The 121,210-nt window shown below is 37.7% G+C and overlaps 9 protein-coding genes across 10 annotated transcripts; 3 read left to right on the top strand and 6 right to left on the bottom strand.

Moving 5' to 3' along the window:
• Nucleotides 1–953: 953 nt before the first annotated feature.
• On the top strand, nt 954–14,811 carry ankrd52b (ankyrin repeat domain 52b). The gene is made up of 28 exons (XM_079241583.1): nt 954–1,094; nt 1,617–1,700; nt 2,264–2,342; nt 2,489–2,559; nt 2,665–2,865; nt 3,338–3,425; nt 3,989–4,131; nt 4,450–4,662; nt 4,852–4,930; nt 5,039–5,153; nt 6,115–6,197; nt 6,277–6,394; nt 6,785–6,853; nt 7,228–7,368; nt 7,485–7,541; nt 8,436–8,547; nt 8,623–8,694; nt 9,160–9,361; nt 9,496–9,583; nt 10,110–10,227; nt 10,316–10,535; nt 10,895–10,982; nt 11,071–11,154; nt 11,475–11,620; nt 11,825–11,907; nt 12,111–12,193; nt 12,368–12,459; nt 12,582–14,811. Exons 1-28 carry the CDS (start codon nt 1,068–1,070, stop codon nt 12,770–12,772), a joined length of 3,147 nt encoding a protein of 1,048 aa, XP_079097709.1. The 5' UTR covers nt 954–1,067; the 3' UTR covers nt 12,773–14,811.
• A 1,018-nt stretch (nt 14,812–15,829) lies between these two features.
• On the top strand, nt 15,830–28,456 carry npepl1 (aminopeptidase like 1). Its single transcript, XM_079242576.1, has 12 exons — nt 15,830–16,008; nt 18,115–18,300; nt 18,540–18,710; nt 18,825–18,914; nt 19,166–19,247; nt 21,834–21,976; nt 24,006–24,083; nt 24,174–24,274; nt 24,439–24,562; nt 24,715–24,891; nt 25,792–25,902; nt 27,532–28,456. The coding sequence occupies exons 1-12, from the start codon at nt 15,859–15,861 to the stop codon at nt 27,688–27,690; spliced, it is 1,572 nt and encodes a 523-aa protein (XP_079098702.1). The 5' UTR covers nt 15,830–15,858; the 3' UTR covers nt 27,691–28,456.
• Nucleotides 28,457–29,263: 807 nt separating this feature from the next.
• Nucleotides 29,264–33,559, top strand: ctsz (cathepsin Z). Its single transcript, XM_079242633.1, has 6 exons — nt 29,264–29,529; nt 30,859–31,022; nt 31,178–31,357; nt 31,445–31,595; nt 32,284–32,446; nt 32,869–33,559. Exons 1-6 carry the CDS (start codon nt 29,405–29,407, stop codon nt 32,992–32,994), a joined length of 909 nt encoding a protein of 302 aa, XP_079098759.1. The 5' UTR covers nt 29,264–29,404; the 3' UTR covers nt 32,995–33,559.
• Nucleotides 33,560–33,790: 231 nt separating this feature from the next.
• Nucleotides 33,791–41,297, bottom strand: nelfcd (negative elongation factor complex member C/D). The gene is made up of 15 exons (XM_079242704.1): nt 41,160–41,297; nt 39,993–40,105; nt 39,721–39,830; nt 38,376–38,485; nt 38,146–38,253; nt 37,863–38,015; nt 37,234–37,364; nt 36,805–36,970; nt 36,580–36,714; nt 35,604–35,743; nt 35,370–35,484; nt 35,189–35,284; nt 34,974–35,114; nt 34,087–34,216; nt 33,791–33,927 (listed from the first exon to the last, which is right to left on the bottom strand). The coding sequence occupies exons 1-15, from the start codon at nt 41,214–41,216 to the stop codon at nt 33,893–33,895; spliced, it is 1,740 nt and encodes a 579-aa protein (XP_079098830.1). The 5' UTR covers nt 41,217–41,297; the 3' UTR covers nt 33,791–33,892.
• Nucleotides 41,298–44,949: 3,652 nt separating this feature from the next.
• Nucleotides 44,950–62,248, bottom strand: kdm5ba (lysine demethylase 5Ba). The gene is made up of 27 exons (XM_079242439.1): nt 61,987–62,248; nt 58,532–58,609; nt 58,107–58,229; nt 57,821–57,991; nt 57,117–57,242; nt 55,953–56,046; nt 55,725–55,831; nt 55,393–55,551; nt 55,162–55,281; nt 54,063–54,221; nt 53,714–53,895; nt 53,304–53,466; nt 52,372–52,491; nt 51,980–52,174; nt 51,521–51,702; nt 51,104–51,228; nt 50,842–50,992; nt 50,435–50,555; nt 49,906–50,261; nt 49,151–49,289; nt 48,905–49,084; nt 48,661–48,819; nt 47,822–48,241; nt 47,631–47,721; nt 47,357–47,532; nt 46,133–46,396; nt 44,950–46,045 (listed from the first exon to the last, which is right to left on the bottom strand). Exons 1-27 carry the CDS (start codon nt 62,137–62,139, stop codon nt 45,908–45,910), a joined length of 4,452 nt encoding a protein of 1,483 aa, XP_079098565.1. The 5' UTR covers nt 62,140–62,248; the 3' UTR covers nt 44,950–45,907.
• Nucleotides 62,249–67,186: 4,938 nt separating this feature from the next.
• On the bottom strand, nt 67,187–69,139 carry rabif (RAB interacting factor). Of its 2 annotated transcripts, none has more exons than XM_079241480.1 (3): nt 69,026–69,139; nt 68,430–68,581; nt 67,187–67,622 (listed from the first exon to the last, which is right to left on the bottom strand). In XM_079241480.1, the coding sequence occupies exons 2-3, from the start codon at nt 68,571–68,573 to the stop codon at nt 67,374–67,376; spliced, it is 393 nt and encodes a 130-aa protein (XP_079097606.1). In that variant the 5' UTR covers nt 68,574–68,581; nt 69,026–69,139; the 3' UTR covers nt 67,187–67,373. The 2 variants fall into 2 exon arrangements, with proteins under 2 accessions (XP_079097606.1, XP_079097607.1); XM_079241481.1 differs by having other exon boundaries at nt 68,430–68,589; nt 69,026–69,114.
• An 809-nt stretch (nt 69,140–69,948) lies between these two features.
• On the bottom strand, nt 69,949–79,242 carry adipor1a (adiponectin receptor 1a). Its single transcript, XM_079242466.1, has 8 exons — nt 79,209–79,242; nt 77,845–78,060; nt 77,654–77,767; nt 73,818–73,989; nt 73,545–73,731; nt 72,305–72,492; nt 71,935–72,128; nt 69,949–71,550 (listed from the first exon to the last, which is right to left on the bottom strand). The coding sequence occupies exons 2-8, from the start codon at nt 77,989–77,991 to the stop codon at nt 71,422–71,424; spliced, it is 1,131 nt and encodes a 376-aa protein (XP_079098592.1). The 5' UTR covers nt 77,992–78,060; nt 79,209–79,242; the 3' UTR covers nt 69,949–71,421.
• A 1,742-nt stretch (nt 79,243–80,984) lies between these two features.
• On the bottom strand, nt 80,985–97,296 carry inavab (innate immunity activator b). The gene is made up of 10 exons (XM_079242711.1): nt 97,228–97,296; nt 89,143–89,266; nt 87,007–87,140; nt 85,132–85,254; nt 84,798–85,026; nt 84,623–84,676; nt 84,035–84,341; nt 83,267–83,416; nt 82,398–83,097; nt 80,985–81,909 (listed from the first exon to the last, which is right to left on the bottom strand). Exons 2-10 carry the CDS (start codon nt 89,195–89,197, stop codon nt 81,817–81,819), a joined length of 1,845 nt encoding a protein of 614 aa, XP_079098837.1. The 5' UTR covers nt 89,198–89,266; nt 97,228–97,296; the 3' UTR covers nt 80,985–81,816.
• Nucleotides 97,297–105,560: 8,264 nt separating this feature from the next.
• Nucleotides 105,561–106,691, bottom strand: gpr25 (G protein-coupled receptor 25; the record flags this gene model as incomplete). The annotated part of the gene is made up of 1 exon (XM_079242134.1): nt 105,561–106,691. One exon carries the CDS (start codon nt 106,689–106,691, stop codon nt 105,561–105,563), a length of 1,131 nt encoding a protein of 376 aa, XP_079098260.1.
• Between the last annotated feature and the right edge of the window lie 14,519 nt (nt 106,692–121,210).

The raw sequence follows: 121,210 nt of genomic DNA, 5'->3' as shown, positions 1-121,210 counted from the left end.
TTTAATTAGTGTTTTAAGGTTTATTCATATTTAAAAACTCCTGAAACAAGGATGTAAAATAGATTTCAAATGTTACATAAAACATTTTGCAAGAAGAAACATTTTATTAAAATTCAATTCAAGCTTTATTAAGGACACAGAATCCAGGTCCATAGAAATAGAAAAAAAATTAAATGGTAGACACAATAAAAGAAGAAGTCCAATGCAACAAGAATTACAAATATAGGCAGTAGTGCTATTTTTTTTAAAGATTTTTGATGTGAACCTGACAGAGCTCATCCCAGGACAGACCAGAGCTTGTTAAAAATTATAGGTGCGTTTGATGGATGTTTTATCTGTTTAATATATTTACTTAATTGTTTGAATAAATCTTTTTTTTTTTTTTTTTTTTTTTTTTTTTTTTTTTTTTTTTTAGGACATATATACAAATGAACTCAGTGTCAGGGGTATATAAATGATTGTATAGGGATTGATAGGGAACAAAACAACAATAAAAACAGGATAAAAAGGGTGCATCCTTGTAGAACTTAACTTAAAATAAGAAGTAGGAGTAGTGCAACACATTTTGGGGTTTTGAGATTGTAGCAATCCAGTCAGTGTATATTCTATACATTCAGATATCTACACATACACACACACACACACACACACATCCACAAAAATAATAATAAATAAATAAATAAATAAAAACACTTAAACAGATAGGTAAATTATAATCTTACACTGAACTTCTCCAGTAAATATCTGGTTTTAGTTGCCTTCTGATTTTCCAGTTCTTGTATTGTGGTGTTGTCAGTTTATCTTTATATACAGTATATGGGTTTATCCCATAGACATTATTAAATGTCTCTTTATTAATGTCTATGTTTTTATCCTGCTGACGCGCGGAGTAAAAAAAAAAAAGTTTAAACCCCTGAAATCACGTTTTCTTCACTTCTCGCGATGTTTTGTGAACTACACAACAAATTGCTAAATAAGCTAAAGCTAGGCTAACGAGCTGCAATGTAGTGATAAATGATAAAGGTTACACCAAGTTTCAATAAAGGCCCTCTCGGAGTAACTGGGACATGGAGTTAAGAAGTATCAAGGACCAGGTAGTTAATAAAACTTTTGCTGCGGTCTAACTTTATCCTAGAAAGCTTGCCATACTGTTGTACATAACTGCTAGTATGTTGGCTAAATGATAACGAAAGTTTACTGCATGGTTATTTAATTCCTTATCATGATAAGTTAGGTTAAGTTTAGATTGATTATAGCTTGCCACAGCTAATTTATCTTTTGGTATTATTTGTTTTCATTGTAAAGTGAGAGTTAGACACTTGCATTAGGAAAGTATCGTTGTAGGTTCACAAATGAACCCCTAAAACGTATAAAATATTACAAAACACCTTTAAATTTATCTGCTCATTGTACAGTTCAAAAAGCCCTTTATTTTAAGAATTTGCTTAATTTGGTCAGATTCAAAGGTTTTTATTATCTTATGGCACATAGATTTAAAAACTTTTATTGCTGACCGTGATTTTTGTCCTTTTATTTTCGTGTTTTATGGTGGGTTTGTTGTTTGTCCCTTTTTAGGTTATTATTTACCTGTACTGCTTGACTGACTTCTTTTTCAGTCCCCTCTGGTCCAGGCCATATTCAGTCGAAATGCAGAGGATGTGACATTTTTGTTGAACCATAATGAAGAAGTAAATACACAGGTAGTATCATCCAGCATCGACTCAACATCCACAAGTTAATGTGTCAAACTAGTGTTTAACATATTCTGAGTATACTTAGATTGGATATTGGGTTCTGCCATAATCTTATTGTCATACTTTAGTCTTCACTGCAGTATTTCTAGAAGTGTCACTTTTTGTATATATATTATGGTACTGTCTGTTTTCATATTTGACACAGCCAACTACTTGCCACTTTGACATAGGGATTTTCAGAGGATGCTCCTGATTTTTACAGGAAATATGCCAATATTTGGTATGAGTACTCTAGCCATTTTGCAAGAACTTAAAAGTTATGGTGCTCATTGCTTTGACCTCAACAATCTTTATGCTGGAACTTTCTTTTGAAACTTGTTTTATTAATCAAACATTTAGTAAATTCAAAACAGCCTTTATGGTAGTTCTCACTGTGGTAGGCAATGTATAGTTTTCCCTTTTATTCCATGATAATCTGCTGCTGTGGACAGATTAATAAACTGAAAACTATTCTAGTTGAAGTCTCAACATACAGCATTATGTGAATGATTTCTCCCCTCTCATCTCAGGACCAAGAACAAAGCACACCACTTCATGCTGCTGCTTATTTGGGAGATGTTCCTATCATGGAGCTGCTAATTAATTCAGGTAATTTTATTAAGTATGCTGTTGTAAATAAGCACTGCATTCAGCCTAGTAATAAATCCAAAAAATCTGTGACGTAAAGAAGAACTAAAACACACCAAAAATACCCACAGAAAAAAACAGTGATTTGCTTTTTTTCCTTGTTATAGGTGCAAATGTTAATGCTAAGGACCAGGGGTTGCTTACTCCTTTACACCGTGCAGCTGCCTCAAGAAATGAAGTATATCCCTGTTTTCGAAGCACTAACACAGAATTAAAAGTCAGTTCTAACAGATCTTGCCAATTCACTTTATTTTCTGATTTTTTTTTTTCCTCCCTTTTACAGAGGGCTGTGGAGCTGCTGCTTAAGCACAGAGCAGAAGTCAACATAAAGGACAAATTCTGGCACACACCTTTACACATGGCAGCTGCAAACTGGGCCACAACCTGTGCCAAGGCCCTCATACCACATGTTTGCAGCTTGGATGTTACTGATAGATCAGGAAGGACGCCACTTCATCATGCAGCGCACAGTGGTCACAGAGAGGTAATTCCTAAATTTCATCAAATTAGCAAGAATTATCCTTCAGACCATTAAGAGTTTAATATCTTTATGTGGTTTTTTTTCCAGTTAATGACCGGGCTTAAAGTAGATTAAATACCTTTTTTATGTCTTACTCTGTTATTTTTTTAATTATTATTATTACCTTATCAAGCACCAAGGAGAGAGAGAAACAGTACTTCAGTTCATTTGTATGTTCAACAAGTACAGCGAATTGACAATAAAAATGTTTTGAATCTTTGAATCTTGAATTTTTTAAAGGTGTTCACTTGCAAAACAGTTGTTTTTTTTGCCTATATAAATAGCCTAGCATGTTATTTAACCTTTTTTTTTTGGGCTTGCGCTTCTGTGTAAGCAAAATGTGTCCTAAATTAGGCTCATGCATGTTTGCTTACCTGGTATCCAAAGATGAGACTGCACAGACATTCTGCTTTACCCACTTATTTAATCTCTGCAGATGGTGAACTTGTTCCTGTCTAAAGGTGCCAATGCAAATGCCAAAGATAAGAAAGAAAGGCAGCCAATTCACTGGGCTGCACACCTCGGTGAGTGTAAAATTGTTTTTAAAAGATAACGCTTTTTTCTTCTTAATTGGAATATAAATTTAATTTAAGAGTACAAGCTGAAAGAGACTGGCCTTCCTTTGGTTTTCAGTCATATAGTCATATTTTGTCTATATTGTTTTGTGTCAGCCACTTTTTTTAATCAAATAAGTATTATATTTATTGTAATGTGTAGAAATGTTGTTTTACTAGAGAATTTTTATAAACAAATCATGTATTATTGCCATTGTCTGAGACGCAGGCACTTAAAAGAGTTGAATGTTACTCTGTGCTTGTAGAGATTGTTCACAGCTCATTTGTAGTCATTGCTTTAAAATCTACTTTGTTATTCATCTCAACCCCTTTAAAAAAAAAAAAAAAAGATCAAAGTACTACTTAAATAGTTAAATTAGCAAGTCACAGGCTAGGAAACGAATATGGTATCTTATGTTGTGTGAACATTAAGAAAGTAGAGGTCCAGTTGCCTTTATACACGTGGATTACTGGAATGGATTACTGACTACTACATCAACATTTCTGAAGTTAACATTAAGCTCTTACTCCAGGATATGTGGACGTCGTGAAGCTGCTGGTGGCTCACAGTGGAGACGCGACGTGCAAAGACAAGTGTGGGTACACTCCACTCCACGTCGCAGCTGCCAGTGGACAGTTAGATGTGGTCATGTATCTGTTGGGACTTGGGGTGGAGGTAATGTGTCTGTAGCTTGGTCATATCACTGATAGAATTGTATTTATTCTTGTATATTTTTTATGAGACAGTACTTTTATATTGCTGAAAGATATCCAAGTATTTGCATATGTCATATTATTTTAGTTTAAAATTGCAATGAAGATCCCAGAAAATCTTTTCAATCTTTTCATGCTTCAAAACAAAGAAGCTCAAAGTTATCCATACTTGCATGTAAGATTAGGTCTGAAACATGTTTTGCAGAGCTTCAGGCTTGTGCTCATGTATTGTCTAGTTGTAAAGGGAAAAAATACATTTATTTATTTTTCTTTGTCCCAGACTGATGAACCCAACATTTTTGGGAACACAGCACTTCACATGGCCTGTCAAATGGGACAGGACACTGTGGCCACTGAACTGGTAAACTGTGGTGCCAACATCAACCAGCCCAACTACCATGGTAACACACCACTGCATCTGGCGGCTGCTTCATCCAGCGGGGCACTGTGTCTAGAGCTCCTTGTCAGCAATGGTGCTGATGTCAACATGCAGGTAAATTATGATTATTATTATTGAGAGGATTTGATATGAACGAGAGTAGATGCAGACAACAAGGTAAACAAAAACCAACCTCACAGGAATTTAGCATTCCTGGTCTGTAGAGAAAATGTCTAGTTTTGAATGGACATCCTGCAGATTGTGATGATTTATGTCAATGTTTTATTTGTATGTGTTTAACAGAATAAAGAAGGAAAGAGCCCTCTACATATGGCTGCAATGCATGGACGTTTCACAGGCTCTCAGATTCTCATCCAAAATGGTAACATAAATTATATGGGAAGAAATAACACTGAGATATATATTTATAACAGCCTGATGTAGCATGTAATTATTGGTGGAAATGTGTAATTTTCTCCTCTTTGTGTAGGTGGGGACATTGATTGTGCTGACATGAATGAAAACACACCCCTCCATGTTGCTGCCAGATATGGTCAGGAGTTGCTGATCAGCACTCTGCTGACAAACGGTGCTGATAAAACCAGGTAAGTTTGTCTGAAGCTGAGACTGATGATGGATAGAAAATGGAAGTTACTGGGATCATAGTTAATGCCTTTGCACGATGGGACCGATGCGAATAAACGTAGCAAAATATTTCGAAGGTGAATTTCACATCAAGCCACGACAACAGTGTGCTGATACATAAATATAAAGGACAAAAAGGGAGGGGTACAGGGTATTTTAGAAAAAGAGTGGAAAACTTGGGGAGTTTCATAGTTTGGTTCAGGAGGTAAAGCTGAACCACAGCCGCTTCAGCATGGACTTTAGGTTGTCGATGGGACAGTTAGAAGATGTGCTTTAGCAGCTTTCTGCTTGTTTTAAGAAGCAAAGCGGAAACAAAGGCGCTCTGCCATGGTGACACAAAAGTCTGAATGATATGGCAGCGACAAATTGACACCGGCATAGCTCACAACCGGTGATGTATTACTCAACATGCCTTGTTTGATTGGTCAAATATATATCTGTCAGATGCAAATATTAGAAAAACCTTACTCAGTTTGAAAAAGTAAAATTTGCAAAATGACTGGATGGAGTTTTGTCACTGATATGAGTGTTCACTTTGATTTGACATTAATTCCATAAAATCCTTTACCATGCATTTTTTTCAGACAAAATATTCAGAGTAGGCGTGTAAAGACCTTTATAGTTTTACAACAACAGAAAGCATTCAACTTTTTTGTAGAGGCACTTTGGATGGGAGGACATCATGTGCTTCCTTCCCATACTGAGGTTTCTGCATGTCAGTGTGTCACCGTAGTGAATGGCCTGTAACCACAATCAACACATTGACAGAATTTGAGATTTCATATCATATGACATGCTGACAGGCATAGACTGAAATTGCAATCTCAAATTTCTGTTTTAGCATTCACACCTGACCTAATATGCTATTAGACCAATAGCAAATACCGTACTCATACTAACTAAACATTATGATTTCTAAAGACAGGGGATTCATGGGATGCTTCCACTACATTTGGCAGCACTGTATGGCTTTCCAGACTGTTGTCGCAAGTTACTATGTCATGGTAAGAATTTAATCTCTGCTTCATCATATTTCAAATATCAATGCAGCTAAATGCTGTTTATTGTGTCTGTTTTAACCAGGTCACTTTTACAACATCATGCCCGCTCCGACAGGCGACCAAATACCAACAGTGGGGTTTGATATTAACCTCTCTGATGATCATGGAAGAACCTGCCTGCATGCAGCTGCCTCTGGAGGGTGAGCACTGAATGGACATATTGATGCTATCTGTTGCTGCTTCAAATTTACATCTGGACTTCAAATTTTGTTTAAATGAAGTGTAACCAGCATCAGTCCTTTTTGCTTGGCTCTAATTTAGAAACCTGATAATAAAAATGATATTGTGCTGCAAAGTTCAGCCTACAATGTTGTTCTTACAACATTAATGGAGGGGAAAAGTTTATTTAACCTCTAAAATAGTAATCTGCATAACCTTGCCATGAGATTTGCATCATAAATGAGCTACTCGTTGGATAATGAATGTAGAATATTTGTATCCATTTTAAAGATGTTTGTTGGCTGATATACACAGTTGTCAGACAGTTTATTTTTTAACTTAAACAATTGTATTTATTTTTTGTTTTGCAGAAATGTTGAGTGTCTAATTTTGCTGTTAAATAGTGGCGCCGAACTGGATATAAAAGACAACTTGGGAAGGTAAGCTGTGCTTAAAAGCTGCATTTTATTTTAAATTATCCAATCCAATCCACTTTATTTATATTTCACATTTCATAAACCTAAACAGTTTCCAAAATTCTGCGCAGAATAAAACAATGTTACAATACTAAAATATCAACAAATACAAAGTAATAAACTTAAAATCAATCCCAATAAACAGGTGAAAAGCAATAAATAATTTGATTAAAAATTAAATAAATAATAAATAAATAAAAAGACACAAAGGACCACACAACTCTCAGTGTTAAAAGTAAGAGAATAAAAGTGAGTCTTAAGATGAGACTTAAAACACTCCAGGGTGGGGGCTGTTTTGACATTTTGCTTCCTAACACCACACCTGCTTTTTCTCGCAGATCTCCTCTGCACTACGCTGCAGCAAATGGGAACAGCCAATGCACAATCTCCCTGGTCAGAGCCGGAGCAGAAGTCAACGAGGCGGATCTGACAGGCTGCAGCCCTCTGCACTACGCTGCTGCTGCACACACCTTCTGTGGGTGAGAGACATTTCATGTTTTACACATTTACTACAAGGTAAGAAGGACAGCACAGTGTGGGCAGTTCTGTTTAAACAATCATGTTAAATTTTAGGGTTTTGTCTTTTTATCTGCAGAGCAGGAACAAACTTCAAGTCAGTCATCAGTGTGGAAAAAGAACACGAAGCTTCTTTGTAAGTCACATTATCTCAAAGGTCAAATGTTTATTTTTTATGTAACATTTTTGTATTCTACTTTGCACAATCTCCATTAATTTTGTTTTAAAGGGGTGATAAGCAGAAATTATTTCTGAATTGAAGTAATGAAAAAAAATCACTATGTTGATAGTCAATATTTGGCATCAGTTGCTACCTCCTCCTTCCTCGAACAGACCTCCCTTCCTATAAAGGCTTTAGAAAGCAAACAATGGCACTGTGTATTTTCAAAGGGAAATGGTGAAGAACAGAATAAAATGTTCACCTGAAGAAAGCCAGGATCCGACTTTACCTCTAAAATAAACTACAATCTTTGGCAAAGAAGTTGCAGAATAAAGAAAAAGGATGGAACCAGATCAACACTGGCTTTGTATTTCCCAAGTAGAACACTGCTAATGCTAAAGAGACTAGCTCTTCTTCTAAGTACCTACATACACCAGTTGAAAGTTTGGACACACTTTCCTTTTGGATTTAATGGAAAAGTGTGTCCAAACTTTTAGCCGGTACTGTGCATGCTCTAAGTTGCTTTGGCATGTTTCATAAAGTGGTGATATTGTTTGGTCAGCGTTTTTGGACATTCATTTGCAGGTGAGGCAAGTGGTGGAGAGAGGTGGAGTGAGGTGTGGCTTTACTTTATATTTCTTTATGTCTCTTGAAGGAAAAAGAAAAACTGAAACTAAACTAAATACAAAAAATAATTTAATTCACACAATAAGAAGATACTTGTCAAATTATTTGTTTCAGTAATAAAAAGGAAGAAATACAATTTTATAAAACATGGATAATATCTTAATGTTACATCGTTGTTGCTGAAAAATGACAGAAATACCAGACAATAGATTTAAGATGTTTATTGGACTCTTGTGTATTCAGGTGTTTAGACTTCTTGCTTGATAACGGAGCGAACCCGACTCTAAAGAACAGCAGAGGTTACAGCGCCGTCCACTATGCAGCAGCTTATGGGAACAAACAGCATCTGGAACTGGTCAGTAGTTTGGTCTGAGTGTTTTTCTTCCTGTTTCTCAGGGCATCCCTAACCAAAGCTCTGTTACTCTTACAGCTTTTGGAGATTTCTTTTAACTGTCTCGAAGAGGTTGAAAGTAATATTCCAGTCAGTCCTTTGCATTTAGCTGTAAGTATGATAAAGACAATTATTTTAAAAAATAATACAGGCGGTCCTCGGTCCTCAGAACAAGTTTCGTTCTTACGCCGTGGCCTAACCTGAAATTCCACTAAGTGAAATTTTTACCCTTTAATACCCCTTTATTCACTAAATAACTATCTAAATATACGTAATATATATCACATTAATGGAAAAACAGTACAGGCAATTAAAATAGACATTTCAATTGAAATAAAATAAATATACACGCACTGAGGCGTCGTCTCAGCCTCCGCGTTAAGCTTTTATGGAACCTTGTAGCTTCAAAACTTGTTTTATTTTTTTATTTATTTAATGAGCATCGTAAAGTCGAAACAACGTAAGTCGAGAACCCCATAACCCGAGGACCGCCTGTGTCTGAAATTGATGGAATGTTTTTTTGATAAAGTTCTCATAGATTGCTATTTGTAATGTTATGCATTTTCATCACTGCAGGCATACTATGGTCACTGTGAGGCGCTTCATTTGCTGTGTGAGACTTTAGTCAGCCTGGATGTGCGAGACATTGAAGGCCAGACTGCGCTCCACCTGGCCACTCAGAGAGGCTTTTCCTCATGTGTGGAGGTTCTGTTGGAGCATCAAGCGTCCTACATGCTGAAGGATCACAAACACAAGTGGACAGCTCTGCACGCTGCAGGTATGTGAGGATCAGTGGGTATCTTTACTGTGGGACCAATCTTACATGACTGGTTTTTCTTTTCTTGCATGTTTCTGTTCTGAGCAAAAAATGTCTGTGTCACTAACGATTAAATTTTGTTTCCCCCATCACAGCTGCTGAGGGCCATGTAGACTGTCTGCTTTTATTGGTCAACAGGGAACACAGTGCAGACATCATTGACAGTCAGGACACACGGGGACAGTAAGTGACTTATTTTACAGTTTTCCACAATGCATAATAACTATGGTTTTCAAACTTGGACTGAATCAACAGTCCAAATAGTCAAAAATAAATTGTGTTTAATCTCAGATTAAATTCAACCTATTTTAGACCTGAAAAAGAAAGTTGTTTTGTTTTTTTTGCAGACTAAAAAACTTGTAAAATAATCATTGATTATTGATTCTACTCAATGGTTATTAAGCTATAACAAGTTAGTGACATGAATTTATATTTGATTGTCTTCTTTATTACAGAAGTAGATTATTTATTACACCAACAAAATTGACATTTAGCAGTCATTAGATAAACAGAATGTCGTACATTTAGACATTATAATAGTAATACAAATGTCTTCTGTATGAAGCTAGTTAGTATTTAAACCTAAGCATGTAGTACAAGTACAACCTGTGTTTACTGAAAGCTGCTATAACCAGCCAAGACCTTTATACTTTTCAGACATGGAACAGTTTTTCCTCCTAACCCTTACACAATGAATTTTGCTTTTCAGGACGGCTCTGATGCTCGCAGCTCTGGGACGTCACACTGACTGTGTCTACATCCTGCTGGAGAAAGAAGCGAAGGCTGATGCTGCAGATAAGCATGGCTTCACTGCTTTGCACAGAGCAGTGAGTTTAGTTTTTCACTCTACTAAACAATAATGCAATCCAGAGATTGTTTCCCTCTTACGCAGTGCCTTGTGTGCTCACTTTGCAGGCCATGTTAGGCAGTGAGGACTGTGCATCCGCTCTGTTGGAACATGGGGCTTCTGCTCTGTGCAGGGACTCTCGGGGGAGGACAACGCTACACCTCGCAGCTTCCTGCGGTCACACAAAGCTACTCCACACTTTGCTAAAGGCTGCTAAGAAAGCTGACCCTTTGGACTCCATGCTGGACTTCAGAGGCTACACGCCAACACATTGGGCTGCTTACCATGGTGATTACCGTCTCAGTGCTGAACAGACCAAATATACATAAAAACAAAGAAAACATGTATAAATGCACATGCTCTAGAATCAAATCAGATCAAACTTTATAGAGCACTTTGAGTTGCATTGTATGTATAATAAAGTGATTTACATTGGAAACATGAACGTGCCCCCCACCCCCATTCTTTTCCCATCATTTCCTATCAAATCCACATGACCATACATTTATCATGGTAACATGTGCATAAACATTGTTATATAGACACATATCAACATAAACGTACCCGCAGAAACGCAACAGACATCCAATGCACATGGGTGTGTGTATTTTTAGAAGTATATGTGATTTGTTTTCTGTCTTCCTCAGGGCATGAAGGATGTTTACACATTTTACTTGAAAACAAACTTTATAGCAACCAGGAAGGAAATCCGTTCACTCCTTTGCACTGTGCTTTGTGAGTGTCTCTGTACAAATTGTAGTAAAATTTTATATTTATATTTACAGTAAATAAACATTAATTTTAAAAACCTGTTTTTACACAGAGTCAGTGGACATGATGCTGCTGCTGGACTTTTGGTTGAGACTCTTGGCCCTCAAATTGTCCATGTTAAAGATGCCAAAGGAAGGTGGGCTCAGTTTTCATGTTGAATTTGTTTTGTTCAGTTTTGCCCATCTGGTCTGCAGATGGTAGAAAAGCAAACATATTCATTATTTGCACATTTTCAGCACAGTATTTTTTAATGATTATTTTTGTAGTCAGGATATGCCACAAAATGCATGATGTAAACATAGCAGAAAAAGTTTTTCTCTTGCAATTTTTTTCCTTTTTTTTTTTATTTTTATTTATTTTATTTTTTTTAGCAAATTTGTGAATACTTTCTGTATCTTACATGTTTTATATTGTAGAGAATTTTCATCATCCTGTATTTTGATGTGTGATGTGCAGGACTCCACTGCACGCTGCTGCTTATTCAGGAAGTGTTCCTGGGCTCCAGCTGGTTCTGACCCAGGGGACGGATGTCAACTCTGTGGACCAGTTTGGATGCTCGGCTGTAATGGTTGCTGCTGACTGTGGGCAGAGCATGGCTGTTGGTATGTGACTGAATTTGTTGAGGTCAATTTGTTCAAATGTTTTTGTTCTTTTCTGCACCTGAGACACCTTACAACAAACAGAACTTCTTCACTGTGGTTTTGACCCTCAGAATCCTACCTAACTACTACTCACATAGTATTACACACCAGTCTAGGCCTAAATTGTAATGGCCTGTGTGTTGTTGCCGAATTTTTGTATTTCAGAGTTCTTGCTGCACAAGGTGAAGCCAGATCTGACCCTGGTGGATGCTGATAATAACACCGCACTTCACTTAGCCTGCAGCAAGGTCATATGCACACACAAAATAACATCCTGTTTGCCTGCACTGCACCTTGTTTACCTTTTAGAGCTGCACTTATGTTTTGCTATAATTCACTTAATAAAATTCACAACAATGGAAGTTTTTATTGTCTTTTGGCTGCTAATCTTTTAGGCAGTTTAAACACCACTTTTTAAATCCATAAACACCCACTGTGCTTTTATCTGCAGGGTCATGAGATGTGTGCTTTGTTGATTCTGGGAGAGATCACCGACTCGTCCCTCATAAATGCAAGAAACAGCACTCTCCAGATGTGAGTTAAACTTAAAGCACCAACCTTCAAGATATGAACTGAAGATGTGACAGATTGAAGCATAATAGACATAATGTAATGGACTAAATCTACTTGTGAAACTATGGAGCTGCATCCATGTGAGGTTTCACTTGTCCTTGGTGCACTGTGCTCAGACTTCTCTTTGTCATGCAGGCCCCTTCATATTGCAGCAAGAAAAGGCTTGGCCACTGTAGTGCAGGTGTTACTGAGCAGAGGAGCAGCAGTCATGGCTGTAGATGAGGAAGGTAAGCTGCAAAAGGTGTATTCCTGTGAAAGAACATCAGTGTGCCCTATATGTCCTGGTCAGATGTGTGCATGGTTGATAACACTGTGGCTAAGCCAGTTCCTTTCCATATTTCTCCTGCAGGCCACACACCGGCTCTAGCCTGTGCCCCAAACAAAAATGTAGCAGACTGTCTGGCTCTGATCCTCTCCACCATGAAGCCTTTTCCTCCCCGAGAAGCTGACACGGGCACAGCCCCCCATTTTAGTCCCATCCTGAAGAATTGTGGTATTTCTGCCACCTGTGGATCCAGTGGAAACTTGTGTCATGCCTAAGTCAAGGACCACGCAGACACTATTGGTCTGGCAGAGGGAAATTTCATATAGCTGAAAGCCATGACCATATGTGTCATACCTCTGCACATCAAGCAAATGCTTATGCACACTTAGCAATGGTTGCTTCCCTTACACGTAGTCTTAAAAACACTAATAATAGCATTAGACTATCTTATCTGTTACAAGTTAGGAAGTACTAACAGTGACATATGACTGAAAGTTTATAATCTGCGAACTCTAAGCAAGCCTCCCCAGTTTAACCCTTTTCCAGTTTGAATCTTAACCCCCTTTTTGTCACGTTAGGTCTTTTTAAGGTGATTTAGTATTAGTTTTTTAGCCTGAGCCCTCCATCCTTTTTATTTGGGTGTAATTTATTGGCGGTAATTTATTGAAGTATCTAACTCCATGCCAGCTCAAATATTTATCTGACTTGCCTTTGAATTTGATGATAAGAAAATCAGTATACACTAAAAAAGTCCTTGTTGAATTTGGACTAGTAGCAAAAAAAACTATTGTAAGCAGCTTTAATGAACACTCAGCTCAGCCCTTAACTCTCCTCAGCATTGAGTTGGATGGTCATTGCTATATACAGCATTTGAGCCTGTGCAGACTAAAGGTTTCTTACAATTTACCAATAAGTGTGGATAAAGTTAAAAATGGAAATAGCTACAGGAGGGTGAACTTCAGCAGCTAAAATGAGCTACACACCGTCTGCAGGTGTATTTATACTTGATATAGTAAAACCAAAAAATTCATGGTCATTTGTTTCATTTGGTCAGAAGTAGAGAAAATAAATATGACAGATCCTTTTTTTATTTAAAATAGCTAAATGTTCTGTCTTTATAATATAGATCTAAACATATAATTAATGGCTTTTTTCCAGGTAGATGAAACATGGAGTTACTTGTTCTTAAGGAAATAATTACGAAATCATGAACCAAACAATGAGTGATTTGTTGCACCTGCTATTAGGAGAGCGTGAGCAGAGGGCCCTTTCAGGTAGTAGTTACCCTACTATGCAAGACTTTGCACGTCAACACTTCTTAAACTAATTTATGTAAAAAATAAAAATAAAAAACTTCATGTGTAGCACATGAATGTGTAGCACCGTCCTTGCCTCCCAGAAGTGTTGTGAGAAAATTGTGAATCATGACTTCATCATTTCAAGGTTGACAACACAAAATTCTTCCTCAGTCCAGAGTCTGATTTATATTCATTTCTGTGTACATCAGTATCTTACGCCTAGAAGAAAGGGAACATCAAGCCAGGTTAAAAAAAAAAACAAATCCTGGGATTTTGACTAATTTTCCTTTGGTCAAAATCTAAAATGTTCCTGCTCGTCCTCAGCTATGCAGAAATGCTAAGATGTTTGTTTGATTAATAATTGCCTCTTCAGATAGACTTTCTAAATATCTAATAGAGACTGTAAAACTTTTATGCAATTAATAACACTATTTTCTTATCCTGCTTCAGGTGCAGCAAACACTGCACCTATGTGATAACCTTATTATTCTAATATTACTTGCATTTTACATTTAATTTCAGTTTATCAAATGTCACAAATGTGGCTATAGCTCTAATCATATATTTCAGAGTTATATGTATTTATGAAATTTTTTTAAATGAAGTTAACCTTTTACCTGTATTATCTATAAAACGCAGGAATATTGATCATAATTAACCTCAGGTTAGTCTGTACTGTACTGTATTGTAAGTGCAATAACAAACACATCTTAAGCTGGATGTTGCATATCAAGTCTAAGTTGTCATACATCTGTCTAAAAACAGACTGAAAAGAGTTGAAGAAATGTTTAATTTCTCTTTTGGTAAGTACTGTTCCGCTATAGAGTGCTAATTTTAATTAATGGTGCATATCGCAAGTTCCCTTTTTAATGTTTTTGTATAAAGAAGTTAAAATCCAAAGACTTGTTTGAAATCAAGAAAAGTGGCCAACATTATAGAAGCTGTAACCATAAAGTGGCTGTTGCTAATCAAACTGTACAAAATATTAAAGGTTTGTCTAAAATGTTGTTACAGCAATAGTTTTGTGGTCTGTATTGTACAATGAATCTTACCATTGTAATGAAACACAAAAAACAAAATTAATTTGATTTTTAGATTGATTTTTTTGTATCTACTAGAAATAAAGTCCTCTAAGTCCTGTGTTTGTTTTTTATTTAATATTTTGATGCTCTTTTGTAAGATTTATTTTAAGAATGTTGATAGTTTACAAGATATTTTAAATTATAATGAGAACTTGTTAGATAAATCAGCATGTCATAGCTGCACAAGCACAAACTTCTTGTTGCTTGACATTTAACATTATGTTTCTATAAAGTTTTGTGCTTTTAAGCACCCATTTTGTCTGTGGCAAGGCCCACATACCAGACTTTTCCTGTAATACCTGTTCTTTTATCTAAAATTGACTTTTGACTATTTGCACTTGGACATAAGAGTTCTCATCTTGCAGTAGAAAATTGATCTTTGGATTCATCACTTTAAATTCAGTGATAATGAACAGGAAAGTCATTTTTAAGGCCATTTCAGCTATCAGTGAAATAGATGAAATATTGATCTTCTGCAGAAACAGCTGCAGTCTGTCCATCTTCCAATGCTGACATTTCAGTCTTTAATAACTTGAATATTCTCTGTGCTTTATTTTGTTGTTGACACTCATTTAGTAGATAATAAACTAATCAATACTATCTGAAGAGTTGTTAGCTTATATTTTTGTTATAATTTTTCATTCTTCATTTGTGTGTTTGTCCAATTCATATATGAGTGGATTTAAATAGAAGCACTGATTTGCCTGGACCAATTCCTATCTTGTTGGCTACGGTGTCTGTGGGATCAGTCTGCAGCCTTATGGTCTGACATTTCTTTCCAATTCTTATTTGCAATTTGACTAATAATTCTTAGGAAATTTAATTTTCTTTTACATGTAGTTCCAGCATCTCACCAGTAGGTGTCGACAGAAAACGCAGAAAACTGTTGAACTAAATCGATACGGGCCTTTTGGCCTCCCCCGGCCACCGTCACCGGTCTGGACGATGGTTTAGTGCTCGCTCCCTCCACCAGTCATAAAAATGGCGAACATAGTGCTGGAGTTCAAGGCGTCTGCCGGGGATTCGGACCCACAGAGTCGCCCTGTCCTGATTATCGGACATGAAGCAAACCTGCAGCAAGTCAGCTGGAGCCAAATCAAAGGAAAACTGCAACCAGTTGTCAGCAAAGAGGTGAACTGTGGAACAATTCCGGTAGTTTGGTGGCGGTGAATGTTAGTGCCACGCTAACCTCACAGCACAAGCTAACACAGTTTCTAGATTTTTATTAAATAAATATAATCAGGTAGTTAAATTTGGATACAATATATCAGAGGAATATATCTCAATGATATCTGTTGAAGTTAGCGTTTTGGCTAATCAGCAAACTCTAAAAGTAACTATTAAACAGACTGTTAATTTTCTTTTAACGGTCAAATATATTTTTTTAAGTTAACAATAATAATAATAATGACGCACATGTATTTACTACGAAGCTGCCAAACTGTTGAATAAACTTTAGAGCCGTGAGCATTAAAAGTATTTCCTCGATCAGTTGAGGTTAAAGTCCCATGTTTCTGTGGATTCTCATTTACACCCAAGAACCTGGTTAGACCAGTTTAGTTTTCAAGAGACTGGTTCCCAATCAAGATGTTCCTGATGAGTGGTTGGGGGACTTACAGGTACCCTGGTCACAGAAAGAAAAAACACTGCTGCAATGGTGCCTAATGGAGTTGTTACAACTTGTATTTATTGGGCTGCATGATCATGGAGAATTCTGAAATTTAGGGTGTAAAATTAAATGAATAGAAAATCAAATCAAGGCTATTTTAATAGATGTATTAGAAAAGAATAATCCCCTGCACCCTAAATCAGCTGCATACAAAAAAAAAAACAGGCAAGAGAAGTGAAAAGGTGGTCTATAAACACCATTATATCTGCAAGGTCTTGAATATCAACCTTAAATATTGTGTCAGCTGAGACTAAAGTACCAATGATGGTTTATCTGTATTACTTAAATCAGGCATGGGATGGGTGTTCTATTCTATTCTATTGTATTCTATTCTTTTCTGCAGTCATTTAGCAGACGCTTTTATCCGAAGCGACTTACATACACACTCTACATACACACTCTTTCATATACACTCGTAAATATTCTCTGCAGAGAATTTTGCAATTTAGGCTGTAAAATGAACAGAAAATCAAAGTACTTAATCAAGCCAATGTAATAGTTGTATTAGAAATTATTAATCACCTGCACCCTAAATCAGCTGCATGTTAAATACTAGGGCTGTGACGATATGCTTTTGTCCCGATTCAGTTCAGATTTTTTTTGGGTGGCAATTCAATTTAAATTGCGATTCTCACACTTCCTTCATATAGCTGCTTTTTGTAGATTAAAAACAAAATAAATGAATAAAACTTTTTCATTTTTCTTTATTTCAATTAGGAAAAAACAACACAGTAACCAGACTATCATTTTGCTGCTATAATGCCCAAGAAGACAAGTAAAACGATCAATAAAAACAATAAAAATGACAATTTTCAAATGGATTAATTTTATTTAAAATATATATTTAACAAAAAATCGTTTTTAAAATTGTGAAGCAAAGCATCCCGATTTTTCGATTCGATTTTCCCGTCCCTTTAAAATACACACGAGAAGTGAAAAGGTGGTCTAAACACCACTATATCTGCAAGGTCTTAAGTATCAGCCTTTAATATTGTGTCAGCTGAGACTAAAGTACCAATGATGGTTTATCTGTATTACTTAAATCAGGCATGGGATGGGTTGTAAAGAGTTCTATATGTCATGTTGACGTTCGTTTGCCTCACTCGGCACTGGATGTTTTTAAAAATGTTACAGCCGTGTCTGCTGACATGTCATAGTGTGCAAATCCTTCAGGTGAGTGGTTATGTGATAGTAGCAGGTAGTTTGTAGAGACATGGGATTGCGTTTTTGGAGGGTTTCAATTATTCAAAAACTTCAAGGTATCCGCTGAAGAAGATCAATGCAGCATTGCTGTTAATTGGCTTCTTTTACTATCGTAATCATTCACAGGTTGTAAGAGCTGTTTGATCTGTTTAAGTTGGGAAATGTAACATTGTATTTTCCATTTTGTGGATAATCCAGCTACAGGTACTGGATGTTCCTGATCAGTTTGTAGAGAATGAAAGATTGGAAATAAATTATTACAAGTGATTGTCTGGATTGTTAATCTTAGGCACCAAAAACCTGCACTAAAGGTTAGTGTATATGCAAAGAACCAGAAGTGTAATTTTTCTTTTGTCTTTTTTTAGGTCTGGCAAGCAGCTCTAAGTGCTTTGAAACCAAACCCCACAGACAGCTGCCCTCTGTACCTCAACCAAGCAGCGGTGGCTGCCCTTCCTTCACGGGTCAGCAGACACAACAGCCCGTCCTCTGCCCACTTTGTGTCCCGTCTGGTCCGTTCCTGCCTCCCAGGAGGGAAGAACCGTTGCATTGTGGTCAGTACCTTCATCAGAATTTTATTTCTCTGGATTTTGGTTGAACCCTTAGTGAATAAAGTTATTTTTTATCCCTCATGTACCTCCTGGGTGGGCAGGGAGTACCTTTTAGCTACAGAACAGATCTGATATTTAAACAGTTATGTTTTCTTACTGGTATTCTCACTGGGACTGTGGTGCTCAAATCAGGGCTCATGTTGCCAGGTAGATAAAATTAGTTTTTTTTTTTCATCTTTTAGATGGTCTGTGAGCGTTCTGATGTGTTTGCATCGTCCTGCGCCATCGCCAGGGCCTTCCCCATCTTCTCTCGCCGCTCTACATCCTCATGCAGGACTGAGAAGAAGCATGTGACAGTGGAGTTTTTGATTGTTGGGCATGACAGCAATCCTCTGGATGCTGCAGAACTCGAGGTACTTCACTGTGAATTTATGTGTTGTAGATTTGCTTTTTGTTTGGAATAGCAGGTATGGATAGTGCACGTTTACTACAGTCCGTCTTAGCCTGAAGTGTCTTCTCATGTTTAGTGTCTCTCCAATGCTGCTGATGGTGTACGGCTGGCTGCTCGCATCGTGGATACGCCATGCAACGAGATGAACACAGACCACTTCCTGGAGGTTTGTGAAATTATTGGTCTTTGGGCCATTTTGTTGAATATAACACCCAAATAATTCAACTTTGTAATACCCGATCTTATTCATTCCTGTGTGTAACAACTCTCCTGATCTGAGAAATGAACTAATGTCTTAAACTGCGGTACTGTTTATGTATAACATTTACATAATTTATTAAGGGAAGGGGCTCCAAACTGACAAGTTTGTAATTATTTATGGTAGCCTCCTTTTACAAGCATCCGTTTCTCTTTCAGGAAATAAAGGCTGTAGGAGCTGAACTTGGAATTACTCCAGTTATCATTCGTGGGGAGGAGCTGAAACAAAGAGGGTTTGGAGGTACTACATCTGCAAAACTGTAACCTGAAATAAAAGAAAAAAATCATTATTTTAATATTACAAATTGCTTAGTGAGTAAAAAATTTCCTAATTTTCAAAAGGCCTGAATTTAAGGTACAATTTCCTAAATGTTTTAAGAGGAAATTGCTTTTTTTTTTGTGTCCAACTTTGCGAGTTGATATAGTCTGAAGGTAAAGTCTGGTCACTCCTTGGTAATACACAGCTTGTACACACACATTTGCACCAAGCTGAAAGTCTTTAGGATTCATTTGGAAAAAATATCACTTGTTTTTATGCCAAATTGTTTAGGTTTGAATTTTTTTCTTCAAATTTGCTGCTTTTAAGGTTGATTCTGATTTACAGTGATGTTTAGGTCGAGACTGTCCATTTAGTAGCGTGATTTTTTTTTTTTTTTTTCTGAGTAGCTTGACAGAAGAACATTCTGAGAAATTTGGGGGTTGCACTGCAGCAAAGGTCCCCAGGCTGGAATTAGAGCCTGGACTGGCTGAGCTGCAGCTTGTGTACACAAGATGCCTGTTCAACCAGCTGCACGGTTGAAGAAACTTCCTCATGTAGACCAGGGAAGTTGGGAATAGAGCTCACAATCTTCCTGTAGACGCACTCTGCCTCACGAGCTCCAGCTGCCCTTTTTCTGCTAGATTTAGGAGTGAAATTATTGCTTGATGAGAAAGTTATCTGATATGCTGAGGAGGGCAGATATGTGTCTGAGCTCCTCTTGTTCGTAAAGTTGTTCTTGTTGACGCTTTTCACTGGTAGATGTTCATCTGGGTGCACACAGAGACGGTAAGGTTAAAGCTGAACAGTCAGGTAAATATTAGCTTTACTGTAAAAATGTCTAAAGGAAATTTCAACTGTTCTGGTGTTAATTATATTGCATGGGTTTATGTCTTGTTTTGAATTAGATTGATGTTAATCTAATCAGTCATCTGCCAACCTTCGATTCCAGGCTTTCCCTGACTACATGCCGAAGTGTCCTTGGGCAAGACTCTGAACCTCCCATTGTGTGTGTTGGGTTATGAATGTGTGTAATAGAGCAAAGCACTTTGTATATAAAGTGTGTGTGTGTGTGTGTGTGTGTGTGTGTGTGTGTGTGTGTGTGTGTGTGTGTGTGTGTGTGTGTGTGTGTGTGTGTGTGTGTGTGTGTGTGTGTAACGTTGGTGTAAAGTACTCTGAGTGGTCAAGGTGACTAGAAAAGCGCTAAATGGTATAAGTACAGTATATTTACTCTAAAGGCTGCAGTGGAACTGGTTTTCAGCCCTGGAGTTTTGCATTTAAAACTTGCCCACCTCAATATGATGTGGAATAAAGTGGAAAAATTAAACATCGCTACTTACAGTCCTGCAGTTGTTGTCGTGAAAATAAAAACATTAAAAGCCTAATTTTCTGTATTAATGCACCAGATTACAAAAATATTTACAAACAAACTAGTTTCTGTGCTTTAATGCCTCCCTTAATAAAAGAGCCATGAGTTGCAGCAGGTGCAAACGCTAAACACACAAAGCAATAGAGAATTATCACACACTTATCTCAGGAGAACAAATGAAGTCCAAAATTTATTTTAAAATGGAGGCAACATGTTTAACACAAACCACTCCCTCTCTCATGTTATCCTCCATCTTATCTATTTTTTTATTTTTTTTTTCTGTAAAAATTCACAGTAGTTGTTTTATTTCAACTCCTGAAGAGTTTAAAGCCACCTGGTCTAAGTAGTAATCTGCTCTGCAGGTAATCATACCTGTCTGAATCTAGAGCTGTTGGACGTATTACTCCAAATTTTACCTGTTTTTAGTCACATTTTCTTCATTCATTATTTATTTCATAAACGTATTATTTATTACTACATGTTTGAACTAAACAGGAAGCCTCGGTTTAAAGATTGCAGGAAACTTCTGTTAAAGCTTCAGCAGAAAAACTTAAAACTAGACAGACCGAAATCGCTTCCCCAAATTCCACTCTCATACTACACATATCCACCGGTTCCACATTGTCTCCCTCTGGACTGGGCTGTACCTGCCTGCAGCGCTAAAGTACTGGGAGTACCGCCTGTCTCCATCCTGCAGCATTTTTCCTCTTCCTCCCTCTTTTGTCTCATCACCTCGCTCATGTGTTATGTTTCGGTGTCTACACACACATCAAACTGCGCATCTTTGCTGTTTGTCAGACTCATCACCTAGCAGTGAGGAAACCATGCGTTGCTGCGCCTTGTTTCGTCTTGTTTCGCACATCTAGCAGGCCGAAGAAATAGTTCTTACCCTTAGGTATGTAACATTAGTATAGATGAGCTATTTTAGTATTGATTCGGACATCGCCTCAAATTATTCTTCTCAGATAACTTCTTGGATAAAATCACTCCACTTTTTTTTTTTTTTTTTTTTTTGAATGCCATACTGGCCCAAAATTAATGCAGCCTGCTGGGAATCCTCCCGATTAGCCGCTCCAGCTTTGCAGACTCTATACCAGCTGGCATTGTTTTGGTTCACTCTGAGCTGTTAGTTATTTCCAGGGTAGCTTTATGACAAATTGTGAATAATTCATAACCTGTTGTCTTTCTATTCACGCTCTCAGGTATTTATGGTGTTGGAAAGGCAGCAGAGAATCCTCCTGCATTAGCTGTGCTGAGCCACACTCCTGATGGGGCGACTCAAACCATTGCATGGGTGGGCAAAGGCATTGTGTACGACACTGGTGGACTCAGCATCAAGGGAAAGGTATGTCCCACTTACCTTGGAGAGGCAGTCAGAGCTGTTTTGAGGCATCATTAAGCCTGTGCAGACATATAAAGCTGATTGACAATGAATTAATAATTCCACTGTGACTGCTGATGATGTGGGATCGTCATAACAGGTGTCCACATTTAGAAATGTTTTATTTTAATTAAATGTCTCGTTTTATTTGGCTACTAAATCAGTTAAAAGCACGTTTAATTCTGTCCAAAATCTCCCGTGTCGCACCAACAGAATCATGAAATAGTTTTTGTTTGGTATTTCTACATGTCCTGTGATTTCCTGTCAGTCTGTCTACTAAAAAAGGTCATTAACTTGTTGACCTAGGAGGTAATCTTTGAACGAGCAGATCCATTAGCGTACGCTCTAAGCCTGATCTTAATAATCTGTTCACATGGTTGCTTTTGCATGAACGGATTGCACTAAGAAGGTTCACCCTGTAGACAGACGACTGTCCACACAAACAACCTAAGAGCTATATCAGAGATCCGGTAAATCCCACTGAAACCAGTTACAGCATATATATACATCTTCCCTTTAAGCCCACAGTAACACTTGCATGATGTGATCTCTTCATTTTTAAGATCAAAATTTGTTTTGATAAAACTTAAATGAAAAAAAAATCTATTTTATTTATTTATTATTATTATTATTATTTTATTTATTTGTCAGACGCAAGACGCACTTGTTGTTTTCTCCCTTCAAGGACATTAATTTTATTTGTATGAATTACAGAGACCTCCTATAAATAAAAAACTGAATGTATAATACAGTGACAGTAACAATAAAGATGTACAATTAAGAGTTTAAAATGGGGGGGGAAAAAAGTAATAAAAAAATAAATAATAAAAAGCTTGTAATCCCAAGACGACTTCTGCCTCTGATAGTTTTTGCCCTTAACTCACTGGCTGCTAACAGTGTGAAAAGCCGTCTTTTGCAGTGTCTGGAGAAGTCAATATTCTGTGGGTTCTGAAAGGTGAGCCAAAATGCTGGCAGTATGGCCGTATCTCTGCTATAACAATGCCGATGAGTTGAAGCCAATGTAAGGCACATCAATCTGTGATTTGGACACATCTGTGTCATTCCCACACATAATGAAAGTATCCACATGCAAATGCGTTTATAGCAGCACCTACAAGTAGTTATGTTTTTCATGGACCGCGACAATCTGCTTTTAAACAATCCTTCAAGTTACAACAAACAATTTTTCTTATAATTCTTAAGTTTAATAATGTCTCTTTTTCATGACACACTAAGGTTTATTACTAACTGTGGAGCCATGATGCATCACTGCAACTTGTACTCGGTGGGATGGCCCTCTTTGGCCACTAGCAGGCAGGCACATTCATTGACAAGGTTGCACTTGGACTACTGCCTCCCTGCATTTGTGATTTAATCACACAGAGAAGTGTTGAATCTTACGATCAAATGACCAGCTGTTGCTCTTTGTTCCTTTTGCCTGCACACAGCTCAGAAAGCAAACCTTCGTTCATGCAGCTTCTTTTGCTTGGAACATGTTACAAAAAGGCTGGAAATTAACGGAGCTATTGTCCTTAAATACCGTCTGAACTGAGCTAAAAGTATCAGAGGTTGCTTCAGTAACTTGCAGCTATTTGTTGTGACCTGTGTTATACTAATGTTGCATGTTAGCAAGTTGTAACTATTGAATTTTTATTGCCTCTTGGCCCGAACTCCCTTGGAAAACAGCTTTTTCTTTTTTTTTTTCAAAATTAATTAATGAATTTATTTTCATTTTTTATGATTATTATTCATATATATATATATATATATATATAATATAAATTTTTTTTTTTTTTTTTTTTTTAAATTAAGGTGAGGTTATTCATCTCAGTGGGATTTTCCTGGTTAAATAAAGGTTAAATAAAAAAATAAGACTGAGTGACAAATGTCATCTCATGTAAAGGAACTTTGACAAAATGCAGAAGTATAAAAGAAGGTCTGCAAACAAAAAATGATTCATCTAAGTACCGTTTCATTGTTTTCTGTCTGCCAGACAACTATGCCTGGAATGAAGCGAGACTGTGGTGGAGCTGCTGCCATTTTGGGAGCTTTCAAGGCCACTATAAAACAGGTTGAAGCAACGTTTAAATGTTCTTCCATCAGCTGTCTTAAGTCATTTGTATCTCAGATGTTTCTCAATGAGAATGTCTCTTCTCCTCAGGGATTTAAGGACAACCTCCATGCAGTGTTTTGTCTGGCAGAGAATTCAGTCGGGCCCACGGCCACACGGCCTGATGATATCCACACTCTCTATTCTGGAAAGTGAGACTCTTTGTGAATAATAATGTGCTATTCTCAGAATCAAATAGCTTGTTCTGATCTGTCCTGTCGTGTTGTGAGTGTACTTAGATTGTGTCTGATATCATTTTACAAGCTGCGCATGTGGATCTCTGCATAAAATGTCCAGTGTGTGTTTTATTCTCAAGGACGGTGGAAATCAACAACACTGATGCAGAGGGCAGGCTGGTGCTGGCTGATGGAGTGGTGTATGCCTGCAAAGACCTGTCTGCTGACATTATTCTGGATATGGCCACACTGACAGGAGCTCAGGTGAGCACTGTTTGAACAAAGTGACATCAATAAGCAGATGAAGACTCTAAGCTTTTTTTCTTTTAATCTGTTTTGATTAAGAGATCAAACTGACACTAAATATATCTTTAACAAGTATTATCTTTGAGTTTATGACCTTTTCTGTTGTTCAGGGAATCTCAACAGGGAAGTACCACGCTGCTGTGCTGACCAATAGCGAGCAGTGGGAGGTTGCGTGTGTGCGTGCGGGCCGCAGCAGCGGTGATCTCGCTCACCCTCTGGTTTACTGTCCTGAGCTTCACTTCAGCGAGTTTACCTCTGCTGTAGCTGACATGAAGAACTCTGTGGCTGTAAGTTGGAAACAACTCCAGATTCTGCAAATTGCAACACGAGCCATGAAGCCTGACTCAGAATGATGCAAATGTTCCTCTCTGCTTAAGGAAAAACAGCATGGCATTAGTGCAGCTCGTCCCCATCTTCATTGTTATGCCTCCGTGTTGGTAGCAGCTGTTGCTGTAGACCAGAGGGCCGCTGTCCTCTAGGTTTTAGCGTATTCCTGCTTCAACACACCTGACTCAAATGATGTACATCTAACAGCCTACGAACTTCAGCACAATGACTCGTTAATTCTAGTCAGGTGTGTTGGAGCAGGGATACATTAAAAACCTGCAGGATTGTTGTCTTTGAGGACCAGATCTAGATCCCCTTCCTATCGTCTGTTTTTGAGTTACAGATAAATTCTTCTAGATAACTGAGTATATACATATTTTTGTTCCATATCGAGACTTTTTAATACTGAAGGAAATGGTAAAGCACTTTGTTTTTCTCTCCTGTACTGAACACATTGAACTAAACCATTATTTCAAAACAACCTTGTTTGGGTAAACAGGTTTTTGTGTCCTACCAGTGCTTGAAGACAGATCAGCCAGACTCCTCATGCTTTCAGTTCAAGCACTTAAGATCACCGGGATATGTGAATCTATAGAGACATACTGTTAAATGTTTTATGATACGGTTAATGAAACCAGATCTCCAACTTTGATGCGTATGTGTGCATGGAAAAAGATGCATTTACTGGATATGATGGCGTAAAACGCATACGTACTAAGGCTTCTACGTTTCACAGCATAGAGATGGGGCTCTGCCTTTGAAATGCTTTGATATACAGTCAGATGTTTATGTAGCTGGTGTTCTTAGTTAGTTTGGATGGTTAATGATGTATAATTTGTTTTTTTCTTTTGGTTTTACAGGACCGTGAGAATGCCCAGAGCTCCTGTGCTGGCCTCTTCATTGCTTCCCACTTGGGTTTCGATTGGCCGGGTGTATGGGTCCATGTTGACATTGCTTCTCCAGTTCATGCAGTGAGTACCGCAGACTTTTGTGCATACACAGGCACATCTTGTAGCAAAACAGGTGATAATCTCCACTATAAAGTGGAACGTTTAGCGTTATTTGGTGATTGTACGCAGTAATAACAAAAGGCATGTACAGATAAATTAGCAGCATTTTTCTAGTAGTTTAATAAAACTACACAGTTGCTTTGTTTGAGACCAAATGATTTAGCGTAGTCCTATAGGGACAAAATATTTTGATATCAGATCATCGTTCCAACAATAATGTGGTTACTCTGTTTGGAGCGCCTGTTTGCACTTTTACATTGCTGAGACACAGCAAATAAAAATACTTAAACACTGTACAATCATTAATAATGACACGGTTGGATTTCTGCCTCTTTATTTCTCTTTATTTGGAACAGTCTCTCCATTGCTCCTGTGAAAAGTAAACTTTTCTGTGTAGGATATATTTGATGGTTGTTGTGTGTGTGGTCTTTCTTTAGGATGACAGTAATCTAGTATAATCTGTGGTTAATGCAGTGAAACTTTTACATCTTTAATAATGGCCTAAGTATAAAAATACTGCTCCAAACGAACTAATCAGTAATAATACCACAACTGTTTGCATGTCCACTTCATACTTTAAAAGTTGGGTGATATTAATCTCTAAAGAAGCACTTTAGCAGCGCTGGTGAGCAATAACAAAGTCAGCATCCATATATCATCCTTCCTGAACTCTGAGCTCTCTCCCACCAATAGAAGTCAGTCCCATGTAGACTTTTGTTCCATGTCTTGCTCTTTCTTTTGTCCTCTGATAATGTCCTCTTCGGTGTCTTTGAATCAACCCTTTAAAATAGCTGTCTTGATATCCAGTTTCTGCCATGTGATACAGTGCTATAAAGTTAAATGCTGCTAAGCACCAATGCCAACAGGAATGTATGTAATAGTTACTGTGGCATCAAAATGAGTTGGAAAGACACATTTTTAAGGTTAGAAAGTTACACAGTTCCACATTTTTTTAACAAAGTAATCTGAACATGTTTCAGGATAAAACAATTTGTAGCAGCAGCTTGGGAAACTTTTCTTGTGCTGTGTCAGTAACCTGAAATATTACAATCAGCGTGATGTTTTTTCAGGAAGTTGGCAGCAATGCAAATGAAACCTAACCAGTCCAAACTAGTTTAACTGAAAATTACCAAAACAGTGTGGGGAGAGTAAAGCAAAACATGCATTTCTCTTTTTAATAAAGAAGAAAAGGGAAAAATAGATCAAAGTCATGCCAGTGAGGTTTTGTGTTTGTTCCCTAGCCTGGTTTTCTGTTGCTGTTTCGTTGTGTTTTACAGAATGTTGCTGAGTCATCTGTAAACATCGTTTCAGCAGATGGTAGTCTGTCATTCATGTAAAATTCAGCATTTTAAAGACCTAAAGAGCAGCTGACCGCCCTGCTTATTGTGTAATCTTTAACTCTTCTGTAGGTGGTTTTCTGAAGCTTGTGATTCATCTCATAAAGAAAAGAACTGACAGTCACTTTTCCTATCAGTGTTGTTGTCTCTGAAATTCATTGCTTGTAGTGTTTTATGTCTTAAACCTATGGTTTTGGTTTTTTTTTTTTTTTTTTTTTTTTTTTTTTACTCCTGATTGTACTTTTCTTTGCAGAGAGAGCGCGCCACAGGGTTTGGTGTTGCTCTGCTCATGGCCTTGTTTGGTCAAGCATCGGATGACTCCATGCTGAACCAGGTGTCTCCTCTGGGTGCACCTGCTAACAAGTCTGAAGACCAGATGGAGCGTGACTGTAAAAGACGACGACTGGTGTAGAGGGCACAACTGCTCACTCCTCGATTCAACTGCTGCCACCATGCACCCAAAGTGTTAAAGCTCACGCAGTTAGTTCAAATGTTTTAAAATGATGAAACGGTTTGTTTGAATTGGACTTCAGTGAATAAAACAGACAATTGTTAAATCAGATGTGTTATAAATGTCTATGATCAAACACAGGCCCTCACTTTTCCTCTTTCCTGTGCACATACTGTACTGATCAACTCCATAGCTTCCTTGTTATTGATTCTTTTTGAAAAAAGCATAACATCAAAATCAAAGAAAAGCAGGCGGATTATCTTGATGATTGATTCATTTAGCAGTGATTTTTTTCTTTTGCAGGTTTCTTGAGTGAACTTTACAGTTAACAGTTTAAGATTTAACCACATACCTCGCTGACGTTGGATGTTGATGTCCTCAGCAGCAGGATTCTTTTTTTTTTTAATTAATACTTTATGCAAAAGACTGCCATACATCTTGTCTTACGGCATTGGAAAACATTCTGGATTAAGATCAGTAAAGTCAGATTTGTTGATGGTAACCACTGCACTTTGTATTCATCGTGTTATAGATGGACTGTGTGATGTCTGCACCAGAGGAATAGACATGCTCACTGCAGTTTTTAACTCTTTCACAATGTCAGATGAATGATCTGCTCTGTCAGCGTAGCGTGCACATGCAAGATGTTAACTGTAGGTTGAAACGATACACTTTTTTCCACTCTTGTGCCAATCATGTTGTCCTTCAATAAAGGCATTGCCATTTGTCCTCTGTGTGTGTATGATTATCTGAAACTGACAGCAGAGTCTCCTGGCAGAGAGGAGGATTACAATCTGAGTGAATAAAATATGTGAGCTTAATAGTGGACTTTTTTTCTCCTTGGTGCTTCTAGAATGTTCTTTATAGACATTCATTCAATTTCACCATCGATGCTTTTATCTTGACCCAACCTCGATATTATAGCATTTATATTTTGTTTTGTCCAAATTTTTCAGCATTGAAGTTTCATATTTTTGCAAAAAATCACTTGTCATCACAGATTAAACAAAACCAAATTCACAAATCAGTCATGGAAATTTGACGTTGGAAATTTAACCTGGGATGTTTGAAGAGACTATAAACTTAGACAACCAATGAGCAATTTGAGGTTTTTTTTTTTTCCATTGTGCAACATTGAACAGTATTTCTGTAGTCTGCTATTTTTGTACACGTGTAAGCCTTAGTTCTACAAAACTGTTGTTCCCAGATCCTTTTTTTTTTTTTTTTTAACAGGAAAATGTTTTAATCGTGTTGAATCATACAATATGGTGCATTAATAGTAAACTTAAACTTGCTCAGGCTTGAACTTTTCAGCGTTAAACTGCTTTATGTTAACAAAAACAAAGCAAACCTACGATCGCTAATGTTAACCATTACTGGGGACATTTTTCTGTACTGCTGGACTGTTTTTACCGTGTGGTTTTGCGATCTTTTTATATATATGATGTCACAAACATCCCGTAAATAATGTTTTTGTGTCTCGTGACTTCCTTATAAAACACGTGGATGGCTGCATAATGCGCGGTCATGTGACTGTAATCTCTGTACCGGCTGCCTGATAGCTGTTGATTTAACGTAGACACACACCAGTATAGAGAGGTTGTCCCAGCCGCAGATTACACCTCTGAACATCTTCTCTCTAAACTTTTAAGTAAAGTCCCTTTCGGCCTCGGAGATGTTTCGGACAGCCGCCCTCGTCCTGATATCGATCGCGCTCTCCGGTGTTTCTGCCGGTGTGTTTTTCAACAGCAAGCAGCCGTGTTATGTCCGCACACCTAGAAAAAGCAACTTTGGTCTGAGGTAAGTTGGGTAGATTTGTTTGCAGTTTTTTTTCTCTCTTTGGTGACATATAACAAATAATTACAAAAGTATATAAAGGTGTCGCGAAAGTGTTTTTGTTTGCTAGTTAGCTGGCTAACGTTAGCTACAGTCGTTAGCAGTGCTGACATGAACATCTGGGTGAAATGACATCTGGCAACAAGACTTGTTTTACAATAATAAATAGTTTTTTTTAATAAGTGAATTCACGCAGTACCGTTAATGTAGATTTATTGGGGGGGGGGACTCATTTTTTTGTGATTCATAAAGTGGCTGTTTTTACTGTAAAAACTTCCAATCAATAGACTATAATCAGAACTTCCTTGTCAGCAAAACCCACAAATCACGAGGTTTAGTGAGTGGCGAATCAAGGAAGTTACAGTGTAATATATCTACCAGCCTGATCTTTCAAGACCTGACTGAATGATTTACATAAAAACTAGAAAGTTTGAGGTGTTTTCTGTAAGATCTGTAGAAGTGGAAATCTCTGGAGCCATTAGAAAGTTCATACATCTATGCAAAACTTCCCTACATGTCCACAAAATGACACTAATTACCGATTTTATTAGTTACATTATGACAGATGCTTTCATATATGAGAAGTATAATGCTTAATTAAACCTGAATATTAATTTTAAATGCTTTTTCTTTGGAATAAAGTTGTATAGTGGAAGCCCATGTTAAAACCAAGATTCAGACATATAATAAAAGTGACAACTTAGACATTCCTGATACATTTTTTTCTTGTTAGCACAGCAGTAATTTGACACACATGTTGAAATCTGTATAGTTCCTAAAAGTTAATATTGGTTCAGTTGATTGTTTAAAATCTGTGTGTTTGCCATGGTATGCGAGTCATATTGAGATAAGGCTGTTTGGGTGTGCTGTGTGCGCCAGCTTCACTGCAGGCTGTGGCACTGAGCCACTTTTGCAAGAAGAAAAGTGAAACAAAAGGGTAAAAATATCTTCATGCATTTTCATGTATGCTCTTTAAGTGAGAATGCGGGGAATTTTGACAACCCACAGTTGAGCAGGTATACTCAACTGTATGGCCGTGGTAGCAGGTGACATTTGTGGCAATTATGGAATTTATTTGTATCTAGAAAAATCCCCCAAAACTTTAGACATTTTTCATAGGTGAGATAAGTTGGTTGTTTTCAGATTTCTTGTTTTTTTCTAACCCAAAGTCTAAATCACAAAGGCATAATTTATCTTTAGATCAAACAGGGGCAAACACAAGATGATTCTATGGAGCCATGAGATTTGCAGATGCAGCAGGTTTGTGTCACTGATGTGTTGTCTTGTTTACAGGACCACGCCTCGACCTCATGAGTATTTAAACATTTCTGATCTACCCAAGTCATGGGACTGGAGGAACATCAATGGCACCAACTATGTCAGCACCACACGCAACCAGCACATCCCCCAGTACTGTGGTTCTTGCTGGGCACATGGCAGCACCAGTGCCATGGCAGGTTAGGGCTTGTTGCTGTTTTTTTTTTTTTTTTTCACCTTGTTTGATCTTATTCAGGACTTTAAAACATGCCAAATCATTGTACGTTTCCAAAGGAGGCTTTGATGACCAGGAACTGAACTGCGTAGCTTCAAAGCTGTGTTTCTTCTGTTTAAGATCGCATCAACATTAAGAGAAAAGCAGCGTGGCCTTCGGCCTACCTGTCTGTCCAGCATGTGATTGACTGCGGAGATGCAGGCTCCTGCCACGGAGGGGATCACAGTGGCGTTTGGGAGTATGCCAACACACACGGCATCCCAGATGAAACTTGCAATAACTATCAGGCTAAAGACCAAAGTAAGTGTGCCACTTTGCAGAGAAATAATTACACATGTTGAAACATTATGAGCCTGATCTGTGTTTTGAATGTGTGTTGCCCAAAAGAATGCAATCTCTTCAATCAATGTGGCACCTGTACCACTTTCGGAGTGTGCAACATTGTAAAAAACTACACTCTGTGGAAGGTGGGAGATTACGGACAAGTGAATGGGAGAGAGAAGATGATGGCAGAGATTTACGCCAGAGGACCAATCAGGTTTGCAGCAGTTAGTTCTTCTTATTTTAACTGTTAATTCACATGTAATGACACAACATATTACACTGCACGCCTGTATTAGGAATTAGGACGATGCACATGAAAAGACTGGGAAAAGCCCATAACAACTCACAAACACCATTACTAGTTGCAACCCTGGAAAACCCACCATAACTCTAACACGATGGATGTTTTGGAAGGACTTTGCCAGAAACCAGCACACATAGGCTCCCTGTGCGCCACAGTTAGGTTTTAAATAAGATTTGCATGTAAACATGCACAAGAAGCCTAGATGCTATCCTCTTATTTGAATGATGGATGTCGATGGGTGATATCTTGTGACTGTAAGATTATGTCACCACAAAATGCACTGCTTTTGTGTTTAACTTTAATTTTTCATATCTTTAAAACAGTTAAACTAAAACTAGGGTAAAACAAGTTTCATACCTGTTTCGGCTTTCACCACATTTTGTTTCTAACAAAATTATCCAGATGTAAAACCAGTTACTGATGTGTGCTGCATAGTTGGGTTTTCTTGCTATTTCAGTGCAGATACAGTCTGCTCAATCGAACAAATGTCAGCACCGATATAGTTGTGGTGTTTGTTTCAGTTCTGCTTTATATTTTAGTCCCTTATTTTAATAAGCGAGCCATAAACCTGAAAGAGAAATTCATCTGCTCTCTTTAGCTGTGGGATAATGGCTACAGACAAGCTGGATGCATACACAGGAGGCGTCTACTCTGAATACCAGGAGGAAGCTTTCATCAACCACATCGTTTCAGTAGCAGGATGGGGTGTTGAGAACGGGATTGAATACTGGATTGTGCGTAACTCCTGGGGAGAGCCATGGGTGAGTTATCATACATCAGAAAGCATCCAGCAGTGATGGTGGCAATAAAATTGTTTCTTTTTTTGCTAGTTATCACAACGGGAAAATCTATTAAATTATAGCCTCTGTAAACTTGAAATGTCAGATTGAGCGTCATTGTACTGTTTATCATCATTGTTTAGTTATGAATTCCTTATTGGTCTTTTTAATAGAAATGAAATAATACTGCATAACACAAAAAAAAATCCTGTTACAGCTAAAATTAACTGATCCTTCTTATTAATGTGACTTTTCATTTATACCACCGTTTAATAAGTCAACTTGTCTTCTGAGTTTCTTTGATCATGACCTTAACTTGTCAATGTCCGGTGTCATGGCCTCAAAATAAATTACAATAACTGCTTATTGAAGCAGTTTCTCATTGGGCTGTTTGTGCTCCTCAGGGTGAGAAGGGTTGGCTCAGGATTGTGACCAGCGCCTACAAAGGAGGAAGTGGCAGCAAGTACAACCTGGCAGTGGAAGAGGACTGCATGTATGGAGACCCCATAGTCCCGAAAGCCTACCATTAGATCACCTCAGTATCTTAAGTAATGCTGGAATCTCACATCTGCATATCAAGGCACAGGGAAGCTTTTTATATTTTAATGTTAAAGGGAATGAGTTCAGGTTTTTTTTTTTATAGTTAATTTTCTTTAAACTCAATGCCAAGGTCACCCAGCTGGATATAAAGAGCTGCTTGCGTCAGTGGAGATGATCAGATTTAAGCACTGGGAGGTCTGGAGGTGGTATGGGAACTTCTTTTTATCAGTATAAATCATTTCTATGCAGAAGACTAATTCAAGCTGCATGTTAAAAAAGCCCTTTAAAGCTGCAGTTTAACATCAATACTATGTGGAAAAGGTTTCAGTGGCACTTTGTAAATTTATGACTCGGCCAAAGCATGCTGTGTCACCAAATGTTTTCAGTTGTCTTGTGAGCTACGGATGAATTTGCACTATGCATTAGAATAGGAAAAAAAACTTTTAATGTGCCTTATAAGCACTTAGAAATTAATGTAAATGTGCTTTTTTTAAATGCTCAACAGTCTGCACCACACATTTAAAGATTTGTTTTGCCATTAACTGTGCCAATAAACACTTTAAGCTTCAATGTTGTTCTGATTTGACTGCAAACTCTTTTTTTTTCCAAAAATAAGAGACTACATCATCTAGTTTTATTTTAAAATGACAAAAATATATTTATATATAAAAAAAAAATCAAATATACATGTGAAAGAATCGCAAAGCTTCATCTTCAGTCTCATTATTCCGGAGGCATCGGTCTCCAACTCGAGTACATTTGCTTTTGTTGGCGTAACAAAAGCATCCCGGCTGATGTGAGTCTTTATCGCTGCCGTCACAGATTCTCAGTCTTCTTTGGGTTTTCCTTGTTCAGTGTCACACATCAACAGTCCGCTTCATCTCCACATCAGTTAATCATGATGAAGTTTGACTTGCAATGAGCTGAAAAACAAAACCCAAAAATGTTGCTTTTTAAGTGAACATTTTCTGCCTTCCTGCAAAGCTTCATCAGACTGCATGGACTAGTTTCAGAGTGCTGCAAGTTCAGCGTTCTTCGCTGAAGCAGCACAGTTGTGCCGACTCCACAGTTTGTTGTCTTACCTATGAACTCTGCAACAGGGTCGTGTTCGCCCTCGGCGCGGATCGTCCCTGCGATGCTGTCGTTCTCCAAGATTGGCAAAAAGAGCTGAACAAAGTCTGAGGTGTACGGAGGCGCGATCACATCCAGCACCTTAAAGAGAGATTCCATGATGAGCTTTGTTTCAAAAGGTCTGATGGTGAGGTGACACGAGTCAGACTCCTGCATGTCAACTTGTAAAAAGTCTTGAAAGCCGAATAATTATAAACACAAAGAAACAAACATAGACCAGGGTGTCCCGTTCCAGTCCTCAAAGACCACAATCCTGCAGGTTTTTTGAAGTATCTCTAGTCCAACGCACCTCACTGGCTGCAGCATCAGTTTAATTTCACTGAAAACCTGCAGGACAGCGACCCCTGAGGACCAACTGGACACCACTGGTATAGATCCACAATAAAGTTTATTCCAAATCAGGAATTATGTGTGATGGTTTACTTTACACCTCTGTGTTTTCATTAATCTTTCTTACATTGAATGATCATTTCCCTCAACAAACACATTTAAAAGTTATAAAGCAACACTATGTGCAATGTTTCTGTAAGTCCAACGTTAGTTAATGTTATTCTCAGTCTCTACCAGCTCATCGTGTAACTTAAACTTTATTTATTTATATAATGTCAAATCAGGGGAATGCCATCCCAAGACACTTTACAGACAGGAAAAAAACATAATGAAAGCCAATTCATAATAGCCTATGTAAGGAAACCAACAGATTAAGTTGTAAATATCGGACTTTTTATCTGTTAAACACGATTAGTTCATTGATCACAAACAGCATTATTCATGTGTAGATGACTTTAACTCCTCATACTTTAAGTAGCCACAACTTCAGGTCAAAAGAAGTCGTTACCTCGGTGACAAAATATCTAATGAGGGAGATATCTGTGTTGAGTTTCTCCAGACACTTGCGAATGTAGCCGACAACAGGCAGGACATAGCCGCGACTCAGCAGATGAACCATTCGGTCCAGCAGAGTCTTCTTCAGCTCCAGCTAGAACCAAAACAAACGTGGCATCAGCTGAAGGTTATCACAGGTGGACTTTAGTTAGCGCCACCGACACCCACCTGCTCCATGACATCCAGCTGAGAGTGCTCCGTCTCAAACAGCTTGATGAGCAGCTGGAGGACCTGCGGATGCAGCAGTTGGTGGCACGTACAAATCTGTTCAGAGGAAATGTTCATGTTGACATTTTACTGCAGCCTTCACAGGGAAGGAAAAACAAAGTTTAATGTAAGAGTGACATACCTCATCCAATAAGGCTAAATGGACTGGAGTGTGGTCTGTCTGGAGCTGGAAGTAACGTGGCTCAGACACCGTCCAGTCTACCCACTTCAGAACTCCCATAGCAACAACTGGAAACCTGACACACAGCGGCAGACTCAGTGAGTGGTGAGGATGAAACACATCTTTTGCCGTAACTTTTTCAAATCTTTTTGATTGTTGCAAACCAACAAAAGTTGACCCTGGTCATCATCTCACCGGATACACTGATACAACGTGCCCAGTTCGGCCACCAGCTCTGTGGCACCTTTATTCTCATTGCAGCACAGGTTGTGGACAGTCTCTATGGCCTTGGAAGTTGACTTCAGCTCATCTTTGTTGATGTTTACTCGTTTGTTCTAGGGTTGAATGAAAGAAATAAAGGAGAACATTAAACAAGGGGACATAAGAACTAGGGATGTTCACTATTTTGCTTTTTTATTGGTATCCAATTTTATCCAACTCTTCCAATACCGATATTGAGCCTATCAAAAAATGAATAAAAATAAATAAATAAAACCTGAACAACTATATATTACATCTCTTATATTTTGTCATTTTGAGTTAAAAGAGACTTAGCTGAAGAGTTTGGTATATACTATGTACATTAGGGGTGGAAAATTGAATCAAAAGATTGAAAATTGGGATTTTTTGCTTCACAATTTTAAAATTGATTTTTTTTTTTAAAACCGATTTTTAATTTTTAATGAATGAAAATAATCTATTATAAAAATTTTGACTTTTTTATTGATCTTTTTACTTGTTTTCTTGGGCATTATAGCAGCAGAATGATGGTCTGGCTGCTGTGTTGTTTTTCATCATTGAAATCAAGAAAAATGGAAAGCAAAAAAAAACAAAAAAAAAAACAAGTTTTAGACATTTTATTTTGTTTTTAATCTACAAAAATCAGCAATATTAAAGAATTGTGAGAATCCCAATTTAAATCGAATTGACACAAAAAATAACAAAAAACGGAATCGAATCGGGACAAAAGCATATTATCACAGCCCTAATGTACATGTTGTGTTCAAGTTATGTAATTACCGATAATTTCAGATATTGCCTTTTAATGTTGGTATCGGTAGATAATATTGGTATGCCGATAATATCTGACATCTCTAAACAGAACACAAACATGTTAGAAAAATACACATATTAAAAAAGGAAAAGGAAACAGCATTATTACAGATTGTACCTTTTTCCACGTCTCCACCACACTGGCAGCATAGGCCAGGATGTGAATGTATTTGTGTTTGTGGTCCTGGTTGATTTTTGAGCCAGGCTTAAAAAGCGACTGCATGAACAGGTCTAGAAAGGCAGGCACTCTGATCTGAGGAGGAGAAACCAGACCGTCCCAGTTAACAGCACCTTAACAGAGACATGGTGTGTATGAACACAATGAAAGAGGTTTGATCCTCACCAGCTCTACAGGAGGAGGGTCCATGCTGCTGAACATCTTAAACAGAACTGTGATATCAGCAGGATTCAGCGCTCCTTTGGACAACATGGCGCCAAGCGCCTGGCAGGCTCGAGGGTAGGCTGCTGCTGTACCGAGCGCCAGGGTTATCTGGCTGGCATCATGACCTCTGCGGTGTAAACCACAACTACAGTGAATACTGACATCTGCTATCAACACACACACCCCTAAACCCGTTCACCTTGTAACACAGAAGAATGAGGATTTCCGTTTGGGGTTTACAACCTGGAACATCTATTTTTAACCAGGGTTAGGATGGATTTGTGGTTTTTCTACCACCAAGGTCAACCATTTGACCTACGTTTTTAGCCCCTGTGGTTACATTTCAAATAATTTGTTTTTCTGGACCAAAAGAAACTCAACAAGCAGTACCTCTCATGCGCAGACTTTTGCACCTCCTGACTGATCCTACGAACTGCTGAACCACCCTGCTCCTCCTGAGCAAGGATGGACATCATTGCCTGGGCAAAAAGGTAAGTGTGCTCCCCATGACACACCATTTTCTGCAGAAAGAAAAAAAAATGGACATGACTCAGCAAAGATCCACCAAGTCAGACTGAGTTTAATAAAAATATTACAGGTGTTCTTCGAGTTTGCTACCCATATGCTTAGAGAGCCGAGTAAAATACACTGCAAAAAACTGAGAATGAAAGCCAAACATAGTTTAACAAAATGTTAGCGGATGAGACTGTTTCTGTTCTTTTAATCTAATTTATATGCATCTATTAATTCCAGCTCATCATAAGAACATAGTATTTTACTGGCAGTGGAAGTTTCTCACATCTTCTCTGATTTTGGGTCTGTTTGTGATGGAAAGGACCGAAGACTAAAAAAAAAAAAAATTAAAAGCGAATGTCTTATAAGTCTGGCCACTATATCCTCAATTGCAGTGGCAATGATAATAACAAATGCATTGCTGATGACGTTCTACTGCACAGGAGAGCAAAACAACAGTGGGAAACAATGCGATTGGGAATAAAATGAAGGAAATAAATCCTCACAGCAAATTCTGGCAGGTTTTTCTCCAAGTTTTCCTCTCCACCATCCAGCAGTGTGGCCAAAGAAGTCCTCAACACCCTGGAGAAAACTTCCAGCTGTTGACACGCCGTGGATACACTTGTGATTTCTCCTTGGTAACCCGCATCAGAAATAAGCTGAAAACAAGTAAAAGACACAAAACTGAGACGAATGTTTGTCAAAGTGTTAAACAGACAAGGGGGAAAAAAAATAAGGCCCTTTAGCAAGTCTTTCACTTCTTGTACTTTCACTGTCGTACTATTGTACCTTCACTGTGAAGTTGAGCATCAGGCAATCAGGATGAGCCTCCGCCAGCTTATAGAAGAGATCTCTCCATGTTGTGTGGGCTATCATCTGCTCGAGCCAAGCAGGAGTCTAAAAACATAGAAAACAAGGTCAGTTTGGTTCAGAAGGGCTTCATTTCCTGAAAATGTGGTCGGTAAAAGATGTCCAAAGTCTTGTCAGCACATAAACTTGTTGTGTTTCAGAGATTTTACCTCTCCCTCCACAGTGAAGATGGAATCTGCTTTCTGGGGGTCAAAGTGTTTTATCAGGAGACTCTTGAGGTGATTTTCTACTCGCTCTTGGACCTGTGCAGGTTCTACACCTGAAGCCAAAATGATGAGAACACACATTAGTGAATGATCATTTCTAAACATAAACAACAGGCTCCAAATGAAGAGGGCTTTTTTATACAAAAAGATTAAATGAATAACTAGTTACTAATAGGGGTGGGTTGATTCACTATTAAATTGATTAATCTCAATGCAACAAGTCCTGATTCAATTAAGGTTTGTAAAAGTTCAATAACAATCATTTTCCATAATAATGAAATGACAGAAATGCAGTTTTAAAGTGGGCCAGGAAGCATAACATGTGTGCCACGTGGCAAATAGCAAACAAAAGAGATATCAGATGCTTACAGCTAGCTTTGCAGCTACTGTTACAAAAGGTGAGATTTGAAGGCTAGAATTTGGAAACATTTAGGTTTTATGGACATGAGAACAGACTAGATCTGAACAAGACTTGCTACATATCTAAGATGTTTAAAACCAAAATAAAATATAACAGTTAGGGGTGGGAAAATCAAATCAAAAAATCGAAAAATCTGGATTTTTTGCTTCACAATTTTAAAATAGATTTTTTGGTTAAAAAAATCGATTATTTTTTCAAAAAAATAAAAATAGTCCATTATAAAATTTTTGTTGTTTTTATTGATCTTTTTACTTGTATTCTTGGGCATTATAACAGCAGAATGAGGATATGGCTACTGTGTTGGTTTTTCCTCATTGAAATCAAGAAAAATGACGACCAAAAAAAACAAGTTTTATACATTTATTTTGTTTTTAATCTTCAAAAATCTGCAATATTGAAGAATTTTGAGAATCGCAATTTAAATTGAACCGGCACCCAAAAAATCTGAATTGAATCGGGACAAAAGCGTATCGTCACAGCCCTACTAATAGTAATACTACAAACTTGTGACAGCAGCTCTGTTCCAGACCAGGTTAGAGGAAGTCTATATTGTTATATTTTTCTGTAGATCCATGGAAAATTTTAAAGAAAATACAATAAATATCTTCGATAAGGGTTGGATTTATTTATGGTTCCATATAAAAATAAAATAGTGGAGATAAATCTGTTTGCCTTTTAGAATTGATAGATACCAAATGAAGTATAAAGTAGTGTAAATGTAGCTTAGTAGGAAAAAAAAATAACCCTCAATGGCAAAAAAGATGCATGAAAATCCTGATAATTTTTTTAAATAATCAAATTGTAGCACCCTGAAACGCAATCAAATCAAGTAGTGAGGCCCACGTTGGCACACCCTTAGTTACTAACCCATCTGGATGAGCCATTCAGCCAGAAGATTGACAGTCTGAGCTACAGCAGAGTAGTTTTCAGAGAGAAGCTGGATGACATGTTCTGGAGAGCCACCCGCTTGGAAATATCTGGAACAACAGAACGGCCATCAAGCACAATGATCCACAACACTGCTGTGTTGTGCAGTTCACCAATTTTATACTATTTTAAAATAATTGCACATTGCTTTGTTGGACTTTTTGCGAAACCCAAATATTTTAAACTTGGTGTGTTCAGAAACGAAAGCTTACGTTTTGAGGGTATTAAATATTGCAGGCTCCATGATGTAATCCCTACTGGAGAATTTCTGCAGACAGTCCTCCTGGATTTTCCCATCATCTTCTCCTTCACCATAGCCATCCTCCTAAGACATACATTAACAGAAGATGTTTAAGCTATTCTCATTTGCTCATGGTAAAATAGCAATTTTGCAGGGACTGATTAGTACAAATTCAATAACAACCAATCTTTTCATATTATTGTTTGATTTTATGTTGGCTGACTATCTATTTAATCCTCTAGTGATGAAATTGTAGCTAATTCAAAGCCACTATGGACATTTTGAAGCACAGACTGAAGCTTAACGAACACATGTCAAAACATAATTAAGTCACTCTGACTAACCAGAGTATAATCTGCAAACACATGGACCAGCATGTTTAGTTACATCTATAATAATAATAATAATAATAATAATAATGAGAGAAATTGTGTTATAAAATATTTAGGCAACAACAAAACAAATTAAATCTTTAATGGGTTTAGATCACATGATCTGAATGGTCTACGTTTGATGTTCTGAATTTAATTTCCCGAGATTAGCAGTTCCTGTTGTCTGCTGTCTTTCTGTCCTCTTCCTCCCACACTTCAGAGACAGATGGCTGCCTGTCCTTGAGTAGGGTTCTGCCTGAGGTTTCCTTCCTGTTAAAAGGGAGTTTTTTTCCTTCCCACTGTCGCCAGTGTGCTTGCTCTGGATGGCAGATTGGAGCTTTCAACTCAATCTTTTGGTTTCCTTATATAGGCTATAATGAATTAGCTTTCATTATGTTTTTTTCTGTCTGTAAAGCGTCTTGAGATGGCATTGCCGTGATTTAACGCTATATAAATAAAGCTGAATTGAATTAATTTGTGATGATAAACTGATTGACAAATCAGTCCTACTAATGCGATTTCAGTGTCATCAAGCCAGAATGAATGGAAACATTTAACTGTTTTAATTTGTGCAAAATAAAAAAATAAACATTATCTTAAATTTAGCAAAAATAAAATGCTTACTAAGGCAGTGAAATTCAGAATAAATTGATTCTGCAGCTGGCAGATCGCGTCAGTGCAGGACAGCTACAAGCTGCAGCTAGGCTAACACTGACTAGCATTCCGCGGGTGAAAAATGCCAAACAGCAACAAGTTTTTGGTCTCACCATGTTACCCTCCGTGCCTTCCCAGTCTCCTGCACCACTATAATATTCCTCGTCCATGCTGACGGGAAGAAACGTGACGCAGAAACACAAACAATAACTAAACTGGAAGCTTTAAATACAGCCTATACTTGGTTTATCTCTGCAGATGCAGTAGAGAGGAGGATGTATGAATGTTAGCCGCTTTAGCTAGGAAGCTAACAACAACAGGAGGAAAATGGCGACACGATGACGTGTTTATCACAGGGTCCTAAAAAACCCCGAGTACAGACTGTCAGGCTTCTTAGGCCTAAAACCCGAGTACAGACTGTCAGGCTCAGCTGCCCGATAACATCAGAATTTTACTTTTAGTTAGTTTTTGTTTTTTTAATTCCAAGTTTTTTTTTAATTAAAAAATTAGTTAGACATAATATTAAAAATACAATACGGTCATCTTGTTTATTATATAACACCCCGGAAAAAACCCACCCTGTTGCACCATAAAGAAAAAATAAATTACAGAAACTGAATCACACATGCCTCCTGAGTATCCTGACCAATTTTGGTGTCTGTTGGATAAAATCCCTTAGACAAGTTCGTTAAAATGCATGACAAAGAAACAGGCCAAAATGACCCCATAAATGGCACCTTTTTCAAAATGGCCGCCTTCCTGTTGAATTCAGCCATGAGGTCCAAGAGGGTTTTTTGTAGGGGTTCCCGTGGAGCACGTGTACCCAATTTCATGTATTTCAGTCAATCGAGTAGGCGGGGCTAATCAATTGAAATCTTCTAGGGGGCGCTATTCAAACACATTGGAACTTTTTCAGCATATTTCTACATGGCTAAATTGACACTATGACTGTCCTAGATCTTGATAAGTTTGGTAGAGATCAAAGGTTTTTCGGCTTGGTTACACCTACTTCCTGTTTCATGGCATTGGAGCATCATTCGCCATGGTTATGTTTGGCGTGGCAACTACAGTTTTTTACTGTAGCAACCTGAAAAGGTTTAACATGTTGGGAAGCAGTTTCAAGTTTTTGAGGTTTATTCCAGAGGAGATAGACCACAACATGTGGAAAAAAAAGCACTTCCTGTTGGCAGTGGGCGGGGCTCAGGCCTCGACTGGAAATGGTCATATCAATCTGTTCAAGACCGGGCCCTGATTAATCCCTGTAAATTTGAAGGTGATCAGTTAATAATTGAGGGATTGACAGTGATTTATGATGTCATGGCGGCATATCGAAGTTTGCCATGGCGGCACGGTCACACCGTGGATCGCAGAGCAACGATCTTCACCGGAAATCTTCCCCAACATGTTTTCTGCTGTCTGAGCCAATTTGAGCTTGGTGGTGTACACAAAGCCAGAAAAATTGGGTGTCTGAGTAAAAAAACAACACTTCTGGCCACCAGGGGGCGTGGCCAATCAAAAAAACAATTATCATATAGAACTTTTCAGGATGGGACTACCATCAGATCTGGCAAATTTGGTGTCGATAAGTCTTTTTATGTGGAAGTTATTTCAATTTCGTTTTTCACGGCGAGACATCAAACTTTGAAGCCCCGCCCCTCCTACACGCCCTGGATTCTGTAAGTGAGTAGCACAGTTTTTAATCCCACATGCCTCCTGAGCATGCTGACCAATTTTGGTGTCAATTGGATAAAAGCCCTAGGACGAGTTCGTTCAAATACGAGGTGAGTAAAACGCCAAAATGGCAACTTTGGCCTAAAATGGCCGCCTTCCTGTCGACTTTTCATGATGACGTTAAGAGGATTTTTTGTTCGTATTGTCAAATCGAACATGTGTGTCAAGATTGATGACATGCAGTGGCGGAGCTCCAAAAATAGGTGGCGCTCTCATTAGATTTCGCCGGAATCGTCCCGAGCACATTAAAATACGTAAATTTTCGCATTCCAATGAGGGGGTACGCAAAATTTGGTGAGTTTTGGGGCATGTTCAGTACCCCAAAAAGGCAATTAATTTCGGAGAAGAATAAGAATAAACGCTTGCATTTCCATAGGTCTTCGCACCGCCTTCGGTGCTCGGGCCTAATAATAATTTAAAGATTAAGTTACTCATGTAAGATAAGTGAGGGATTCACCTTTTTAATGTGATCCAAAGTAGGTTGCGAGATATTAAAGAACTTTTTAACGCAGCCTCTTAGAGAGTACCTTATTTTCTCCAGTGTTGAATGAAAAGATCAACAAACCATAATTCAAAAGATGAAGGATACTTTTACTTCCACTTAAGCAGTACAAGCCTGTGAGCAATAAGTGTGGCAAGGGCAAATACTACTTTATATTTTTTACAACAGAAAATTTGTGGTGCAATGCCAAATATTGCAGTCTTGGCCTCAGCTACAATATTAATCCCAAATGCATCAGATAGAATTTTATTTTTAGTTTGATATATATTTTCAGCTAAAGATACAAATAAAATTTAACTATAACCTCAGTAAGAATAATAAAAACCACGTGGGACATTACAATGACTGCTCATCTGAGTATTAGGATAATCTCTGGTAGTTTTACCCATTGACTTAAGACATGTCATATATATATATATATATATATATATATATATATATATATATATATATATATATATATATATATATATATATATATATATATATAATTACAAATCAGTGATTTTAAATACTATAAAATGTACTATCCAAGATGAAAATGGAATTTAAAAAAGGTCCCAGGGAACTTGCAAAAAGCAAGTGTTTATCTTTATGTGATGTTTATACTTAGTGTATTTGTCAGGTTTTTTATTTTTTTATTTTTATTGTTTTGAGGTTCCTTTCAACTGTCTGTTCACATTTAGGTAGACATTGAAATTGGTCACATCTTTCTTTGTATAAAGTTTATTTAGTTGTAAAGCAAGTTTATAAACTAAAATATTTTTTTAAAAATGTATTCAAGCAGGACAATAATCCAGTTTCGTGTTAAAATTTAATCTCCAAATGAACAATCCTGCAGCTCTACTTCTGCTTTTTACAATGACAAAAATGTAATCCTCATTAAAGAAAATGATCCAAATGTAATGTTTCCTATAGTTTTGTTACTAAAGTTTTTAGTTTTAATTCCAAATTTATTTGTCTTTTAAGTGAGGTTCTTGTTTGAGCTGCTGAAGAACTTAAATTGCTCATACATTTGTAAACATAATTTGCTTTTATTCTCTGAACACTTTTCCAGTAGTTAGTGTGACATGTAAATCACAAACCATTGGGAAAAAAATATTTATGGAGTCATTGATTCAAGCTATAAAACAGGAAGTTATTTTATAATGAGTTATTCAACTTGGTCAAGCAAATTAAAATAATGAAAATGACTTCATTTATTACCTGCTAAGTTATAGGAAACACTCTTGGTGCAACTTTCACAGTAATCAGTGTTGTATCCCAGGTTCATTGGATGTTTCGGATCTCACCCTCGCCTACAGGTGACCCAACCAGGGTTGTTGAAGCCCCCAAGTAGCCTGCAGCCATGGGTTTCCCCACTTGGTCCACAACTATCTCAATGCTTTCTCTGCTGCACTTGTGATGTTTTTATGACTTTCCTCTTCTGCAGTCCATTAACTCCCAACATCTTGAGGGCCCAAACAGCGGAGTTGGAGCGAGGTGATTTAACCAAAAATCATGTCTAGATATCTATAAAGGAATTACAGTAACTTGTTAAAATGTTTTTAAGAATTCCAGTCAACAGGCCAAAGACATCAGGGACCTTTGCAGACCAAAAGCAACTTAACACAACCTACAGTGGAATATAACTAAATTCTATGTGCTCTGTGGAGATAAGAGTCCAGAAATATGGGAACAAACATTTTATTTTATAATGCAAACTGCAACATATTATATTATTTATCCAAAGGAGCAAGAAAAAGGTCATATACCCGTGGCAAATAAATCACACAATCTGTGTTAAATCTAAGTCCAACACAATATGTTCAACCTCAACCATAAAGGGAAAGTTCACCTCCAGAAAACGTACATTCCTTTGATGTCGGACAGTCCTTTCTTACTCTGAACAGAAATCAAGTATCATCCACTGCCAGGAACGAGTTCAGGACTTTCATCATCTTCTGCAGACAGCCCCAAAGGGAAACCTGACTTCCTATCAAAGTCATTGAATTGTTAAAGGATATGGGCAAATTACAAGTGCAAAGTTTTGCACATCTAAGATCACAGACCCATATTGGTTGTGAGGTGCACACAAATGTTGACTGAACAGTGGAACATCATAGGATTCATAAAGTGAATTCTTAAGGGTTTTTTGCTTCAGGAAGGCAACTTATCAAAGTACTTCTACACACAAATATAGCTCAGGTGAAAACGGACTTTAATTAATCTGTTCAGCTATTGCTCAGATAAATAATATTTACTCTACAAGGGAAAAAAAAGTTTCACATTGTTCAGATGCATGTCAAAGAAATACAGTCCTGAAATGTCAAACTGACATTTTTTGGTTGAAAAATCCCTGCGCTGTTTCTTTTTAAACCACATCTGCATCAGTCTTGGAAAGTTTCAGAAAAGATTAGTTGATTAGCTGAAAAAAACAGCTAAAATGACAAAACGGTGATAGAAGTCTTATATAACTCCGGGGGGAAAATAAAGGAAAATAGCACCATGTTCACTGAGGGCAAACCAGAAGGTAGAGGGGAGAAGCCACAGGACACACAGAGTTCAGGTGTGCGCTTGAGTGCTGCGGCTTGCAAAAACAAAACAAAAGAAAAAGACTGATCATCCTTCAGAATCGCTTTTTGGTCTTCATTCACCTCGGTCGTAATCTGGCTGTGTGCAGCTTATGCAAATATAGTCCTCTCTTTCTGCTCGCTCAGCAGACAGTCCTACACACACCTGGTGAAACCACTGATTACAGTTGCCATCACACTGGACCCAGTTTACCTGAAATGACAGAAAAGATGAGGCTATGAAAGGTATTGTAAACCTGAGCACATCAGTTAAAAGTGATAAAACTGCTACAGACAATACCTCGTCTCCCTCTGGCTCTCTGCACCATGGTGCAGCACACAGTGAGAAATCCTCCTCTGAATCTGACAGAGCAGGGTCAGAAACTGTGTGTGTGGGGGAACTCGTCTTCTTTGAGTCTTCGCTCCTTTCTTTGCTTTTCTTGGATTTCTTTTTCCGGGACTTCTTGGCCTTTTCGCTGTGCTGCGAATCAGAGCTTTCCTTGCGGCGCTTGATCTTTTTGCTCTGACCATTCACTGCCTCCTTCTTCAGACTCGACACTCCGTTCTACAAACAATTACATTAAGAAAAAGCTTTTAAGATCAACATTAACTAAAAAAAATTGTTTTTTAAATTTTATTTTTAAGAGTTCCTGTGATGGACTGGCGCACTGTCCAGGGTGCACCCTGCCTTTTGCCCAAAGACTGCTGGGATAGGCTCCAGCTTCCCTGCAACCCTTAAATCGGACTAAGCGGTTTGGAAAATAAATGAATGAATGAATGAATGTTTAAGAGTTGGCAGCAAAATTGCTAAACCCCCCCCTCCCCTCCCACTGCATGTCAGGTTTATTGTCACAAGCTTTATTGTTCCCAGCTTTTCACTATAACCGATCACAAAAAGACATTATAAATGGCTCAATAGCTTTCATAGTACAGGATATTTTTTTCCAAACTCAGCAAACAGTTGCTAAAATATAAGCATGCTAGATGGTCTAAAACAATGTACCAGCCTTTATAAGGCCTGTAAATTGACTGAGGTTTTTATCTGCACCGTGCAATTTACTGCATGAACTGAAATATCACCAAGACAAGAAAAAAAAGTCCAGAAAAATAAAGAGACAATGGCTTGCATGAAAGGATATAGAGATTAGAAATGTTCAATACATTTGCAAAGATACAAATAGGACACTAGTTTGCAAGTTAATGGTTAAAAGCACTATTGTTACATTACATGGGCTTATAGTAAAAGTTGACAAGTGCAACCAGAAAAACCCTTGAACGGTTATTAAACTCCTGATGGCTGCAGGGACTTAAATTTCAGGTTTAAGAAAAAAAATAAAAAGAAGCAAAATTGATATTAAGGCATCAGAATTCTAAGACATAAATAACTCCTGACCAAAAAGCACAAGAAAAATTGCTTTCAGAATCAACCGGAAAAGCTACGGGGGATTTGGGATATTGAACTGGTCATTTTCATGGATAAAATTTACTTGGCATATAAATCATGATGCCAACTCTTCATCATTACCTTGTGGTGGGGACTCCCTCTCTGAGACTGTTCTGTGCTGTTCTCAGAGGGCGAGCTGTGTGACGGCAGGGGGGCCAGTTTGTACAGCAGGTATCTGTACAGCTGCTCGGTCTCAGGCAGGGTGACCTGCAGCAGGAATCCCTCCACCAATAGCTCCTCCAGCTCAGAGCAGAGTCCTGTGATAAATGTGAGCATCAAATAATGTAAGAGGGCAACTAGTAAGAAAAAAAACAAAACAGGAAAGTGTTAAGTTTTTAAAAACAAAAAAACTGACCCTGAACTGGAACAGACTGGTACTTCGTATGAAAAGATGATCCGTTTATTGCCTGAGACAGATATGAAGACATTCTGGACCCAGCTCTCCCCTAAAAAAAACCAAAAAACACCAAAACAGATGACTTTATTAGATGAAGATGCTTTCAGCCCATCAGCAGCATTCACAGATGTGGTGCGACATCCACTGACCATCACTGAAACCTTCTCCAGAACTCCCTCTGCACAGGCCTGCTGAACTTTGTGCTGCCATCGTACTGTCCTCTCAATGAGGAAGCGCAGGGCGTCTCCTTCTGGCAGGCGAACCCGAATCCTCTGCAGTGACGCCAACAAGGGCAGGACCTTGTCCAGAGGTGGTTTCCTTGACCGCTGGCAAAACGGGCAGAGCCAGGCTTGACCATACTCGAGATCTGCGGCTGTTGTGACACAGCTGCAGTGGAAAATGTCTCGGCAGAGCTCACACTGCACCATGGTGCCTGCAGGCGCCTTTTGGCAAACACAAACACTCAGTGCACAACAGTTTTCAGCAGTTAGAAACTTGGACTCATTAGAGGCCCTCAGAGCCAACAAGATCTCCATCTCCTTCTGTTGGACCTCAGCAAGAGTGGTCATCTGTAAGGAGACAAAGTCAGAAAAGTTTAGACCCACAAATTTTTATTCATAGATATTTTAAATATTTGCATAGATAAACTTTATAATGTAACGACTGTTCTGTTTACTTTCTGAGACATGCTCCTTATTAAACTACTGCCTTGTCTCCCAAACAACTTAAGATAATAAAGCATCAGTTTTTGTCTGCAAAACATTATGGGATGCATTTGTTCCTAAATGCATGAGCAGCAGTGGGGAAAGAGAACTTTGTGCTTTGACATAAATTAGAGTTTTTTATATGTCAACTTATTTCCAAAACAAAAAATGTGCAAGTTTTTTTTAGATTAGAGAGTAAAGAGAAGCTGGTAAAACTGCTTCTCAGTCCTGTCCTGCAGTGTAATATGCTGAAGAGAAAAAGAAGATAATGGGGTTACACTCACAGCAGAGGCAGAGTCCCTGCTGTCAGAGAGAGCTTTTTCCACATCACACAAGGACTCCAGTTTTGTTGAAGATTTTTTACTGAGTTGCAGAGCTTCTTTCACCTTTTTAGATTTTGACTTCTGATGCCCAGCTCCAACATCGCATCTTGGGCAAAGGACCTAAAAACAGAATGATAAAACATTAAATATTTTGTTTAAAAAGTCAAACAGGCTGGAAAAGTAATGACGCTTGATGTTTGTTTACCTCAAGAAGAGAGAAAGAGGAATTTTTCAGTAGGAATGTTTTTGCTGCACTCTCCTTCCAGCTTTGAACATCACCAACGAGGGCCTCCAGTCGGCTCAGTGGCTCCAGCCTCACCGGGATGCCCTCTGCTCTGAGAACCAGCTCAGAGAGGCTGTCCAGCACAGGAATACGTCCTCCCAGCTGCAAACCAGCAAAACATTTAGCTTCTAGCATCTGCACAAGTCCAGTGCTGAAGGTGTAAATCACCTGGAGGGTTTCAGCTTCATGAAGCCATTTCTTGGCCTTGCTGACAACATCCTTCAGCTGCAGACAGTTGGGCAGATAAGCAGGGATGTTTTCCACTTCTTGTAAAGCAGCATCGAGTGTGTCTATGCTATGATGCGGCCTGTGAAAGAAAGGACATGAAAAATTAGAAACAAAGACTTGGTGCAGAGGGTGGGAGTTGTCCACCATGGAAAATTTATTTAATCAAACTTAAAAAAAAAAGAAAAAAAAAAAAGACAACAAACATGATTAGCAGTGTAAAGTGATTGTGCACAGTGTGTGTTAAGTGCCAGCCTAACACAATGATCCTCTTTATCCACCATGATCCAGCTCGGCACACTTGACACATTTCACTTTAAACCTTTTTGGAGTTTGAGCTGATCTCACATGTTCAAACTACAAAACATGATTTCACCGAAGAACGGATTTTAATGTATTTTTTAGTGTGGTAGCAATCTGACAAGTGGTGCCAAGATAAGTTTTGTCTTCAGGTTTGCTCAGAATCAAAAGCATAAAATGAGAAATGGAAGGATATTTGTTTGTACCCCGAGACTTTATCATCACTACCACTGGGTATGTATAAAACTGCTTCTTTATCTAAAGTAACATCTTGTTCCAACACTTTATGGACTCATCTTCACACCATTTATAGTGGAAAAAGGTTTTTATACATTTAGCAAATGATGAACCAAACTTTTTTAAATTTTTTTTTATTATAAAAACTAAAAATTTCCCACCTGGCCTCCATGAGGCTGAGCACCTTCTCCTCCCACTGCTCGGACACAGTCAGCAGCTCCTGCAGACGAGCCATGGCTTTCTCTACGGAGCTGTGAGGAGCCAGGCCCACGCCCTGGTCTATCAGTCTCCTCATGGTGTCCAGACAGAGGTTGTCTGGCCTGCTGCTTGCCTGCTGCACGGCCTCCAACCACCGAGCCTGTTCCAGTCTCTCTCTCAGCAGGGGCAGGTGCGGCAGCTCCACGTCCAGGCCCAGACTGACATCCAGCAGGTCTTGAAGCTCCTGTGGACTGGGTGACTCATCAGAGAGGAGACGGTCACTGTGCTGCTGGAAATCATCCACCCGGGTCAACAGGTCCTGTTGGACATGATAGCGTGTACTTATATATAAAATCACTTATGTTTTGGTATTTATGTTTGCATGAAATACTGTTTTACAAAATTATATGGAATAGAATAAAAAAAAAAAAAAAAAAGTTTAACACACTGAATTAAATTATTGAACATTCATAAGAAATTTACAATACTTGCCTTCAGCAAAGGAGCCTGTCTGATGTTACACGGCAGATTGTCCAGCTGTTGGACAAAGGACCTGAGCTCCTCCACTGTTAACTCATTCTGGTTTTGAGACTTGCCTCCCCCAGATCGATACCTGAAACACAAAATTAAACTGTATAAAACACCAAGCAACAAAACAAAAGGGTTTACTCTGTCTGGCAACCTCCCCAAAACCAAAAACCCAGTCAAGACTACTGGTTAATTAAAAAAAAAAAAAAAACAACCAAAAAACAGTATAATGAGCATTAACTCAATGGAAAACTATCAGCTCGAGATCCAACATTTGCTTTATTGCTGTGTCATTACATAACCATGTGACATCTGTGCTACAATGTACTTCGATTAACAGCGACACAGGAGGATCCACAGCTTTTTGATACCTTGTTTGTCTCTTTCCATTCAGAAGCTGCTGTGCCATCACAGCAACTTTATCAGCCTCTGAGGCGATGGCACGCAGCTGATCCAGGAGACTGGTTTGAGGGAACGATTTCGTTTCTGCTTGTTCCACCAGGCTGTGAAGCTCATCCAAACCTGACCAGAAAACAGAACGGTGCTTTAGAAAACTCATCCACTGCTAGTCCATGTCTAACTTAAGAAAGCATAACTTATAAAAAGGCTAGGATGAATAGGCTTTTTTTGCACCTCTCTTCTTGGTTCCTTTGTTCTCTATGATGTCTTGAACACTAGAAACCCAGTTTTTATATGATTCTGCACGTTGCTTTACTGATGCCAGCAGAGGGAACAGCACTTCCATGGTAAACTTGTAACTGCAGGAAACATTAAAACAAATTACTCAGTCATTTTTCATTAAAATAGAAATCTCACTTGCTTAACACTAATTAATGTGGACATCAGCTTAAATTATTTTGTATTTTTATCCATATATTCTTTTAAAAAGAGCAGTAGCTGTTACTGACATAACCAACATGTCTTTTACGACTAAAACAAATGTTTTGTTTATGTTTGCACAAAAAAATGAAGAAAAAACAAGTGAGATTGCAGTCAAATCTAGAAGTGAGGTTGTTGTTTGTTCAGTTGTTGTGGTAACTGGGGACGTACTGGAGTGTGAGGTTGCTATGAGGACAGGAACAGAGGTCTTGGGCGTGGTACAAACAAGCCATCTTGTTAGGACTGCAGAGACAGGTGATGCCAGACAGGTAGCAGGTGGTCCGACACTTGCAGCACTGCCGCTCCTCATCTGGGAGATCCTCATAATCAACTTGTCGAGACTGCACCACACCCTGGAGACACAAATTCAGTCATTAGAGCCACAGACGAAGGAGACAAAGGAATCAAATTTAGTATCTGTGCAGACAATTTAAAACAAACAAAAAAAATTTTTCTTGAACTAAATCTTTTATGAGAAACAAGTTTCAAATGTTTTTTCTAATTAAGTACAGATAAAGCATCATAATCCCAACCTAAAAATACATTTTCTCCAGCTTTAAGTTTATTTCTTAACTCTATAAAACCTACACAAGACTGTTTGAAAGCTATGAAATATGAAGAACTGCTCACCATTTTTTTAATCTTTTCACGTAGTTCCTTTTCCTCCTGAACCATGGTAGTCATGTCCCCCAGAACCGCTGACGCCAGATCAACATCCATGTAGTCTGCTTTTAGAGCCATGTTACAAACCATCTCATCATGGGAGAAGACACAGTATCTGCTCAGTTGGCGATAATGACCCACACAGTTACGGCCGATGGGCATCTGCCAGAAAACACCAGGAAGAAGGTGAGCACTGCTCTCTGGTTTTATTTCAGGTTGTTATTGTTTTAAAAGGAAAAGACACTTCTTATTGAACTCTACAGTTCCAGAAGCGTGAAAACGATATCAGAGGAGGGAAATGTAAAGAAATGGTGCAGACATGTATGAAAATGATGTGGTACTGCGATAGGCATACTTACCCAGTCCATTGTGCAAAAGTTGACCGCTTCAGCAAAGTTGAAGCCCTGGTTGAATCCACTGTGATAAGCTCTCGGGAAAGTGATAACAAACTCCCCTGCACACTGGTTGGTGCGATAGATCTGCAGATGGCAGGAAAATAAATCATTACTACAAACAGTTTCTGTTAAACAATACTTGTTTCAGAGTACCTCAGGGCGACAGGTGGGGCATTAATCATGCTGCTTCCTAAAGCAAGATTAATATTTCATCATAATGTCAACATTTTGGTCTTTTTTCAGAATGATTAGGAACCTGCATTACATTTGATAACATAATAAATGGAAATTTGCTCATCCATTCTTCAAAATATATAAATAAAGCCATCTTTCACAACTCTATTGAAGCCGGGACTGAAACCCTTTTGTTATGCTTTGTGTTGTGTGAAAGAACAGAGACTGAATGAGGGTTTGAAGTTGAGCTGTTGCTTAAATGGCGAGGATCCCCAACTCTGGTACTCAAGGCCCACTGCAGACTTTCGACATTTCCCTGCTTCAACACACCTGACTCAAATGAATGGCTCAATAGGAGATTTAAGCAGAAAGCCTTGAGGACCAGGGTTGAGAATGACCATTATATGTTTTTGAGCCAGGAATGGAAAGAAAGAGCCCACCTTGTGTGCACTTTCACACATAAGACCAGTGTCATAAAACTCACTATTTCACCAACATTGAAGTAAGTTATCATGGTTGTTTTATTTATTTATTTTATTTTATTTTATTTTTTTTTTAATCGTCTATAATAAAGCCCAGCTTGTATGTAAAAGAGGATCAAGTGAAAAAGCAGATTGATTTCCAATTATTAGAATCTAGATTGATTTTGTCTTGTGTAATAATCTAGCTTCGTTCCACGCTCTTTAAATCACGAACTAAGTGGTTAACAGTAAGCAGATTACCGGGACGCCGTTGTTCATTAGTGTGTTGGGATTCATGATGGTGACCAGCTGGTGAAGGAGGTCTGGCTGGGACTCGAACAACTCGGGGGCCAATTTCTTCATGACTGACTCCAGGTGCTCTGCAGCATAACCAGGAGCCCCATACCATGTCTTCGGCTCCCCCCTACACGTGTGATGAAACAAAAGTGAGAAAAAAAAGACACCAAAAATATGTAATATGAAAAAAAAAAAAAAAAAAGCTGAAACACTTTTACAGTGCTGAAAGACAGCTTTGTAAATTATTAAACTGAAGTATTCTGTTGGATTTTATAGTTTTTGCTTTTTATAAATCCATATAAATTTCTGAAACAGCAAATAGAAGAAACACAAAATTAGCCACACTGATAAACAGTTAACATGGGGTACTCTACCAGTGAAGATAGTTTATGGAGTAGCTCCAGTGGTCCTCAATATGCCAGCAGAAAGATGAGAAGCACATCCCCACGTAGAGCCAGGGAACCTTCATCCCACAGATGTCGGCTGTAATATGAGTCAGTACTGAGGCATCCAGCACTGGCATGTTGTTCAAGTTCCAGCCACTGCTCAGGTAATGCTGCAGGACAGACACTGGTGTCAATACTGCACCTCTCAGTTAAGCTAAGAAAATAACCCCCCTCAAATCATTATTTTAGCAGGTTTTTTGTTTTAATATTGTATAAAAGCAGACATAATTAAATGCTGAACCAGCTGTAGAAAAGTATAACGACAGACGTATTGCACCTCATCATCAGGAGAGACTTGAAAATGGCCATTTCGCACGGGGAAACCACTCCCAAACTCCTTCGAGGCGATGTCTGCTCCGTACTCCACAGTCACATCCTCCTCAATGGTACTGACAAGACGCCAGAACTCCTTCTCCACCAGCTCAGTAGGAACCATCTGAATAAAATACAAAACAACAACTGCATCAAATCCTATCAAGAATTTAAATTCACTTAACAAAAATGTGTGTCTAAAGTAACTGAAAAACCTTTGGATCAAAGCAAAGCACTAACTGGATAAAATTTGTAAGTCTGCAACACAGGATGTTTGCTTATTTCCCACACTTCTCTAAGCCAGGCCCCACCAACACCATCTCTTGTCAACTAAGTATTTATATGAAATGAAATTAAATGAAAAATATGGAGTTGTATGTAAAAATGGTAACAAGAAGTAATTAATAATCCAGGAAAGAATACTTCTGAACATGCCCCAAGTGTCTGCAAACATGTTTGTGATTAGAATCGAGCATCTTCATGTGGTGGAATATTTCTGTATGCTGATAGCGGCGTAAGTTGGTGTGTGCAGCTTCTGTAATTACGTGCAAGTTCCATTGTCGCTGTGCGAGAAGTCCTGGTTGAAGTCACATTAAATTTCAAACAATGACAGTAAAAACACTTTTTAAATAACTTTTGGTATAAAAGTTAAGAGATTAAAGGGGCAAAAAAGCCAGCAGTTTTGACAACAACTCAAGCCATTCAACAGAGCTGTCAGGCCACCGTCCTTCTGCCAACCTGCCATGTTGCACCTTTGCTTTGCAGCTGAGCCAAAATAAAAGCACAGTTGAAGCAAAATGGAGACAAAATTCTCAAGTTTGACCTGAAAACTATTGCTGTAATGGAACCTCACTGCAAGCATTTTTAAGTGAACGTGGCCATTAATAGTCATTTCTGCTTTTCAGAAATACTCTAAAATAAGAAAAGCAGGATCCATTCACAATAACAACATCCATTAAATTACAGTTATAAAACCAGAGCAAAAGTCACTATAAGTAAGCACATAATGTACATCATAATCATAAAAAACACCTAAGCAAAAAAGAGGTGATGAAAACACTCACGTGAACTGGCATGTTGAAATAATCAGATTTGAAGGAGTCTGCCATGTCTCCAAAAGCTTGGAGGGTGTAGCTCCTGCTGGCTTGTTCAAAGCCAAATGCAACAGGGGGTTTGCCACATTCCTGAAAAGCAGACAAAAAAAGAATACATGATGCTCATCACCATCAACATATGTTGTATTGCTTGTGTATGGCAGGATTTGGCTCCCTGAGGATAGAGGTGCAGCATCTCACCTGAGCCAGGCACTTAGGGCATCTCCAGTCACCTTTGGGAACATCATGGAGGGGTGGAATCAGACAGAAGATGTGGTAGCTGTCATCACAACCATCACACAATAGCAGGCGGTCCTCTGCACTTCCACTGCCGCATACGAGGCACATGTACTGGTCCACCTGAGAGGACACAATGATTTAGCATTTGTAATTCAAAAGGAGTGAAAATATATTAACAAAAATATAATATTAAATATTAAAAATATAATATTAATATTAAAAATATATTAACAACATTTTATTTATAATAATGCAAAGTTTTCCTTTAGTGGAAAGCAAAATAATCCATTTACTTTATTCGAAGGAGGTTTGTTTATTTGATCTAATACAGAATCTTCATATTCTTTTGGATCCATTAGTTCAGTGGGCTCCTTTTTCACTTCAGTGACTGCCATTCTCACTGAAAGACAAGGGTGAACATTCAGCGGGGGCTTAAGGAGTCTCCATTAATATCGTTACATAAAAACAAGACATTTCCTTTTCTAATCTATATGTATATATTACAGATATTTTCTTCTTACCAGGTTCTGATTTAGTAACAAATGTTCCCATTCTTCTCCTCAGATTGGGCCGATTCTCACAAATGTCTTCAGGTTCACGTTTGAAATATCCTCTCTGCAGTCATGGAGAGAGCCATAAGGAAAGTCAGATGGAAACAGAGTTGTACGCTTCAACTCAGTAATAAATGAGACAGTCGTAGTCGTAACTCACAGAAATAGAAAATACTTGACTACAAAAATATTTTTAAAAATTAGATTAAACGAATCTAATCTCTGTACATAAACATTTGATACAGTAACCCAAAGACTTAAAAGGGGTAAATAAAAATGCACACTGTCAGTCAATGTGTGGATTATTACAGTAGTTGTGCTTCCTGTTTTTTCCTCAATGATTTGAATTGGCTTTATATGAGTCTTGGGTCAAATTGACAGCATATTATGAAAACAGTAAAATCAAACTCAGCTAACAATTCCCACTGACATACACTGATCACTTATGGCTCCAAATGAAGCCACAATACGTTCAACCAAGTTTTGAAAGTTTACAGGTGCGGGGAGGGAAAACTTTTACCAACTGTGTGCCGCTTACCTTCATTTACAGAAGGTAGAATTAAATTAAAGGAATGGACGGAGATCCCTGAAAATTCTTTGCATATTGTGAATTTCAAAAATACACAATTAAAAAGTCCAAGCTACTTCTTCAGACTCCCCTCGAAGCCATGCTTCCAAAGTACAGAAAACCATGATGCTTATTCTGAATGTTTCCCCTTATTTTGATGTAGTATGCTAGCTAATGTAGCTAACCAAACTCTGGATCTCGTTTTGTTGCCTTTACAAGTGCTCCAATCTTCTGAGTGCATGCAACTCATGCACAAAGAGGGTCCCCATGCAGAGGGGTTGAGTAGGAGGGGCAAATGACAGTTGTGTTTGATAGACATATCTCTATCCAATTGTTTAGAACAGGAAAATTAAAATGATTGGATGGTTTTTTTTTTTTTGTCCTATCAGTTGCACAGGTGACTTCACCTTTTTATATCTGCATTTAGAGCATTTCAATTATTGGCACCAAACGAGATTTGAAGAGGATTTTAAGGAATATAAAAGAAAATGCTCCTGAAAAACATCTTATGTCCTACCTTTAACATGACCAGCAATGAAATGCCAGACAACAAAGAGAACACTCACTTCAGATCTCATTCGCTTTGCGCGGCGAGCGATGCTACATGTCTCCTGGGGCTGAACAGACTGACGCTGTGGCAGATCATGAGGAGTGTACTCCTTGTCTTTAGTGTCATTAGTCAACGTGGCTGCCTGCAGAACAAGTAGGAAAGCGTGATGCCAGAGACACTGACCCAGTAGTTAAGAACGACAACCTCACTTAATACAATATGAAATATGAGTTATTTTTTCTTAAATGACTTTAATAGAGAAACAGTATTTCACAATTAGCATTTGAAATAAAATTTAGAATGAGATTATTTGGCCTCCAAAATTATATTCATGCAAGTGAAGTTCAAAGTTAAAGGCATAAGCAGCTAAACTTAAACAGTCTTTGTGTTACAGCTTCAGTGGCATTGCTGAGGCCAAGAAACCTACATCCGTCACCGGCACAGCTTGGCTCCTTTTGTCTGATCTTCTTAGCAGCACCCCATTAAGACCAACTCCAAATTTCTCTGTCTAATTCTTCTACATATAATAAAGTTGATTATGTTTATTTAATGACAAAGATTTTTAGTTACTACCAACGAGTTCCATACCAAAGCACAGAGCTTTAATGGGAGCTGTAATGAGCTGTGGAGAGTAGACTAAAACTTTCACTCAGGCTTGAACAACAAGACAGGCAACTGCTGCTCTGCCACTGTGAAAAGAAAACAGGCGATGGGACATACGGGCAGGTTGGCTCCTGTCTGGAAAAGGTTGTACGGGAAGAGGATGCGCTCATAGTGAGCCCGCAGATGAGAACCAATGGCTTTTCCAGGAGCAAAGCCCATCTTGACGGATATCTTCGTCCAGCGCCGCTCTCTGCAGACTGCATCAAAACCTCCTTCTTCAGCCACCAACTTGAAAAACAAGAAATATTTGTATTGATAATGGAAAAAGGGCACGTCGTCTTTCAAGGATATCTTTGGTGCCAAGATCATTAAAAACGAACAAAACACCTAAAATCTTGCAAACCTTGTTCAGTTGGTATAGATCCAAAATTTTTCTCTCGACATGGGGGATTTTCAGAGTACCTCCTTGGAGCTCCCAGAATTTTGCGATTTGATCCAGGAAGTTGAGTTTAACTCTGGTCTGAGCCTACAAACAAAGAAAGATTACTTCTTGTAATGCAGATATTCAAACACTGCACTCCTTCATGTGATTAGGATTACTGCAACAGTTCATCAAGGCCATTTCAGAATCATACATGGTCTAATTATGTTGTTTTGCAGAAGTTATAGTTCCTCTTCTAGTATACAAAGACATGTGCACCAATTATTCTACTCAGCTCATAATGATGGCCTTATTTTTTAAAGATTTTATTTTAAAGGGCAGCAAAAATATATACAAAAACACCAATTGAAATTCATTTATATCAAATATATAATCTTTTAATATACCTCTAGTTCATTCAGCCTTTGTATTCTTGGAGTGAATTTCAGTCTGTCAACATCACAGGCGAACGGTGGCTGCCATTCCTGGATAAAAGAGAAAAAAATTCAGTAAAATGACACCAAATTGTTAGTGAGAAACTGGAACCTGTGAAGAAACCGTTAAGCAGGTATGTTCATCTGTGAGGCTATGTTTAACCCATGTCTAACTGGTAGTTTTCTGCATTTGTCTTACCATTGAATCCATGAAAAGTACTAATACTTTAAGTTTAAGACTTGTATTTATATTAGAGTATATTACAGAGTATAGTCATACGATTTAAGTAATGCTGCCTAAAGCAAGTGTGAGCAGAAAAAGAGACTCAGGAAGGCCAAATAAATAGAAAATGTATGTTTTATTGTAATAGTTCTGCCTGTGTGTGTGTGACAGAAATGATGGTATCAGCTGTTTTATTGACAATCTAAACACTGACATGTCTGCTATTCACACTGCACTCCAAACACTGTTTTACAACAAATCTAGACATTCAAAACCAAAGTCCTTCCAACAAGTCTCAAAAATCAGCAAACTATTCTCAGTTTTGAATCATTACAAGTGTGTTACCACACTTCCTCTTGTGTGTTTTCCAATGAGAGAAAATCAACTAGAGAAACTCTGTCCTTCAGTGTGATAAATATGTGGTTTTCTCACTATCACAAAGATGTTAATGTTAAAAACACTGTTAAGGGAAAGAATCAAGAAAACTAAAAAGATCAAAGTTACTTCTGAAAGTTAAGAGCAACAACGATCTTACATATGAGAAATAAAATCGTAATTTCCCTTCATACACAGGTACAAGAATTCTTAGACAAAATAACACTGGCATGTAGACTGTAAGATTACTGCTTAAACTGAAGCCCATACTTACAGGAGCTCACATGAATTTTTTCTCTGATCACACTGCTGATTATTTTGTCTACTTACTGTTTAGTCTATGTGATGCCAAAATATGGAAAAATTTTAAACGTGTTTTTTCTTTGGACCAAACTGAAAAATAACAATTAAAACCCACTCTCATCCTGTTGAAGTTGACACACGTTCTTTATTACATTTGTTAAAGAATTTTGCTTTGATAATTCATCTTCATAAGCAAAAGTCTGACACAAATATTATCCTACTTCTCTGGATCAGACTTCATTACAATATTCCTCAAAGCCTACAAAATTGACAAAATTATTGTTTTAAAAGTTACCACTTATATGCAGTGTTAATACATGCAGTATAACAATACACATCCACAGCTTGGACAAGGCAGCAACCCCCCCACCACCATTTCTCTTCAGAGGTAAGTGCTGGTCACACCACCTTGTCATCAGCAGTTGGATTAGGCCAACAAATGCAGGGACACAAAGGGAGAACAAGCACATAAAAATGCATGAAATTGTTCAGGGCTTGCTTGACCATCCTCCACACATTTTTGACATTGTCTGATAAAACAATACAGTCTACAGATGACTGGCCCTGCCACCGGTGCAAAATGACATAAAAGTGTTGAAAGATATTTATACAAAAACAGTCCAAACACATGAAAGAAACTCAACATGTAGGACTAACATCGACCGTCAAAACGTGACCTGCGAAGACACCCGGAGGAAATTCTAACCATGTTCTGTGTCACTGAAATCACTGATCAAAAACAGGTTGTGGTGCAGTGTTTACTTCCGCTCAAAAGGTTCTATTCTAGTAAGGAACGGCTTTGAGAAAATAAAGAGGATCCAAAACAAAACTGGCAAAATCAAGACTTCTGGTGTAAACAGTGCGTACTTTTGTCGAGTGTCTGGGATTGATCTCCCTTTATACAGGAAAAAGTAAAAAAGGTTGAACATTAAAAAAAAAATTAATAAGAAAACACTCACAAGCTCATATTACATCTGCAGATTTACTTTACATTGTTTTAGTGTGCTAGATCTTCACAGGTACATGCAGTCAAATTTTGCTCTGACGGTTAGTATGAAACTCCTGGGGCATGTGTTCAGTAGTGCATGCATCCTGTCAGACAAATTAAGGATACAAACATACATTTATGTGTATACTCTATTAATAAACTGAAATGGCTTACGTGTTTATATAAAAGTACACACAGTCAGAAATTATTTTGACCCACAGTGCTAACAGACAATCAGGGACCAGTCTTTCCTCAAACCTTTTCCCACTGCCTTTTGTTTGCATGAGCTGTCCTTTTTCAGCCATTGAACCAGCAAACACTAAAAGCAGCCACCCCACCCACTGCTTTTTTGATAACAGTAAAGTCCCTTGTGCCCCTGCCCGTCGTGCAAAGTGGCCTTTTTCTGCTTTCCAAGCTCTGCTTCAGACAAGTGAAATGTTATCTTAAGGTACAAACAACTTCCAACCAAGACCCAGCACTGACAAAGGTGATATGTGACAAAAAAAAAAAAGCATATCAGTCTTAAAAGGATAATTTATTCTTTTATTTATCATTTAATCTAATTTAAGTTCATGCATGGACACACCCTTGAATAAGGGCCGTCTCACATCCCACAACTCAGAAATAAGGTCAATGCGAGATTAATTTGTGCGGTAGTTTAAGAATAAATGTGTTTTTCTATGATGAGAGGTTTAATGTATGTATTTTAAAAAGGGGGAAGTGTGGATTATGGCAGAAACATCCTCCTTTTTTTTTTTTTTTTTAAAAAAGAAAAGAAAACAAGCATATCTAAATAAAAATGTACAGATATATTTTATGTTAACCGTATAAAATTGATTTGAAATTTTTTTTTTTTTTAAATAAATAAATAAACTTCAAAACGCCCAAGTAGCAAACGCACACAGTATTAATCAATAAAGGGATGTAAATGGACAAGCAGCGTCCATTAAGCGACCCTTTTCTCCATAAACTGTTGGTCACGGAGCACGTACGGTGTCCGACAACTGCAGCTTTAAGCAGGCCTGCTTCACCCTGGCTAGGTTACCCCACGCTGGCTGAATTCACCGAATCCTGCTCACAAAGTTCTGCTTTACATTTCACCACCTTCGTCGACGTAAAAGCCAAATAACTAGTTCAAATCTTTGGGTTAGCCATTTCCGTGCGCTGACTCCAGGAAGCGATTCATTCTGCGCAAACGTAAACAATTTACATTTTATTTACATACAAACAAAACTTTAAATGTTTGAATTATTTTTAGAAATGGGCCTTGTTTGTCGAGCTGTAATAAGAAGAAATTTAAAACACAACAAAAAACAAGTCTGGCTGTTGTGGAGTTTTTAAATTTTGGGGTTTCCTACGGAGAGTGAAGTCCGTGAAAGCTCCAGCTAAGGCTGGATCACTATTCTACTCAGAGCCGCAATCCGCCATGTTGAAACCTGTCTTAAAAACACAACTTTGCCTGCTAGATTATCCACAACAGTCGAAGCCAATACACTACACACACACTTTGATGCATTATCGATGCAAAGAAATACTCACTGGTGGTGGTCGGATCTTGCAAATGCCAGTTTTCTCTGCAATAGGTCGTATTTTGTTGATATACGCAAAAGGTTCAGCAAATTCCTCCCAGCTGGGCTCAAAAACAGGACACTCCGGGGGAGGAATGAACTCATTCAGCTGTGGTTGAGTCATCGTTGCATCTTAGTTGAGACTCTAGCCGAAAAAAATAAATGAAAAAGGGGTTCCTCACGCCGAATATGCTCGCTGTGAATTAGAGTTTTGTTTCAGTTCATGTCTACTCCACTCATTCAACTCAAAGACGAATTATCTAGTTGGAGACGAGCTGGTGACAGTGAGGCTGTGTACGTCCGCTTCGAAAAGTAGACACTCAGGACCTTGTGACGATATCTCATACATGTTCACACGTTGGCCACTATTTTAACCCAGCATTATCTCCTAATTATTATTTCACTAATCCAGTTTAATTTGAATGGTGCATGTTCGCCTTTTTTAAGTTAAAATACTGAATAACTGCTTTAACGTATTTCCAGCCTACTTCAATACCGTTAAAAATGGGGAAATTGGTAGAAGAGTCCGTTCATGCAGTTTATACTGATAAAACGCAATTCAAGATTTTAATGCTTATTTGTTTTGCGATTTCGTCCTCAATGAATGTGTTTGATTCGTTTGATTTTTGGCACGACGACGCACCGACATCTATCGGTTTACAAATGAAGACATTCAGTTTTCACACCGCCCGGCTGAGCCGAATGAATAGACTTATCAGCGGTTACTCGGTGTTTCATATTCGAACACACCCACCAGATCTTTGCGCGCTGGCCGGCACTTTGTTTTTAAATGGTCTAGAGGAGCTCGTTGATTGGCAGAGGATGGTCATATGTCGTTTGTTCCTTACAATGCCCCTGATAATACAGAAAAAAGTGTTTTTTCCGATTTTAATCTATTAGTATTGGAGTCTAACAAATTTTTAAACTAATAGTTAACACATATCTGTGTACACTGTGTTCTCCTACTGTGTTAACTTATCACTGAGCAAGTTGTACAACTCTTTCATGTTTTTATTTCTGATATATATATATATATATATATTATATATATATATATAAAAACTCCTTCCTCACCCATCCTTCCCATCTCCCCAGGGTAGAGTGGGTGGCTGTTCTTCTCTGGCTCAGGTTTTCAACGAGAGTCCTGGGAGCTTAAGCGTCCTAGTATCTTAGCTGTTCCTAGGACTGTGCTTTTCTGGATGGAAATGTCTGATGTTTCACCAGGTATCTGTTGGAACCACTTCTCCAGTGTGGGGGACACGGCCCCCAGTGCTCCGATTACTATGGGTACTACTGTTGCTTTCACCCTCCAGGCCTTCTCCAGTTCTTCCTTGAGGCCTTGGTACTTCCCAGGTTTGTCATGCTCCTTTTTCCTGATATTTCCATCATTTGGGATGGATATATCAATCACTTTGGCTTTTCTCTGCTGCTTATCCATGATCACTATGTCCGGTTGGTTGGCCACCTCCATATATATCTGTCTGGATCTTGAAGTCCCAGAGGATCTTGGCCCTCTCATTCTCCACCACCTTGGGGGGAGTTTCCCACTTCCAAGGTTTCTCCAATCCTATATATATTTATATATACACACACATACACCGCTCAAAAAATATAGGGAACAATCAATTTACACGTTGTAGATCTGAATGAATAAAATATTTTCATTAAATACTTTGTTCATTCCATAGTCGAATATGCTGACAACAAAAATCACATAAAAATTATCAATGAAAATCAAACGTATCAACCGATGGAGGTCTGAATTTGGAGTTATACTCAAAATTAAAGTGAAAAAACACACTACAGGCTGCTCCAACTTTGATGTAATGTCCTTTAAACAAGTCAAAATGAGGCTCAGTAGTGTGTGTGGCCTCCGCGTGCCTGTATGACCTCCCTGCAATGCCTGGGCATGCTCCTGATGTACTCCTGAGCGATCTCAGCCCAGACAGAACGAGTGGGCCAGTCCAAAACATCAATGCCTTCGTGTTGCAGGAACTGCTGACACACTCCAGCCACGTGAGGTCTAGCACTGTCTTGCATTAGGAGGAACCCAGGGCCAACCACACCAGCATATGGTCCCACAAGGGGTCTGAGGAGCTCATCTCGGTACCTTATGGCAGTCAGGCTACCTCTGGCGAGCACATGGAGGGCTGTGTGGCCCTCCAAAGAAATGCCACCCCACACCATTACTGACCCACTGCCAAACTGGTCATGCTGGAGGATGTTGCAGGCAGCAGAAAGTTCTCCACGGCATCTCCAGACTCTGTCACGTCTGTCACATGTGCTCAGCGTGAACCTGCTTTCATCTGTGAAGAGCACAGGGCGCCAGTGGCAAATTTGCCGATCTTGGTGTTCTCTGGCAAATGCCAAACAACCTGCACGGTGTTGGGCTGTAAGCACAACCCCCACCTGTGGACATCAGGCCGTCATACCACCCTCATGGAGTCTGTTTCTGACTGTTTGAGCAGACTCATGCACGTTTGTGACCTGCTCGAGCTCATTTTCCAGGACTCTGGCAGTGCTCCTCCTGTTCCTCCTTGCACAAAGAAGGAGGTAGCGGTTGTGCTGCTGGGTTGTTGCCTCCCATTGCCTCCTCCACATCTCCTGATGTACTGGCCTGTCTCCTGGTAGTCCTTCCATGCTCTGGACACTACGCTGACAGACACAGCAAACCTTCTTGCCACAGCTCACATTGATGTGCCATCCTGGATGAGCTGCACTACCTGAGCCATTTGTGTGATTGTAGACTCCGTCTCATGCTACCAGTGGAGAGAAAGCACCGCCAGCATTCAAAAGTGACCAAAACATCAGCCAGAAAGCATCGAAACTGAGAAGTGGTCTGTGGTCACCACCTGCAGAACCACTCCTTTATTGGGTGTGTCTTGCTAATTGCTTATAATTTCCACCTGTCTATTTCACTTGCACAATAGCATGTGGAACTGATTGTCAATAGGTGTTGCTTCCTAAGTGGACAGTTCCATTTCACAGAAGTGTGGTTGACTTGAAATTACATTGTGTTGTTTAAGTGTTCCCTTTATTTATTTTTTGAGCAGTATATATATATATATATATATATATATATATATATATATATATATATATATATATATATCCTCCTGACTACCAGTAGTTCAAATTTGTCCTCTGTGGAGGACAAAAATGGCCTCCATTGCAACAAGCATGTTTTATGGGAAGAGCAAAAGTGCATAATACTTTTCTTTGTGCTGATTTTTACTTGAAATTTTGTAGTTATACTTTCATTGAATATCTTATAAACACATTGAATAGTTTTTTTAAATAAATATAACTATATTTTACCACAATATTTAAAGGTTTAAGCAATGTCCTCCGTAGTGGACATTTGTAGTTACACATTTTTTTTCCTGGCAGTCACACACACACACACACACACACACACACACACACACACCTGAACCACCTTCTGTGTCAAACTGGATACACGTCTTGTATGAATGTGTCTGCTTTCTGTTTCATTTGAATTTTAGGGTAGGTAATTTTACACAATACACTTTATCTGACACCTGTCGTTCACTTCAGAAAATGTCTTTTTTGAATGAAAAAGTGCCTCCTTAAAAAGGGAGGAAATAAGGATGATTTTTAAATCTCATGCATTTAACCTGTTATCAATTTTAAATCTCATAGGCCAAGTTTTGTGAAAATAATTAATTCTTGCAAAGTTTCTGTAAGTCAAGATATCTTTTCTTTAATATCTTCTTGTTCTTTTTATAGGATTCTGAACACAATGCTATTTTTAACAAGGAAGTCAATTTTGGAAGGATGTAAAAAAATCTATCCTGAATAAAAGTGGTCACTCTGTGTTAATCACCCCCAAAAACATTATCTGCAGATATAATTGCAACAATAACCTCTTAAACTACATCATTAACATATTAATTTTGATAGGCAAATTTCATATACATAAGTCCAAATAGAAGAAATCCTTTCCAAATTTCCATATCTTCCTTGTTGAAATTAATGTTTATTTATACACCCTAAGTTCTTCAACAAACAAGCTATCTTTAAGCATTGTGTAGGTAACCAAATTCAACATAATTTCATTTCATTTTATCTATACCTGATCATGAGGCTTAACTACCAATTTATATTCATATACATTTTCCTCTCATGTACATGTCTATGTCTTTTTATTCTCATATAAGTATGCCTGTAAAAACAGTTCATTGTCTTGACTCGCTGTCATCCCTGTTTGCATGTTTGTCAAATCTGTTATTTGCAATAAAAAAAACAAAACAAGTCACTATTGCAACAAATGTATTAGTGTTACCTTGCAACTCAAAAAGCAAACCAAGTATAAAAAAAAAAAAAAAAAAAAAAAAAAACGGGTGCTGTTAAGGTCAGGAGTTTCTTGTATGTACATAGTCTTGGTTATGAGGCGTGCAGCACACAAAGTAACAAAAGAACACATCTTACAAAAATTTGACCAGATCATATAGGGAACTGACGACATCTAGTGGTGTATAGTAGTACTACACATTAACGTCGTAAACACGGAAGGGGTCTTAATTTTAGTCAGTTTTTCTCATTACATCTAATAATAAAAAAAATAATAAAAGGTTCAGTTTAGCTTTACCAACAGTAAGAATAAAAATAACATAGAACAGTTCCATCTGTCATTGACCACAATGACCCTGAAATGCATAAAATAATATTTAGCCCATCAATTGAACTAGCTGTGATACCGAAAAAAAACCCCAAGTAGTTAGTTATATGTTCTTATATCTTCTTACAACTTCAGCAATTCATAGCTGTCTTTTCCCCTCCAAACAGCTTTATTCGTGAAAATACAGTATATGATAAATATAGTACATCTATGCTAGCTCAAACTCTTGTGACCCTTTACAATGAAAATGGATTGTGATGAATCTTGGGCTGTGATGCCTATTGTAAATGAAAAGAAATCCTCATTTCTGGTAGTAAAATTAATTGATTTTGGGCCTATTTTGTTCTATATCTGGATTATGAATAGTACCAACCGGATCAGATCAAGGTTGTTTTTTTGTTTTTTTCAGGGGTAAAAAACAATAAAATGAACAAAAGTGTATAAATCATTTCATACAGGAGACAGGAGCAATAATAGTATTCAAGATTAACTTTCAAAAACATTTTATTAGAACAGGATGATTGTACTTTTGTCAGTGTGATAGAGGATGAACGCAGCACAATCGTACTATTACAAATAATGCACACATAACAGTATGTGTGAGTGTCTATATAACAGATTTAGTCATGGCCAACTTGGGGAATAAATGTATTAAACAATGCATAGCCTGCCAATGCATTTTTAAAAGTCCTTTTGAGCTCACATTTGTTTCAACATTATGCATGATTTACCCTTTCCAAAGCAATATAGTAACTTTTCTTGTCATCCAAACAGTGCCAGCCGATTGGTCCAATTTCACAATCTGCACAGATGAGATACTTGATTCTTCCCACATCATTTGTGAAGCCTACGTTCTCAAAATCGAACATGTCGTTCACTAACCAGTGAACAGTCAGTGTGTCACCATCCACCGAACCCTCCGTGGTGCTGAGGCCGCTCTTTTTCCGCATGGATGGCAAGAACAGCTGGTGACCGTAGAAAAAAAAAAAAAAAAAAAGCAAAAAAAAGCACAGACACCATAAAAACATTAGTGAAAGAACACAAAGTGAAGAATATAATAAAGTTAATTTATTTGAATCTATTTCAAATAGGATTTAGTCATAACTGAAATAAAACCACACTACACAAAAGGATACAAATCACTGATATCTTTTATTACATTTACAGGCCTAAAACTACATCTTGCCCTAAGGATGTATCAAGAACTAAAGAATATTATATATATATATATATATATATATATATATATATATATATATATATATATAGTCATAAAAAAATCCTGTTTGCCAAATGATCCAATGCAATATGTGTTTGTGGAGGTATAAAGACAGAAACTTCTGTGTTGTATTAGTTTGTTTTTGCTAACATGTTAATTAAACTTCATTGAAATCAATCTTACAGTATTATTTCTTTAATATTTATCATTAAACAGCTAAATCAAAACAACAATTCAAGTGAGAGTCATGATACTTCTGTACTTCACTGTATGCTTATGTGGATGTTTTTAGTTGTTTAAGCCATTTTTTAAAAAATTTATTTATTTATTCATTTTTTTTTACATAGCATTCCTATAGTTGCTTTTAGAATAAGCATAAGACAGCCACTAGAAAAAAGATAAAGACACCCCTCAGTTTTTTTCTTTGTCTGTATTTAATTAATTGTAATTAGCTACTTTTATGCTCCAAACATCCCAGATTTAATTTTCATTCAATGGTCTTTTACTAAAACAATCAATATATTCATACGAGTGTGGATAAAATACAACTTACCTCCTTCTCTGCAAATATAGCCATCCCAGGACAAAGCACTTTGGATCCGCAGCGTTGGCACAAGACAGTCTTGCTGTTCTTGCCGTCTTCGGACACCAGTTCGGTTTGATCTCTGGCTTCTTTGGACTCTTCACTGTTGTCCATCTTGAGCCCTGCAACACTGCAAGTTTACTGTAATGTACAAGGGCTTCTTCCAGCAGGTTAGCCTGACTGATCCAAGAGACTATTCCTATTTCTTACAGCAGACTTCCTCCGTATAAAATAAAGCACCTTTTAAGAGGAAGGAAAAATAATGGACCGGAACTTCATGCTTTCTGGAATTTATGTAGTGCGGAAGTGCTCAACATGTAACCTAATCGTTTTATTTAGCCGGAAAAACAAATACTATGCATATAGATAGACATTTATACCAGTTATTTATGTCTAACAATGAAAAGGCCGGGGTTAATTTCAATAGCTTCAGCCCAGTTCAGCCAGGTAGTTCTGCCTCTTTTATTTCTGCTAACAGCTATGCTAACACTTAATAGACAACGATGAGACAAATGACTACATTACGGTCACTTATAGAAGCTTAAATGAAGCCACATAAAACATACCTTAGCGTCAAATAAAAGAAGTGGGGAAAAAAAAAGACAAAATCAGGTTTGCTGTACAGTTACTTTAGCTACCAATTTGGCATGCTAGCTGGTTTTGTAGTAGCAGCCCATAAATCCTCTCGATTCCAAACAAGTGTTAGATAAAAGGTTCCCATAATTTAAAAGTGACCATCTTCAACAGCATGTTGATTTTCATTTTTTCGTTTTGAAAAAAAAAAAAAATTTAAAAATAGAGCTCCAACACAATTTTTTTCCTTTTTTTTTAGAAACAAATACAATTTCTAACCTTTAATCTAAAAATGACCCTGCAAGAAAGCAACCTGCTTATATACAAAACAAGAAAAACGTACCAAAATTAAAAAATAAAAGCACCTTTATCTACCTGCCTTACATTGTAATGGATTAAATTAGTATTGATCAATTTCCTGCTGCACAAAAGCAAAATGTGAGGTCTTTTTTTAACTGTATAACAGTGCTCCAAAAAAAATTATGCTCTTTCGATGTATAAAATTTTCCAGGAAAGAACAGTGTATAAGAAAAACAGGGATTTTATACTGTTAAATTAATTCAAATCTACATTTTTCTGTTGTCTCACTTGTGTTTTGACCAACAAATATAACAGAATTATACAAACAAAACAAAACTGCAGCTTGCTCGACCTTGCTCAACATATATGTGAATTCCTCTGACTGCAATGCCTAAACCTTCAAATGAAAAAACAAAACAAACACATTTGTACATGTGGAAAAGAATTTATTACAATAATTTTCCAATATTACCATTAATAAATATTTAGGTTTACATTTCAGTGAAATGTATGATTTATCACTTCCTACACAAGACATTACACAAAGTCAAGAATACACATCGTTTGAGTCTCTGTAATAAAGCTTGAATAAGTTCATCTAGAAAAAGGAGTCTTAAACAGCAGTTCATATCACTTATCAATGGAATTGTAACTTCAATGGTGATTTGATTGTACATATACTAAATGTATGGCAAGGAAAACAAGAAAAGTCAATTTGTGGAAATCTTTTATGCTTCCTTGACTGTTAAGATAGGCCATTTTATTTAAAAACATTTCCAATGGCCTAAGGCACAGGAATACTAAAAGTTTATATTAATCATACAGAACACATTTTAAACCTCATTTGGTGATTTAAAATTTCAAATTTAATCATATACACTAAGGTGCTTTCGATAGTTGCACCTCTCGTTGCATCTGAAATCAAGCACAAAAGAAAAATATCCACTTAACAAAAACACAATTCAACCAACCAAGACCTGTACATTGTGCTCAGCCCAGGAACTATAGACGTGTATTGTCGATTTGATCTAATTATTAAATGGTAGCACAGAGTTATTGTCTCAATTCATTGTACTAAATGATAACATAGTTTTTAATATTTTTTTGTGTGTTGTCAAACAAAGGAAAAAAATCTGTTGGGATGTTGGTCAGCAATTCAATAAACTATCCTAAAAAAAAAAAAAAAAAGTGCACTTAAAGTTTACTGCACAGCTGCGGTAAACTTTCAAGTTATTTTTATCCAAAGTCCTGGGATATATGTCACAGATTTCAGGTTATCAGATTTTTTTTTTAATTTTGGTACCAAATGGGCTTTCAGAGTACAGTAAATTATTTATTGCTGAGTGGGCAAATGTGGGTTTGTGGAGGTCCTTGGTGTTTTAAAAGACAGATGGACAATCAGTTCAATACACTTAAGAAAAAAGAAAAAAAAAAGAAGAAAGAGGAAGAACAGACAGAAAAAAAAAACAACACACACACACACCGAGGGACATCCATATACACCACGTGTATATGTTTTGTTTTTTTAGTTTTTTTATCCTTTTATAAATATGTCCTAATAAGCATCAAAATTTTCATTAACTGCTCTGCACCGAACATCTGGCGTGCAGTGCATTCATCTTCAAACCTGCAAGCAAGGGGAAAGATTTACAGTTTGTGCATTTTGCTACAGCACAAATAATATAACTCTCCGTACCCTTTGTGCAACAATTGTAACAGACAATGAAGAGGTTGGGGTACGAGTGACCTAAGTAGAGACTAACAGTTTCAGAAACACAAGATTTTGATCAAAATCCCATTTTTTCTTAGCTGAAAACACTGACTTCAGGATTAACAGTTATAGGAATAAGTAGTGTCTGTTCCCTTCGTAGTACATCAGCTAGTTACTGCTACTTTACCAAAGCAAAAAAAAAAAAAAAAAAATAAGAAAGAGCCAAAGCAGAAAGACCACTAAAACCCAAACAAGATGTAAGTGATTCCAAAGTATAGAAGGAGTTATAAGTGACTATACTGATTCCAGCAGCATTTTGTGTGTGAGTATGTGTGTGTTTGTGGAACTGTAAAGAAAAGTAAGTCACAGTTGGGCTTTTCAGAGTAACGAGTCGTCTGTGCATCCTCCCTCGAGGCCATAGCGGAACTCCTGCAAGTTGGAAACCCCATAGAAGTGGATGAAGGCTGCAGCCACGACCAGGACATGAAAAATCTGATGAGAATGGAACTGAGAAAAGGGAAAGACGTAATTATTTGTTAGTAACACACATTATTATTTACTCGAGATTCAAACAAAGGAAAAAGCAGCTGAAGATGCTTCAACTACTTCCTCAGTCGCTTATTTCTTCTCCCTCTGACATTTTATTGGTACTATTTGACAATAACAACCCCTATTTCCCACTGAATTAAAAACTGTTAACCAAATGCAACTGTTCTATTCTCGGTGAGGAAACTGGCCCTATTTGTTTCATGAGAAAAACTAACAGAAAAAAAAAGTTCACATTCTTAAAAACAAATATTAAAACCCAAGAACTGTTTTAGAACCTGTGTAAACATTTAAGTTTTTCACATCTATTTTATATTGCAGAGTTATGGCACATTAATTCCGTACCCAGATGTCACACTTTCCAGGGAAATAGCGTTCAGGGATCCTGGCTGCATACAGACCGGCACCAGTGATGTACATGGCGCCCATCAGATAGAACCACCCCATCTGTCCGACTGTGGTGGCCTTAACAAAGCCCTCCTCAATGGTGAAGTGCATGGTGGGGACAATGCCACTTAGTCCAAGACCCATGAAGACACCTGAGAGAATCATTGGATGAGTTACCTACTCCTTAAAAAAACCTAATGATGGAATTGTTTTGGGAGTCAAAATTACATTTAATATAAAGTAATTTCAGAGTTTCAAAGAAATTTCTGCATTCCTAACTACAGAAACATAAGAGCATTTCCTCTGCACAAAAGTCCCCTGTCCTCACCTGCTCTTGTAGGTCTATGACGAGGTGTAGAGAATCGGTCCCACTGGGCAACTATGATGGCGGCAATGCCAAGAACACACACAATGGTGAGGTAGATAAGTCGAGGCTGAGGGGAACAGTAGAATGAGTAGTACAGCCAGGGCACGAAGGAACCCATGATTAGGAGGGCTATGCCCGAGTAGTCAAGCCTGAGGAGAGAAGGCAGCACAAGGACAACAGGTGATTGACAGGATGCATGGAAAAAAAAAAAAAAAACTTGTGAAAAACAAATTTACAGCCAAATCTGTTCCAGGTTTATCTGCATTGTTTAGTTATTAAAATCATTCACCTAAATTAGCAAAAATCTGTTGGTGCTTCAATAGAAAGTGCTGGTTTGGAGCAAACTGGGTTCAGTTTCTCACACAACTTCATCAGGAGTGGAGACAGAATTCGCGCAGCCAAACTAATATCCTATATATAATATATATTCACATCAGGATAGTCTGCTGAACACGGTCTGACAGGGGACTTGGTCCAATTTGGGTGTTGCAACATTATTATAAACGGAGATTGTGTTCACACTGCACTTGTAAAATTAATTTGATCTTTAAAAAAAAGTGTTTTACTCTCTATCAGAGGCACAAAAATATAGCCACTGCATCAGATCAGAGTGGTCTGCATTGATCAGATTCTTATCAAAACTTTGACCAAATTATTCCACGTCTTCCCCATGAGTTATTTCTCCCATCCACAGCCGCCTATCAGTCCACACGCATGCATGTTTTGGTAGTATTTACCTATAGTGCCATTCACTAAACCCACAATGCACTTTGTTTGGTAGTCTGCTTTGTGTATTTGGGCTGCTTGAAACAGCCAGGGCCCAGTTCGCCTCTTCGATCCTAATGAGAATTTGCCTACTCATATTACCTCCTAACAAAGATTTTCTGAGCAAATGGACAAGGATTTAAATAAAAATGGCTGATGTGAATGCAGCTATAGAAAACACTGGACCAATACTAATCATTAGTACTTTGCCATTTGTATTTATGCAGCTTTAACATGGCAAAGCACATTTTTTCAGTCTTCAGACGATGTGGAAAACCATAACTACATGATACCAATATGAAGTCATTGATGATGACTGTTATTAAAGAGGGATAAGAGAAATGATCCAAAAGGAAAACACACAAATGATTCCTATATGACATGAACAGGACATGTATGAGGAATATATATATATATAGACTGTAATAGGCCTTACTTGGAGAATGTGCGAGACACTTTTTCTGAATGGCAGTAGACAGTGTGAAAAAGCCAGGAGAAGCTGAGGCACAACACAGCTCCCAGAAAGAACATCCCAAAGACAACCTTCTCTTGCAGTGGTGCCATAAAATACATGTTGGGACGTAGCATGGTTAAAGTGCCCAGACAAAGGAATAAGATCAACCCTGAGGATGACAGCAACAACTGAATATTAAAAGAAAATATCCTAAATAATACCCAAGATTGTAAACATAATGATTTTCTTGCTCACCTAACAGGTGAGTCCAGATGTTTCCTGTCTCAGTGTGAATTCTGAAGATGCTGCCAAAACAGGCCCTGAAGGAGGGCATAGGAGGTCGATGTCCATGCAGGAGGTAATCGTTATCCTTCAGCCAATCTGGCAGGACATGAAAAGGAATGACCCTCCAGCGCCCCTCCCAAACCTTAAATACAAGAACACAGTAACTTACTCACATGCAGGACTAAAGTCCCCATCACTGTGGGCACTCTGAAAGCCTGTGAAGTTGATGCAAAAAAAATCTTTTCTGCCATTCATTCATTCATTTTCCGAACCGCTTATTCCATTCAGGGTCGCGGGGAAGCTGGAGCCTATCCCAGCTGGCTTTGGGCGACAGGCAGGGTACACCCTGGACAGCTCGCCAGTCCATCGCAGGGCCACACAGAGAGACGAACAACCACACTCACGCTCACACTCACACCTAGGGGCAATTTAGAGTGACCAATTAACCTATCATGCATGTCTTTGGATGGTGGGAGGAAGCCGGAGTACCTGGAGAGAACCCACGCATACACGGGGAGAACATGTAAACTCCACACAGAAAGGCCACTGACCAAACCAGCCAAGGATCAAACCAGCGACCTTCTTGCTGTGAGGCCACAGTGCTAACCACTGCGCCACCGTGCAGCCTCTTTTTTGCCATGAAAAAAAACAAAACAAAACATACAGTAAAATGTAGAAACCCCCCCACCCCCCCAAAAAAAAACTAATTTAAAAGGTTTTAATATTAGAAAACAGTGTTTAGAATGAACAAAAGCACACACAGTGGATTTTGTACTTTGAATAATTGCTTTAAAATACTTATTTTGTGTAAAACACTGTATTGCAGATAGAGATTCAAAAATCTTAAAACTTGTTAAACTAGAAAAACAATCGGAGCGCAGACCTCCGCTAAGCAGCTCATTTCCACCCATACTGTGATTTCCAGCCTATGTTTTAGTTCTACATTCATTTTATGTGGATACACTATTAGATCATTTAGACTGTGATGGACTGGCGACCTGTCCAGGGTGTACCCTGCCTCTCACCCGGAGATTGCTGGGATAGACTCCAGCTCCTCCGCGACCCTTAACTGGACTAAGCGGTTTGGAAAATAAATGAATGAAATATTAGATTCCAAGATATAGTGATAATGAATCGTGTCTTAGCTATATTGTGGTGTTTGTTATATGTTTATAACACTGTTCTCTTGCAGTGATGAAAACTCCATAGATCCCTTATTTTTTCCTGTTGTGCATGGTTCTATCCAGATCTATATTTGATATGATGTAAAACATGTTGCATACTTCTCCTGTATTGTTTAGCCAAAGACCCTGACCATTTAGTGTGAAGATATATGCATATATACTGAAGATGGTGCTATTCCTAGATCCAGATGATGATCCAGATCACTCCCAAAATTGAATAGAATCTAAGTTAAAACAAGATCTGTTAAGAAAAAAAAACCAAAATAATGAAATTCATCTAGCAGTTTTTTTTGTAAAGTTGCTAACAAGCAGAGAGACAAACAGATAACCTGCTTGGCGGAAGTAACTGCATTCCTTTACAATTTACCTGTATATACTGTCAGGCTTTAATATGATGTCAGACCTTTTGCATCAGGCCATTTCCAGATGTCTGAATTCCACCAAAACTGAAGTACTGTTTAATTTCTGAGGGACATGTATGGTGGTGGACTGGTGACCTGTCCAGGACTTCGCCTGCCTCTTGCTTACTGATTCCTGGGATAGGCTTCATGACCCCCTCTACATTTTTTTTAATTTAAAAGATCAAATAGACTAATTCATCTCATGTGTTTACTGCTATAGATAAAATGTATTACATGGATTATTATGACTATCCATATAAAAATTAAACTGTTGCTACTGCTTTTCTTGTAAGTACAATTATTACTATAAAACTCCATTAAAACATGCATTTTTAATGAGATTTTGATGTGTATACTAAGTATTTTTATCATCACTATTGTTTCATTAAAAGATGATGTAATGTCTCTGGTGTTTATCAATAATGAATGTGACTATAGCATAATGACTCAAAATAGTTAATAATTACTGAGATGTAATTAGATAAGCTTATGGTTCCCTTTGAACAATTCTGTTTGCTTTTTTTAATTTATAAATTTTATTTCCCTTTTTGTTTTTATATTTGTCATTATGTACAAAGTAAAAAACAAAGACGTCATCCTCTGTATAATTCTGCATACCAACACTGATAGCTGAGAAGCACTTGCTTCAAAAGATATCTGGTTCTAACAGTCTCTTTCAAATGATGCTGACTTGTCTCCAAAAACAGGTCCAGACATTTTCCCCAAAAATTGGTGAAATCCTGTCAGTTCTACTGATCACTACACTGGTTTTTCCTCAGAAAATGAGCTAAAATTGAAAATAAGATATAGAAAATAATAAAAGATTTACATTTTTTTGTCCAGACAGGTTTCAAGTACTGCCATCAAAATCTACTTGTCCAAATATGGCCACCTCTGGTGCAAGAAAGACGAAACTGGCAACAGAATACCAAACTGGAAGCTACAAACCGTTGGTGGCGTCACAGTGGTTATGTCCACCTCCTCTTATTTACTCATGCTTTTACCACAAACGCAGTCTTTATCTCACATTAGCAACAACAACAGTAAACAAAAATGTTGCAAAACGAGATTAAACGTGTTGCTATTCTGGATATGCAACTGTGTGTTAATATGCATGGCTGATAAACCACAGAACTGTGGTTACAGGTGACCTGGTGGACATCGTTTCAGCCTAGTTAAGGTGCCACTGAGATATTCATCCTGTACCGACACGAAGATACGGACACACTGCTGTGCCCTGTTTTTTTTCCCCTTTTGTCCTTCAATGTATCACATAAGAATGACCTACAAATAACAATAAGACTGCTGTGAGACCGAGGTGGGCAGACTATTACTGAAAGGCCAAGAAATCACAGTAAACGTGTTACATCGCATCATCGCAGCATTTGTTCCTGTTACTGAGCTCAAGAAGAAGCAGTGACATTTGCCCCCTTTTTTTTTTTTATTTACCAGTATTCTATTTATTGATCCAATTCTTTAGTTCTATTTATAAACTGTGACTGTTAAACCTGTTTCTATCCTGGTTTCTATCCTAGAGTTTGCTTTTACCTACCAAAGGTTTTCTATTGGATTTTCATTCATTCATTTTTATCTGTCTCTTGATCTTATTTGATATTTTTTACCTTTCCTTGCTGCTATATTTGAAGATGGTGGAACACTGAGCACTTTGTTTTTTCTTTTGACTTTTCCACTCCATTAAATACCTGTCTGTCGGGTTCAATGTGTGTTTTTGTTATGAAATGACAAATTCCATCATCGTTTCAGCAAAACAAATCTACCCATTGGTATCAATAAAGTAACCTTGAATCTTGATGTCTGTAAAGTTATTCCTGTTTGCCAATTTACATTAAAATCAAGGAACAGTTGAATTGTATGAAATGAGCACGTTCACGAAGCCCGGCCAGCTAACTAACGTGCTGACCTGATCACACAAACGTGGGATCATCTAGTGGTTCTCAAAATAGGGTCAGGCCACCCTGAGGGGGGTACATGGCTGCAGCAGTAGGAGGGGGGGTTGTTGGGGATGGGTGATGATTAAAGGGACAGCAGAAAAGTGGAGCAAGGTTAAACTATACACAGAGCGTGAACAATTATTTCAGCATGATGTAAACTACTTTCAGTTTGCTTCTCAGCAATGGAGATGATGTTTCTGTGCTGAAATTTCTCACGGCTTCTTTCTCCCTCTGAATCCTGTTCATTACACAGAAAACCACTTCATTACCTTGTGTACGAACTCCTCCATCTTCTCCATTGCATGGTGAGCCTGTAGAGGCAAGGTCAGAACCTCTCCAACCTCATCATCGTCCTCTTCCTCATCAGTGAGCATTGCAGCTCCCTTGAAACAGATAAGAAAATTCCACTGTTACGAAGACAAAACAAGATCTTATTGGGCATTTTGTGAAACAATCCTACCTCTGGATGGATGCCTTTAGATGGCACCTGCCGCCCCCCTCCTTCCTCCAGCAGCGGGCCAAGCTCCATCAGCTCAACATCTGGGACATGGCAGTCCTCAGAGATCCGGCAGTCTGCATCACTGGCAGACCCGTTTCGGCCTGACATAGGGAGACTGCCTGATGACCTACTCACAGTCTCTGTTTTCTGCTTCAGATGGTACGTGGCAATCTTCTCCTGAGGAACCAGAATGCTTATCAGCTGTGCTGGCCAAGTTATGCTGAGATGCTCCTGAAATATACCTAACTAAGGATTGTTTTGTTATCTGTGTCTGTGTTGAGGACCCCCTCGAAAACAAGATGCATCATCTCAAGGGGCTATCCTCTCAATAAATTTAAAATTTTTTGCTGTTCTAAATAGTTAAATACTCTCCAATATATAGAACAAATTGACTTTAATGCACATGGATATGGAGGTGAAATAATCAAGAATATGCAAAAACACCTACAGCTGAAATGAGCAATGAAGGATTTGATCAAGGATGCATACATTAATAAATAGGGGGACTACATTAAAATAACTTAATAGCCTCAAAATTTTACTAATTCAGTTCTTTCAACGGCCTAAAAATGCATGAGCTTACTTGTCACAAAACAAGAGCTGTGCCATTAGATTATACTTACAGTTGCAAGATTAAAAGCAAAACAAAAAAGAAGAAAGTATTTTTACATGTTGTGTGCATGGGAAAATACAAAAAGAGAAAAATACTGACAGTATCTTTAACCATCTGCGCACAATATTCATATAATGCACAAATGACGTTTGCAAGATTAAAAGCAAAACAAAAAAGGGAAAAAAATACACCTATTCAATACACTATGAATATTGAGGTTTTTTTTTTACACCTTGTGTGCACGGAAAAATACAAAAAAAGAGAAAAATACTGACAGTATATTTAGCAATTTGTGCATAATTTTCATATAATGCTCGAATGACGTTAATGTTACAGTACAATGAAGGAATTTACATGTCAGTCTATCTATGAAGCAGTCTGATCGGTCACTGACGAATATATAACACGTAGAGTCACAACAACACCAGTGTCTTCATTTAAAACACGAGATGCAGAGTTATGGCCGGAAAATCACATAAAACGTTTAACCAAGTTAGTGTTTGTCAAAAGCTCCCAGGCGGATGTTGAACAATGTTAGCAAAGCCTCACACGGAACATGTAGTACAAAATGTAAACAACATGAAAATATCGACGACTTCACTTAAATTTGCCGGATTATGCGGCGTAGTGTCTTTATTCGGAAAGGTAGGGGTAATATTTTAACGAAGGCAGATGTTTATGAAACAGATGATCACATATTTGCTAACGTTACCTGTTAGCCAACGCTACGCTGTCGCTCACCAGCCGAGCAGGAAACAGCTTTTTTTTTTTTTTTTTAAAGAATATTTATATCAACTATGAGCAGCATAAAGGTTTAAACGACATCACCAACCTCCAACGTCAGCAAGTTACACAACTATTCTGACATGCCCAAGACAACTTCATTAAATGAACAAAAGTTACCTGACGAGGAAGACTCCTGACCAGGAAGGTGAATTATTTATCGATATATGAAACCCAGTTGTTGCCGGAAGTTGATTCTCTTCGGCTAAACTGAATTTCCGGACTCCTTTCTTACCAAAATAAAAGCATTTTTTTTCCCAAAACGAAATGTATATCCCATAGATATGGTATATCCCTAATAAATATCCCCTTTCGCCTGAATAATGTTAAGTTTTTTTCAACATGTTAAAAAAAAAAAAAAAAAAAAAAAAAAAAAAAAAAAAGATCATTCTTCCATGCAAACCTCCGTTACTGTCAGGGTCGGTCACATAGACTTTCTGTTCATGAAATGAAAAGAAAAATACTTTATTAATCCCCAAAGGGAAATTCAATATTGTAGTAGATAATGATAATTAACGAGAGGAGGTCTTGTTCCGGAGGCTGATGGCAGGAATGATCTTCTGTATCTTTCAGTCTTACATCGGACCTGAAGAAGCCTGTCACTGAACACACTTTGTTGTTTCTTCACTGTGTTGTGGAGAGAGTGTGAAGAATCCCCCATCATCTTCATCAGCTTGTGCAGCATTCTTCTTTGGACAATCAGCTCCAGCGGCTCCAGAGTTACTCCAAGCACAGAAGCAGCTTTCTTGATCAGTTTGTTGATTCTCTTCAAGTCTCTGGTTCTGATGCTACTACCCCAGCAGATGGCTGCAAAGCTGACTTAGATGGAGGTGAAAATAATAAACCATGTATATCAGATATACCTGATAGGCTTTCTGCTTAAGGCTAGCTTGATGAGACATTTTCACCTTTTGGAAATACACAGCTGTAGACTGTTAAATCGTATGACATGCCATTTGAAACTACTATCAATAGTCCTAAAGTTTGTGTAACACTGACAGTCAAAACTAATTTCTTAAACTCCATTAATGAACTTCACTTGATAATCTTTTCATGAAAAAATCCTAAATTAACTCAGGTATTTTAAAAATAAAGCACAAAACATTTAAATACAACAACATCCAATTTATTTACTTCCACAGGGGAAATATTTTCACAAGTCTTCATACACAACAAAAACACATTTGGCCAATTGTCATTGCTAAAATGGATAAATAAAAAGCAAGACACTATCAAAGCAAAGTCAAACAAAAAAGGCACAAAGACAACATGATTGTGGTCTGGTTTTTATTAACGGCTATATAAACCTGGAAACTCACGTCCATGTCTGATATGATTTCAAGTATGACTCAATTGGCGCAATGTTAAAAAATATCACAATAAGTTAACACATAAACAGATTACTGTGAAAGACCAGTCAGTATGTAGGTGGAGCTGAAGTTGTAGTAAAGTCTATTGTTATTATTGCAATGAAATATTAGTAGATTAAGAGAAGCAAGCTTCTGTTTTTAAGTTAAATATTGTAGTGTGTTGGAGTGCAGATCCTCTAAGGTTTATTGTTAGTGGTGCTTAAACAGTCAAGTGATCTAGTGTTTTAAAAAAAAAAAAACATGTACCAATAAAGATAAAATTCAGGTTGCAGTTTTACATTTTAATTAGACGTCTTGATAGCTGCCAAACATAAAGATGTTCTTTTTTTACATCACAATTAGCTATTTTGTATTTCATGTAAGTCAGTTAGTACCTGTTTAATCTAGCTGATTAAACTGCTTAGTACTTCAAGTTAACTTGAACAAGAACAATCATGTTCACCTTTAACAGACTGGATGGGGGGGGGGTCAAACTCAGGAGCTCAAACTTAGGGTCATGGTCTAATCGACAGCTGGAAAGTCTTTACTTCAATGCATTTAGTGCATCCTCAGAGAAATTTGCATTGTTTTATTTTCAGTTAAGATAAGTTAAGAAATTCATGTGTCATACATTTCAACATGTAAATGTTGTGTCTGAAATATTCACATTTTTCATCTTCAAACTACAATAATTTTAGTGGTAATGTGCAAGAGGCTCCTGTTATTTCAATTAGACATTTGGTATTTCTAAATGATTGAAAATACTCTAGGCTGAATGTGGCACGCAGAATCTGAACACAGAATCTGTTTCTTTCCTTATTTAATTTTTCATGAGCATTTCGTGCAATACTTGGTGTGTGACTGCTAGAATGCCTCAACATAATGAGGCTAAAACAACAAGTATGTGCAGTTGCTCTTAATAGCAATACAACTGCACCACAATCATCTCTTTTGAGGATGTTTACAATTTTGTGGTAACCCGGAGGCTGTGGTTTTGGTTGCACAGCTTTGTAACAAGTCTCTCATCCTCATTTTTAATGCTCAGATGCTGCCATGCAGGTAAACAGGATGATGTAAAAACATTGAACAAAAACTAGCAGTTCTTTATGGGCCTACACAACTTTGGTAAACAGAGAAAACTGCAGTCTCTGGGTTGAATATTCACTCTGGCATCCAAGTTTCTTTTCTTCACACTTGACTCATAAAGTGAGAGCCATCGTCTACAACCAAGCACGCTGGAGTGTCATCAGGAGCTCTTTGGAGATGTCCCCTCTCAATAACCTAAAATTTGGTTAAAGAAAATGAAAAAAATATATTTTAAAGCCTTATTAAGGCAAGGTGTTAAGCTGTTTAACAACTGATTAAGTATTTTCCAAAATCTGAAAAAATAAACAGCAAAAAACACAGATGAGGCTCATTTTTGTCCAAATAAATTGATATAAAACATTAGAACTGTTGAACTTTTTTGCATTGTGCTCAGTGTTGGTAATGACAAAGCTGAAACTAGTAGATTATCAGGCAAGAAAGCACAAAATGTCAAAATTGCCAGTGTTGTCTTTCAAAAACAGGTTGAAGGGCAGCTTTCTTTTCTTAAATTTCCTCCTGCTTATTGAGTTCTAAATACAAATGATAAATTCCCCTATCATTCATGGAAGTTGTGAAGTAAAAAAGCAAAGAAATAAAATTAATAGTGTAAAGTGTCATGAGAACATGACAGTGAGTTGGGATTCAGACACATGGACAGCATAGAGTAAGTTTTATGTGCTCACCTGGTCATGATATGTCCGAGTCTGGTTGCCTGACGACTCCCGAGCCGACATGCTTTTCACACGAACTGCTCCCTGTCTGTCCAGAGAACGAGACCTCGGTGCTTTGAGCTGACTGCGACGGTGCCATGACTTCAGATGTTCATTCACAATCTGCCGTGGGAGACCGCTGGAGTGGTAGTGTGGATGGTCCAAATGTGCAGGGGGGGTAAGTCTGATATCAGGAGGCAAAGGCCTCTGTGCTCTCTGGTGGAGAACAGCAGTGTCTTTATACCAATATTCATGTCTGTCAGAGGTACAAGGACCTTGTGGCAGGAAATGGTTCTGTGCCACATCCATGTCCGGTGGATAGACCATTTCTTCATTGTAGTAGGCTCTCTGAATACCAGGGCTGATCATATACCTGGGATTACAGTGATAACCAGAGGATGGGAAAGCTTGAGGCCCGTAACTGCCCACTGGGCTACCGCGGGGGAATGCAGACATATATTGTTTTGGCAAAACAGAAGGCACCTCGTGACATGGAGAGCTATTGTAAGAAGAAAATGATTTTTCAGAGTTGCTGTCCTCAGAGCTGGCAAGGTTCCCATAGTTCAATACAGAAGGGGTCTCTGGTAATATTATTTCGTACTCCGTCAGTCGCCTCCTTGGACCTCTGGTGCGACCGCGGTCTTTATGAAAGGAAGATTCAGTATTGGACAACCTGTGAAAATAACAGCAATTAAACCCATCACATAAACTAACAAAGATAATTTACTAAGAAACATTCCTCTCTCTTCACATATTCTCAAATGTGGAAAAAAAAAAAAAGAAAAAAAAATTTTTTTAATCAAAGTTAACTATAATTGCCATTGATGTGTGTGTGGTGTTACCTGAGGGAGAGCTGACGGTGCACACGCATCTCTGGTGTTGAGGGTGCACTGTTTGACTGGGTGGAGCTCAGCCTCAGATGGGAAAGCTGTTGGGGTAGTGCAGACTGCAACACACAAGCTTCCAGTGGTGGCAACAATGTGGCTGGACTGCTGAACACACAAAGATGGGCATTACCAGATTTTGGTGTGTAAAGTGTGATATTCATAGAAAACACAAAACAAACTCATAGACTTTGATCTTGCAGAAATGCGCATATCTAAAAGAGGAACCCTGTGCCTCAGTCTGTTTGTAAATGAAGATCATTCACAGATCAGCTCAATCCAGCAGATGTAGTAGCACCACTGCACCAGCAGGTGGCAGTGTTGTATAGTTATTGATATTGCTTACATATTCAATACAGGCTAATCCAGAGAACCGGTAGTAGTAAGAACCATAAAGAGAAGTTCTGTGTAAAAACGACTTGGCTCTAGTACATGATTAACAGTTGTGTTTCTTTGTGTCAACATAATCATAACCTATAAAGATGTTTTGTTTGAGTTCCTTGTAAAACAATTGAATGTCACCAACAATTCTTGTAAGAGCTTGCTGTTATCTCCATCTTTCCTGATAAGTGTGAGACTAATGAAGAGTTGGGGTGTAGACCGGTTATTTCCACATTTACAAAGAATCCACACAGTAACGTTCACATAACCCCACAAACTAGAGTGTCTGCTCGACTAAAAACTTGACGAACAGGAAAAAAAATCATGATGGATGATGTGCGTTACCTCATCTTAGTGGAAGAGCATGACTTCTTGCTCTTCTGGTAAGGTTGATCAAGACTAGACTCTGTCCATGGGGAGTGCTGGATGGGAGGAGGGTCACTCATTATGCTTGAGTTTAAACTCAAGTTGGAGTCAAGGCTTGGACTGGGAGATTGACACAGGTTCAGGAGGGGGGACCGTGGAGCCACAGGGCGAGACATGTGGGAGCCGTCCACAGAGGAATGTGTGGACAAGGGGGAAGGTGGAGGAGGCTCTGACTTTACAGCATAAGGGAGTCTTGAGGATGACTGTGTGGACTTGCTTGTGACTTCTGGAATTAAAAAAAAAAGAAAAGGAATGATGTTGTCTATGATACAGTATTTATTATTAATTCATAATGAACTTCACTACAAACTACTACTTTGAAAAGTAATGGGAGGCCCGAAGGCATGGTTTCCCAGGAAAGTACTAAATAGAGACTGTTAACATGCTTCACAGTTACTTGGTGATATCATACATGATATTATGCTTCTAAACCAAAACAAAAACATGAAGTGCTCTTCACAGATAATAACAGATTTTTCCACTTGAACAAATTGGGACAGGTCGTACCTTCATCTTGCACAACAGAATCCGATAAAGAACTATCATCAGAAGCACCAGGATCTGAAAACAAATTTAAAAAAAACAAGTGTTAACATGTGAATTATCAAGTGGTGAATTCCTCTGAAGGTTTTTTTTAACACCCAACTGCCATTCAGTAACCATGCTTGGTTGAGTCCCTTACCCTGTATAGCATTATAAACAGGCATTGGTGATGATCGTCCATGCTCCAGTCGCAACTGAAAGGCCTTTTCTTGTAGCTGCTTGAGTTTATTCTTGTCTCTTTTGAACTGCTGCAGACGGCTCTTCTTAACAGCCTTGCTCAGGTGATCCTCTTCGCAGAGCTTTCGTGAAGCTTCGCAAATTTTCATCTGAAGCGCTAAATCAGCATCTACTAAACTCAGTTCCGAGTCCTGTAAAGATAACAGGGTGGCAAAGAGAGACAACAGTGTGACTGTTGGCTGATGTGACATATGAAGAACATTATCCAACTTCCAGTTTTCAAATGCAGTTTGTACCTCTGATCTTCGAGGTAAGTTTTGCTCATCTAATTTAAATGCAGCTCCAACACGTCGGCGAATCTGTGGAGGCTTCTCTCCAGGGAGCAAAGGGTAATCTTCTGACAACCGACCTGTCAACTCCTAAACAGCAAAGAAATATTAACTCCAATAGTCCACAAACACATTTTAACATGGCTGCAAGTTTACTTTACCAAACACAAACAACAAAATACCCAAACTTTGATTAAAACACAGGTGATAAATCATCTGTTTGGTGGTTTATATTTATCCAGTCATTTCCTTTGCAGTTATGAAACAATGTACAAGTATCTGATTCTTATCTCCTTACATGTTCAGACATATAGTTTCAGAGAATTGGTTGCACAATTCTGCATCAGTGAATATTTTCTGTCATAACACATTCAATGGAATTTCCTTTCTCATGCAGTCAATATCCAAATCAAAACCGAATGCATGACAATACTCCGTTACCAGTTTTAATTTGAAGCCATTCAGAGCCAGCCAGCTTCACACAAGCGCACACATGTGAAGTCTGGCCAATAAGCATTTGTTTTCTTTTGTCATTGAGAGGAGGGAAAGGTATCATGACTTCCATTAGTTCATCTAAGCATGTCCTAACAGGAGTGCCCAGCCCGAGTGTCAACGGGAAAGAATGATCATCCCTGGGATTTTACCCTGAAGCACCGACAAGTCACCTACACACCTTCACCAGAGTGTGTCCATTTTTTAAATGACTTTATTTAGTGATCCTTATCCTTGAATCAAATCCTCAGGGTGCAGAGGCAGAATGCAAGGGGCTGATAAGACTGAAAATTAAAGGGATGAAGTATGACTAAAGTCTCATGCTGAATTCAAAACCCAGGCTCAAATTGCTTCACCAACTAAACCACCAGAACGCCACTTCAAAAAGTATGAAATAAGCAGCAGAAGTCTCACTTCAACCACTATTTGTGCTCTTTTTTCCATCAAACAATGTATTTAAAAGGAAAGTGATGAGAAAGACCAGAGGAGTTTCTAATAGTTGACTATGAAAACAATGTCATGAAGAAAATCATTTGGAAAAAAATGAAAAGTACCACATTCATAAAATGAATCTGATATTTGAGAAGCAAGTAGAAAGCAGAACACAGATCAGCAGAAATTATGTGAAACATTTACAAGGAAACACCTGTTTACTGGCAGTAAATGGTCATAAGATGACTGTAATCCTGCCCTGATAAATGAACTCTACACACATCCCATTTAAATGCAGTGAAACTGTGTTTTTTTTGTTTAAGTACAGAGGCAGAATATGGGATTTGAAGTTGATATGCAGCTAATTTTCAGCTTAAATTACAAAAGGAAAGTGGTAAGTAAACAAGGATGTTTCTTTTGTGCTGACAAGACATGACCACAGCATGAAAAGAACTCTTCAGTCGTCTGAAATGTTACTATGATGCTGGGTGGTAAATCTCTGAAAATGTCTGGAACACTGTAGTTGACATTTGCATCTTTAGCTTCCCTGCAGAGGCTCTTTTGGAAATCTCAACACTACCGTGCGTGTCAAAACTGTGGCTTTTGTAAACCTGCAGTAAAATGCGTCATAAACGTCTGTACAAAACTGCCCCACCAATGTAATCCTCTGTAAGTAGGCACTGAATCATGAACAACACGGTGCTGGTTGTCTTAATTACACCCTACTGTCCTCAGTTTTATTTGGTTTCAGTTTACTTAAACCTTTATGACTCTAAACAGAAGTTTGATTATTATCATTTGTGTCTAATTTGCTTCCACCGATTTTTGATTGTGATATGGATCCCCTTGTATCAGTAATAAAGAGTAAAGAAGGCGGCGTTTCATCAGGTTTTAAACTGATCAGCTACTATTACTTACAGCTTCTCGGATGCAGAGCTTCTTCAGCTCCAGTAGGCAGATCTCCAGTCGGTCTTGGAGTGCCTGGTGTCTTAGCTTCATGGCCCGTGTGTGAGTGGTCACATCCTTCGTATGTGTGGTTGGGCTGTCAGAGCCTGTATCATGCAACAGGAAATGGATAACTTGATTCATCTGGGTGTTTGAGACTGGCATATACTTATTAAGGTAACATTTATTGCTCAAGCTTGTGAGGTATTAGAGTTGAATTATTAAATTAGAATGAAAGGTGAAAAATAATAAAGAAAATATCAGGAAACAAAGATAAATAAAACCAATTGTGAGTTTAGGTCATTTCAACATCAATAAATGTATTGTTTTGCTTTTATTAGGTTAGTATATATAATTCCTGCTTTTATGAAAGTAAAATGTTGAAAGTGGCATTTTTTTTAGTTCATTTATGTGCTGCTGAACTGCATTTCATTACAGTGTAAACCCAGAGAGAAAGCTTTATATTAGTTTAAACCCCCGATACACAAATATGCCACATCTATACTGTGAAGACAAAGTTAATCAATCAGTCAATCCATACAATTTAATTTTGAATGTGTTATATTTAAAAAGAAGAATATACCCATTGTGTTTATCATTGTTCTTATTAATGACACTGAAACTGCAAAATCAGTATCAGGATCTTTGTAACTATAAACAGTGCGAGTGTTCTGCCGCTGTCTGTAGCCTTGGTGACGACCGATGACATTAAGATTAGCCTCGGGAATGTGGGAGTGGCTTCAGGCAAAAGGCATTGAGCAGCACATACCTTCAGAGATTAATTGAAGAATCCCTGCAGGTACTGACAAACATCTAAAGTGCAACAGGAAAGCACTGTGACAGCACTACAATAGGACAAAGAATTCTTCTTTTTTCCAGTCGCAGTCCACCTATTCTCTGTAGACTGACACTTTTTCATTGTATAGAAAAGACACCACGTGGCTCACGCAGAGCGCGGGGAATGTCGGCAACGCACTGCAGCACTGAACAGAAAAGTCTCTTGTTAACGCAGGATTGTCACCTTAAGGCAATGGTTTCCAACCTGGGGGGCCCAGATTTTTAGGGGGGAGGGGCCTTGGCGATCAACTTACCTCATATAGAGTAGTGTGCAGGCCTGAAAAGCCTCACATTATAGGAGGACAACTGATAATTCCTTTTGCCACTCATGTGGTTTAAACTATAATTAATTAAATAACAGCTAATAAACTAAAGGCTATTTTTTTGCCAAACATTACCGTTTCTCATCACATTTTGCTGTGTTTTGTTGTGTCAGGGTGCACATTGGAGTGGTGCTTGGACGGGGGGGGGGGGGGGGGCTTGACATTATTGTCATCATTGTAAAGGAAGTCTTGAATATATATATATATATATATATATATATATGTTCAAGTGATGCCATTTTGGATCAGCATCGGCTGGATCGGAATATTAAACTTGTCAAAATGAGGTTATGCAGTTACAAATAATTGTTTGCAGACCAATAGGATATAGTAACGGTTCCTACTATAACACCCACATTGGCAATATCTGCATAGTGGGTGATGTAGGCATTAGAGTTTTTTGTGTTTGTTTTTACTTAAAAAAAAACAAAAAAAACAACACCTGGCACTGCATTGATGCCATTTTTCTTGTAAACTGTAGATTGCAGGACTAACTAATGTCAAATGTGTGGTGCTACATGTGAGGAGTACTTTTAATCGAGCTCCTGTGCATTATGTCTGTACAGAACACATCAACTAATCTGGCTCACAGCCTCATTAGATCCCATCCATTTTCATCTACGTTCTGTTTTCAGATGTTGTTTTCTTTTAAAAACTAGATCATTTGCTCCTGAACTGCTTGCTATTAATAATAAAAACAAAACTAGAACAGTGTATGGTGGAGCTGATTTGATGGTTTCACTGGTAACGTGACCCGAAATCTCCACTGCCTGGAGAATTACACTGCAAATAAAGTTTAACGCCTTATGAATTTGTCATGCCATTTTGCCAAACATCAAGTGTCTGATGTGGAGTCTGCGAAGAAGCGTTTGCAGACATTGAAGAAAAGAAAGTTTTACCTGCACATTTGAAATATTTTGTTAATGATAAACAATAGAAATACTTTTACCTGAATGAAGGATGATACCACTGTCAGTGTCGCTGATTTCTCCAGTTCCTTCCATCCCAGCAGATCAACTTCCTGTTGCTTTTCTTCAGTCAAAGCAGAGGATGCTACAGAGCCATATTGTGTCCTGTCAAATATAATTTTAAGATTCAGAGAACTTCCAAACAGGTAACTAAATTAAATCTGGTCACAATTAAAGAGGCTTGAAATTGAAATTGTTTGGTTGTTTGTAAAGTTTTGAGGGTATTGTTATTCAAAATAAAATATATAATCAGCTGATATAATAGCAACAACAATACATTTTTATTGTATTGTGTTATTAACAGGGACATTGCACATAAGTTAGCAAAGAGCTAAGTTAAATCTGCAGTCTCTAAAACTAGTTTTGTAGGTGCTTTTAAAAGGACTAAACCAGAATGAATTCCCACCAGTTGGTTGTAAAAAAAAAAAAAGCAGAGAATTAAAACATAAGAAATATCTGGAAGTAAAAAGATTAATGAGTATACAGATGTAAAGTTTAAAAGAAAAACAGAAGACAAGCAGCCGAAACTAGATTTATAAAGCTTTCCTAACAAAGCCTATTACCTAATCTTGTGTCCGTTTGCTTCAGTGACTCAGGTGTGACTTGCCTCTTTGACCTCACAGACAGGTGCAGTCATAGTCTCAACTGGCATGAGTTCACACACATGTTGCTAAGTCTGGGGTGTTTCCTGTGACAGCCTGTTTGTTAGTCTCTGACGTCATGATGACCATTAACTTATGCCTTCAAATGCACGTATAATAACTGGAGTCAAGACAAAAACTGCAAATCTTTTTGGTTTGATTATTAACTATTTGAATGTGGCAGTGATTGCATTCCAGCATGCTGGGGAGGGGCAACGTCAGCCAACATTTCAAAGCTACCCTGCAGTCACAGCCATGCGCTACTGCATCGTCGGTCCATGCATGGGGTGACACAAGCAGAAAGTAATATGTCCTTCAATCAGCCTGAACTTGACATGATCATGACACATCTCCATAAATCTCGTATGACTGTGAGTGGATTCTTCACACCTGCAAATCACAGATAAGAGGTTGCTGTGTTTGCAGAACGGATGCGAAACTACTCATGCACAACATACTAAAACAGCCAGATCAGTCAGCTGACATTTTTAGCCAAGTTAGTAAGTTAAATAATGTGTGTAACCACAAGCTAGACATACAGCAACTCCCCAGCACAGTTTAGGCGTCTTAGATCTGCAAATCTGTTGGGATCAACTGTTCCCTCATCAAGACGGAAGAAGAAAGGGTGAGCGTGTTTTTCTCGTAGCAGCTCTAAAGCTTCGGAAAAGTCTCCATTTCTCAGTCAAGGACCCAGTTTTAAGGCTGACTAAAAATCTAATTTATTTATCATAGAAAGTGATAAATATCCTTAATATTCCTTTATTTTTTTCATTTTACTGTTTTTGTAAACATTCGATTGGGTTTTTACCTTTGAAAATTGTTCAGCACTCTGGTCAATTTGGCCTGTTTTTCATATGTTCTATACGAATTAATTTGATGTATGAGGTGAATGTTACAGCCTTAAGTCTCTGAAATCCACCGCTGTCTAAAGCTGTGATACAACAATAGAACTGGCAGAGAATGATCTGTATGTTCATCAATAACTCAGAGCAATACCACTATCACAGAATTCAATGTGTGACCGTCACGCTGATGACAAATCTGATAACAAAAATCAAAGTTTCCTTGGATTCTTTTTCATAACATGCCAGGAAAAACTAAACAAATACTTCTAAATGAATACCAAGCACATGTCAGCAGAGGTTATTTTGTGTGACATGGATTGAGAGTTTAATGGTGTATATAATAAAACAACCAGAAAAGAAGCAACTACTTGAATTAAAAGCTGGATTAATCCTTACCATTTAAATTTCTCAACAATTTAGCAGTGGAAATAGTTTCAGGTTACATCAGTGTCATGATGGTCAACTGATTAATCACATTAGTTCCCTTTTTTCACATTTTCACAGAATAATAACTATTTTTCTTAAATGAGTGAAATCTAATTACACTTCCTTGTGCATTAGGAGTTGTCAGTTCCTTCTGAATTTCTCATCACGAGGTGTGGATAATACCCTGTTCAAGGGATTTGACTGAAACTGAGGTTGCTTGATGCAGAGTATGTTCAGTATCTAAAAAAAACACAACACAACAGTTGTACTGAGTAGTCAAAACTTATCGGCACACATTATCTACAGATGCAGAGCATTTTCCTTTCTTTAATGTCACACTTAATAACAAAATATCAGCTTTTCTGAAAAGGCTATTACTCAAACAAATACACAAATTATACATTTCCAAGTGGATTAAAAAACCCAAATAGTCATCCTTCATTTATCAAAAGAAAAGAACCCAGAGGGCAAAAAATGAATCTGAAAAACAGAAATACATAAAACACTACCATCTGAATATTTGAACTATGTACTTACTTAATGAGAAATCTAAGGAAGAAATGCCAAATCCAACAGGTGAAATCTTTCCCTGGGAATCCCGACTTGAGTGGAAGTAGAAAAAAAATGTGAGTTGTGTGGAGTCTGGGTCGGAATGAGAGACTCGCCCTCTAAGAAAGCGCTGCCTGCCGAAGAGGAGTGGCCGAGTACACAGAGGGCTGAACACTTTACACGGTGTCATATAACTCAGCTATCCACACTGTCTCAATCTGTGTCAACAACGTTGACCAGCACAATGAGAAATTACACCTCACATTATCTTCTTATCAGTCTGCATTTACGTGGGCAGAGGGAACGTGACCGAAATGTGTCACATTTTAAAAGCCCCATTTGCCACAATGTGGCAAAGACATGAGACCAAATAAAATAAAAAAGTAACTATATTATTTTAAATTAATAAGTGAGTTAATCTTCAGAATATCAACTGGTAAAATGGTGAGCAAAAATGACAAAAAGATTTAGATTTGGTTCATTAATATTTCCTTTATTAATGTTATATGATATGCAAATTGAGTATCTCTCTGAACCAAAGAAACAGCCTGAAAAGCTCCTGCTCCTGGTTGAACCCTTAAGATGGCCACTTTGCTGCAGTTTTGTTCTTCATCCAGCACAAGACTTTCTTCTATTCAAAGTCTATGCTGACAAACAGATTAAAAATAAAGAAGATATGTATTAGTTGCAGTCCTTATCAGTTTATTCTGATTTTTATTCTAACCAAATAATTTCACCAGTCAGTATTGTTCACTTTACAACTTTATCATTTGTTTATGGATCCAGGTTTGAGGGAAAGTTAGCAAACGTTTAATTATAAACCAGTGATACCAAACATGAAGCTTTTATTCATGATTTTAAATGATTTGATGACCTGATGACTCAGATGATGCCGTTTTAGACTGTAATTTCCCCACAATGGCCATTATATTTCATTGTTAACTATTGTTAGAAGATTAATATCTGAAGTAATACATGTCTACTGCCATCTCCTGGTTGTTTAAAAGGAGTGAAAAAAACCCAAAAGCTATTGTTAATACACAACTTTCATTTGATTTGATCACAGATGCTGTTCTTTGGCTTGTTGTTTATGCTCCCACCAAATAAAGGGAAGCATATTGTAGTAGGATAGTCTACATGATTTAAAGAGACACACAACACCTGCTCTGAAGCTGCATGGCTTGCATTCATCCTGAATCGCAATATTCATTTCGGCTTTCCAGGAATGTTGGTGCTCAGACACTTATGGGGGAGGCCAGCAATTTGCAGACATCCAAAGATCTCAAATGACATGGCACCAAGGAATAAGCATCTAGAAGGGCAGAAGCTGTGAAGTTTTGTTCCAGTAACATCCACATTTAGACTTTACGGTGTGAGCACAACTGGACACATTTCACAGATGCCAGCCGTGAAGACCAGTGGTTTTCAAGCTTTTTCTGGCATGCCAACCCTTCAGGGGCTGAAAGACAGAGACGCCCCCTGCAACAACTTCTATTCATTATAACCAATCACATGAGAGGAATGAAGATAAAATTTAGTTTATTTTGAACTTGTTTATTTCACCTACATAAATCACAATCGAAGTATTTTTCACCAATATTATAAAATTTTGATGCAGTGACACAGTTAAATATTACATTCTAAAAAGCCAAATATTATTGTTGAAAATAAAATGTAAGTTGATGCAGGTTGTAGATGAAGATTGTTGTGTTGCTAAATAAACCGTTTCTATGAACAACTCAGGCATTTCTAATCATCTGTGCACAGCATTCCCGTCAATGAGGGAGGCTTGAATAGCCATCATGAAAGCAAGGTCTGTTGTGGGGCTGCTGTATTACTTTGACTAATGCAGTCAGCCTCCTGAAATGGAATCTTTATGCAGGTGTAAGAAAAGGCTGCGTGGAAACAGAATACCAAGACGTAACCTTGTGTAAAGTTGATACAGTACAAGAACAGAAGCAGCAGCACATTATGTAAACACACTGCATGCCAAGGACTCTGATAACCCCAAATCAGATATATAAGGGAAGTGCTGTCAAAAATCTGAATAATAGCCTCTTCTGGTCATGGGAAACTCCAGTTCAGAGGTTTTACAAACATTAAGGCAGCCAAGACTGAAAGATGTGTAATGAGACATGCTCGGATACACTTCCAGATTTATTTAGAAACAGTATTATAGTGTGAAATGGGAGCGAGAATGAGATGAGTTTTAACAAATAATGCAAACACAAGTGCTAAGTAAAAGTATCATGTCTGATGTGAAGACAAGTTAAACTATTTCCCACAATACTGCTGTACAAAAAAACAAAAAAACAGCCATACAGTAATATGGTAGCCAGTTGGTGGATGTCATGGGTAGTTAAACCAAAAGTCCCAGAGAGACAGAGAGCAGCTTTGTGTAGGCAACATGGCAGCTGGCAAAACAAATTCTTTAAATATTCTTGACCCCGTTCTAAGTGCATGATTGGACAAATGCTGCCAGTGTAGAGCTGTCAAGCGACAGGGGATCCCACATTCCGCCTTAAATCTCACATCTCACTCATTCCACCGGATGTAAGGAAACAGCTCTCAATGTATAACTGCTCATCTACAGGCCTTCAAATAAATGTGATATGAAGTTTTATCTTAATCTTAAATTCTATATCATAATCATAATATTTTAAAAGGTAATAAAAATAAAAACCTTAGAAATGGGCTCGTTTACACCTCTAGTAAATTAAAGATTTATGATGCTCTGAAGAAGATAAGAAAACATGCCTTGCTTTTTGACACACAGGTGCACAGAGATTGTGTGTTACTGAATTAGACCATGCAAATAAAGAGTGTGACAAAGCAGTGGACTGTGCTTGCGTGTAAACAAGTGTCAAATCACACAGACAAACACGTATCTCAAAAGTAGCTTTTGTACCAAAAGAGTAAAAAATTGAAAGCAAAGTAAAGACAAAAAGATCTATCCATCTATCTGTCTATCTATTAACATATATTCTGAGGTGTACATACAACACAGAAGACATCACGCGCTCTTTCCATTTTAACCTCTGCCCTGTTTCTCTTTTTGTTTTGTTGACACTAGCAAATGCTGAATTTGACTACAAACCGAGGCAAACTTTAACCACATAAAGCCACAGGCTATGAAACATGACCCAGATTCATACCTTAGCGTCTTCTGTATGAAAAAGATGCAGGATATACATAAGTAATTTCTACCAAGACAACTCCAAATAATTTAAATAGCACTACACTAATAGGTAGCATTGTTTTTCAAACTATAAATCTTTACATTTGTTTGCTTATTAAAACTTAGCATGTGGAGTCAGCTGGATGTGAAGCCCCTATTTGCTAAGCGGAACAGAGAGAGATTTGTTTTAGGTGCAAAGCAAGTCCTTAAGTTCAACTTTCTTCAAGGAAAACTAGCTCTGTTCGGCCCAAAACGTTTCTATTATTGGTATTTATTGTGTTTTTGAAAAGAGATCAACCAATAAAGTTCAGTTTGTAACATCAAAGAGAAGCTATAAGGAACAAATCTGACATTTTTTAAAATCTATATCTGTGAATTTCTATTGTCTTTGCAAGACGATTTTTATTTTTCTCTTACTAGGCTATTAATCTTAGAGCACCTATATGGCTCTGTAATAAAATGCATTTAGTATTAATATTACAGCTGGTGTAAGGCAATAAATTAAGACAGCAATTATATATATGTTTGACACGGTGATACGCATGGGACATTTTACCTCAATCCATCTACACAGGCAGATTTGTAGGACACCAAAATTCACTAATTAGTAGTAATGCACCTCAACAATATTTAATTTCGAAAAGAAAAACCAAAGAGGAACAAATAAATACGCTTTTTAAAAAAGAAACCATGAGCGGCCATGAGACTGAGAAAGGAAACTGACAGGTAATTTAGGACAAAATACATGTAGCAAAACAGCCATGAAAGCAGGGATAAGACACTTAAACTGAACTTGTCCTTCGAAAATGTTAAGAAGCTGATAAAAAAAAAAACCCAATGTGCGATTAAGCTGGAATCTGTTTGAATTCAGTGAAAATCAAGAAAAAGAGATGCAAAAAAAAAAGGGTCAAAATTATAGAAGAAATAATTGAGGGAAACTCTTAAATCCTCAATTAAACATTCTATTAAGTAACTAATCAGATGAGAAATATTTTGTCATAAGCTCACACTCAAATGGGAAACAATTAGTCTGACGAATCGGAAATGAATCCTCAGACTGGATGCTAAATCTATCTATAAAATAGACTATAGTTCTATATTACTTATTCAAGTGATTTAATTAACCCGGTGCATAAGACAAAAATAATAAATATTGTTTTATCATTACATTACATCACATCTGACAGTTATTATTTGTGCATTTTACCCAAAGTTTTGTTTTGTGTTACATACATCTCTGGACGCTGTAAGGACTCTGCTGTAATTATGTGGATTGGAACAAAGCTGTTAAACATGAGTGTTCGATGACTAGGTCAGAAACTAGCAGGGGTTAAGCTACTTGCCCCCAGGGCAGGACTCAGGAATGTGAGGACTGTGGAGTTATTTCAATGCACAGATATAAAAAACTAAATAATGAAACTGCTGCATTGACAAGAAAACTTTCACACACATTATAACTGAGATTCCAATGTGTATTATTTGTTTACATCTTACTTTTGTGAAATTTCGAGAACTATAATCATTCACTGGAAAGTTGCAATGATATAGGTAACACTGAATGGTGTTACATGCTGCATATTTTGTTATTTGTGGTTTAATATAGTACATAAAGGTAAATGAATGGAGAATATTGTGTGCTTCCCTAATCTTCTTACCTGTTTGTTTATCAAACCTATCAACTTGCACCAAATACAGAAAAAGATTTAAATTAAAACAATGCATTTGTTTAACCAGACCTTGTGTCAGTGGGTAATGTAAGTGATTATAACAGTAAATGTTGAGCATCCTCTATTGTTCCTATCGGTAAGTTCTTGTTTTACAGGGCTGCGTTTGTCTTATCAAAGAGGATGTGGGAGGTTTACAACTTCTCTTTCAGGTTTCATGTCTTTGCATAATTTATACTTCTCCTTTAAAATCAACTCGGAGATCACCAAAATTAGTCAAATACTTCCTATCAAACTCATAAAAGCAAGAAATACATGATTGTAAGAGCAACTATGGGGCAATTATGGTGTTTCAGAATCCAATGACATGGATCTTCGATAGAGATTTGCCATCTTATCACTTGAGATGATACCTTACCACACCTCTAATGTAAACTTGGGAATGACAAGTACATATGCTGATAAAAGAAAATAGAGTTGTGCACGTCTTGAAGAGGTTGACAAGTGATCTAAATAATACAGTACAGGATAGGAGAAACAATAAAGACACGAGGAACCTCCCCACTCAGTCAGCTGCCCACAGCTGCTGGGCCGCAGCTTGGAAGAGTTTGCAAAAGTTTGGTGAAGAGTATTTACCAAACAGCTTAAATCTCTGGTTGCAATTTATTATATGTACTGGAAGCTCAGCAACAATAAACAATTATGTGTTCTTGAGGTAAACAAAAGCAACTAAAATACACAATGCCAGCGTTTCTGCTCTTACCTCAGAAGCTAGTTAGCTTGTTAGCATCGTGCCTCTGCTACATCCATACAATCTGCGCTCCAATGACTCCTCTCATCTTCCCAAATTGAAAATAGACCTTTATTCTTTACTTTATGTTGACAATAGAGCCTATAGCAACAACAAGATAGTACTTCACGTGTTTTGAGTTTTAATTTAAACCAATATAAAAAAAAAAAAATTGAACTTTAAAAGTACAACTCAATCACAACCGCTACTTCAGGAATAAAGTAAAGCAATGCTGTGTTGCCTTCACGTGCAGTAAAAAAAAGGGAGGAACTAAGCAGTGAGCTTTACCATGGTAACCAAGTAACACATTTCTAATGTGCAGCTAAAAACACAAACAGATATATACATATACATGAAGTGTGTATGTAAGAAAACTCTGTTATGGTACTGTCTACTCTTACTTTTAGTCTGGGCATCTTTGAAAAACTTTGAGTCAATTTAAGGATCACGCATATATAAAGCACGAGTTTAAGATCGCTTATGAACGCCACACAGATCTCCTCCATTGCGTGGGAGGTTTACTGGCAGTGAAGATTTTACTATATGACGCATTTATTAGTCTTAACAAAACATGTCTTGAAATAAACCTTTACAGATCTTCATGATGCCATTTATTCAAGCAAATAGAATTTACCAGTGTACATTTACATCCACTAGAGGTCAGTACAGCATTACAAACATTAAGCTTGGGCAATATTTTTTTCCAGTCTTAAAAGTACCATATCGACTTGATTAATTATCGACACATACATTAAATAGAGCATATGCATAGATAGCATGCTACCTGTCTCTATGGTAGTCCAACATAACAGAGAAATTGTCACTGTTTTTATTTGACTAATTTCTGATCCATGGGAAACTGACCTCTTTATAAAAAAAAAACAAAAAAAAACAACCAAAAACAAATAAAGGAAAAAACCCCAAAACAAAACAAAACAAACAAAAAAACAAAAACAAACTCTGCCTGACTCATAAACCGGATTGAAATTAATTAGGTCTTGTTTGTTTGTTTTTGTTTTTATTGCATGATTACACATTTGTTGCACAGTTTGTGTATTTGGTCATATTCTTTTATTAAACTGACACTTGTTACAATATACTTGAAGGTTATCACTTGATAAATCACAGTATAAAACTTTTGGTCAAAACACTTGGTTAAAAACTTTTATCCATTCTGATGGAAAAATCTGGTTCTTCATTTAACAGATGTTCTTGCTGCTTTAGACCTATATTTAGCCTAATTGACATGAGCACTCTTCTGGAAAAGAGAACAATGGCAGTAAATATTATGAAAAAGTTGCTGGGTTGTATAACTTGTATAACTTTAAAAAAAAAAAAAACTAGATAGTCTCTTTTTTTAAATTAAATATCATTCAAGAAAATTCACGTAGCCTGTGTGTTATCATCTACTCATTAAGCCCATATATATATATATATATATATATATATATATATATATACAAATACAATATACTTAACATGTATACACAAGAGAAGAATTGAAAAATAACAGGGAAAATGTGCAAAATGACTTGCTATTAGAAGAAGAACTTATTCAAAATGAAATCCTGCCCTCAAACAAAGTGTCTTTTCTATATTTATACTGTACACCACATACATTTTTATTATGTTATAAAGACCTAATTTAGAGTTTAAGTCTCATTTGGTATATCTGTAACCCTCATTCACAAAATATGTTACCCAGCTTCATATAAGAATGATTTATGTTCTCATCACGATAATGGTTCCACCAGTATAACTATGCAAACCTAACCACATTTTTTACACATCAAAATGTTCTGACTAGCACTTATCCATGATGCCCCCCACAGTTTGATTTCTTGCTTGTGTTGTTCACACTCTCAGATATAAATCGTTTTGGAGAAAAGCACTGTCTATATAACTTTAATGTAAAAGTTGTTCTTTCATGTAAAAACTCTACTTAGATTACTCCCTCACCTAAAACTTAGATATAGGTGAGGAAGTAACATGAACACGGATGATTATCATGTTCATTGTTGTGGTGATAAACAAAGTCTGAAATGAAAAACTTCCTGTTTCTTGTATATAACAAAACAACAACTCTTATCATTATCTGTTTTTCAACTGTGTTTTGTTTCCCACTTCAGAACAAAGAAAAAGACTTGTGTAAAAATGAAAGTTTTGACCTATTCCACTTACTAGCTAAAAGTAGTGCATGTTTGCATGTATATGAACATGTTGAATGACACAGGACATTTAGAAATGAGGCATCTGTTCCGAAACCGACTGATTTAATTCGCTTATGCAGGCTTGAGCTAAAGTTGAAAGCAACAAGGAAATCCCAGTATTTTATTTTGAATGAATTACTGCAGCACTGGCATGATCTAAACCTGGATGGTCTGCATAACAACATACTACAGCACTTTGTGTGCATTAATCATATTGTTTTACAGAATATTTACTCATGGCACACTAACTTTAAAATGAAACTTCGACCAAAAATAAAAGAATGAACATTTACAGGATAAAAAGAAATGTTTAATCATGCAGGATGAGCACAAGAAATCAGGCTGGTTGAATATCTGAGTCACATTCTAGAACAATTATTATATGTCTATATTCTTAGCAGGAGCTGCAAAATCTTTTATTAAATAATATATATAAAAAAAACCAAAACACATTTTCAAGATTAAACTCAAGATTATTTAAAAAAAATAATCTGATCCTGGTTGGTTTTTAACAACTTAAAATGTGACTTCAAGTTTTTGCTTAAAACTATTTTTTGGATAAAAGATTCATGTTGAGTAGCTTGTTGTGGACCAACTTTTCTTTTGGATTCTTGCTGGTTTAACAGGATCATTTCTGTTTCAGCATCAACTGCTACTGGTGTACAATATGGCTTCAAAGATAAATTTAATTTTTGACACGTCAGGAATAAATGTTAACCAAACGTATAGCCATAATCGTATCTTGAATAGTCTACATAATTCAATTCTCAATCTTATAATTGAATTATGCAGACTATAATTCAATTCTCATGTACTACTCCCAAGTACGTACATATGTACTTACTTGGAAGGGAGACTGAATAAAATACATTTTCATTTGTCATGTCCTGTCCATGGGACATCTGGTACCAACAGGTTAAATAATCTTTCTCTATGTCATGGCATAGTGATGTAATGGTGTCAAAATAGAGCTAAATTTGGTTTCCAAATTGACAATACTGTCAACCTGTGACTGTTATAAATTGTTCTCTTATGAGAAATGAGCTGCCACCAAAAAAAACTGCAATAATGCTGTGAGAACAAGACAAGTTCATCGTCTCACAACCAACATGAACAGAAAGTGTCACATCAAGCGTCAGTAAAGTTTCATAAGACCTGAGTGCCAAGGTCTAACCTTTCATTGTGAGTGTTCCAGACTGGCAGAGTAACAGTCTGACTAGTCAAGCACTGTTACAGGGGCTTTATTCTTTACCACAATTTTACTTCACGTAAGCCTTTTGTGAAAGTACATAAGAACATAGCTCTAAAATTACGCTATCAATGAAAAAAAGACATTTAACACTGCTGTTTTGTTGGAAAGTGTTTGTAATTGACAGAATTTGGATTCTATGTTACTTGTGTTATTAAAATTGAAAGCAATGCAGAACTAACACATTATGTGCTCTTGTATATTTCCTAAAAAAACAAACAACCTTTTTTTCCATTTAAAGTCAGGTTTAAAAATGCAAACTCAAATGAATAACTTCAGCGAACATTTTAAACCAGTGCCATTTATTTCACAATAACTCAGCTTAGCTGCAGAAGCAGAGTATTAAAAACCTGAGTCCACTCCCTGTTTCCGGTACAGAGAGTAAAAGTCACTTCACTCGACTGATCACCATCACCTCTGTAAATGTAGAATAGTTCAGGAGGAAAGACATTTACAATCATCTTGTAAAAGCAACTGTTGCTGTTCATTAATCTAAGAAGGGTTATAAGGTTATTTCCCAACAACCTAGAAACTATAATTATACATCAAGAAAATATTTTAAACAATTACCAGTTTTCCCAGCAGTACTCCAAGAACAGACTGTGCAATGCTCAGAGAATAATAAATAATAAACAAACAAAAAACCTCCCAAGAACTACATGTCAAAACTCTACAGTCCTCAGTTAGCGTGTTAAATGTTTAAGGTAATGATGCTACAACAAGAAAAGGACTGAAGGGATGACAGGAGAGGGCTTCTTCTTTCTAAAAAGAACATGGCAACACATCTTACATTTGCATAGTTGTGCTTAAGAAAACCACAAAACTTGTGAAACAAAAAGCCTGTGAACAAATAAGACTAAAATGGAGATTTCATAATGCACAGTGGACCATTTGGCAAAAAACAAGCAGAGCTTGGCCCTGTGATGGACTGGCGACCTGTTCAGGGTGTACCCTGCCTCTCGCCCCATGAACGCTGGGATAGGCTCCAGTTTCCCCGCGACCCTTAGCTGGACTAAGCAGTTCAGAAAATGGAGAAACAAGCAGATCTTATCAGCACAATGACTCTCCGGCAGTGGTGGAGGGGTGATTATTAGAGCTTATTTTGCAGCTACAGAGACCAAAAACCTGCCTGTTTTTGAGGTGATGTTAAGTTCACCAAAATGTTGTAGAGTCAAACACAGAAAAAGTCTAAAGTCAGACAAAAAAACGTCTAAAAAGAGAACCAAGTTGTTGTAACACCACAGTCAAAGTTCACACTTCGACTTGATTGAACTGCTTAGACCTCATGAGAGCTGTGTACACGCAAATGGCCACAAACGTCAATGAAATGTGCTGAGGAGAAGTGGGCTAAAAAGACTGATATGAGACTTACAGCATCCTATAGAAAACAATTACCTCATCCTATTGCGCCTAAAGTTTGATTTGCTAACGGTTGAATTATCAGTTGTATTTTTTTAACAATACCTAAATTGTTTATAGCCTCAGTGGTTCTCAATGCGGTTCACAAGACAATTTCAGGAGGTCGCCAGATAATTGTAAAAAGTATACAGACTATTATTAAATAAATATGGCTGCCACATGAAACCATTAATGCAGTTATTTATTTTATTTTTTCAACAATTAACAATTAACATTTTCAACAATTAATGCATAAACAACAATAAACAACAAACACAATCCATGATAAAGATCTGAATTTGGCAGAGAAGCTAATTTGGGGGGCATGTAACCACTTCGTCCTCTTTATTTATGAAGATTTTTATACTGTTTGACCGTCTTACATTTAGAAGATGGGTGCAAGATGACCCGTTTGATATATCAAACATAATTAAGCACTCAGTTGTGGTGTGGGGGTTGTGTGTGTTAAGTGAAAGACAATTCCTCAAGTCTGCAAGACAAAAAGGTATGAGGTTATTCCTGCCAGCAGCCACAACCTTCTATGAAAAGACTGTACATGATGATTAATTCAAATTTAATTAAAAAAAAAACAAAACAAAAAACAACAAAGAGCGTACCACAAAATTATAATTTCCCCTGTTGGATTAATACATTCCTTCTCCTTTTCTTTCTTGAACATACACTTGACTGGTTACACTTTCTTTTTTTATGTCGCTGGATGATAAATGTTATAAAGTAATACACAACAAATGCTCACGGTTGAAAGAAAGTGTCAAAGAGAGTATAAAATACTCAGTCACAAAATTTAGATTTACAGTTCCTTTATGATGTTTGAATATCAGTAGTAAAGGTGATCCAACTCAGAGCTTGATCAGCTAAAGTAGCTCTAACTATTTGCAAAACACTAAATCCTCACAGCTCACTTTGCATATTTTGTTTCCCATAATTTCTGAATTCAGAGACCAGTCGAGACGCCTCTCAAAGGAACATACAGTCACCACTCTACTGCCCTTGGTTTCAAAACAAGTAGTTGTACCAGTCATTAAAAATTAGCACTAAACAAGAGTGGGCTAATAATATTTTCTGTGACTGCATGAGGATGTGAAATGGAAATGAATCAACATATCTTCTACTGAGTTTATTGAAATAGCATGACTAAACCCCTTTAGCAATGCGTTAAACCTCAGAGCAACAGTTTGTTCTCAGCCATCTATGTGTTGTGGTCAATGGCTCTAGTCTTAAAACGGAAACGTGGTCGAATGTGCACAATAAAATAAACAGAATATTGCTGCAAAATCATAAATCACATTCAGCTACATCATAATGTTTCATTGATAGAACGGCTGAAGCAGAGCTGGGAAAGGAGGACTGTATTTATCTGTGCAAAACAAGCAACATTTCAGGAATATCACCAGAAAATAACAATGTACAGTATGTGTAGTTTCTGCAAAGGCTTGAGCATAAATAATTCTACTTTATCTAGATCTGCCAAACAGATGGTGTGCAGATAAATGTAAATACATCACTGTATGAACAGTTGATTATGAAGTGTAGCTACAGAAGGAACTTGTTCCCAAACTCAAACAGTCTGAAGGCAGTTTTGTGAACAAAGCAAATTTGTAGAAGATGGGAAGTTCCTGACCTGTTGCACCCGCAGCCGGGCAACTAACCTGGGTCTTTCAGTTTTGAAACCGTCTGAATCATAGTGTTCTCAACACTGAACAACAAGTGGGCACATGAACATTTGAACTTTCGGGTGCTTGACTTCCCCTTCATGATCATACAAACACTTTTTTCCTGAGAAACAACTTTTAAACAATGTGGAACCCCTTATTCATGAGAGTCTAGGTTTCATGATCTCTCTGTAAACACATTTTCAAACCGAAGAAAACACTTTACTTCCTCTCAAGAGGCATCCCAGCTGACAGATGTAAAATGCAAAATGCCTGTTGTGGTCACCATTCTTCTCCTTTTTTCTTCTTGTCACAATTGATGAGCCATTTCTTCTGATTACTACCAGTGTCAAATTTCTCATGAGAAATTTTTGACCCCCCCCCCCCCCAACCCCTACCTCTCGCTTTTCTTTAGCTTCCTGTTGCAGTTCTGTGCAGTGGTTACCTCGAGGTTGACAAGTTGCTACCCATATCTTTTCTTTTCACTGTGATCTTTTTAAATGTTTTTATATGCAAAGTTCTCATAACTGACCACATTTATAAAACATTTAATAACTAGATTTAGTTTTGCAGAGGAACCGGAATGATGTGTGTGTATATGTGCACATGCATTATGCTATCTTATGATTTATTGTTTGCGCTTTCAACACCAGGACAGCGAACAGTTTCAGTTAAACAACACAAGAAACAGAGTCAGTGAAACCGTTTCAGCTTGATGTTACAGATCATCTAAAATCAAAGCACAAGTAGATGCACCTGAATGTAATCTAGAAGTCTTACCGTTGTTTTTACTTAGAATGACTTATTTTTCTTCATTTTTATGCATTTTGAAAATTGGGCTACAAAACAAAACAGAGATAATTTTGAAATTTTTTTTGGAGACTTGAAGAAGTGTTTGCAAAAATGTGTGCAACCCCAGTTTGTGAATTATTGATGCAAATGCTACAATATGTGCGTTTTTTTTTTTTTTTTTTTTGTACAATTAAGGACTTATAAATATTCATAAATATTTGCACTGGAATTTAGTTTATTCTATGCAACTAAATATCAACACTGAATTGGTGAAATTACTTTGGATGAGCAGTATATCATAATTTTACAAAACACCTGAATAATTATTATTAAACTCTCATATTTAATCCAAAAATAATTCTAAGTTATGTCTTAATTTTGTTAATACCTTTTAGTATAAAAAAAGTTTATCTTTGATTTATTTACTAACAAGACAATCTGGTTTTCAGTCTTCAGTTTAAATGTACAAATATGATTTTTTTCCCCCAGCATTTATTATTAAAATACAAATGTGATTTCTGCATTCAAGGATACAATATTTGTTCAAAGACAATTTAAAATGACAATGCAATCTAAATCTAAACTTGAAATTAATTATGCTTATCTGTTATTTTACAAGTGTTAAATGATAGCACAGTTAATGCTGATAATTATCAATGCTGATAATGCTTAATATAAACACAATACACTCACTCATATTCTGTAATAATCTAATAATCTCATTAAAAGGAAGCTATAAACATGTTAGATATTTTAAAAAATTGCCAGTTTTATGAAGCATTTTACTAACTAAATATAAAATCTGCTGTGGTCAACAATAAACAAAATCACACTCTCAGATCTTCTCCTGCCAAGGTGATGATGCCGCTCTTAAAAAAAAACCCTGTAGGAGAAACAAGCAGAAATCTATCATGAAAGGAAAAAATGAATAAGTTATCACAGAGATCTAAGGAGTGTAAAACACTGACTTTCTCACCTCCACAGTTACACATTTGTCATCTCCTCCGACTGTAATATCTGTAGCTGAGTTCGCCCACCATTTGTCCCACAACTCTCTGAAGTTCCACCATTTGTGAATGAAACAGATGAGTTGAAGCTCTGCAGCATTTTTGTTTTTCCAGAGCAGCTCTTGTACAGGATCTCTGCTCGGCGTCTGAAGTGATTGTCCAGGAAAAAGTAGATGGCTGGATTCACACAGCTGTTGAAAAAGGCCAGGCAGCATGAGACAAGAAGCCCGTTCATTAGCAAAGCATGAGTTTCACAACTGAAAGTGGCTTCGGTAAGTTTTGAGACAATTGTAATCGTTTTGAAGATGTTGAAGGGGAGCCAGGAGACCACAAATGCCACGATGATGCACAGGACCATCTTGAGGGAGTGCCTGCGACGGGCTTCAGCTCGAGGATTTCCAGCTGCAATGCAGTGCTTGTTGAGATGCATTATGATGCTGCCGTAGCAGAGCACTATGATCAATACTGGAAAGACAAAGGTGAGTAACACCATGACCAGATTCATGCCAAGAAATACAACTGATTCACTGTCTTCCATACAGTGCTGTCCCTGGTTGTTTGTCTCCACTTTTCGATAGATCAGAGATGGGATGCCAAGCACCAGGGAGATTATCCAAAGAGAGGCACAAGTGATACGGATGCATTGACTACTCCTGAGGTACCTCGAATCCATCAGTTTTACAATGGCCAGGTAGCGGTCAATGCTCATGCAGGTGAGAAAGAAGATGTTGGAGAAGCGATTCACAGAAATAATGTAGCTGCTCAGCTTGCACAGCAGGTCACTGGCTGGTCCAAAGTTCCACATGTTGTCCTGACTGGAGGAGATGGCCCACACTGGCAGAGTGAGGACGAAGATGAGGTCGGCCAGGGCCAGGTTGATAACAAACGTGTCCACCAAACGACCAGCTCTCTTCCCTTTGCTCAACACCACTGTGATGACAAAGAGGTTGCCCCAAAATCCTGTGAAAAATATAAGGTAATACATCAGGGGCAGAAAGATGTTGGAGCCAGGAAAAGTGGAGAAAGAACACCCCGAGCCAGTTGATCCACTTTCATTGGTGGTGTCAAAATAGTAGTAATAGGAACCATAGTCAGTGGTACTCTCCATTTTTACAGATCAGAGAGGCTCTGCTGTGCAGCTGCAGTACAGTGGCAGGGTAGTTGATCTAACCATGTCAGCATACTGCTACTTCATATTACCAGCACAAACCACAGAGAAAAAAAGAGGTCCTATTTCAGCTCTCTTCCTCTCACCTCTCAGAACTGTCTTTCTTTGTCTGTCTCACATAACTTCCCCTTCAAGGCTTTCTCAGGTGACAGAAAAGTAACTGAAAGGAAGAAAAAATGCCACTGACTGGCGCTTAATGAACATCACTATGGGTCTCACCGAGGTTAGAACATTTGTTTTGCATAGTAAGTGCAAAAGTTTAACATTTTAGTGAGCTTTCTCCTGGAAAGTCAGTCACAAATTTCCTCACATTTTTACTCATGTGGCAGGTGCACAGATTTTTACTTTAGTGCATCATCATCATCATTGTGGACACAGCATGAAAGAGAACCGGACACCAACCCTCAGTTTATTGTCATTGACAGCACAAAGAAAATATTTCATGTTTTTTGTGTGTTAAACATGAGCAACCAGTAGAGGGCAGATAAGCTTTATTAGTTTTGTTTAGAGTTTTTTTTAATGTGTTTTTTTGCCCATCTAAAGTTGGACCGCTGTTGGTTTTGAGGAAATAGTCCCTCGTTCTACCATCTTCGCTGTTTTCTTCACCTTTTTTTTTTTCAAATTTTCCTTCTTTAAGTGAAAATATTATTCTAATTCGCCCTGCGATGGACTGGAGAGCTGTCCAGGGTGTACCCTGCCTGTCGCCCAAAGCCAGCTGGGATAGGCTCCAGCTTCCCCGCGACCCTGAATTGGAATAAGCGGTTCGGAAAATGAATGAATGAATTATTCTAATTCGATTCAGACAGAAGCAAAAATTAATTATATAATAATGTTTCATGAAGTCTATTTGTTTTAAAACTACATATTAAAATTGTTTTTAAGTCTCTGACAAATGTTATTTCTTTGAGTCACATTTTCTTCATCACATACTGTAGTTTTTTTTCCTCATCAAGGTAAGGAGGAATAAATAGAAGGAGGTAGAAATGTTCTCTTAGACCTTCACAAGTACAGTGTTTACTACTTTGATTTTTTAACAGAGTAAACAAGTTTTACCCAAATGCCTCCCATCTGCATTGACCTCCCAGATCATTAATGCAAGCATGCTGAGATAAAAGGGAAATCATAACTTTTAATGAACCTCTTTTAAAACATAAGATTAAAATGTACTAGTTAAAGGGTTTTTTCACTTTTTTTCACCACATCTCCCAATAAACACAGCTCATATTTTCTCTTTGTCACTTACTTTTTTTATTTAGCTGGTGACCTTTGTTTAAAACGTGTTTCATATTATGTGGTTGCTATCACTAGCTATCTGTCTGCAGTGGATTTTATGTTGAAAAAAAAACAACTTTTCTGTATGAGTTGTCAAGCATCTCCTGTGAAAACCCACAGTAACTGTGGAAAACATCTTTATCTAAACTGCACTGGTGGCATTGCTGGTTTTATGATTTGACTTTTCTCCTCGTGTCCTGTTTAATGTGTCACAGGAGGAACATAAATATGAAAGACTGTTTCCACTGATAGCAGGAGGAAAGGTCACACAGGTGATCTCTTCTATACAGGACAGAGTTTGGAAGAAATGAACTCCACAGTCCAGCTCCTTGGTTTTGTGCCAGAGTGGTGAAAAAGTGAGGTTGAAAGGCATTTTACGTCTTACAAGAGAACACCTCATTGTTCAGGAGGGAATTTCTGCAAGTGAATGACCTTCCAATGGGATCCTGGCTTGTCTTTCTAGTCTTTACTCACTCTTTCACTTTGTAGTGTCAAGGTGATGTGTGGATATACTCGTCACAGCCGAAAATCCTGCCCGTCTTTATTGTTTGGTTTGACGTTGTTCGCCCTTACGCTCAGCTGTACCTTCTCCTTGGAAAAGTTTTAATTATTTCTGCTGTATTCTTGCTGCTCTGTCAGTGGAACGCTACATTCCTCTCCTCAAAAAGTGCTGTCTCACCCCAATTGAGCAGAGTAAATGTGAGTGCCAGTGAATGGAGGAGCCTCAATAGGAGAAAATAAACAATTGCAGTGGTCCATGGGTGCAGCGGGGGGAGAGCAGATGAGAGGAAGGCCTCCCTAACGTGTTAAGATTCCCATGGATACCTAGTCTTTTTTTCTGTTTAGAGGAGAATCTTGTAAAGTACCTCAAGAGTTCCTAGATGATTTAGCTTTTCTTTTTACGCTGTTTTTATTTGAGGAAAAAAAAGAGTAGTATGCATCTGGGGATTGTTTTACATGGGGAGTGGAGGGGGGGGTCACATGCCCACACATGTGCACTCATACAAGCACACACATGTCACACATGTGTAAACGTACAATTTGCTCCCCACTTGGCGAGTGCAAAGTTTAAGAAAAGGAGGCCATTGTGTGAGTGTGAAAGGTTCTTGTTTTAGCATTTTAACTGAATCAAAAGTTCCTGAAACACAAAAGGCTGCACAGCCTCAGTCCTCCGTTATGTGTCATCTAGAGAGTTTGAAGCTTTAACTATCCTCTTTTGTCCAAAATACTTTACAGTTGTAAGACACTGAAGAGTTGTGCTCATGCTCTGCGGATGATACGGCTTCATTCGTCACGAAGCATGAAACAAAGTAACACAGAACTGTCATTTCATTTTAGGAGATATGAGAACCGATAAACTGGTCAAAGTTAACAAAATTACAAGAATCCAGCAGATGGTTCATTTCTGTCTTAAAAACAACAACAAATATTAGCATGAAATTATACCTCCCAGGTGTTTGACCCTCATTTGTCATCATTAGGTGGAGTGCATGACCCACACTAAGCACTACAAGAGGTATCGGTTAGACCACAATATACGTTCCTAATAAGAATGAGTGCTAAACAAAACTCTGGTTGTTAGGTAGACCTTCAAAATCACATCCAGGTGTTACTTTATAGTTTTAAAGAAAGGTCATTACAAAGCAGTGCTTATCATGGAGAGGCTGTCGAGTGGTTGCTAAGATGTTTGGCATGGTTGCCAAGGTTTCACCAGGTGGTTAGTGAGGCTGTGTTCATTACTGCCTGGATAATGGGTTCACAGTAGTTTACTCAAGAGTAAGCAGTAAATTGAGATTTTGTTCTCATTGTCATTTGCTTGATCATTGAGACTCAGAAGAGAAGCACAGCAGTAACTTTCACATATACTAAAAATACTCCACATCCTACACACATAGTTAGCCTGTGTGTCCTGTAGAATCACAGTGAAAACAGTGAAAAATTACACACAAATTTAAAATGCTTAATAACAACATGTGGATAAGGAAGTATCATAGTTGTAGTGATGCTTATTTACTGAGGCAGGTGATGTGGAAAAGATGGTTTGTAGGTTAAAAACAGCTTTATGAACAATAAAAAGATTAATATAAAAAGTTTAGTATCTGAAACAGATCTTGAGACTCCCAAAGCCAATTATGTAAAATCCCACTGAACAACAATGTCAGCTCCCTCATATAGAGCACAGACAAAGTTCACATCTGGACCTCTCATAGGACTTACATACAAGAACCATATAACAGTGTCCATGTGAGGAACCTAGAAGTTATGGAACCCAAACAGGAAACAGATTACCACAGCTGAAGTTAGTTAACATATCCAAATTTGGTCAACGCTGAGGATGAGACACTACAATAGGTACAGAGGTCATATATGAAACCTCTGTAATCTTTTGCTGAGACTTTCACATTTTCAGTGGAAAATAACATTTTAAGAGCTAAAATAACAGCAGATCATTCAATAGTGTTTTTGCTTTTTTGTTTTTGCTTTTTTAGAAACAAGTCTCAGTGGTGATGACTTAACTTGTTTAAGCCTTATTTACAGTTTTACAAAGTAAGCCTGATCGTGACTGTTGTAGTCAAGTCACATGATGACCTGTATGATTTCATCTTCTCAGCATTTTATCCTTCTCCACTGGAGTCATTAAAAAGCACATTTCAAGGTGTTGCATGGACTTTTTTTTTTCCACACTTAAATGTCAGTTTTGCAACTTCATATTACCCAGAGAAAGGATCATTACTGCTAGATATCTAGCAATGATTAAACAATATGTTCTGAACTCGAAGCAGTATGAAAAAAAATCTGTCAGCTGTGGCACAAAGATCACAGTAAACTATGAAAATGTGTGTTTTATGAATTTAAATTTTATTTTTCTTTTTTTTAAACTTGCCATTATTTTCCTTCATCTCACTGTTTGTGGTTAAATAACTGAAGCTTGTTTTTTCCCAGCTGGAAAAAACTTAACTTGATGCAGACTGAAAGTGTTCAGTCAAAGCAGCCCCTCTGTAAGAGAAGCATATCTTTCCATCTTACAGCATTTAGTAAATGCACAGCAAAGCCACTCAAAAGGGAATCGTGTTTCCTCTGCCATCGTCTGCATGAAAGAACTTAGCTGCTGTGAGAATAGACAAAGATGTTTTTTGGATCCTTCATTTAGATCACATTTGCATAAGCAGCCTGTCTTTATTTGATTAAGACAAAGATTGCTGCTACAGTCTTCAAAGCAGTCTGGTTTGATGTGACAGTCTTGCAAACAAAACGATCTCAGATTTACTGATGGAACATTTCAAAACATACTTCATTAGTCTAATGCAAAAATGAATAAGTTACTGTACAGATCATGCAGATATAAAGTTTTACATACAAACCTTGATATCCACCCTGTAGATGTAATGTTGTATATCTTTTTTTATTACTTTGAGTAAGCCTTTCAGCAGCCATGAGCTTGTTTGAGATTCTCAAAAGGCTGAAAATTCAAACCGTGTTGCAGTGACTGGTGTTGAATTATGTTTGCAAATTCAAATAATCCAAAATATTTGTGAAAATCCTCACAGACATCTTTGCAGTCACATCTTTTCAATGTACATATTTAATCAAAGATATCTTATTCGACTGAAACTAAAGTCATTCCCACAGCATGCAATATACTGAATGAGAGCTGAAGCATTGTTCTGTAACAATGCACCATTTAGTTGTGTAATTAAAGCAAAACAGACTTAATTATCATGCTATTGTAATTAGTTAACTCCAGACACAAATGAGACACAAGAGGTCTTTGCTTTATGACTTTCAATGTTGGTTCATAACACCCTGCACTTTCATTAACGCTTTACATTAACTCCAGTTTATGACCCATTCATAATGTGAGATTCACTTATATACAGCGTATTGGGCTGTTAATACTGCTGTAAGTTTTTATGATGCTACTGCAGCCTCTCATGGTAAAGATTTTTAGATTAAAGCCCTGCCATAAAAGAGTGCATAATGAGTCACAAGGCTGCTTAGGAATAGTTGATGGTTTAAGTAATAGATAGTGACAGTTTCACAGCCTCATCGTGGATGATAATGATGTTGAGATTATGGGCATTTGTCGTGGCTCGTGATGAGACCAGTTGGTTGACAGGTATACTTGTCTTACTAGACTGCTTTTGTCACCCAGGGGAAAGTTTTTGGAGCAGATGGTGACCACAGTGGGCTGAGTTGAGTGTCAGCTAACAGTAAATGATCTTCTCAGCTAGGGGCCACACGCTGTGGCTTGCTCTTGTAAAACGGAGAACAGGGTTGTTCCCGGTTGTAACAAAGGATGTGACAATTTTTTGATAACCGAACTCCGGAGCGGTGTAGGATTGGTTGTTGACATTGATCCTTTGCATGTGACTCACAGGAGAGCATCTGCTGCTGAGTTGTGGTGATTATGTGGGAGATGATCTGGTCCCATGGTGATCGCAGGGAGATGAAAGCCTCAGCTGTGTCCACATTGATGAAGCTGATCTTCAGGGGTGGAAGAGCTGGGAGGTTCCTTCTGAAGGGATTCTTAATCACATGAGTTAAATGCGCTCTCTTCATTAGTAACAAAGCCTTGATCATGATGTTGATCATGATTGGATGGGCTCTGCGGAAGGGTGAAGATGACGGCCTCCCCCTGTGGATGAGGCACTCCACCTTGCAGTGTTTTGTCTCAGTGGGGCATGTCATGCACATTTCAGTCTCAGTTTTGTTATTAGCTGTGAGGACCTGTTCGCATTAGGAGTGTTTTGGGTCAGCAGGTCAGAGGACAGGCTCACCAACACCTGGGGGACACAGAGTTCATCACTCAGAGAGCCATTAAGGAACAGAAGGCTGGAGCGCAACCAAAGACAGGCAGGCCTTTCTGGTTGTAATGGGAGGTGATCAGTGAGAACATGCATTTGCATGTAAGGTGTCTGGAGGTATGACTGTGAGCAAATGCTTGCTTTTAAAGAGGCAGAAGGTGGGCGCATGCACAGCATGTTGAATTTGGAGAAGAATCTTTTTTTTTTTTTTTTTCCTGGGGGAAAGAAAAAAGGCGGATTCAGAGGTGGGGTTGATGAATGTGTTGATGGTGGCATTTTGATAGGGGTAATTTTGTCCTGACAGGGCCCAGGCTTTCTCATGAATCAAAATGTGTCAGCCAGGCGCTGGAGATGGAGGGTCTCTCATTGTGGCTCTGACACCCATGTGAGGGGCTGAGGCTGCTGGGGGTCAAGTGTGACACCTCATTAGGACGATGTTGATTTAGTGTGGCCACAGCGCAACAGACCTCCTCCCATGGGGTATGGAGAGGCGTTGAGTGAGGGGGGTGGGGAGCCCCCAGCACTGGATGGAGAATAAGGGGCTACTGCTCTTCATCTGCAAGGCCGTCATCTGACAGCTTGCAAATCATGCACCTATGTCCGAACACACCCCCGTCCCCTGGTTTTAGTTTCCACTCTGTCCATAATTTATTTTACAAACATGCATTTCTTCAATGACAAAGAAGCCATGTGTAAATTTTTAGGCATATAAAAGGTGTCTTTGTAAAGGATTTGTGTTTTCTTCGGGGCTCTGTTTTGGTCAGTCCTTCCCCTTGGTGACCTCACCAGCCCTGACAAAATAATTCTGACCTTTCACCTTTGATCTTTTGATTTAAAATTGTTTTCCGTAATGTCAAGATTGCTTCTGACAAGCTGCAGTTGTGCTCTCAGCTCAAGTGCAAATAGTTATTTACTCATTTTAGCAACGTGAGTCGTGTGGTTTAAAAGTCTCACTCCAATCTGGGCATCATTCCAATTTTCTTTTGATTCTATTTTACCCTCAATTTTACATTGTATTGAGTGATATTTTACCATTGCAGATCAATACTGTATTTATGCTGCAGCATCTTGACTTCATTGAGTAAATTATGATTGTTGATAACTTTTTAAAGTCATAACTTAAGAAAAACAGATCAGCCCCCTATTTCTGTGTCAAATCTTTGTGAGAAAGTTTTTTAAGCATTATCATCATGGCTGAATATCAGGTTTCTGTAAAAAAAAAAAAAAAAAAAAACCCAAAAAAACAACAACAAAAAAAAACATCCTTAGTGATACAGAGCTGAAAATGTTCATTTAAAACTGACTTGAGGTTAAATTTTATTTTACTTTGTAAATATTAAGTTAAGGCAAAGACTGATCAGGTTTCTTTAGTTATTAGGTTTAATATAAGCACACAAATGTCATCAGATTGTTTTAATGTCTGGAAAAAACTGGACTAATAGCATCTGTGGCAGAGCAAGCGATGACAAGGTTACACAAAAGTAGAAAGCAAGACAAATCTTAGAAGGAGCTTTACTTGTACTGCCCCCATCTGGTCATTTTGTGATACTGCATTTGAAAATGTTTCATCTGCTCATCCTGCATGTAGAAATATTACTCCCTTCTTTTGAATGTAATATTTTTGTAGGGGCAAACGTAAAGAAGCAAATTCATAATTTAATAATATTTATTCTAAGTGCACGATTTTAATTATAATCAGATTATAATGTTATTGTGCATATATCTTGGTGGCATTATCTCTGGGTGTATTCTTTCTTCTTTTCAAAGAGGTTTAACAGAAAAGTAGCCTGACCAATCCAGTTCTGCATTTGCATTTCCGTTTTAATTACACCACACAGCCACATGCTGCTGGACTGTCAGTGACTCTCAGTGGCACAGAATTCATTGAGAAAATGAACATCTGTCTTAATGTCTCCAACTGCTTGAATTTGATTACACATGGCTCAGAGGCATCAACCAAATGTCGTAGCTTATCACTGCACAAGTCCCCCCTCATTCTGCACCACACAAAGACATTAACTAACCAGCTTTTTTGCATTTACTCATCATGCATATCTAAATCTAAAATGATGGAAAGCATTGAACTAAATTAGAGTATCACAGAATTGCATGAATAATGGATGCATCTTAATTCATTGCTCATTTATCATTCAGTAAGAACGGCTAATTATGGTTTTAATTATTGTGAATTGCGTTATTTACATGAATGAAGGTTCTGAAAAAAGGTTGAAATTTAAAAGCATATTGTTAATAAACCTGACCTTTTTTTTGCCTTTCTCCGTTTGCAAACACACACACACACACACACTCACACATAAAAAATGTGTAGAAGGCCATCTGTCTTCTCTGATGCTTCAGATGTGGGAAAACAATGAAGCCTTGGTGACATTTCACAGATTTTCCTTTAAATGTTTTCACACCGCATTCACGCACATCTCCGGCTCTTATCACCTCTGTTGTGCGATGATTAAAATTTCATAAGTTGCAAAATTTTAAATTTGTCATCCACTTATTGATAAATCCCCTTCTGCTAAGAATGAATGATTTATGAATGCTGGTATAGCTGATGTCACAGTCCACTTTTGTTGCCTTTTGAGATTTTACTCATTAGTCTGAATAATAACTGTCACTAATTCAAGCTGTTCTCGAATGGCTTTTTGAATAGAAAGAGAGGGAGAGAGTGCGAGCGAGAGAGAGGCAGCAATAGAGAGGAGAGAGGCCTGAGAGATTAACTCCAGTGAGCTCACTCTGAGAGGCCCAGGAACGGCTGAATATTGTTCTAGTGGTGGGGAGGTGGGGAGCTGGGGAGGGATAGGGAAGGAAAAAAAAAAAAATCCCTATGCAACCAGAGAAATGAACTTGATGATCTCAAGGGGGGTGGGGGGAGGATCACCATTCCTTGCTCCTGACAATCAAAATTAGATTGGCCAGCACTGTGTCAACACTCGCCTCAGTTAAGGCATGACAGGAGAGGGAGGGTGGACACCCCCCCTGTGGGTGTTTGAGAGTTTGCCATGTGAACTATGGAGACCCCACAGTGCCTTTCACTGACTGCTCAAGCCCCCTCAAAGAAATGCACAACCCCTTTTTTATTGGCCAGCACTGTAACCGATGGCATCTCTTCTCCCGAGTTCTATATTTTGGCCTCTCATCGTTGCTGTTTTTATTTTCTTTTTGTTGTTTCTATTATTATTCTAAAAGCATATGACCAATACGTGCAAATGTCACTAAAAAACAGCAGCAAAGCATTTAGTTTTATATTTATATTCATCCAGATTTTGGGAGATTTGGTGTTTTATCCATCCTCATTTCACCTCTAATTTGTATGTGAGAACTCTTAGAGTCTGGTTACTGTAGACATTCAAGAAAAGAGGGACATTTTTCTTCCTACAACATAGTTCATCAACATTTCACAGTGCTTTTTGAGTAAAAATTAAAACAGAATAAAGAATTTAAATTGCAAAAGTTGCAGGAAAATGAAAAGACATTGTGGTAAAAAGTTTGTTAATGAAAGAGACAATTTCATACTGACATCATGGAAATATGAAGGAACAGTTTGAAGATGTGTGTGAAAGGTCTGAAGTGTGTGATAAAAGAAACATAAACTTCATTTTGTTGTTATTTTCATACAGGTCAGCTGAGAAGGAGGCCAAGACGGAGTGGATCTGGGGTTGTGTTTTTTGGATGTTTGATCGGTGACCTGGATTACTTAAGTGTATCCAGCGTTACCACATTAGAGAGGCAGTGCAGCTGTGTCCTCATATAACCTTCCTGTTTTTATCCCATCATCCCCCTTAAATTTGTCCTGAAACATCTGAACAGAGCAACCAGCATTTTTTATCACAGTTTATCATCAGAAATGAAAAATGTTTTCATGTTTTTTGTTATTTATGAAATTGTTTTCATGAGTTTTTTTTCCTCCCTCATCTGGATTAGTTAAGAGCTTTACAGAATATTTCTTTCACTCCAGACGAGTTATCAAATTGCCACAGGTTGAGGATTTATTCCAAAAAATGAGGCAGATTTAGGATTATTACTGCGAGGCGGTCAACATTGTGGGACAAAAGGTTTTGTTTTTCGCTCTCAGGGTGATTCCTGTCGCTGCCAAAAGAGAGATGTCTGACTGACTTTCAAGTAATCGTGCACTGCTGTGAGGAGCATTCAAAATAAGTGGATGGACTGTGCAGATTGCTTTATATGAGCGTAGGAGCAGCTGATGTTTTAATGTTTTCATTTATCATTAGGATATGACCTAAAATCACTCTTCAGACATCATACTCCTACATTACAATTCTCTTCCTTTATGAATACTATGATGCTTAGTCAAGTGCACAATGGATTCTTTAATGGTGCTGCATTTATGACAATGAAAAGAACTTTGCTGCACCAAAAAAATATCAAACAAGAAGGACTATAATTTAGACTTTTCTTGCTTCCTAGTTTAGGTTGGAAAGGAAATCCCCCAGGGAAGGGGTGGTCAGCTTGTGAGCAGGTATACTCTTAGGTCTTTGGGATGGTACAGAAACATGCTGCAACTAAGCCCCTCTATAGCAGAGCCAGCAATTGTCAGCTCAAAAGCAGATGGTGTGCTGGGAGCCACAAAAGAGTGACAGCTGTCATTCACAAGAGATGACACTCCTGTGAACTGCAGTTTAATGACTGCAAGCTGCACATAGAAATAGGTAAATACAAAGATGTGTATGCTATAAGTTTTTTTAGCTGCAGCAAATGAAGCTTTGTGTGCAGACTAGATGTGTGAACAATATGGAAACTCCACTGGTATTTGGTCATGCATGCTGAAAATAAAGATGGTTGCAGCAAGCTGTTATCAAATCTAATGATATTAATGAGCGTTTGCCATTATTATTGTTTATTTTATTGTCATGTAAGCTTCTTTACTCCCATAAGACCCTTTTTTTTTTTTTTATCTTTCCTGCACAGTTCCCCACTCTAAACAGTCACTGAGCCAGACAAAAAGGTGTTACTGATGACTGTGTCCAGCAATTTAAGCTATTGAGTGCTGCCCCCAATTCACCTTCTTTCTAAAGTTTATGGCTATAATTGCCATAAAGGTCCTCCTCAATTCTCCCAGCCCCCACCAGCCTTTCTAGAGTGCTTTGTAACATGTTCAGTATTCCCATTGTACTGTACTTTCTTTTTCTCCTGCAAGTACCTCTATGGGATAGTTCATTCAATGAAGCTGGGTCAGAGTTCATCATGTTAGCAGTCTTGAGGCTTTGGGTGAAGCATTCAGCTTCTACCGCTTTATGTCCAGCTTGTACAACTGCTCCCTATGTGCCAAAGCAATAAAAACATCCATCAATGTCCTCCCTTGTCTATGTAGGGTGGGTATGACTGATGACGTGTATGGCACATTGATGCACTTCAGGAGCATGGGACTGTGTGAATGTTTGTTTATGTTGAGTGAGTATTTGTCAAAATGTTTATGTCATTGCTGGCATCAGCCTCCTCAAGCTTGTACTGGGTGGTCTTTGTCTGTTTGCATGCGTAAAGAGCTTCGTTCTCACTCTCATTTGTCCCCTATTGATTCTCTAAATTAGGTTGATGAGAGGCCCTCCTATCAGGTGGCATATTAATTGGGTCAGGCTGGATCTTATATGAAATCCAGATAATGGCAAGCAGAACCCCAACACTAAACCTTTGTCCTCTGAACGCTCCCTCTCACCAATTAGCCTCGTGGTGACTCTGCTTCCTGCCACCTCTGCTGCCTGTTACTGTTTTCCAAGAATAAAAATGCCACCAAAAGCTGAAATATCTATAAGTATGTGTGCTTCTCAAGGCGATATACTTTGCAACTAAAACAAATCAGAATGTTTCCCTGTTTCACTATTTAAAACAAAGAAATGATGAAACAATGTAATCAAACATTTTACCTTGACAGTTTTGAAATTGTCATAAAGGCATTGATAATACTGCAAAATATGTTTAACAGAGCTGTAGTAAAAATTCCTGTTTTATACCTGAAATAAGTAATTAGACAGAAATCGTCACATTGTCACTAAATAAAAAGAAAATGAGATAATTGAGCATTCTCATTGGCTTCTCATGTTGACCTTACTCAGTTTTATTTTTTATCTTAGCAATATAAAATCATCCATATCTGGGTTATGTTCACATATGATTTATTCTGTGCATGACAGAGCTTTAACCTGCATTTGTGGATTGCACTGTGAACTGTGTTCACAGACAGGAATTTTCTGGAAGTGTTTCTGAGCTCATTCAGTGATTTCCAGGATAGAATTTTACGTGGTGGACAAAAATAATCCTCAACAACCAATTTTGTCCACAAAGATTCCTCCTATTTCTATGATTTTTTAAAAAAATATTATTTCCTGTGTTCGAGAAAATGACCTCATTCTTGAACTGAGACTGGAAAACCAAATACAGTTGTGAAAGGAGGGTATCTATCAAAAATGAGCCTGAGAAGCTGTGGTGAAGAGTTGGCTGGGGGATGGAGCAAAATGGGCAGGGAGGGATTTCCGACTGTCGTGTGGAGCTGGCATTGCAGTGGGAGTGGACAGGTGAATGATACCAAACCGGTTGAGGATGGTAAAAGCCTCTTGGACTAAAAAAAATCCAAAAGAACAGACACAATTCTGTAAGAAAGCAGAAATATATATATATATATATATATATATATATATATATATATATATATATATATATATATATATATATATATATATATATATATATATATATATATATATATATATATATATAAAAATAAAACCTTATATATATATATATATATATATATATATATATACATAGATAGATAGATAGATAGATAGATAGATAGATAGATAGATAGATAGATAGATAGATAGATAGACAGACAGTTCCTTTAAAAACAAGATAAATAGATTAAATTAAAGATTAACATTAAACAGTCTGAACCTGAAGGACGTTTAAGAAAGTTGTCCACAATTTTTGATAGTTTCAGATTGGTGAACATTTGCACATTTAACTCTGGGTCTGAAATGCTTCTTTTAGATCATCTTACCGACCTATTTCTAATTAACCTAATTAGATATGTGATGTTCCTCTGGCTCCTCAAGTTCAAATAGACAACTGAACCTGTGTATTTTGGTGAGTTATCAACATCAGTGGATGGTAACCTTGTTTTCACAGTACTAATAAATATTTTTCAGAGTTCACACACTGTCTGAATAGAGGAGAGATGTTATAGTGGAAAAAAGGAGGTTAAATAAGGTAAACATAAAGAAATAATTGTTAAATGAAAAAATATTGTTCACAGCACATGGTTCCCTCTGCTGTACTGCATTTTATCGCTTTTCCTGTCTACCTAAATCTTAGCAGCTTTATGCCAATAAAGACAAACAGTAGAAGCAGCTGCAGGAGTGAACCATTATGTCTCATCTTTCTCACATGCTTTTGAGATCTTCTACATCCCACAACTCCTTAAAACCGAGGTACATAATCCTGAGGTCAAAATAAGCCATTAGTGTTGCAGGAAAAAAACAAAGTCTTTTTGCCTGAAAAACAGTGCAACAAAGCATGAAGCAAACTTATCAGAAGGCAGGAAAACACTTTCCTAAAAAAAAAAAACCCAACAAACTAACAGTTTTAAAGGGGTGATGATGACTGGCTTTTCAGTTTTACATGTTTTGCACTGAATTAATGCATAACTTTGTGTATTTTTTGACTAAATATTGCACTTTTCACTTTTTGCTTGACCTTTTAGATACTTTAGAGACTGAAAAAAATATCAAGTTTGCAAATTGTTACAGTTTAGCCACATCCATTAAATATGATGATGTGTCGGTTTTACAGAAGGGAAGGTTTTATATAGTCAAATGTAAAACGTAAAAATCCCTGCTCTTTCACACTTGACTCTAATGAAATGGATCCAGCAGCATATGAAGATCTGCACAGTGACTCATTAATTTGAGTCAGGTGTGTTGGAGCAGGGATACATAAAAAACCTGCAGAACTTGCAACCCTCAAGGACTGGAGCTGGACACCCTTTTCCTGTGGCAACACCAGCTATCAGGACTCTGGACAGGGTAAAAAAAAATGGATGGATTATATTGAAACCAGCCCGTAAGAGTTTATAAAAGAGCCCATGAATGGACAAGAATGTGGAACAAACGTGATCTTCAGGCAAGTAAGACTTTATCTGTCTTTTCTTTAGCATGGAAAAAGTAATAATAAACAAACATTTTCATTTTTACCCCTGCAGTTGCAGGCTGTTTTCAAATCACTTATTTATTCTTGAGGTTTGTTTTTTGTTTTTAATATGCACCATTTTATTTGAGTGTCTGACATCTGAGTGGATGAAAGGAAATAAAATCAGCTTTAGTTAACAATCAAACAACACAACACACTGCCTTTTTA

Source organism: Telmatherina bonti, assembly GCF_933228915.1.
Source record: "Telmatherina bonti genome assembly, chromosome: 6".
NCBI lineage: Eukaryota > Metazoa > Chordata > Actinopteri > Atheriniformes > Telmatherinidae > Telmatherina > Telmatherina bonti.
Note: the sequence above shows the minus strand (reverse complement) of the source record. Positions and strands in the feature narration are given on the sequence as shown.

Coding starts and splice junctions, on each gene's coding strand:
- ankrd52b (XM_079241583.1), top strand. CDS start 1,068: ATGGAGTTAAGAAGTATCAAGGACCAG. Junction 2,343..2,488: donor GGAGCTGCTAATTAATTCAG/GTAATTTTATTA, acceptor TCCTTGTTATAG/GTGCAAATGTTAATGCTAAG. Junction 2,560..2,664: donor CAGCTGCCTCAAGAAATGAA/GTATATCCCTGT, acceptor TCCCTTTTACAG/AGGGCTGTGGAGCTGCTGCT.
- npepl1 (XM_079242576.1), top strand. CDS start 15,859: ATGGCGAACATAGTGCTGGAGTTCAAGGCGTCTGCCGGGGATTCGGAC. Junction 18,301..18,539: donor GGAAGAACCGTTGCATTGTG/GTCAGTACCTTC, acceptor TTCATCTTTTAG/ATGGTCTGTGAGCGTTCTGA. Junction 21,977..24,005: donor GACTCAGCATCAAGGGAAAG/GTATGTCCCACT, acceptor TCTGTCTGCCAG/ACAACTATGCCTGGAATGAA.
- ctsz (XM_079242633.1), top strand. CDS start 29,405: ATGTTTCGGACAGCCGCCCTCGTCCTGATATCGATCGCGCTCTCCGGT. Junction 29,530..30,858: donor AAAAGCAACTTTGGTCTGAG/GTAAGTTGGGTA, acceptor TCTTGTTTACAG/GACCACGCCTCGACCTCATG. Junction 31,023..31,177: donor CAGCACCAGTGCCATGGCAG/GTTAGGGCTTGT, acceptor CTTCTGTTTAAG/ATCGCATCAACATTAAGAGA.
- nelfcd (XM_079242704.1), bottom strand. CDS start 41,216: ATGGACGAGGAATATTATAGTGGTGCAGGAGACTGGGAAGGCACGGAG. Junction 38,486..39,720: donor TGAATGGCTCATCCAGATGG/GTTAGTAACTAA, acceptor TTTTGGCTTCAG/GTGTAGAACCTGCACAGGTC. Junction 35,115..35,188: donor AGCTGGATGTCATGGAGCAG/GTGGGTGTCGGT, acceptor TTTTGGTTCTAG/CTGGAGCTGAAGAAGACTCT.
- kdm5ba (XM_079242439.1), bottom strand. CDS start 62,139: ATGACTCAACCACAGCTGAATGAGTTCATTCCTCCCCCGGAGTGTCCT. Junction 58,230..58,531: donor AAAGGCTGAATGAACTAGAG/GTATATTAAAAG, acceptor CTTTGTTTGTAG/GCTCAGACCAGAGTTAAACT. Junction 55,282..55,392: donor GCCCTAAGTGCCTGGCTCAG/GTGAGATGCTGC, acceptor TCTGCTTTTCAG/GAATGTGGCAAACCCCCTGT.
- rabif (XM_079241480.1), bottom strand. CDS start 68,573: ATGGACAACAGTGAAGAGTCCAAAGAAGCCAGAGATCAAACCGAACTG. Junction 67,623..68,429: donor CTATATTTGCAGAGAAGGAG/GTAAGTTGTATT, acceptor TACGGTCACCAG/CTGTTCTTGCCATCCATGCG.
- adipor1a (XM_079242466.1), bottom strand. CDS start 77,991: ATGTCAGGCCGAAACGGGTCTGCCAGTGATGCAGACTGCCGGATCTCT. Junction 73,990..77,653: donor TGGAGGAGTTCGTACACAAG/GTAATGAAGTGG, acceptor CTTGTATTTAAG/GTTTGGGAGGGGCGCTGGAG. Junction 72,129..72,304: donor TCATAGACCTACAAGAGCAG/GTGAGGACAGGG, acceptor TGATTCTCTCAG/GTGTCTTCATGGGTCTTGGA.
- inavab (XM_079242711.1), bottom strand. CDS start 89,197: ATGGAAGGAACTGGAGAAATCAGCGACACTGACAGTGGTATCATCCTT. Junction 85,027..85,131: donor ACTTACCTCGAAGATCAGAG/GTACAAACTGCA, acceptor TTATCTTTACAG/GACTCGGAACTGAGTTTAGT. Junction 83,098..83,266: donor CACCGTCAGCTCTCCCTCAG/GTAACACCACAC, acceptor TTATTTTCACAG/GTTGTCCAATACTGAATCTT.